This window comes from Vipera berus (genome assembly GCF_964194415.1).
Source record: "Vipera berus genome assembly, chromosome: 3".
Classification (NCBI taxonomy): Eukaryota; Metazoa; Chordata; class Lepidosauria; order Squamata; family Viperidae; genus Vipera; species Vipera berus.
In genome coordinates, this window is record NC_138204.1 from 31,968,408 (window position 1) to 32,106,971 (window position 138,564).

A 138,564-nucleotide genomic window follows, 5' to 3' on the forward strand; every position below is an offset into this window, starting at 1 on the left:
GAACTACATCAGCTCTCTTCCAGTCCTCTGGTAGTTCCCCAGTACTCCAGGATCTTTGAAAAATATAGTTCAGTGGTTCTGAGATCACATCTGCCAGTTCCTTGAGAACTTTGGGGTGTAATCCATCTGGTCCTGGTGATTTGAACTCATCTAGGCTGGACAGGTGCTCACTATCTTAACTTGCGTTTCTATTCTGTTTTTTATGGCACTGGTTTTGGTAGGTTGGACTGTTTTTTCCCTTTGTGTAAAGACATATGCAAAAAACTAGTTAAATAGTTCTGCTTTCTCCCTGTTACTTGTCACCTTCTTGCCATTTCCCCCCACTAATGGACCAATCATTTCCTTAACTTTTTCTTGTTTTTTATATGTTGAAAGCAGCTTTTTTGTTATTTTTTACTTTGGTCGCAAGCCTTAGTTCATTTTGAGCCTTAGCTTCCCTCACTTCATCTTTGCAGGCACGGGCTATTTGCTGATATTCTGCCTTAGTTATGTGCCCCTCTTTCCACTTCTTATACTTGTCTTTTTTATCTTCTACTGTACAATTTGTTTATAAGAAACTAAGCAGATTGACAAATTAGGAATCTACCAAATAAAAAGGAACATTCATGCTGAATTTCAGTTATCTATTTATTCTGGCAATTAGAAAGATGGAGAGGGGGCTGTATGATAAAAGTAATTGTAAGAGTATTAATAGTAGCAAAATCATGTGTAGCTCCAAAGTGGAAGAGCTCTGAAGTCTATAAATACTGGGCAAAGCGTACTAATGGATTAATATATTGATTGATTTAAAATGGGACTCTATATAATTTCAATGGGTGTGAAACTGTTTATACACACACACACACACACACACACACACACACACACATAATATAGTAGTTTAAAAAGATAAAATATTACATTCCTCATCTAGAATAAAACATAACATGCATTTAATAGGTAAATATACGCATGGCTAGTTCAGATCGTGGAAGAGAGGTCACATAGAAAAATCTGAATCCCTCCCATGTTTTTGAAGGAGAATATAGTTGTGAAAGAACAGTACTTTGTCTCTTTTCTACTGTTTTGGGAAGATCAGTGGGAGAGCTTCTAAAAGCAAGTTCTTTCCTCCTCCTTTCTCCTTCATTAAGCTATATGGCCTTCCTAGAACCTCCATTTCCATTTCTTTTCTCCATTTCCTAGCAGGACAGTTGGGAGTTAAAAGGAACTACAATAAAAGCAGAAAGGTGTAGAAAATATTACTAGTTCTGCTTTTTACAGTAGGTGCATATTTCAAGGCTGCAAACCTGGGTTTGGGAGGAAGAAAGTAAAGTGAAGAACAAGAAGCAACTGGCAAATTGGGGGGAACAAAGAGGAAGAAGAGGCAGCTATAGACAGTCTGGTTAAAGGAAAAGCAATGCATTGCAACAATAACAGAGAGAGTAGAAAAACAGCAGCACAACAGAACTGAAATTTGCCACTAGGCGAATCCTTTAGTGGCTAAGCCATAGCTACACATCTACTAGTATCTACACATCTGCAACGATCCAGGACACTGGCTGATAAAAAAAGGCTGTGTTGAAGAGTCCAAATGCTAACAGAGTAGGTGAAGTTGACTTCGCAACATATAAAGGGGTCAGTCACCAATTTTGCAGAGATTGTGCAACAGCTTGCTTTACTGTATAGTCAGCTTATGCTTCCAACCTGAAAGCTGGTAAAGGGGGGAACAGGTAAGAGATACAGTATATGAAGCTAAATAAAATGTACTTAAGTACCTAATATTTCCAGAATAATAGAAAAAGGCCTGAAGTGTAGAAAGCAAGAATAAGATAGGCACAAGAGTATGACAGACTTAATAAAGGCTTTATTTTTGTTGAGAACCAAATTTTACAGTAATTTTGTAACTGCTCATCAATAAAGTATCTTGTGTTAGTGAAATCCAATCCACCCCATTTATCAAACAAAAATGAGCCTGTGACACAGCCTTTACATTTGCTCAAACAACTTAGTTTTTGTAAATTTTCTAATTACTTTTCTAATTAAAAACAATCCAGCTGAATCTTTTATCAGAAGGAAAAACATGGTTGTGGAAAGAGCTGTAAAAGCTAGATCTATGTATCATTCTCTGGTTTATTCCATAGAAGCAAGACATATAACCAATTTTATCAATTAGAATTCTTATAGTTTTGGGGTTCATAAAAAATCTCATACAAGCTCTGTAGGACTTTTCATTCAGGATCGGCAATAAGGGGATAAATCTTAAACAACAAAGTGAATTACAGTAAATACATCAGAGAAAATGAACCAAAGAATCAGCTACTGAGAATGGGTAACTCGGCACTGTATTACAGCCACCCTCAAGGCCATTATGTCTCTATTGAAGACAACTATACAAAATTGCAGTTACTTTGAAACCCAAGAGTATTTTAGTAACTTTTATTTTGCTTTCACCAAGTATATGGAGGAAAGCAGTACATCAGTATAATAGTACATAATCTTCTTTCCTGAGAAAATGGGCTCACAATCCTGAGAAAAAGAACACTGAAGGATATTAAAAAATCATAGAGATGAATAGGAAGATCCATACTCCCAAACAATTGTGAGAAACATGGCATGCACATACATCCTTAGCAATACTAAGGATGAATGTGACCTGTTTTAAGGTTTTTAAAAATTGTATCCTGCTTCCAATAAAAACCAAGGAATGTTGTACTTCTGTTTCTACACATCAGAATATTATGTTCAATTATAACTTGGTAAAGTTTTCCAATTAAAGTTCTAGCATACTAAAGAACAAAAAAAACCTGGCATGATTAGCCAGCATTAGGATCAAGTGTGTTGCTTTGGGATTTGGTAGCACTTTGGTAAAGACTAAATGCATTTATGAAGTATACGTGAACACCCACTCAGTTTCATATAAAAATGACATAACTGTAAAATATATGCACATACAAACTGAAAAAAATATTTTTTTCATTAGTATTATTAGGAAGGAGTTGTTTTTTGATCTAGTGCCAAGTTTCTTTTAGACCTCGTTATGAAATCTCACATGGAAAATAAGTTAAAAACGTAGACACAGTAAACAATCCAAAGCAGATGAATTCAAAACTTTCCCAGAAATTCTGCTTAATGCTGAAATATATTCATTTCTAGGTCATTCTCTCTGAAGAATAAAAAACAAAGAAAAGAAAAGCTTGTGGAGAACTACTTGGAATATCTGTACCATATTTCTATCTCAAAGGTAGATTTTGAGAGAATGATGAGGGGAAAAACTGAGAAACTAGAAGAAAATCCAAAAAGTTTTTCAGTTTTGTAATATATACACAAATGAACACATCAGACAGTATGAAAATCAGTTTAATACAGTGCATTCATATTTAAAATAAATGTATGTTTGTTTCTGCATGGGCTATCGGTTGTCACAAATAGTAATCATCCAAGTGCTATCTAGAAAAACATACAGCTAGAACAGAAGTGTAAATTTAATTTATTTCCATAACAAAATAATTTATCATTCCAAATCCACTTCACCAATTAAAATGGGGAAAGTGACCAAGTTCAGTGTCATTATGAGAGGCATTTCAATGTTGCCAATATAAATACAGACTTTAAAGTACTAAAAGCCTAATGCATTTGTACATCTAAACACAGTAAACCGATAATGGCTTATGAGTTTTCATTTTGTAATGCTTTACACGAACTTCTAAAACTTTCATTCAACTTAAGTTACCACTTTCACATCCCAAGTCTCAACACAGTCATAATTCTGAAAGATGAGGATCCAGCAATGGCATTAGCTAAGTCCAGAAGCTGAATAATGGAGTTTTGCCAATAAGATTTATTATGTAAAGGAATTCATCATTCTATATTACAGGTGCCCTTCTTGGAAAGTTTTCTTTACTTTGTTCAAAACAAGCTCTGTAGAATGTAATTCCCAGTTTGGGGCTTAAAGAAATAAAAGACCTTGAGCTTTAATGAAGTTTCCCAAGTATATGTGCACCTTTAGCAACAGGTGACCAGTCCGAATTATTTATCCAGCTCAATGCTGGTGCAGTTACATGTTTTCAGCCCAGGCTTCAAGTTCTTTCATGTCATCATCATCCTCCTCTTCTTTTTTCTTAGCTAGAAGCAAGGCACAATAGTAAAGAATTAAGCATTTCACTTTCAATATTGACTGAATTACCACATAGTGTGCAAGATATAAAAACCCCTATAAGTCAGAAAAGATAGACTGCTATGCTGAATGAAATTAAAAATTTATGCAAAACCTATTGTTAAATTAAATCAAAATATAATAGGAAATTACACCAACCAAGAGAAAAAAACTGGCAAATGAAAATATAGTCTCACTACTTACACTATGAATAAATCTTTTATGAATGAGATATCATATCTAGATTTAAGGTTATCCTAGTTTAAATTTTATTCTTCCCCTCTCATAGTTCTATGTTAAAGTCTACTTGATACATCTTTAGATAAATCTCCTTCCACTCCCATTTTAAGAACAATAGCTTGGTACAAATGTTATGCACTCTATAATGAGTCTATTTTCCAAGAACCATTTAATGGCATATCAACTTTTTTGTCATGTACCAGTCACAATTTGTAATATTGTCCTAAACTCAAATTTCCAGTGTAGCTTACAATATTAACGTGTACTTTTATAGTGCTATAAAATTGTGATTGGAAAAGAGATCAGATATTCCTATAAAATAAACAAATTTTAGATGTAGGTATGGCAAGATTTTTTTAAAAAAATAAATTATGCAAATAGTGTACATATGAATAGATTTGTGCAGCATCTACATTTGTCATAGGACATCACTTTCCAACATTTACCAGGCTTTGAAGGTATAGCTATAGAGGGCACATTGGGTAGTGGAACAGTCTCTGGCCCACTGATTTCCAACAGGTTTTTATCCAGTTCTTCCTGCTCTAGCTCCTCTAATTCAGCCATAAGTTCATCCTGTAATGGAACAAGTGAGAAAAATTTTCATTGCTTATATTAGTATCTGTAATCACATTTATTAATATTGTATTATGAGAATAATAGTTTTAATTTTTATGACCCACTGGGTGCAACTGGATTTTCTCAGAGTCTCACTATTTGATTGATGGATGGATTGATGAATTTGAGCATTTATATATATAAGTGCTTACCATATTCTAAAAACATAACTTGATACAAGCCAAACACTACAGTCCAATTAAAGATGAGGAGAGAAGGAGCAGAATGGGGGAGGAGGTGAGATCTGTTGTTAATCTTTCAGCCACCTCCACTGTGATGCTCCCGCATTGGAGCCCCAAGATAACTGACAAAGCCAGGCCTTTAGGCTCTTACAGAAGGTCAGGAGGGTTGGAGCCAATCTTACTCCAGGGAGCAAGATGTTCTAGAGCACAGGCATAATGGCAGAGAATGGCCCTCTCATGGACTCTGCTGGCCAGAATATTTGGGCTGACAGGGTCCACAGCATGCCTTCTCTGCCAGCATGGGTGAGGCGGGCCGATCCCAGTGGGACCCATCCCATGAAGGGCTTTAAAGATGATTACCACCACCTTGAATTGCACCCAGAGGCCGACTGGCAGCCAGTGCAGCTTCTGGAGCATTGTTACATGGGTTATTCTTTGGGCCCCAAGAATTATTTGTGCTACTGCACTCTGAACCAGCTATAGCTTCCAGATGCTCTTCCAGAGTAGTCCCATGTTCAGCGCATTACAATAGTCCAATTGTGAGATGATTAGGGCCTGAATGATTGAGTGTAGGGGCTCCTGATCCAGGAAACAATGCAACTGTGCACAGCCCGAAGTTGTGCAAAGGCTCTCCTAGCCGCAACTGCCACCAGCTCTTTGAGGAGTTGCAAGTCCAGGGCAACCCTCAAATTGCAGACCAGATCCACCTAAGGCAGTGCCACCTCATCCAGAGGTAAAACTGACAAAGTACCGGATCTCGGGGCCCCATGCACCCAAAGCCGTTCGGTCTTTCCAGGGTTCAGTCAGTCTCTCATCCCCCATCCAGGCCCTCACAGCCTCCAGGCACCACAAGAGGGCAGCAACAGCATCACTTGCGTCACCAAGCGTGGAAATATAAATTTGGGTATTGTCAGTCTACTACCAATATCTCAACCCATGGTGATAGATGATCTCACCCAGCAGCTTCATGAAGATGTCAAAACGGAGTGGAGAAAGTACCGAATCCTGTGACATACAACTGTCAAGGGCTGGACCTCTCACTCCCTATTAACCTCAACTGGGAACAGCTGTGGAGAAAGGAGCCGAACCAGGACGAGACTGTGCTGCCCAGCCCCAGGCCCTGTAGGATACCGTGATTGATGGTATTGAAGGTTGCCAAGAGGTTAGGGAGAGTGAGGATGTTTTAACAACTGTGGTTCTTAATAGGTGATCACATCATGTCCAATGTTCTCTAAACCATCATAATGCATTAGTTGTGGGTAATTAGCACTCTATCAAAGTATTTTAAATCACTGAGCTTCCTAACCACTGTATGCTGACACAGAATGTAATTATTTTTAGTTATTTATTCTTACGTCATCAAATTCTTCACCAATTCCTACAGGCTTGGAGATAGCGGTTGAAATTTCATCAGCTAACTCTTGCTGTTCTGCAATATCTTGCATGAGTTCATCTACTTTGTCAATATCCCTGTAAGAGACCAATTTGGTAAGTTTCATCCATTCAGGGAATATCTTGGAGAGCAATTAAAATTACCAGGCATTTCTGGAAACCTATATTGAAATCATGTCAACCCTGATTTAAATTAAATTTCTTTTAATATTAGACTTAACAGTTTATGAAGATGAGTTACTATAATTATCTGCAACACAATAAGGATTTATTCCAGTTAAAATCCAAATTGAGATCATAGAATGAAATGCCTTTTATGCTACATGAAAAATGATTTCAGGTATACAATGTAGAATGCATTTATGAATAAATAATCACAGAAATGAGCTATAAGTGTTCAATTTTTTACAAAACAAAGGGATTGTTAATTAAGCAAAATTAGTATTTCTTTGCTTTATTCAATAATGCTGCATGTTAATAATTTCCCAATTCTTTATAGTACTCAGACGCTGGGGGGGGGAGCAATCTGAATTCTAAGACTAGTGATTTGTTTTCCCTGGATCAATTATGAAATTTTTAAAAAGCTGGGGTTTTTTAGATAATGATCAAAAATCCTAATCCTTGCTTTGTACTTATCCCTCCAGAAAACCAATGAGAAGGATATCTTACATGTTATCATGAGCAGCTTTCATTGCTTTTGCAGCAAAGCCCATATTCTTGAGCACTTCGGTATTTGTGTTAGCATTCTCCAAGGCTTCCCTCTGGAATTCAATTGTGGAGAGTGTGCCATCTATTTGAGCAAGTTGCTTTTCATATCTCTTCTTTCGTTTTAGAGCTTGGAGTGCAGCTGGATAAAAACAACACAAAGCATGATTGATATATAATGTGCCTCTACAACTATCTTTGCTAGAATGCTTCCCAGAATATAAAACCACTTCAAATGTGTGCTCAAAATTATTCTTCTTTATTTTGTTCCAAAATTAACATTATTATTACCAACAGATACTCTTTCCTAGGCAAATAAATTTTACTTATTATCTCTAAATCTCTAAATCTCACGCCATATCAGATTCATAGCATTGACAGACTGATATCCTATTGAACTCAAATAGGCATGCTGAACAGCTTTCAGTCCATTTTTCTCCAAACCAGGAATTGAAAAAGAAGAAAACTAAAAATCAAACAATATATAATATTGTTTTACATATATAGTTTTATATAAAAAACAATATATTCAAGGAGCGAAGTGGAGTATCTTTTTAAATTGAAATAGAAAAGATTTATTGGAGCTACTGGTGTTTATGGAAAGTACAAATGGACTTGGATAAAGATGAAAAGAACTTCCAGAGAAAACACAATGAAACTAGAAGAAAACATGGATTAGAATTCTATCTATGGGACTTAAGGATGGTTGGGAGGAGGCTGTGCAGACTGCTTCAGGGAAGGAAAATGGGACAGTTGCTCCTTGGCCTACATGGCAGCCTCCTGGGAATGGCCATCATTTAAGTGGACTTTTAAGGAATTGTATGTGTGCTGAAAGGATGACTTCTAGGAGGCAGCCAGCAATAAAGTGGCCTGCCCTCCTTCCCCAACATGAGATTTCTGAATCAAAAGATAAGCATGCACTGGGTGGCACGAGGGTGAGGAGTAGCCCAAGGCCTACGGGGACTTGGCAGGATGGGATGGGAGTAAGAGAGGCCAGAGAAAGGCCTACGGGCGAATGACCACGGGGGCATTGTAGCTGCCATAACTTCAAAACAAAGTTGTAAGTAGCTTTTGGGGATCTGTCATAACTTCAAACAGCTACTAAGTGAATAGTCATTAACTGAGGACTACCTGGGTGTATATTTATTTTAGATTTCTTTGTTAGTTTTACCTGTTTAATATAATTCTTAATAAAATTATTGGAAAAAAGAAGGAAAACCTACTCCCCATATATAAAAATATTAAGGATAATAACTCTTTTCTAATGCACAACTTTTGCATGATTTAGTTTCTTTTCCCCTTTTTCTATGGAGTTAAAAAAAAGATAAATGATATGTCAATCAAATGAAAACATGGAGAGCCACGGAAGAGGAGACTCAGGTCAACAAAAATACTTTTGGATGACCAGGCTGTAAGGTAGTCTGTTTCCGGGGGAAATCACAAAGAAAAAGCAAGGCAATAAAGTTTTCTCACTGCTTAAAAAGGAGCCAGAATATGCGAGGGAAGGAAGGAAGAAATTTGTAGAAAGGTGTTTTATTACTATACATTTTTAAGAGACTATGAAAGAAGAACAATGCCATTACCCAGTCAGGAAACCATCACCGTGCATAACCTATAAGCCTAATGAGTTAAGAAGTAGTTATATGAATAGCCTATATGCCTTCTATGAAGCTGTTTAATTTTGAGGGTTGAATTTGCTGTACCAGAAAAAAACTGTTTGATCAATTGCCATGACAAATACAATATGAACTGGTATCTCAATTGTCAATAGCTATACGAACAGGACAAAGAACTTATTTTGCCCATTAAATTACCAGCAGCTTTTATCTTATCAGCAATTTATTACATACCTATTGCATTTTAGGTGCCATTGAGTCATTTTCGACTCCTAGCAACCACATAAATTTTCTCCATTTTTCTCTCTATTCAGAAGTATGTATTACGCAGTCCTTTCCAATGTCTCAATTCTTGAGAAATCTCACCTACAGAAATCATGATAAAATTCACCTTTAATTTTATGATATGCAAATCATAATGAGACTTATCCTTTTGCCTCATCAAATCTACAAAAAATATACACCTTTGTGTTACTTTCACCACCTGAGGTTTAAGGAGTACTTTCAAAACAAGAAACAAGACATAGAATTACAACCATCATGAACCTAATACATCCTGGAACAACACATAAGTACAGATCACATCAAATCCCAAACACATTTTAAATATACTGCATGGATGTAACACTACAATGGATTTCTACATGAAATGTTTATCACAAATTGAAGTCACACTCATCAGTAAAATAAAACCTCTCATTCTGTAACAATCTTAGTAAGGCAGAACTAGGTGCTCCGAGGTCTCCAGAACTATTTAGTATCAAGTAAATTAACAGAAGTTATAAAAAGAGGCCCAGGAAAAGCAAATAACACCATATTCTACTAATGTCTGTCCTCAGATCCCACAACAACATACCAGAAAGAACTATGTAATCTGATGAAAGAATTTTCTAAGGACATATAGAACTATATAGAAATAACTCAGATGCCCCAGTTGCGTATTTTTACCTAATCCTCAAATTACATAAACTAAGAAATTTTGATCATCCCATTGTCTCAAGCACTAGAACCACCACAGCATACTACAAAATCAGATTCTACAGACTGTGTTCTGATCTTAACCAACCAACAGTCCGGCTATGTAAGAACCATCATAGACTTACTAAAACACGGCTTTTCAACCGGTGGTACGGGTACCACTGGTGGTACGCGAGCACCGGGCTGGTGGTATGCAGCGTTGCCTTCCTCCCCCCCGCCTGCGTCACGCCATGCACTAGCCTTGTTGCGTCGACCCGCTGGGAGCTCTCTGTGGACTGGAGCCTTTCGGTGGAAGTCGGGGCCGGCCGTATGCACCAATCAGCTGGCAACTCCATACGGCCAGCCCCAACCTCTGCTGATGGGCTCCAGTCCACAGAGAGCTCCCGGCGGGTTGATGGCTTCCCAGCGGCAGCCCCGGCCAGTGAGGAGGCTGGGAGGGAGGTGGTGGCACGGCGCTGGGACTGCCAGGGCTCAAGCACTAGGATCAGCGCCACTTTGCAGCTTTTTTGGGGCTGCCAGGGTTCAGCAAGGATCAGCGCCGCTTTGCAGCTGATTGGCGCTTTTTCGGGCCTACCAGGGCTCCGCAAGGATCAGCGCCACTTTGCAGCTGATTGGCACTTTTCTGGGGCTGCCAGGGCTCCGCAAGGATCAGTGCTGCTTTCCAGCTGATCAGCACTTCTTAGGGGCTGTCAGGGCTCAGTGGAAGCATCAGGATCAGCGCCAGGCTCCAGCTGGAGCTGCTGAGCCCCGAATAAGCACCAATCCCCTGGAAAGCAGCACTGATCCCTCCTCTCACACACACACACACACAAACATGTGCGAGCAGTTACAGCTGAAGGCGTTTCAGCCTTCAACTATGGCTCCCAGTCCTTCTCCATTTGCAGAGAGACAGAGAGGCACTTGCACTTCCCTTCTTTCTCTCTCTTTATGCAGCATTGCCCCCTAGCAGGGCTCCTGATTGGCCCTGTGCCTGCTCCTCTCCCATCGTCCTTTGCAGGCCTGCCGTAGAGCTAGATGTGAAGCGCTCGGGGAAGAAGCTGCGGAGGCGGGCGGGCGGGTAGCGAGTTCCCTCCAAAGAGTTCCCTCCAGGCTCTGCCCCCACCCGACGCCGCCGTCTGAGGATGGATTTCTGGCCTCCCTCTGCGTGTCTCCGATAAGGAGCAAGGCCCCTCGCGCCTTCTGAGGCAGCCAAAGCCCGTGTGGGAAAGAACGATCTTTATGGAAGCAAAATAAGCCCAATTTCAGGACTTTAAGGGCAACTGCAATGGAAGCGTGACTGTGTCTGATATCTCCCTATCTTGGACTTCAGAAAGCAGTTTTCCTAAACCGAGATTGCCTGGTAGCAAAAGGAAATAATGGGGAAAGGAGACGAGGTGGGGTGGGGTGGGGGAGTTGAAAGCACAATTGCTTGGAGAATGGAGAAGAAAAGAAGAGAAGAAGCGACCCAAAAATCTTAGGGAAGAACTGGAAAAACAAAAAGGTGACAAAAGAAGAAGCCCAGAATTGTGAACTGCTGAGAATGAACCAAGGTTGGTGGAGGAATAAATAGAACTTCTTCAAATACGATCAAGTTAAAAGAAAAAGAAAAAAAACAAGGAAGGAAGGAAAGAAGAAAGATAGGGAAAGTGGGAGAGAGGGAGAGAAGGAAGGAAGGGACAAAGGGAGGGAAGGAAGAAAGGAAGGAAAGAAGAAAGGTAGAGATATTTACCCTTCAGAGTATAAACAGTAACATGCCTATTGGAAAGTTTGGTTTCCCTCCTGCCCACTCACAATAGTAACCCATGGATCCCCCCACACACACAGGCACCCTGCAACCTGAGGGAGGGAGGGAGGGACAATGGTAGGGAGGGAGGGAAGGAGGAAGGGACAAAGAAGGAGGAAAGGAAGAAAAGGACAATGGGAGAGAGGGAGGAAGAAGGGCACCCACCCCAGTCCCACCCCCTCCACCAGAGACCCATGGATTCCCCACACACAGGCACCCTGCAACCTGAGTGATCAGCTGCCCCCCCCCCCGGCCATTGACTTCGCTTGTCAAAAAGTTGCAAAAGGTGATCACATGACCCTGGGACACTATGACCGTCATAAGCATGAATCAATTGCCAAGCATCCAAATGTAAATCACATGACCCTGGAGATGCTGCAACAGTCCTAAGTGTGAAAAATGGTCATGTCACTTTTTCAGTGCCATCGTAACTTCGAACAGTCACTAAGCAAATTGTTGTAAGTCAAGGACTACCTGTACTTTATCATTTTTTTTCCTTTTTGGGGGAGGGGGGTCAAGTTTTTGACACCTTGCTGGGCGACTGGTGCTACTCGGACATTGCCTTATCCTTAAAGTGGTACAATGGGTGAAAAGGTTGAAAAGCCCTGTACTAAAACACCTAAAATCCATTGACAACCTTCCCATACCATTTTAACTATCCTGGATATTGAGGTATTGTATACAACATCCATTAATTATAGACTTTAATGTCAGGAATATCATAAGTGAGGTCAATAAAGCCTATCTTGCCATTAGGCTGCATGACTTCGTATTCACCCTCCTTTGGCAATAACATATCTGCAAATCAATGGCACTCATGGCTCAAAAATGTGTCTACATTTTCACAGCTGACCTAGGACATGCTTTCTCAAATTTTACATCCTAAAGCCCCTAATCTACTTGAATCCCTCATTAAATTCCATCAAAATCTTAATTTACACTGCATCACCAACCTTAGTTTTGACCTATTTATACAAAAGTTCACTTTCTTGACATCACACAAAATTACACAATAGACAACAAACACCATGTTGTACAGGAAACCTACAGTCATAATGCACAGCCACGTGCGTCCAGCTTCCATTGAGAAAACAAACAAGTATTTACTATTAGAAACTATGCATTTGCTCTGAGATGCTCAACTGATGAAATTAAGCCAGGCTTTGGGGGGACTGAATTACCCAATCAAATCAGTAAGCAATTGATAAAGTCACATCAATTCTCAGGAAAGACATATCAAAAGAGAACAAAAAAACTAGAATAGATCATTAGTTGTCATATCTCACAGTTAAAGCCATTCAAACACATTATTAATATACAACCCATTCTGCAATCCAAATGATACTACTCTTTCTCAGGCATTGAGTGTCAGCCTATACTTACATATAAGCAATCCCTAAACTGAAGTAGACTCTCAGAAAAACAATAAAATAATTATGTTAAACATGGGAACCAGAAACAGCAAGACATTCAGATATCTAATTTGTTCCCTAGATGTGTACTTTCATAGAATCATAGAGTGAAAGGGACATTATCATTATCATATCCATCATATCTACACTGCAAGATGCACTATATCATCCCTTGTAAATAACTAACCAACCTCTATTTGAAAATCTCCAGTGAAAGGAAAGAAGTCCATGTAGTAACTTATTCTACTGATTAGAGTTCTTACCATCAACATGTTCTTCCTAATGTCCACATCCTTGAGGTTTCATGCTATTCTAGTCTTACCTTGTGGAGCTTGTGAGAATAACTCTGAACCCTCTACAACACGATTGCCCTTCCCGGGTTCGAGACCCAAGCGCCACATGTTGGGGTGAATTCCCATTACTTACCCTAGCTCCTGCCAAACTAGCAGTTTGAAAGCATGCAAATGCGAATAGATTACCTTTGGTGGGAAGGTAACAGCACCTCAGCATACAGTCATGCTGGCCCCATGACCAAGTGTCTTGGACAATGCTGGCTCCCTCAGCTAAGAAACAGATGAGCACTGCCCCTACAGTCGGACATGACTGGATTAGGGAAAACCTTTATCTTTACCTATGGCTGGATTCAACGTAAGCGTATCAATGTGAAATTGATACTAATGCCTCCTTAAGTAACACCAGCTGCCTGTAATTAGTGCAGGTTCGAGTCCCACCAGGCTCAAGGTTGACTCAGCCTTCCATCCTTCCGAGGTAGGTAAAATGAGGACCCAGATTGTTGGGGGCAATAAGCTGACTTTGTAATAATGCCGCTTGGGGGGGGGCGAAAGCCCTAATAAGCAGGCATATAATGAAGGCTATTGCTAAGCACATTGAGTCATACACAATATTGTGTAATTTTGCATGAATCCAAAGTATTCCTTTAGTACAGGGGTCCCTAAACTCTGGGCTGCGCAAGCCTGCTGCTTGCACAAAGGGAGCTGCACACACAAGCACGCTCACCTGCTGCTCATGTGGAGCCATCTCCTCTCTTCTCCCCCCCTCACCGCTGCCACTGCCAGTCTGCAAAGCCAGAAAGGTTGGGGACCACTGCCTTAGTATCCCACTCAGGCTATTTCAATATCTGATCTCCATATCATAACAGAATTTAATTTGGGAGGAAGAGTTGGGAGAGATATATTATTGGAAAGAATTGGAACAGACAAATTAGTAACTTCAATTTACATGTGCACCTATTCTTTATTATCATGCCTTTGTTATTTTTTTATAAATAACTCAAAGTGATGAGCATACTTAATACTCCTTCCTCCTCCTATTTCCCCACAGCAACAACCTTGTGAGGTGGGTTGGGCTGAGAGAGAGTGACTTACCCAAAGTCACCCATCCGGCTTTCATGCCTAAGGCAGAACTACAACTCAGTCTTCCAGGTTCTAGCCTGATGCCCAAACCACTAGACCAAACTGGCTTAGTACTTAGGAATTCATATGGTCGAAATGATATACCACCAATGTTAATATAAAAGACAAATCAACTAAAAGCATTATAAAATGGTTGATTACATACTATACTGTACATCTAAAAGATTCTTAAAAATCCAAAGTGCCTTTTTACATGTATTACAACTCCACACAATATTCCCCAGATACCTGTTGTGCCCTGGATGCTATTGGAGTTGTGGGGAGGTTCCCTTCAAAATTATTTGAACATCCAACACGCACGATAATATTGAGATGTGAATAAAGGAACCATTCCAAGGAGGGTGCTTTTCACCAAGAGACCTACACCTTACAATCAAAGGTTGTTTCCTCAATGGGATTTCAGAAACAGTAGAAACCTCTCTCAAAAATTTTGCTCTTAATGTGCTGTTGGTGCGTTTTGCTTCTGCAAGCATTCACGATCCCACCCATTCCATCACATAACTCTGAGGCCAAAGAGGCAGCTGAAGAAAGTGCACAACGTCCACAATTCTGAACCTACATACATACATACACACACATATATATATACATACACACACACACACACACACATATATATATATATATATATATACACATATATATATATACATATATATACATATACATATATATATATATACATATATATATATACATATATATACATATGCATAATACATATACATATATATATATATATATATATAAAAAGGGACGCGGTGGCTCAGTAGGTTAGGACGCTGAGCTTGTCGATCAGAAGGTCGGCAGTTTGACGGGTCGAATCCTGAGTGCCGCGTAGCAGAGTGAGCGCCTGTTACTCGTCCCAGCTTCTGCCAACCTAGCAGTTCGAAAGCACGTAAAAATGCAAGTAGAAAAATAGGGACCACTCCGGTGGGAAGGTAACAGCGTTCCGTGCGCCTTTGGCGTCTAGTCATGCCGGCCACATGACCACGGAGACGTCCTCGGACAAGCGCTGACAAGATCCACTTTTACTACCCTACCCGCTCTCCCTTGAGCATCCAAAGAGGACGTTCAAATTCACCTCCTCCGAGTCCACCCACAAACGTTAGGTGGGATTTCCTCCATCGCTCCGATCAGCCGGACTCACCGCGCTTATTCTTGGTGCCGTGTTTGCGGGCCGCCAACAGCTCCTGCTCGATCTTCTCTTCCAGGAACTCCTGTTTTTTGCTCAACATGTCTTCGGTCTCTTTAAGCCTCTGGATGGCCTCCTGGGGAGAAGGCCCCTTCCCGCCGCCTTTCTCGCCCGGGCCGATCCCGAACAACTTCCCCAGCAGCCCGGACATGGCTGGACCTCGCGCGAGGAGAGCGAACGACCGAGAACCCCAGCCCGGAGGAAGTAAGGAAAACGGGGAGGAGAAGGAGGGTCTCTAGTCTAGAAGATGCGGTGGTTGCTCCCGTGGTGCTGAGGTGGACGTGGCGGCGAAAGGTGATCCCTGCGGTCCCCTCCCGCCCTCGAACCGTCAAGCGGGTTAGTTGGCCGCCCAGGCCAAAGGCCCGACGCTGACCGCTCTCTTAGACCAGCCCTCGGCAGCGCATCAGCCCCAAGCGCCCCCCGACTGACTCACGGCCCGTCTTAGAACTGCCCCCGATCCTATACGTCACTCATACAGCTATGGCAACAGCGGTAACCCCGCCCACCTCCGTCTTCCCCCCCCCCCCTCTCAGCTCAGTGGGTGTAAATAACCAGCAAAGTCTGCCGGGAGTTGTAGTGTTGCTTGCGAAGGGACGCTGTTGCGTAAACGTGCTTCAGACACACAATATTATTCTTGTTTCGTCAGTTCCTGAGTCGTCGTAATAGTGTCATCCATAAAAATCAGTGATTAGTTGCCTCGTTTTATGTATAAATTTCGAAACTCCCAACTCATGCAGCATTCAGATATCACAACATAAATAACGTGCTTCAAAGAGATTTTTTTAAAAGGGGTTTGTTTAAAAGACTTTTGTCGTTTTTTCTGAGACTTGAATGCTATATTAAAAAGAAAGAAAAGAAAACTGATGCTCCTGATGCTTGTGTTTTAGTGGCCTTGCTTGCTGTGCATCTTTTCTACACTATTTCACTGGTTTTAATGCAAGGGTTTCCGAACATGCCGTCTTGAACATTCCATTTGACTATCACATGACTTATGAGAATATGGAATCTTTTAAATCTTTTAGGCTTGAATCAACAAAGGGCCGTTTCGTTGGTATGCTCTAATGTTCTGCCATCAACTCTGCTTCAGACTTAAGAGATCCAGATTATCTGCATTGAATTTATATTACTGATCAGTTGAAATGAAAAATAATAATCCACTGACTAGTGTGTACACACTTTATCCATTGATATCTATTCTGTGTAAATCTATCAGGAAGATCTGATGAATATTATGTATATTTTTTAGGTATGTATGTTTTTTGTCCTGTCAAACCATATGATGGGAAAGTTAGCTAGGTTTTCAACTATTCCTTCTACCACTCATCAGGTAATTAAACAATCAAATTGCTAGTTACTTTGTGTGCTGTATTTATTGATGTTTGCAAAATAGCTTGCTGATTTTAAGTTATTTTTCCTATGGTCTCTATATCTGTTTTTGTGCTGACTTTAGGCCATGAGAAGGTGAAAGTCAAATCAAATAATGAGAAATTCATCATTACCCACCCTTATTACCAGACAGATGCTGCTGATTTATCCTTTGTCCTATTTCAAATGCTTTCCATTTGGTTTCTCTCTGTGTGTGTATGCTTTGGGGAAAGAAGAGGATATTTAGAAGAAATTCTTGCAGTTAATAAGAGATTAGCTAGAAACAGGATATCTGAAGTCTTGAATCTGAAGACCATCCTTCTTCAGCCTGGTGCCCCCAATAACTCATCGCTCCTCCCAGAATTTCCAGTCAAATGACTAGAAATGTTAAGAGAGGCAGTCCCAACACAAGTAGAGGGCATCAGGTAAGAGAAATCTGTGGTAGACAACCTTTCAGGTTAGTTCCCAGTCCTAATCCAAGCACCATCTCGAGGTAGAATAATGTGTTAGTTCACATTAATAGCATACATACAGATGAAAATTCCACCAATCACAGCATTTTATTTCCCATATCTGGCACTGTCAAATACATTACTTCAATTCCTGCCTGAGCAGGGGGTTGGACTAGATGACCTCCAAGGTCCCTTCCAACTTATTATTATTATTAATTACAATAGTTCATAAGCAAATCATAGAGATAATTCCTCCCTTTCCGAGGTACCAGAACAATTCATATTCAGTGACATGTAGCTCTGATTCACACACTGAACTAAGCTTTAATTTAACAACGGTTTATTAATAACATACAAAGCCATAAACCTTGACTTACAACAGGCCATGGGCATAGACTTTTAAAAAAACAATTCATTAACTATGAAATACAAATGTTTAACCTGAAACATACTGTAAATGGGACAACTCCTACGCAAAAAAAAGTATTCCACTGTCTAAAAAACACAATTAGTTTTTCATATGACACTAAGTGAAAAACAAAATTTGAACATTCAATTGTCTGTAAGTTTGAATTTGGTATCAAAACTATCATTGAAAAATAGTTATTGTAACATTACTCATTCCCAATAGCTGCAAGACTTGCAGACAGAAGTAGCTGAGAAAGAAAACAATGACCCTAAATGCTCACTTCCTAGTGTTCAGCTGACAGTGCTGCTTCCCTACAAATCCAATAGGCAGACGTGCCTTGTCCATAGACTAAGATGGCAAAATATAACCCACTATTTTCCAGATGCTTTACTCAAGTGTCACAATCACTTGTAACTAGTATGCTGGTTAGTATTAAAGTTTAAAATACATAGAAAACACCAGCCTAAATTGTTTCCACAAGGCTGAGGCCTGCCTGCCACAAGGCCAAACAACAGATTCACCTTCCTCATAGCAAGCTTGGCTCACAAGCCTGTTCTTTTCAGTGTGAGGAAAAGGAAAAACTTAATGCAAGTGGGATTGGTTCGTCTCTTCTCAAATTGATTAATGGGAATGATATAAAGGATCAAGTACTGAAATACACATTGTATTAAAATATTATGGAACAGTATATAATTGTATTTTAAAATGTTTTAAACTATAATGTAATACATTTTAAAAACTGATTTTATAGAAGATTGAATTTTTTTCAATTTAGAATAGAGCTGGAAGGGACTTTAGAGGTCTTCTAGTCCAGCGCCCTTATCAAGCAGGAGACGGGATATCATTTCAGATGAGTGGCTGTCCAGTCTCTTCTTAAAAACCTCGTTATGAAGCACCCACAGCTTCTGAAGGCAAGCTGTTCCGCTGCTTAATTACTTACTGTTATGTAGTAAATTTTCCTTAATTCCAGGTTACTTCTCCCCTTGGATTAGTTTCTATCATTTCTTGTCCTGCCCTCTGATGCTTTCAAAAATAAGTTGACCCCCTTCTCTGTGCAGCCCCTCAAATACTAGATTACTGCTATCATGTCACCCCTACTCCTTTTTTTTTGTGGATTACCCATACCCAAATCCTGCAACCATTCTTCGTATGTTTTTGTCTCCAGGCCTTTAATCATCTTAGTTGCTCTTTTCTGCACTTTTTCCAAAGTCTCACCATATTTTTTGTAATGCGGTGACCAAAACCTGATGCAGTATTGTGGTCTTACTAAAGTTTTATAAATGGTCCTAATACTTCATGTGATTTCGATTCTATGCCTCTTTACAAAATTAAGGGTTGCATTAGCTTTTTTGGCTGCTTTTGCACACTGCCAGCTGATATTTCAGGGATCGCCCACTAGGATGCCAAGGTCCCTCTCACAGTAACTCTTCTTGAGCCAGGTTTTGCCTAATATGTACTTGTACCTTTGGTTTTTCCTGCCTAACTGTCAAACCAATAATAATTTAGGCTGAATGTGTTTGGTCTTTAACCTCCATCTTGGGGCTGACTTTGACCTGTAGGTCTTGTGCTCATGGTTTAAATGTTTCATTTGATTTTGATCTCTTGTTCCTCCCAATCTCATTTTTATAATACTGCAACTGGAGAGTTCAAAAGGATGCATACTCTTTTGGATCATTTTGGTCAGTCCTAATAACACTATTGCCAACTATGGATATTAAAACAGTGAGGATTGGAGCATCTTTCCAATAACAAGAGGTAGCTGAGACTTGGGGGCGGGGTATTAATACAGCACATGATGGAAGGCAATTGTCTACAATATGGAGGAAACCGAGAAAAATATTTTAATATCTCTTTCAAAGGACACGAAGACTTAAGGAATGGATTTGTAATCAATTTCAGAGAAACAGATGTAATGCTTCTGCCAAAACAAAATTGCCTCAGGACATACCAGTCATTACTAGTTTACATGGTTTTAATTCCAAGAGATTGTATCTCTGTACATTTTTTGGGCCAGATGTTGGACGCACCAATAACGGGAGATTTGCTCTTTAATATTTTCCTTAGGGTGATGAATGGCTATCCTACCGTGACAAAGGACTGAAAATACCACTTCAAAAAGACCTAATGTTAAAATGAAACAGTCCGTACCTGGGCAGACTAGCCTTGCTTTCTACACAGCACTTCATCAAAAGGCAACTACAGACAACAAACAGGATGTGGTAACAACAAAATTAGTGTTACTTTTAGTAACAAGGTTATTGAGAAAAAATACATTTAGTAATCCTCTCTCCCCCCCCCCCACACCCAGCAAATGTCACTCAAACTTGGGGAGGGCGGAACCTTAGAAAAAAAATTCCTTAAAGAAATCCCCCAAGGAACTGTACAACTGACAAGAATTATACAATTTCTGAAAATCTGTAATATTGGAATAGAGATAATGTAGTGTATTTCTGGTTTTATTCTGTGACATAATGAATTTTGTTGAGAAAGATGTTGACACTGGCTTATCACCTATGCTGGGAGTACAACCTTGGTTTTAGGAGAGGCAATCCGAGGCAAATTATTGCAGCTAAAACTTTGAAACCATATATATCACTTCTCTGTATTATCTTCACAGTCAATGTGCAAGCAGCAATAGGCACAGGAAAACCAGATCAATGGAGATGCCCAATGAAGATGCCAGCCCCTTATCTTGGTATTCTAATGGGCAATGATAATTGAAAATAAGGATTCACTTTCAACAGACTTGGTATGGTACACTCTTGAAAGGATTGAGTCTGCATGTGCATGAAACTCAGAGGCTGCAATTCTGTATATCTTTAAATAGAACTACAAAATCTAGCAAACTTAGAGGGGCTTACATCAGAGTATATAGATGTAAGCTGGACCCCCACATCACATTGTGTACCGTATCATAGACTGTTTTGTTTTGTCTTAGTGTGTTGTATAACCTAGCTAGTTGGGACCCCCAATTTGGTCATTAAGTAATCACTAAGTGAAAAATCATGTGACTGCAATTGTACTTACTATTTTACAAAGGACAATGAAAACCGATTATAATGGCAAATATATGATTGAGAGAGAGACTGCAGATTGTAAATAGGGGCAATGGTCCCAAAGTTACCTTTTCAGTAGCATTGTAACTGCAGTCATTGACTATGGCAGTCACTAAGCAAGGACTACTTACAGTTTGGCACATTACTTAGACAAACCAGTTTAGTACTTTAGTTAAAAGCTGTGCAAAACTGTGTTCCAGAAGGCTCCCAAGTATGCATGAAGCACCTAGTTTTGAATAAAATGTGTGTTTTACGCACATTTTGAAACTGCTCCCAACTGTCACCACACATGTGGAATATATGTACACATACAAACAGCTAGGAGCCACACTAATACCATTATGCAAATTGAAAAAGCTGCAGCTGCTTAAATAAGTGATCCTTCATACATGCCCATGGTTTTGAGTTACCTCTTGAAGTCAAATCAAGTTCTCTCATTTCCTGTGGATATAACAGCAACTTTAGAATTTCAGATAAAAAGTACACAAAAGGCCAAAAATTCTAACTCAAAGATTTAACAATCTGTAGTGTCACAGAATGCATGTTTTCCAGAAGCTTATGGACAGCATACACTCAAGAACAATTGGATTTGGATAGCATGACTGCAGGACACCTTGGGAAAAAATAACATAAAATGTAACATCAGCAGTACAAGTAATCCATTGGTACTAATATAATTGTCTCATTGATTAAATTAGAATCATCCATATCTCTTTATTATCTCAATCTGGTCTTTAATAAATCTGAAGCAACTACTTGCTCGTGTCCAAGAAGATGGTCCCCATTCTAGGCGGCTATTCTTCACTAGCAATTGTTTCCCACTATCAAATAAGTGATTGCGAGGCACAAGATCAAGCTACATTGGCTCCACAAGTGCACAGTCACTGAGACTTCTGGTGAAATACCTTAGAACTCTGTTTCTCAACCTCAGCAATTGTTAAGATGTGTGGACTTCAACTCCCAGAATTCCCCAGCCAGCATGAGTTTGAGAAACATTGCCTTAAAAAGCTCCCTTCTTAAATGTAATGAATAAACAAACAATTATAGATGGAAACTGGTATGAACACTATTACAGTCCATGCTGGTCTTTTCCTAGTTCTTTCTTAGCAGGTGCATATTTAGCAACCCTCAATTCTTGAAAGATCCACATTTTTCTTTGAAATCCAGATGCCTGAGATATTCCCATTTCAAAATTATATATTCAGATGTTATTTCTTTCTAAAGCTGCTGCTCAGTATTGGCAAATCTGGCAAAGTTGGGGGGGTGCTCCAACTTTAACTTGTCTACTGTGTTTGTATACAATTTCCCCATTTCAATATACCCTGAGAAAGGGAAATGGTAAAAATACTTTTATGAATAAGTGTGAAGTTTTCAAAGGATCATGTTATGAATACTTTCATCTTGAAAGTGCAATGTAGATTTTAGGACAGAAACATAAATGGGGTCCTAGGAGTGCATAGGGGAACAAGTAACCAACGGGTGATGGCATCATCATGGAAATTTCACAACTTGCATATTTGTGTCAGAGGTCAGGATGCAAGTACATAATATTTGCACATTAACATTTTCTTGCACGTTTTGTCATTTTGGTGTCACCATTTCCTTTAAGTGCTCCATAATGAAACAATAAAAGTAAATCAAGAAATGTGAAAAATATTGCGGTTATTTAGATTTGGAGTTCAAGAACCTGAATGAATATTTAAGCACTGAGTATCTTTAAATGAAAAGAATGTAACTATCCCCATCTGTTTTTAACAGCTTCTTCCAATTAATTCATCCAGATAAGGAGAGGAATGATTTCACTTTGTAACACGTTTCTTTAAAAGAATGCTGTCGTCTGCATCAGTGAAGCCAAGCATTTGTACACATACACCACCATTCATTTCTCACTCTCTGCAGCAGTTCTTTTGTATCAGTAAACACAGGAACTTTCCCTACTAAAGCATAGCATTCATCAGTTTAGTCAGTAGTGTGGATGTAAACAGGGACTGCCAGCATAGCACATGGACTCTCAGAGCCAGGTTGCAATTCTGTCAGAGAAAAGTTGGGTGAGATGCCAGAATGCTGGCCAGAGTTGTCAGTGTCTGAGTTTGCTGCTGATCTGCCAACCACAATGGATAGAACAGTGTCAGGTTCAGAAAATTGTTCTTTATTAGGACCACTTTTTTGAAGGCTCTCTCCACCTGTAGTGTCTTTGAGTTCTGTGAAAGCCAACTGAGCTGAAAGAGGAAGTCCCACTTTCCGCCCACGTGCCCCCCACTTCTTCTGGGATTTTCTGACTGGCAATTCTTTATCCTTTGATGAGTTCAGCCTACATTTGTGGTCCTTCATGTACTTTTGGCGAGTAAAACCTTTGCTACATGTAGGGCAACGGTACTTATAGTTGCCAGTGTGAGAACGCTGATGTTCCATCATATGAGCTCGTCGGCTGAAGGCTTTGTTACAGTACTGGCACTTGTGGATCTTCATACCTAAAAACGAAAGAATGCAACAAACAGCTTTGATATAAAAAGTTTCTGTAGGCCTCATCTAAACTTAATTAATAATTTTGTGGGTGAAGCCAGATTTGAACCTAAAGTTTATGGCACCTAGTTTCTTAGTGACTCTGCATCAATTCTATATACAATTCTATATAATTACATTGGTGATATAAACCATATTTTATATAGGAAGCTATGCAAACTCAGGTACTTTGAATAGATATGATTTATTGAGAGTTTTGCTATCTTTGGTTTTTGTGAATAAATTCCAGCATAACAATTCAATATGAAATGGTTAATTCAGTCCCAATGATAACTAGAATTGGATTTATTTGATTAAAAGCTCAAAAAGGGAAAACATAAAATTGTTAGGACTGAATTGCACTGCTTCTAATCTTCACCAAAGTTGAGAAACAAAATACAAATGCTTTATTAATATTCAATATATTAATTATAATTATTTTCAGTTCTGATCCAAATCAAAGCAATAATTCTACATACCTGAATGGGACAAAATATGAGCTTTCAGTTTGTCTGGTCTATTGAACTCTTTACTGCAGCCTGTATGATTTCTGAATAACAAAATAAAAATAAACTATGCAGAGAGGAACTTCTAACATTATTCATTTATTAAAATATCTGTACAATCATCCTTCTTTGAACAGATAATTCTTTTTCTCTAAAACAATGATAGTCATCTTAGCAGAAGGAAGTTTAAATTATCAAACCTTTTGCTATAGCAAGAAGTGTTGAGTTCTTGGTGCTTTCTGAGCTTGGTTATTTCCTTGCACACATTTTATTTTCATACTATGTAACATCATCAGTACAAAAGACAATGAGATTTGCTGGCTGTTTTATACATATGGATAGTCCTTGTTTAGCAACCACAATTCGGACTGGCAACTCAGTCATTAAGTGAAGTGATTGCTAAGTGAAATCATGACTCTGCTTATGATCTTACTTCAGCTTTACTTTGCTTTACAGACCTCCAAAGATTGTAAATGTGAGGATTGGTTGTAAAGTTATTTTTTCATCGCTGTCATAACTGCAAATGGTTGTTGAACAAGGACACTTCATGTAGTAACTTGCTATTTTCCCTCAAAATGATAATGTTACCTAGTCTGCACAGAAAGAGCACAAAAAACCCTACAGTTCTACCCTGAGTTACTTATATTCTCTTCTGCAAGAATGAAGACCCTACGCAGTGATGGAAAGAATTTTGTTCCACTTCTCTTTCACAATATTTTTGAAAATTTACCCTATGAAAAAACAACAAAAATAGCTGCATACTGGTCCTTAATTAAAGAGGTAGAAAGAATAAAAGACTATCAAAGTGAACAATCTACTTCCAAGCAAGGTTGCTACTTTATTGCACAATTTAAGAAAGTCAAAGTCACCCAATAAAGCCAGGAATGGGAAGAGGTAGAGAAGTCAGACAAAGCAGAATTTAACAGAAACAATATTTTCAATATAATGAGAGCTTTGGGATGGTAGGTATACAGACAAACCACAGATCTATGGTTAAGTGTGAAATGATGGGCCATCTGGGAGCACCTTACAATAGCATAGACCACCCGCATAAACCACAGTTTTTTTTCAACTTAGTCTTCCTTTAATTTCAAAACTGGTTTTCAGTTTTGTTTTAAAAAAGTAACCTTGGTACAAAACACTTAACCTTGCTTTACCCAAACTACGCACGGATATTTACGGGATACTATTTAATAAATGGAGCTGTTAGTGAGAATGTCACAACCCACAAGCTGGGAACCACTGGGAGTGCTATGGACTGAGAAAGTTTGGGAACTTCTGATTTAGCCAACCTCAATCAATAAAAATAAGGCAATTCCATCTCCTTTATATGCATTTGTTCGAAAAGCTGCTAATTATTTGCGTCATTTTATTTTCCAAAACCTAAGCTATCCAATATGAAGCTAGTGTTGCTGTGGGCCCTCTGATACTTACGAGAATGGACATTTATATTTCTTGAAAGGCTCATGGATCAGCATATGCCGTTTGAGTTTATCTTTCCTGTTGAAGGCTGAGTCACACACTGAACACTTAAAAGGCTTTTCACCTGCACAGGAAAGAGGTATGAATTCAGCAATAAAGACATACATGGGTTTGGTTAAAAAGCATTCTAATAAGTCATTTTCTATTCCTGGGTAACAGAAACATGATTAAATAGAATTGGGATTAGTTCCCCAAGACCTTTCCTGTCTCTGATGTATTGTATTGTTTCTAATAGATGCTTGTATGCTTAACATATATTCAAATGGTTCCAATCAAAGTAGTGATCCATCAGACTGAAATTAAGAATATTGTTAAGAGAACACAATTTTTCAAATAGGGAGGCAAAACTCAACAAACGTAAGGTATATCAATGACCACTGAAGATGATGACAGGAGAACCTTAAAACATGAATAGGTTCTACAGATTGGAAACCGATTTCTGCCATTTCTTACCTGAATGAATGTGTGCGTGTAATTTGAGGTAGTGTTCTCGGCGGAAGAATTTTTTGCAGATCTGGCACTTAAATTTACCTCCTCCTCCGTGTGTAGGGAGATGCCTTCGCAAGTACCTCTCACAGGGAAACACCTATTTTAAAAAGGCAATGTCATTAAAACACTGCTTAAGGTCATTTAGAAGGGTAGTAATACCAGTCAGACCAGGAGGGGGCACTATTTTGTGGCTACAGTTTACTCTTAATATTTTTTTGAGAAACTGACAGTAAAAACTGAATGGGGAGGTCCCCTCTCAAATAAGGGCAAGGCTGAAAATTTCAGCATTATCTTCACTTTTCAACATGGAAAGCTTTATTTTAGGGGCTTTGTCGTGGTTCCGATTAATGAGACAGTTCAAACAACATTCAGGCATTGTTTTATCTAAAACGTCTATAATAATGAAACGAAGCATCGGCACTCATGGATGGATGCCAGAATCTGAATTCTCCTCCCCTTGACACACCACCTCATACAGAATTTCCCTCCCTTATTTACACGCCATGAGTCACATTTACCAATTAATTTAACATATGAAGTTTCACTTCCCTTCTGAAGCAGCTATCCCTTATCTTGTCAAAACATCCGGCTGCATTTCACCCGGGCTTTTGTGATTCAAAACCCAACAGTTAAAGCAAAAGGCTGCCTCTTATACTGTCAGTGCAAAAACATGTCAATGTTTGCAGCATTGACAGGCTTATTTTACAGTTTTCATCTATTTCTCGGTTCAAGAAATAGACACTAATTGATAGCAGGGTACCTTCATTGCTTTTCATCAGTAATGGTTAGACGGATGCTCTGAGGGCCTCAAGGGCTCTTTTTGGTCCAGGGTCTAGATTAGCTACTCTTTCCCTAAGGAAATGGGTGTGTATAACAAATCTACACAGTAAAAGTCAAAAGTAGATGAAGCAAAGACTTTACTAACCTAAATCAAGTGAACTTTAAAAAAAACAACAACCCTTGCCTCAGGGAATGAGTCACAGGACAGTATGTAGTGCAAAGGAGAAGATAATTTTGACAACTCAGCTGCTGGCACTCCAGTAGCATCCTCTGCAGTACAGATGGTACAACTCAATGGGATGTGTGTATCCACTATACAAAAGTGTGACAACATCAAGCAATCTTGGGCAAGACTGCCTTTTCTCATTCTAAAGCCTGAGAAACAAACTATGAAAGAAACATGAAAGAATAAAGGGACAAAATTTTGCTATTCTAGATGCTTAAATCATAGAATTACTTATTTCTCCAGAAAATCAATTTACGTGTCTACCTTCTGACAATGAGGACAGGGGAAGTTGTGTGTTGCTGTCTGTAAGTGATGCTCCAGGGCTTCTGGTGTGGAATATTTATTTACACATTTGACACACCTGAAGAAAGAAAGAAAGAAGGAAAGAAAGTTAGTATGGCTGAAGTCTGCAGGCTAGCTATAGATTCCTTACCCATATGCATTTGCAAAAAACATTGTCAAAGAGGAAAACACTTAAGAGATCCTTGAAGGAAATAAAGGCTTAAAAATAAATAACTAAATAATTGCCTGAAGTCTGAGTTCAAAATTGTAAGATTTACCTGCAAAAGAGTGAAAGCTTATGGAATGGATTCTGAGGAGGAACTTATTTTTCTTATACCTCTGGTATGCCATAAATAGAAAAAATAATTTCTACATAAATATCAATGAATTATATTTTCTTAACTCTAGCAAGTTATACTCTCACAGTGGGGTTTGATTTTGTTCCTTTTTTAAAGAAAGGAAAGTACCAAATCATTCAACAGCAAATTCACAACACTGACTGCTCTCCCAACTGCAGTTTAAATGATTGCATAATATTAATATCAAGTTTGAATTACATCATTTTTCATTCTTTTCATTCATTTTTTCTCCCAAACAGATTAAAAATATTACTATTTGCAGTGCTACCGTACTTGTAAACTGCCATGTCCTTCTTGGGGCTGTGTTGAGGGAGCAAACTGTGGGAATATTGATGGACACCCAATTCATACAGAGAAGGATAGTCCTTGCTGCAGAGGTGGCAACGATAGCTCAGCTCTTCCTGGTGGTTCTTGATATGCTCTAAGAAAGAGTCCAGCTTTTGAAATGTCTGGGCACAACTTTTCACCATGCATTTGTACACCTGCACATTAATGGTAAGAAAAGAGAATTTAAATCGGCATTATCCTGTGCCACCAAAAGCAAACAAGCTGTACTGTACTCTTAGCATTCAATGTATAAATGTGAATGAACCTTTATTGTCAAAGTACAACCATGTATACATTGAGATTGGCTGAGCCAATGTAATTAAAGGTTCCTGTGAGATTGATGTACCCACTCACAGTGAAATCTATGTACTATGTCTCTAGACAGCCTCTCCCAGAAGTTAGCAGTGAACCATTCAATTCTTCCTTATGGAGAAAAATACAAAGCTATTTCCCTGCGGAGGTTACACATTATGTCACTGCATGAGATTTGCCTCCAGATTTGCCTCTAGATCAGACACGTCAAACTCATGACGTCGCGTGACGTCGCACAACGTATCGGGACAGTTTTGCCATTGCCAGCAATGGGGTGAGCACGGCTTCCAGATGACACGTCCGGCTCATGGGCCGGCAGTTTCACACCCCTGCTCTAGATTGCCTCCTTCCAATAAGGAACCAAGGAAGGTCCCTGATATGGGCTGATATCGTCTAGCTTAGAATAGTTTCTACACAAGCAATGGCTCTCTTGAATTTTGAGCAGAATTTTTGTTCTCTATCTCCTTAGAAATTCCAAGAATGAAAACTAGAATGTCCTGCAAGCAAAACAGATCCTGAGCAATGACTTACTGAATATACTCAGAATAATAATTCATGCACACAAAAATGGAATTGTATGATTCTTACACGGTAGAAAAATATGAAGGTAGTATAACTTAAAAATGTATTTCAACTATCAGAGATCTGCGAATTACGTTCCGTGGAATTTTTTTTTTTAATCCCATTTATATCCCGCCCTTCTCCGAAGACTCAGGGCGGCTTACAATCTAAAGCACAAATCAATGTGCTTAGCAATTCCTTGTGTTTATATCTAGAATATATTGTGTTATCTATTCAACACATATTTCTAACGCTAAGTTAAAATATACATAGGAGGAAAGTCCTATGCTGGATCAATGTGTCACGAATACAGTTTGCATATATATAAATCACAATTTCCATACCTAGCACCAAAGAGCCTTTGTCAATCAGTGAGTAGCCAGTTAAATTAAATGGAACATTACCTTCTCATAGAGCATTTTAAATTTTAAACTGTATAGGCGAAAGAAAAAATAGCTGGCAAAATAGCCAACATTCTGCATGTGAGTTTTGTAACCTATACAGACGGTGCAAATTTGGAAGTATGCATGCATTGGTTTGCAGCCCATGGAAAAGTGATAAAAAGCTATGTATGACAGAATGAAGCTATCTCAGGATAAACTATCTACCTGTTCATGTTTATGCTGAGTCATGTGTGACTTCAGCTGGAAATATGTATTAAATTTGTTGGGACAGAACTGGCACTGATAAGAACTGTCTATCAAGACCACTTGCTTGGCTTCCAACTTTGCAGCGTCATGTTCTTCCCCAGGAGGCAGGGCTTGAGGCTGTGGAGGACTGCTTCTTGGAGCCTGGTTTAAGCCTGAAGGAAAAGATACAGAACACAGAAATACTAGTCTCAGTGTCAAGCATTTTAAGAGAAATAAGCATTTCAAAAAGATTACAAGCAAGATCAGCAAAACAGAATTGACATAAATCATTTTTCCAAGGTGAAAAACTGTGGAAATTAGATTTCCGCCTTTGTGTGTCTTTGTATTTCATTCTTTATTATAACTGAGGATAAAACCTATGCTCAATTTCACTTTACAGTGAGAAGAACTCCTGTCACCAGTGTTACATATTACCTCCAGCATTGGAGGAATATGCTTGACAATGCCAGCTGCTAAAGAACACTAGATAAGGACTTTACTGTACTTGTGAACTCTTTTCAGCTGCCCCACTGATATCTGTTTCATCGCTGTGGGAATAAATTGTGGACCAGATGATATGTTTTTAAAGTACTCCTCTCATATTCTCAAGCAATGAACAACTTAGCCCTTGGCAAAGTAGTACACTTGTTATGTGGGCACAGGAGATTAAAGTAGAACAAATATTCTCTACCACATACGTTCATTTGGCACTGTCAGGCTTGTTCTGTCACGTAAGTTCCAGCTTTTGCCTTGGTGAGCCCAATTATAACTTAAAACATTTTGGCCCTTACCAATCTCAATCAGAACAGAGCTGGAAGAGACCTTGGAGGTCTTCTAGTCCAGCCCCCTGCTCAAGCAGGAGTTCCTGTATCATTTCAGACAAGTGGCTGTCCAGTCTCTTCTTAAAAACCTTGAGTGATGAAGCACCCACAACATCTGAAGGCAAGCTGTTCCACTGGTTAATTGTCCTCACCGTTAGGAAGTTTCTCCTTAATTCCAGGTTGCTTTTTTCCTTGATTAGTTTCCATCCATTGTTTCTTGTCTTGCCTTCTGGTGCTTTGGAAAATAAATGGATCCCCTCTACCTTGTGGCAGCCTCTCAGGTACTGGAATACTGCTATCATCTCACCTCTAGTCCTCCTTTTCTCTAGACTGGCCATTCCCAAATCCTACAACTGTTCTTCATATGTTTTAGTCTCCAGGCCTTTAATCATCTTAGTTGCTCCTCTTTGCAGTTTTTTCCCCCAAAGTCTCAACATCTTTTTTGTAATGTGGTGACCAAAACTGGATGCAGTATTCCAGATGTGGGCTTACTAAGGCTTTATAAAGTGGTAGTAATACTTCACGTGATTTTGATTCTATGCCTCTGTATATACAACCAAGGATTGTATTAGCTTTTTTGGCTGCTGCCACACACTGCTGGCTCACGTTTAAGTTATCGTCCACTAGGACTCCAAGGTCCCTCTAACAGTTACTGTTTATGAGCCAGGTTTTGCCTAATCTGTACTTGTACCTTTGGTTTTTCCTGGCCAGGTATAAAACCTTGCTTTTTTCCACATTAAATATCATTTTGTTGGATAGGGCCCACTGTTCAAGTCTGTCAAGACCTTTTTGGATTCTGAGCCTGTCTTCTGGGGTGTTGGCTATTCTTCTTCTTGTTGCCTATCAACCAGTTGGTATGTACAACTCAGGAAACAATCTTAACCCAAGCAGTTACATTTACATAATATGCAAAAGGACTGATGTGCATAGATCATTGTAATTTCTTATGATCATCCAGAGTCAGTAACATAGATGTTTAGGAAGTTAGTGATACCACATCCAAGCACTACATCAGGGGTGACAAACTGCCGGCCCATGGGCCGAACACGTCACCAGGAAACTGCGCCCACCCCATTGCCGGCAAAGAGAAAAAAGCTCCAATATGTCACGCGACGTCACGAGTTTGACATGTCTGCACTAGATGCACAGCTTCTATTTCAGGAATATATCTAATGTGGGCTTTCCAATTTGTTGCTCTCCAGATTCCAATTCTCATAATTACTAACCAACATCATCTTCAGTTGGAGAAGGCCTGTCTAATGCAAAGCAATTATATCCAAAGGGTCATTCGGATATTCTCTTCTTGAGGATAGATGACAGATTTTTAATATACATCTAATTTTAAGTTTATACTATAAAAGGGAAAAATCAGTATTACAGGTTCCAGAAGTGAAGAAACTTTGCAAAAGGATTAAGAATCACAAGAGTATGAAACAATATTAAATGAAGGGCTATGACTGAGCAAGATCATCAACTGTATATCTGATTTATAGATTCACATGCTAGTACATACTTAAACCACCAGTACACCAGTTATTTTTCTAACCCTAAATCTATAAAACAGAATAATAGAATAATAGAAGCACTATTATTTGTTTGGTGAAGCAGGTCCATATGATTGGCCATTCAAGCAGTTAATAATGCACCTGCATTTTCCTCATCCTCCTGCTGGTTGGGGTTGAGTTGCATGACTTGCACAGTGACAGAGCTCCGAGAGATGGTACACCCAATTCCTGGTGGCCACACCTTATGTGTCTGCATGTGCTTCTTCACATTGGATTTTTGCGCAAAAGCTCGACCACACACAATGCACTGGAATGGCTTCTCCCCGGTATGACTGAAGGAAAAATAGACACTACATCAGAGAACAGGAATCACAACATCTCAACAGAGGAAAAAACATATTACTAGTGCACTCGACTACAATCTTCACTGTTGTAGCTTCGGTCTGTTTTAGGACGTTTTCTCTCTCAGCATTCAGGGAGGAGACACAATCTTCTAAGTGAGCAAGTTAATCCATAATTTATGTATTTCATTTACTTTAACTCCCTCTATCCTTTAATACTGAACTTTTAATAACGAACAATTTTCCAGCTGGCTTATAACTACTATTAAGTTGCATTCCAAACTGCACATAGATAGGAATCTGCATGATTGGAAAGCTCCTTCACAAGCAACTTTTCTTACACATAAGAACCCTACCCCTTCAGGGAGGATAGATAAAAGACGTCATTTTGAGATGTATTTTTCCATGTGACAAGAATCTGCCTGGGGAAACATGAACTCATACTAACTCTCATCTGCAGCCTAAAATGGTACAACTCTGTCTCTCTCCTATTATAGTTCAGAGTTATGGGTCAAGCAGGCCATAATGGTTTATCCAATAATAATAAAACAAATCCTGCCTTAATAATGTGCAAAATTTTGTTATCCCTTGAGCCTCCGGAAGACCTGGTGATTCAGCAATCAGGACCAAGATTAAGTTTCACACATACACCATACAGAGACCAGTGTTCAACATTTGGGGGATCACACTGACCAAGCAGAGAGATGGCTTTATTTTCCATAGCTCTTGCCAGCAAGTAAGAATGGCTCCAATTGTTGCTCAGAATATCCAATCAAGTCCTTGGCCTGTCCAAATAGACACTGCTTCTGTCCGATTTTGGAAGCTCAACACTACCTCCTGATATGTTGCTGCAGATCAAAATTCTTGGTGAAGGCTTTATCACAGTATGTACATTTCAGTTTTGGTGACTTGGGCTTTCCTGAAATGCAAACAGCAAAAAACAAGCATGAATTTATATCAAAAAGACCATCCTGTTATGGATTCTTGCTTGTCCATTCTACCCATCAAACTAAAATTAAGTTTGAGGAAGGGAAGTGCAGCAGGGATTTTGAGTACATTGCCTTATAGGAAGAATAGAATTATATTATTATTATTATTATTATTATTATTATTATTATTATTATTATTATTATTATTATTATTATTATTTAAACTTATATACCGCCCTTCTCCCGTAGGACCCAGGGCGGTTCACAAGGCGATTAAAACAATATAACAATACAAAAGTTAATAACAAATTAAAATAAATTAAATTATCCTTAATTAAAATCTAAAACCCTTAACTCTTATTAAAAACCCAATTGCAATAGGTTAAAAATGAAAAGTTCTCAGTCCTGGCCGGAAAGCTCAAAGAGCCAGGTCTTCAGGTCCCGGCGGAACGAACGAAAATCTGGGGCAGTCCTGAGCTCTACGGGTAACTGGTTCCAAAGGGCAGGCGCACCCACAGAGAAGGCCCTCCCGCTGGGTGTCGCCCTCCAGCAATCCTTTGCCGGCGGCACCCTGAGAAGGCCCTCCCTGTGGGAGCGCACAGGACGAAGGGAACTTGATGCCGGCAGCAGGTGTTCCCTCAGATATCCTGGACCCAAGCCATTTAGGGCTTTATAGGTCATCACCAGCACCTTGAATCTCACCCGGAGGGCAACCGGAAGCCAATGCAGCTCGCGGAGCAGAGGTGTTACATGGGAGTATCGGGGAGCCCCCATCACAACTCGCGCGGCCGCATTCTGCACCAGTTGAAGCCTCCGAGTGGTCCTCAAGGGCAGCCCCATGTAGAGAGCGTTACAGTAGTCTAACCGGGAGGTCACGAGCGCATGAGTGACTGTGCGTAAGGCATCCCGGTCCAGATAGGGCTGCAACTGGCGCACCAGGCGAACCTGGGCAAAAGCCCCCCTGGTCACGGCTCCTATATGATCTTCAAAACTGAGCCGCGAATCCAGGAGGACACCCAAGTTGCGAGCCCTATCGACAGGGGGTAACACCTCACCCCCCATCATTAAAGGTGGAATAGGATGATTCACTCGAGATGCCTGTACGCACAGCCACTCAGTTTTGGCAGGATTGAGTCGGAGCCTGTTTCTCCCCATCCAAACCCGAACCGCCTCCAGGCAACGGGACATCACGTCGAGGACATCACTGAGCTGGTTTGGGGTGGAAAGAAAAAGTTGGGTATCATCGGCGTACTGATGATACCCCACCCCAAAACCACGAATGATCTCACCCAGCAGCTTCATATAGATATTGAACAGGAGGGGAGAGAGGACCGACCCCTGAGGAACTCCACAAACGAGAGACCTCGGGGCGGACCTCTGCCCTCCCGTCAACACCGACTGCGAACGGCCCAAGAGGTAGGAGGAGAACCACCGTAGAACAGTGCCCCCCACTCCCAACCCCTTGAGACGTCGCAGTAGGATACCATGGTCGATGAATGAAAATAGTGGAAAAATTGAACAAAATAACCTTACGTGGGAGGAATGTAAAACTATTCTTTGCATTTTCTGTTATCATGGGACTTCCTGTTTTACATCTTGTATTTATACCACATGAATTCAGATCGCATTCATCTTGGCAAGGAAAAGAGCTGCAGCATTGGTTTCTCCTACCTATACTGTTGTTTTTTTCATATTTTCTGATGTCATGGGAAGGAATGGCACTGCAGCATTTTCTACAACATCAGAACAATAGCTTGGCTTTCATGGGTTACAATGTTGTAGTCATCCATATTAGTGGATTACAATGAATGCACGGAAAAGGTTAATACTGAACCAATATTCCAATAATGTGCAGTACAAAATGACATTGAAAAACATAAATTTCATGAGGCTTAAATGTGATTTCCTAGGTACAGGAACACAGATTTCTATTTTATAAATTTATAGCGACCTCTATTCAACTTGATTTGTTAATTTGTTAATCAAAAACAAAAACAAAAACCCTGTCCTAAAAATAACCTGAATAACAAAATGAGTCCATTCAAGCATATTAGTTAGTTCCTTCTTTATAATGAGAACACAATAGCTACATAATGTTTGTGAACTTTATGAAATATGAAATGAACCAAAGTTTCAGATTCCTATACCATCCAAAATATTTTACAAATTTTATTACATCTTCCAAATAAAGACAATTTGTACATCAATTAGACGCTAATGGTGTGAATCTTTTATTTCACATGTTTCAGCATTGAATAGGAAATAATACATTAACAATTTTGTATGATAAAATAATGAGTTCTCAGGATTCTAATAACCAGTGTTTGGGTTATATGCCCTTCCAGACGTTTATGGATTAAATGTTTATCATCCTCAATTATTAGTTGCCATGTTAGCTTTGGGGTTCGAGAATCACAGTCCAGGACTATATAGAGGATCATAGATTTCCCTTTACAATATGTCACCCAAGTCTTCCTGTGTCATGGACACATTCTGTCTTACTTAAATGTAATTAAGACTACAGCAAGAATGAGTACCAAGACTTACCTTCAAGCAAGTTATTGTCTGGTTTGGAACGACGGTTCTTGGAAGCAGAATCAAAATTGGTCAGATTTCCTCCGCATGTATTATTCAAGGAAGCACCAGCATTAGCACTTTTAGACTTAAAGCTTTGTTTGCTTGGATTATACACTGGAGGGGAAGGATACACTGGGTTTTCCACACATTGGCTGGGCACCTGAAACAGAAATCAATGATAACATATCTGACAGAAAAATATGAATACAGGTAGTCCTCAACTTACAACAGTTCATTTAAACAGACCATTCAAAGTTACAACGGCACTGGAAAAAGTGACTTATGACCATTTTTCACACTTAAAACCTTTCTAGCATCTCCATGATCATGTGATCAAAATTCAGATGCTTGGCAACTGTTTCATACTTATCACTGTTGCTGTGTCCCATGGTCATGTGATCACCTTTTGCGACCTTCTGACAAAGCACAATCAATGGGGAAGCCAGATTCACTTAACAACTGTGTGACTAACTTAACAACTGAAGTGATTCACTTAACAACTGTGACAAGAAAGGTCATACAATGGGCCAAAACTCACTTAACAAGTGTCTCACTTAACAACAGAAATTTGGGGCTCAATTGTGGTTGTAGGTCAAGGACTGCCTGTAATTCAAAGCTCCATCATTTCTGACTCAGTATTCTGACAACCATGTCTTTCCAACCATCACACAGAAGAGACATAGGCTATCTTGACTTCCATTGTCAGCTCAAAGTTTGGAAGTAGGAAGCTCCTGACCTTTGCTCTTTCCGCCGTGATCTGAAAACTTACCTATTTGAACAAGCCGGCCTGGTCTAATGGATTTGGGGTATTTTAATTTGTAATTTGTAATTATTTATTGTAATAATAATAATAATAATAATAATTTTATTTGTATACCGCCCTTCTCCCAAAGGACTCAGGGCGGTGAACAGGGCAAACATATAAAAGTACAAGAATACAAACATTAAAAAAGAATTAAACAAGATGCCCAAGTTACAACAGTAGATTAAAATACATTTAAAACGACAATAAAACCCAAACCCATCCCCCATCAGGCCAGGCCGGCTTGTTCGAACAAACAAGTCTTCAGATCGCGTCGGAAGGAGCGAAGGTCGGGCGCCATCCGGAGCTCAACCAGCAAACGATTCCAAAAATCCGGGGCACCCACAGAGAAGGACCTCCCCCTGGGGGCCACCAGACGACATTCTCTGACCGGTGGCACCCTGAGGAGGCCCTCTCTGTGGGAGCACACAGGGCAGAGGCAAGTTGACGCCGGCAGCAGGTGATCCCTAAGGTACTCTGGACCGATGCCATGTAGGGCTTTGAAAACCATTACCAGAACCTTGAATCTCACCCGGAAGACAACTGGGAGCCAATGCAGCTCATGGAGCAGAGGTGTAACATGGGAGTATCGGGAGACTCCCAACACAACTCTCGCGGCTGCATTCTGTACCAATTGGAGCCTCCGAGTGGTCCTCAAGGGCAGCCCCATGTAGAGAGCATTGCAGTAGTCTAAACGAGAGGTCACGAGCGCATGAGTGACCGTACGCAGGGCATCCTGGTCTAGATAGGGCCGCAACTGGCGCACCAGGCGAACCTGGGCGAAGGCCCCCCTAGTCAGAGTTATTATGTGGTCTTCCAAAGAAAGCTGTGAATCTAGGACAGGGGTCGGCAACCTAAAAAAGGAAAAGAGCCACCGGGAACCGGTTCCATCACAAATTAAAAAAACTGGGAGCCGCGTGCGTGTGTCCATGCATGCGCATGCGCAAAAAAATGTTTTGCGCATGCGCAAAACGGTTTTTTGCGCATGCGCGGACGCACGCGGTTGCCAATTTTTTTAAAAGTGAGATGGAACCGGTTCCCGGTTGCCCGACGGCGACGGCCCGTCTGCAAAGCTGCCGCTTTCGGCAGCTTTGCAGACGGGCCGCGGCAGCGTCCTCAAAGAGCGACGCCGCGGCCCGTTCGCGCGGAGGTACGCGCGCACCTCTCCAAAGGTTTGGGGAGGTGCGTGCGCAGCTCCGCCCATTCGGGGAGGTGTGCGCGCACCTCTTGGAACGGGTCGCGGCGTCGCTCTTTCAGGAAGCTGCCGTGGCCCATCTGCAAAGCTGCCGCTTTCGGCAGCTTTGCAGACGGGCCGCGGCAGCGTCCTCAAAGAACGACGCCGCGGCCCGTTCGCGCGGAGGTACGCGCGCACCTCTCCAAAGGTTTGGGGAGGTGCGCGCGCAGCTCCGCCCATTCGGGGAGGTGCGCGCGCACCTCTCGGAACGGGCCGCGGTGTCCCTCTTTCAGGAAGCTGCCGTGGCCCATCAGCAAAGCTGCCGCTTTCGGCAGCTTTGCAGACGGGCCGCGGCAGCGTCCTCAAAGGACGCCGCGGCCCGTTCGCGCGGAGGTACGCGCGCACCTCTCCAAATGTTTGGGGAGGTGCGCGCGCAGCTCCGCCCATTCGGGGAGGTGTGCGCGCACCTCTCGGAACGGGCCGTGGCGTCGCTCTTTCAGGAAGCTGCCATGGCCCATCTGCAAAGCTGCCGCTTTCGGCAGCTTTGCAGACGGGCCGCGGCAGCTTCCTCAAAGAATGACGCCGCGGCCCGTTCGCGCGGAGGTACGCGCGCACCTCTCCAAAGGTTTGGGGAGGTGCGCGCGCACCTCCGCCCATTCGGGGAGGTGCGCGCGCACCTCTCCAAACGGGCGGTGCCACTCTCCATTTGGAGAGGTGCGCACGCACCACTGCCCGTTCGAAGAGGTGCGCGCGCACCGGGCGGCTGGGAGCCGCAGGAGACGGGTTGCCGACCCGTGATCTAGGAGGACTCCCAAGTTGCGATCCCTATCTACGGGGGGTAATAACTCACCCCCCATAGAAAGAGATGGAATGTTCTATTTAATCTTATTTTTAACTTTTGTATATTGTATTTTTATTGCCCTGTACACCGCCCTGAGTCCTTCGGGAGAAGGGCGGTATAGAAAATAAATAAATAAATAAATAAATAAATAAATAAATAAATAAATAATAAAGCAAACTTCTGTTGCTTACAGGTGAAAACAACAAACTCCTGCACTGCTTATACATTTGCATCGTCTTTTAGTATGGCCATGTGGAGAAACTGGTGCTAATCCTGTTTTTAACTAACTATAATTTGCTGTTTTGGATAAACATTGACAAACCTTAAATATAGTTAGCCTGAAATATAGTTACAGTAGTTAACATAAGTCAGTACCAGTTGCTTATTAAATTTAACTGCAGTTTCAGATAACCTAAACCAATCTTGCCAAATGTGGAGAGCTTTCTCTGTGGTTAAAACATCACTTTCATTTCTTCTATATTATTTTTTTCTAATTATGCACAATCCAGATTTTTTAATCTATAATCTAATTGTAATCTATAATCTAATAGTTATGACCATTTAAATACAATTTCTGAATAAGAGCCTTCTGAAATTTCTTATTCAGTCTCAATGGTGAGTCTGTACAGTAAATCTGTAAGCTCTGTCTTGAAAGTCAGATTCTTTAATACCTGACTTAGCTTTGGCATTTCAGTACACATTTGTGTTAAGTATTATCTTACTTTTGTATTCAACAATCATTCAAACGTCCATGAACAAATTTCTATGACACCTGTAGGTAAATATATGATATTCCTCCTTCTGGTCATGTGTGGCCCAGCAGACTATATTTAAGTAATACTTCTATCTCAGTTTAGACAAACTGTATAGAACATAAATAAATTTCCTTCTTTCGGAGACTGGGAACTATTTCACAACCATTTTCCTTAGGAACAAAATCATCATCTATTATAATATAACCTTGTGCATTTAGCTATGCCACTTTCTGAAAACCAACAAAACTGGTATTTTGAGGCTGAGTAAAATCAGAGTCGGTGTCATTTTACCAAGGCCCATGAGACCATGTAACTGTCTCAAGGGAGAATATAATCACTAAGAGAGGCAGCCATTTTTACCTCCAAAGGTGGATACGGCTGCATCCCCAGATTCTGTATTTCTACCGTCCCATTCCCAGACATGGAGGTAGATGTATTGTAGACTTCTGCCACTCCACTGCTACCTGCATTGGCTGGGCCTGGCACTCCAAGGGTTCGAGGTTGTGGAGGGGGTGGCTGAGGGGGTGGAGGGGGAGGGGGAGGCTGAGAGAGGTATCCTGCTCCAGGATGCATATTCAAGCTGCTCTAAAAACAAAAATCAGAAATTAGTTTTCCTTCCTTCCTCTCTTTGGTCCATGAATATGAACAATATTTTCAAGAAGATTTTAAGCTTCCTTCTATAAGCAATATCAATACCCATGTATTTCTGCATAGTTCATGTATATGCAAAACATAGTTTACATTTATTTAATAATGTAGGGATCTCTTCCAAGGAACAGCTGTATCTGTTTACATTTTCAACATAACAATATTATTACATGAAAGAAACTGAACCACAAAGATAAAAAATGCCTCAAGTCAAGGTCAACCCCTGCTCTCTCAATAGATATAGATGAGAGAGAGAGAGAGGGGGGGGGGGGAGAGAGAGAGAGAGACTGTATAGATATAGATTTCTTAGCAACATTAACACAATCCTATGAATGAATGAATGGTGAATGGATGGATGGTTTAAAATATGTCCAATTTATTTTATGTGTGTGCCTGCCCTGTGCTTCTAATTATATTTTGCCCTTCAGATTGCTGTCCAGTCCTACTACACAATATTACGCATATGGTATGTTGTCATCAGACATCAAATATTCATTTCCAATATACTTATTAATTTTTGTTTTTATAGCATATTCCATTTGTCAGAGCTTGTGTATGCCTTAAATGGCACAGAAAAAAAATTACCTGCACAGTGGGTTGCACTGTGGACATTGGCTGGTCCAGGGTTGTGAAAGCAGACATGGCTGACATCAAAACCTCATCGCTCACTAACATATTCCCTTGGACTAGTGTTTGGATCAAAGGAGAGGGTGGAACAGTAATATATGTAGAGATCTGTTGAGCAAAATGGATAAAATAAAATCTTACATTGGATATTAGGCAAGAAATGTTTCCGAAAATTCTTGGGGATGACATAAAAACAAAGTAAAACAACTTATTCATTGTAACTACTCCCTGTAAGAAATTATGTAGTAAAAGTCAAAATTCTGTGAATCAACCTCTTCAGAATTAATTATGTAGCATGGCAAAAAGGGTAAAACATTGTTCAGCTAGCAATTAAGTCATTAAACAGGATAAAATCTGGTTTTTATTTCAGATATGCTATCGCAGCCTTCCCAAACTTAAAACTCTAAGCCCACCCATTGTAGATGTTACACCAGCTTGAACTTGGCTATCTCCACTGCCAATCCCCATACTGAGTCCACTGCCTCTATTTTACATCACTACAGTCCCAACTCCTGGGCTGTGGCCCACTACCAGGACACAGCCTGTTCGGAACAGGGCTGCACAAGCAGTGGGCAAGCATGCATGTACATGCATGCCTGCCACTCACACAGAACCATCCCCTCTTCTCCCCCCCACCCCACCCCGCCAGTCTGCCAAGCCAGAAAGGTTGCTCTTAAGGTAATCGATGACAACCAATAACAGGTTTTACACATGCTGAGATTGACTTTGGAATATAAGAGGAAACACTTGCATATTTAGTACACAGGTATGCTTAGGTATAACTGGTGACCCAGCCACAAAAAGCTCCAGCATTCAACATCTCTACCTGACGATTGGTGGTCTGAGCCTGCTGCACTGAGGTAATGGACGGAGTATACACACTGTTAGTAGCTAGGGAGACTGTAGCCAGTGAGGGGGCATGGCCTTGACACTGTTCCCGCTTATGAGTCATGAATGCTGGCAATGAGTTGAATTGCTTCTTACATTTCCCACAGAGAAATACATCTTCGTCATCTGAAATCAGTGAAAGAAAAAGATATTTAACCTCAAAGACTTCCTCCCAAGAAGATACCAAGTTTCAGCAGAACAAAGTGATAAGAAATTATTAACTAAAAATTGTCCCGCTGGAGTTAGGAGAATGCTTAGCTTTCTCACAGCACATCCCATCTGATGTCCCCAATGTGTGACTATTCATTTAGCAACTATTTAAAGTTATGACGGTGCTGGAAAAAGTGGCTTACAACCCATTCCTTGCACTTACAACCGCTGCAGTGTCCCCACAGTCTCATGGTTGCAATTTGGACGCTTGACAACAAACATGTCTTAGTGACATTGCAGCATCTGGGGAAGTCAGCAGGGAAAGTTGGCAATCATGTGCTGTCTCACTTAAGTATCATAGCATGAAAAGGCTGTTTCAGAAAAGACTTCAACTCCCCAAAATGGTCAAATTTGCAGACTGGACATGCTTTTAGATTCATCTCTATCACTACAGGCTCAGGAACACATAATGCCTTTCATTGACCAAATACAGCCTCATACCAATAAACCATGCTTGGTTAATCTCTCATCTAGATTGCCATAATCCATTATATATTGGACTGTCTCTGAAAACCATCCAGAAACTTCACTTATCATCAAATTTGGCAGTAAGAGTACTGAATGAAATTGGATGTTATAACCATATTAAGCCAGTTTTATGCCATCTTTACTTGGTCTCATTTTTTTTCTGATTGCAGTTGAACGAGATAAATATTAACCTCTAAGGTCCTGTATGGTATATGAACAGAACTCCAACTGGTAAGATTTAAGCCATACAGGGTGCCTGAGTGTGGCAGGTAATTTCTCAGATGTGGGCCTTCTCAATGATTATCCTCCAACTCTGAAATGCTCTAGAGCAGGGGTATCAAACTGCCAGCCTACGGACCGGGCATGTGACCCGGAAGCCACACCCACCCCATTGCCGGCAATGGCAAAACGGTCCCGATACGTTGCGCGACATCACGTGATGTCACAAGTTTGACATGTCTGCTCTAGAGCCTATTTTATTGTCAACACTGTGCAATAACCTTTTTAATTGTCACAGGTCTTCATGATAGCATATTATAATACTATGAACTACTCAGAGCCTTTCTGGAATTAAGTAGCATATAAATTGCAGAAATAAATTTGAATTGGATGTGCTACACAGATGTTATTTAATAGTGTATTTTTAAATTATGTTTTTATATAATGTCTTTGTTTGTTTTTAAAATATCAACTCAATTACTAACTGTCCTGGGAAAACACTATCCTGAATCAGCAAGCATATGTGTCTGTTTAAAAAATAAAGGTATAGCGAGAACAAAACCAAATAATATCTTATGCTAAATGAATTTATGTTAATGGCAGCAAGGTGATAATACATAGCAAATTAACTTTCCTACTACAATTTTTTGCACAGCTAGTGAACATAAAATAATTTCATTAATATTGTTTCAGGATCATGTAACTCTTTGAATACTTGGGATAAAGAAGAAAGTAGTAATGCATGCATACACTCACAGACACACTGGAACCAATTACTGTGTTACTGCACATCACAAGGAGAAGCAACAAAGAAGTCCCAATGCAAGACTCACCCATGGACTGGATGGATGAAGATGTGTTGACTGTCTGTGATGATGGATCTGTAACACCTCCTTGGCCATCTAACAAGGACTGAACAGCTAGCACTGTCTGATTATCCATTCCTGGAAGGAATAGAAATGGCAATCAGAAGATCTGTATTCCTTCCAGGGACAAAAATATGAAAAATTGACTGTGATGGCACGTTAACTTCCATGTTATTTCCAGTTTTCTTACAATGTAGGGATCTTTATTAACTCAAGTACTGTACTTAATCAAATCAGATCACAAACATATTTGTTATGTTTACAATTGCCTGGTCACATAAACACACACATTCCATTACTTGACAAAATTGCCACCTCTTTACATTTGGTTAGGAAGGCTCTTCTTTTTCTTCCTGGTTCCAAGGCTTTCAGGAACCTGGCCTTACAACTCAGTTCTCTTTTCTTTTACCTTTGTGAAAGTTTGATGGCTTTTAAAGGGTTGCCACTGTGACATAGTTTGAAACTGCAAATTAGCCAATATCTTAATAAGATCACGCTTCAAGATAATATAGGAGACTGTAGTAATAATCCCAAATTCCACTCCTTCCCTCCTCCTCCATCCATAATCTGTAGTAATTATCTATACACAAAGCAAAATAAAGTATCTCTCTTGACATGTAAGCTCTTTCTCATCACCTCCAATAAAAGTATGTTGATTATGTTGGTATAAATATTATGTATGTATTTTAAATACACTAAATGCTTTTCCAGAATGAAACTGTATTTGGGTTAACTATATTTGGAAAGGAGCTGTAAACTCATACATAAGTTATATGTGATGTATGTGCAAGTGTAACAAAATTTGTCATAATACTTTACAAATCACTTGAAGTACATGTGATTTAATAACTTTTCCTAAATCCTCCTAAACAAAAGGTGAAGACTCCAGAAAAAAGGATCCTTAGTTACTTTCTATTCTACCAGATAGATTTGGCAAACATCATACATATGTGCGATATCTTAGTGCCAAGTAGAAAAGTTCTGTCATTTTTCTACCAACTGACCGTCAATTTGATCAAAAGGAAATTACCATTGATTTTTAAAAGATGGTAGAAGCTGCTAGCTCAAAGAACAAAATAAACTCATAGGGAGAAAATCAAAATGAGCCCTTGTATCCTGAGAATTAGACAGAAAAACTGTCTCAAAAACGTCTGTTTTAAAAAAAGATAATTTTAAGAACATCATAAGATAGATTTTGAAATAGCTTGAGGGTAACTTGTGTCCAATATTATTACTAGCTATGCTAAGGCTCAAAGATGCACTTAGTAAAGAGACAAGATTTCCAATAAAGTAAAGCAGCATTTTCAGTTCTTAAATTGTCAATGTTGAGGTAACATGTGCTTTTTCAAGCTGAGACAGGCCTCATATCAAACTGTTCCAAAACAAGAATGTTTTGCACAGATCTAATTGTTTTTTGGATAGTAATTTATTCTTTGGTATTAATTTAATCAATGGTTTGTGTCAGATTTCACTATACTGAACATGGAACCACCAACTTTCAACCTAAAAGTGACAAGGAGTTTTTATAGACCAGAGTATGGGATCTAGTAATTGTTTCTTTTTAAACAGTACTGAAAGGATATTCATTTTAGCACACTTTTCTGAAAGACTTGTGATATGACAGCCCACTAAAACTGTTTCACTGCTGTAATATCACATGCCACATCAGCTACAAAAACAAATGCCAATGGTTGAATTTACTTGTCAGACTAGGCTAAATATTTATCTGGCTTATGTTTTAATGGCCTGGGCAATAGGGCCTAGTAAATAAACAATAATTAAAAGAAATTACTGTTCAACACAACATACAAAGCCTTGGGTTTCTTCCAAACATGATACAATTGCTGTTTTAGAGCACTTTCAGAAGACATAATAAATTTCATAAATTATGCTGATCTGTAGCACAAACCTCAGTGGCTGCATTCACACAATAATGGAAACAGAACCTAAACTAGCCATGTTAATCGGTCCTGAGATGTGTAAATCATGAAACAACCAATAGATGTTCTTTTAAATTATATAACATTGTGAAAAAGGATCCAGTTGGCCAAAATAGACAGGGAGCTAGCTGCATTAAACAGATTGCTGATCAGGGATTCTTCTTAAACGTTGTTTTTAAAGAAGCATACCGTATCTTTAAGCTTGATACAGTTAGGGGGAGGGAATGTAATTTGCAAGCAGGAAACATTTTCAATTTTGAACTGCCACTGCAGGTATTAACTGCATTTGCATTTGTAAAAAATAGCCTTAGCGGCAGCGGTTTTCACAAATGTACGTGCCCAGACTTTAATGGCACACCAACAACTACGATGCAATTCTTCCAGGGAACGGTGGCGATGTTATACAAGCTGCATTATTCAAGAATCTAGCAAAGGCACCTTTAGAGGTAAAAGGGACTCTTACAGAGAGGAAATTAAAGCAACAAATGCCCTTTGAGGGGAACTTGCAAAAGGGGAGGTAGCAATGACAGAGCCACCGTCCCTTCTTCCTTTGGGAACAATTTCCAGGAAGACCCGAGCCGCCTGCTTGCTTTCCGTCCCTTGCCAGGATTTGGCTCCTCCGGGATTTATCAGGCGAAACAAACCCGCGCACGCAGATCGCCGGACTGTGCGGTTATTCTCCAAGACCAAGACAGACACTGAACAGTGGCTGTTCCAGGAACCCTCCCTCAGCGCCAGAGATGGCTTAGGGCGGCACCGCCGCCTTCTCAGCCCCCGTCCCATCACAACGGCGGGAGGGAGGCGCCCAGCGTGGAATAGCCGCGCTTTTTTTTTTTAAATGGACTTTCCCCGACGCGAGGCCTCAACCCGCCCGGCTCCCCGAGATATACCTTCCAGCGCCTCGAATATCGCCTGCGCCATCTTGAAGCTGAGGCAGCCACAACAGAACAACCTAAACGGGCATTATGGGAAGACGAGGGAGGGTCGTTCCTCCGCTAGGGGGAGCGCGAGGCAACGAGGTGGGGAGGGGAGGCTGGCTCAGGGAATAGCCTTGCTGTGGGGGAAGCCGATGCCTAGCTGGGAAGGGGCGGAGCCTCCTGGCCGTACTGTTGGCAAGAGGGGTTGCTGCTGCGGTGTCCCAAGCTGAGTCGGCTTGTTCAGGGAGGGGTGGAACTGAAATTATATTTTAATTTATATAGAAGAAATATCAGAGTTTCTTCAGGAACCCGTGAGATTTGCCAAGAGCAAAAAAGAGAACAAAGGAAAAACTGCATTTTGAAAGCTGAGCTTAGAGACAATCTTGTTCTTTGTCCGGGTTGGCTAGAGGAAAAGTTGCGTTTGAATAGGATTTCCCAAGGCTGGACCATCTGTCCAAATTTTGAGGACTTCCATGCCTCTTCATCCATTCCTCCTTTTTGCATCATTTTGCGTGATTCATACATTTGGAGAACCTGAAAGTTTCTGATGTTTTGTACTTTTTTTACCTTTACCTTCTATATTAGTCCTAGTAAAGGTATTATTCAACGGTGGATTTGGATGTGCATTCAGTAGGACCTATGTGCAGCCTAAAGGTTATTGCAGAAGAACATAATATTGGGTGTTTATGTATTTTATTTAATGTTCAGACTCAGCCACCAAAGGCAGGTGTTGCCGCTTTCTGCCAGACATTTAGCCACAACCAAAACTCGCTTTCATTATGGGAGTAATTTTCAGATGTTCCAGATGTTCCCAAAATTTCAGATATGCTTACCACACCTAAATGATGCTCACCGGCCTAGCTTTCAGCCATGGAGTTCATGATATTTCAAAACCACTGTAAGACAATATTTATGTTCCACTTGCCTCAACAATAGCATCTGTGGGAAGGGAGCCAGCCCTGAAAAGAAATCCAACTGTTAAGGAGCAATGGGGAAACTTATATTTGTGAATAACACTGATGAGAATCAGAAAGCAGTTTAAATTCCTCCCAGAAAATGGTAATACACCTTATTGAAGCAAAGACTACATTTTGACATTGCAGTTGGCATGACTTACTAATAACACATTGACCCAGCAGGAACTATTAAATGTTTTTGTGATCTATCAGAAGAGAGGAGAGGACAACACAACGATGCCTCTTGACTTAAATCCCTAAAGTAATTCAGCCTTATGATCAAGAGATCCTAGGAAATTCAGTAAATCAGTGTAGGGTCTGCGTTTTTGTCCAATATGTACTCCATTTTTCCCTCCAGCCTTTCTCTATAATGCCTTTTGACTAATCATGCTAAAAAACCTTTTCATCAGATTGATTAATTTATCAACTAATGGAGGTTAATCCACTGGGGGTCACTCCTAACTTGGCAAGAATTTAAGGGCTCACTCTATCCTCTGTCAAAACACATTTTGCTTGGAAATCTTTCTCAAGCCAACATCAAAGGATTCCACTTGTTCACCACAAATACCTGATTGGCAGGAAAAGCAGTTTAACTCGTATCCTATTTTCATATAAACTACCTGTTTACTAATTAACACCATTTAAAGGGTGAAAATAAAACATACTCATAAATTAAAAACCAGGAAATAAAGTAAATTATAAAGCAAAGAGAGGAATGTGTGTTGCTTTTCATTCATGTTATCTCTAGTAAAATATTTTTAAGCTTTTTAAAACAAAACTGTTACAAATAAAAAGATGAAAACATTAAAAAGGAAGTATCCGGAATTACCTAAACCACTGGTTAATTTCATGGAGAAAAAATCAGTCTGGTAGCATCATTTCCAACAAACGTTTTTTATTAAAAGTCATAACACACTTCCATATAGTTTTCTGTATTGTTGCAATTTGGTCCGGCTCTTAAACGACTGATTTCACGCCTTCTTTTAAAGATGCAGGCATAGAAAGAAGCCGTTTCCGCTTGAATAGCCGGGAAAGGAAAAGTTATAATTATAGGGCGGTACATTTTGCTTTCTCTATAACTTAAGACTTCAATCTCTCGAGCTTATAAAACTAGGGCGGAACCAAAGTTCGGGGGTTGGTTTTGCGCTTGGACATTATTTCCTGAAGCTCTGCTTCTATGCCTTTTGTATTTCAGTCGTTTTCCCAGACTGACTGGCTGCTAGATCGCAAGTGTCAAGTCTTAGGCAATGGGTGATCGGACGATTCTCAAGACTTTGCTCTATACCGTCAATTCTCTCTTGCAGCAGCGGAGATATCAGACCACGCTGGCGGTGCTCAAGGGCTTCCGGAACGGAGCAGTGTAAGTTTAAGCTGGGAGCCCCGCTTTTTCCGCATTCCTGTTCGGAAATTATAGCCGAAGGGTCCTCTTGGCGTCACGGACGAGCGTGAGAGGAAGCAGATTTGTACTTGACCCCTCTCGGCTGAGCTGTCTCCAACTCTGTTTTCTGTCTTGGGGCGGAAGGCTTCTTTACAGTTCCCGCTTTGAGGGATGCTGCAATAGATTTCCTCATAGTGTCTGCTTGGTGAAAAAATAAAGCAACTGGACCCTTTTTACCGATATGTTTTCTTTATAGGTGTTAAGTGACGTTTTGTGTGGGCAACTATAAGTTTTTAGTCTAATGGCGGGTTCTCCCAATCTTCTGTAAATAAGGTTTCAAAGTATAGAGATAAGCTAAATTGAATGACCAATCAGATTGTCAACCCGGGGTAATTTAAATTGCTTAAAGTGGCCCTGGCTATTTTAGATCTCAGTACATTTGCTTCTTATGCTTTATCGACATTTCATTTCGGTCGTCTTCAAGGAAGTATTACTGACAAAGTGATAATATGTCTGCTATTAGATTGAGTTTTCATTTCTTTTTAGAGGACAGTATTGGTTCAGTATATACTATATTATACTAAAACGTTGTAGAACCAAATATAAGTGCACAGAACAACAGTGAGCTTAGCTGATGCCTTCTAAGGTCTAAGGTACACCTGGATTTCATTTTTAATCATTCAGACTTAATGCTGATAAATCCTTTTTTGTTTTCTCCTTGTATAGATGTCTCCAAACTCCATTCGTTCAAATATCATTCTAATAAAGCAATTGTTATTCAGTCTATACATTTAGTAGTTACCTATCTCAGCTCCTGTAACACTGTGCAAGATATTTTAAAATTATCTCTGGTGTTAAGAGTAAAGTTTCTTTTCTAGTGGGTGGAACTTTGAAACGATCTCTGTGGTTCTCTTATGAACAAGATTATCTTCCTGTTCTTGGCTGTTTTTATATTTTCAAAGCATTAGATATTATTTCCCCAGTGATAATAATGAATAGTCAAAGAAGGGAAAAGTGAGGAAGAGGTTTCAGAACACCAAGAATATTGCTTTAGTGATAACACTAAATCTGAGTATTCAGATTTATATACATGTTAGGCAAACATATACTTTAAATAACAATAAATATTTTATTGTTATGTATATGTAGGGGTGTGGGTCTATACATATGTTGTATATAGTATGTTTTAGGTGTGTGTCATGTATATGTTTCACTTTGAGAGAGGGCAACTAAATTTCATAAATTTCAGTAAAAAAATGACAGTAAAGATTATCTTATCTTATACATGGCAAGGGAGTTGTGAAAGATACTGATTTATTATCCAAGACCTGTATCCCCATATTACATAAAGCAATAATTGGATTTAAACACATATTAAACCTCCTTTTGCTTACAATTTTATGCATTTTCTGTATTTTTGGCAGTTATGGAGCCAAAGTCCGTGCCCCTCATGCTTTGGTAATGACATTTCTCTTCAAAAGTGGAAGGTACATTTCTCAAGAGCATCTGTCACATACAGAATAAAGCCATAGACGTTGAAGTTATTTGTGTGCATGCTGTTTAAATTACAGGTAGTCCTTCACTTACGTCCATTAGTTTAGTGACATTACTGGAAATAGTGACTTACAACTGGTACTCACTCTTATAACCATCACAGCCACTTACAACCAGCCTCACACTCCCATGATCAAAATTTGGGTGCTTGGCAACTGACATGTATTTATGATTGTTGCAGTGTCCCGGGGTTATCATTTGCAGTCTTCATTTGCTGAAGCCGGCTTCCAACAAGCAAAGTCAATGGGGGAAGTGGCTTCACTTAACAACCGTATGAGTCACTTAACAAGTGGAGTGGTTTGCTTAACAATGGTGGCAAAAAAGGTCATAAAACTGGGCATGACTCAAGAAGCACCCTGTTTAGCAATGGGAATTCTGATCTCAATTGTGACTATAAGTCAAGAGCTACCTGTAGTTTTTCAGAACACATTGTGTTTTCTTCTCTGCATTCTTACTATTTCTGTTTAGATGTTTTTCAATGAATTAAATATATTAGGACAGGAAAAAAAGCGATTGTCTTGTATTAGATTAATAATACTCTTTGTACTTTTACTTAAATAAGACTATTAGTAATATATTTAATATATTAAAAAGAAATTTATTTTAATTGGGGTTTTTAATAGTACAGGGTTGGTTTAATCTTTTTTAAATTGGTTTTAACTTTTGTATGGTTGATTTTTAACTCCCTGTAAACCGCCCTGAGTCCTCAGGGAAAGGGCGGTATATAAATGCAATAAAATAAAATAAATAAATAAATAAATATTGTTATGTGGATATTTGTCCATAGAAACAATATTTTCTAGGAAATCAAGGTGGGTTTATGATGGCAATCTAATAGAACAATTTTGCATATATCATGTTTCCCCAAATGTAAGACTGGGTCTTGTATTAATTTTTGCTTCAAAAGATGCATTAAGGCTTATTTTCCACTTAGGGCTTATATTCGGGGAAATACAGTACTAAATGCATCTGTATGGCTGATGATCTTAACTGGGAGTTATTTTGGGGGTGGGGCTAATATTACCAGCATCCTGAAAAATCATGCTAGGGCTTATTTTCCAGTTGGGTCTTATTTTGGGGGAAACACGGTATATTCACAAGCAAGTTTCATTATGTCCAATGCAGTTTATGCTGCTATCCCTTAATGTAGAAGTAACATTGCAATCTTATCCATTGTTAATATGACTCTGTAGTTGAAGACTCATTAATTTATAGAAGTTCTCCTGAATAAATGTAATAGAATTGAGCTAGTAGATATCAGTAGAATTTCCTTCTATGAATTTTTTAATAATTTTAACAATCTTACAGTCATGTCAGATTTAACTTCACTGCCACTCTTTGCATGTTAATTCAGTGTTAATTCCACACAAACTGTTTTTAAAAGTGCCACAAACTATAAAAAATTGACTACATCTCTACATTGACTAGAAAACACATTGATGCTCTTTTTATTAGAAACAGATTCACTTATGTGGCTTTAGTTTTCTAATATTTTCTGAAAGTGAAATGAAGATCATTGTTACTTTTTAATGTACATCAGCAGCAATGAGCAATAGATATTATAGCTGATTTATAATATTTTAATGGAAATAACATTATGTGTAATAATTGTTCGTTGTTTCTTCCCTTCAGCTTAAAGGAAAAATTGAAAGCAATTATTCAAGCTACCTATTTTCATTCCAGAAACCTGGCCTATTTTGTATTCACTTATAAGGGTTTAATGGCCATGCAGTCACAAATGCAAGGAACGAAGGTTCCTTTTCAGTCTTTCCTCGCAGCCTTCATTGGGGGCTGGTTAGTGTTTGGGGAAAATAATAATATTAACAGCCAGGTAAGCAACTGTGTTGTTTTGTGTTACATTTATGGTTCTGTTGATCCAATGAATGAAAGGGAAATTAGGGAATTTTAGTAAATTGTTCCATCGCATTCTTCCATTATTATTTTCTACCCGCAAATGGGGTAGTGAAATTATCTGAATACAATTCTTCTGCATTTTTCTTTCACCATAGCAAATTATAAGAAAGGGATTAGTAATCATAATTTGTTAAGTTTGTATGCTGCCCAATTCTCAATTACTCTGGATGGATCACAATAATCACATTACAAGAACATTAATAAAAGATAGAAGGCAGCAAGTAGAAAGAAGTGAGGGATCTCATTTCCCTGTGCCAAAAGCTTGGGTGAAGAGCCAAGGCTCCACAGCTCATATAAACAATAATAGACTGGGGTCCCTTTGGGTCTTGGGGACAACCTTATTCCAGACGCCAGGCCCTGCTATAAAGAATATCTGCTATCTATTTGCTAACCACACAATGAAGAATTTAACAAAAGGAAGTACTGTTATTTAAATGGTAAACCCATTTAGATAAGCATGTTTCTTCTAGGAAAACCTTTTATTTGGTAAGTTACAATCACTTCACAGTGATAGATAATTGTAGCAGAAGAATGTCTATCTGTGTTGATTCTTCACACTAAAATTTTTTTAAAACTCCAGGTATAATTTAGATGCTTTTTAGGAAATGTATTTTTCATATAAATGCATTTCTTTTGAAACCAGTATTCATGCAACTGGGAAAGGATTGATTTACAGCTGATTTTTCTAACATTAGATTTAGGAATAGATGTAAATTGCTGGGCCTTATTAAAATTCAAGCAGTCTGGTTAAAATTAGAGACTGATTTTGATATGAAAGAATTTGATGATCTCCTAAATTGAAAGTTGTTTAAGTAATCTGATTTTCTTGTTGGACTAATTACCTAATTTTAATTCAGGTTTTTTTTCTGAACAGATAAATATGTATCTATTATCTCGAATCCTGTTTGGCTTGTCTCGATTGGCAGTAGAGAAAGGTTATATCCCCCAGCCCAAACAAGATCCCTTCCCACTTTTTGCTGCTCTGGTTTGGGGGATTGTTCTTTGGCTCTTTGAGTATCACCGGCACACTCTACAACCATCACTGCAATCATCCATGACCTACCTATATGATGACAGTAATGTTTGGCATGATATTTCTGACTTCCTTATATATAATAAAAGATCTACTACCAAATAATTGTGACAAGTCTTTGGATAATAACGCATACCAGTGGCAATTAAAAAGATGTATACTGAACATTTATTTATACTAACATTGGATATGACTGTCTATTTGAAGTCTGTCCACGTTTGGTATAGATTGCTGATTTCTGCTGATTAGAGTTTGAAACAGCATTTTACAAGCAAAATATTTTATTCCTTTTTTCTTCAAGATACCCAGTTTTCCCTTCTATGCTATCAGCTGAGGAAAATATCTCTTCATTGTTTTAAAATCAAGAAATATGAATTAAATGTTAAAGTTGAAGGATCAGATGATATGAGTAACTTTCTTGCAACTAGATACACATCATCTACAATATCTTCAGCAACAAAAGAACTAATTTTCTGCATAATGGATATATTTGATATTGATCTTTGTCTGTAGTTATGGTACATGGTAGTGTTATTGCTTCTGTTTTGTTTATCCATGCCTCTTTTCTAGATTATAAGAGCAGATAACATATCAAACAAATTTTAAAGATGCTTTCTAATATGGACTTTAAATTTCAGTTGCATAAATATGACACAAAAATGGATTTGCTTAAGTGCACCATCTTACAAAATGCTTAAGATTTAGTAACATTAACAAATAAGAGGAAAATGAGGTCTTATTTCTTCAGTTTCTAAAACAAAACAAGTATGGTGAACATAGGAAGGGTGTCAAATAAGTTATTCTTGTGAAATACTGTGTTATGATGTGTGTAGGGGGCAAGACTGAAAACTAAAAAACTTTTCCTTGATTGAAGCTCTTTTTGATGCAGTCATGCATAGCTAGAACTATTGTTGCAGTTGACAAACTTTGATCATACAGTCAACAGGTAGAATTTTGTTTAACAATCCACCCAAAGTGCCAAATGGAGCATTAGATTTTATCTCATTGTTTTATTAATGAATGCAGATAACTGTATTGAGTCGTATTTATTTATTTATTATTGAACAAATTTATATAGTCACCTGACTTGCACATAGTGACTCTAGGCATTTTATAACTTTAAAAATCCACATTTTTTTAAAAAAAACCACCCTAGTGCATCAACAACAGAATCAGACAAACCATTTGACTGGTGGTCCCCAAGCCTGCTGACAAAACCATGACTTCCAGGACCTTGTAGAAAAGCAACAGGGTAGAGGCCAATCTTATCTCTGGAGGATGTTCCAAATATTTATAGCCCAATCATGTGAACTGACTAAAGCTAGTCTTCCTTGATCTTTTCCAGTCTTGTACACATACACAGAAAGCAATGTGGATATTTTATTTTAAAAGAACAAAAAATGAGACTTAAAGATGAAATAGAAGATCTTGCAAAATTCATTTGTATAGCAAGCATAGATCTCCAAAATGTTAATTTATTTTCATAATTTCATCTCTGTATCATGAATATTACACTCAGTGACTCCATGCACTGCACACGTGCACACAACACACACACACACACACACACACACACACACTACTGCTACTAAAAAGCTAGGTTTATGAATTAAAATGTCTGACTGCTATCGCAATCTCATTTTAGAGTAATCATTTTCAATACAATGACGGTAGTGAAGAATCTGTTTTTAAACCCAATTAAACAAATTGAAGCAGCTTTTTTTAAACTGAAGAAAACAAATGTACTTTTTTATGTGCTGGAATATTATTTGAAACAGGATGCTTAATAGGACCCTGGTTAAAAAAAAACAAAATAAGACTGATTGTAAGGCATTAAAATTATTGGTTATGCTATTGCCTGAGTTTTGATATATTGTTGAAAACTTGCTCATGGTAATACACTCTCTCTCTCTCTCTCACACACACACACAAACATATTGTAGCCAAGGAAGTTTTGTATTTAATTTATAGGACTATAATATTGCTGTGGCTTATTAATTCGTTTATCACATTTTATTTTGCTTGTTTGATATATTTGTTACCTTGCACCATTAAATGTCTGTTCTCATCAAATACCGGTAATCTGTGGAAATTTATTGCCTTCTTTCTGAATTCCTCCCATACAAATGTTTGAAAGCCACCATACCAAAATCACTATCACATCATGTTTTATGTTCAAAGGAATAAATACCAATCTGCTTCAGAGTATTATTGATATTTCAGGCAATATCTGCCCTAAGCTTTTATTGGTTCTCTTCTCATATTGCTTTCATGCAATGACACCTTCTGCTGCCTTCTCTCTAAACAGTGGAGAGTATTTCTTCTAAAAGTTGAAGGATCAGCATATTTTAACTAGTACTTCAAACAGATTTTAGATTTGTCTGCATTTCTTTTGGGCTGCATCATCAAATAGTAATATTGAGCTTTCTTTTTTTTAAGCATATTGTTTAAGACCCTGTCTGAACTGACAAAACACAGGACTGTAAAGCAAATCATATGTGATCACTCCACTACTGTTCCTATAGCTTACAGATGAGGTCGAATCCCTTCTGCCACTAATGTGACTGAACAATGCTGGTGTGTGCTAGGGAAGTGAACTAGAAGTAATGGGTCGGTCCAAAGACTCTTGGATACATAAGTTCCATTCCTCACTCTTTCAAATTGTATTGTTTAGCAAGCTAAGCATTCTGTTTGGTTTTCATGCTAATAAGAAAGAAACACAAAAAGAATAAGGCGACCGACCGTTTGAAAATCCAGCTCCCAGGCAGCCTGTCCCATCAAAATTAACCAAGTACCAACTATCTTGGCCCTGAAGTTCAAAACAGATGCATATCTGAATTGTGTTAAAAGCAGCTCAGCAGAGGTTTTACAATGAGAACGTTTTAACAGGAGATCTTGATTCTTGATCTGAGAAAATATTCATCCTTACTTAATATGCCCTTAATAGGCCAGAAAAATGTTTCCCTAAAATAATAAAATATAAAAAGTATCAATGCTATATTGATAATATATAAATTGAATACATTCTTTATATTATATAAACTGAATGAAAAAGATCTAGAAATGCTGTAGAAAAAAATGCTTTTAAAAAAATTAAGAAAATGAGGAAGATTGGAATAAGTCATTATCCTAATTTTAATAGGAAAGTTCAATGCCCAACATAATTCAAAGGTAGTCCACAATAAGGCTTTCTCTTATCCATGTTTACACTTAATTATTTATAAAAACAACATAAGTTCCCTAACATGTTTGTGGATCTTAATTGATATTGTAGGTGCAGAACTAATGGAACAAATCATTTAATGTATAAGTACTGTTTTGTTAATAATAGATCTTTCCTGTGGATGTCATGAATGTTACTCCTTATAGATTTTTTTAACCCTTCATATTGGCAACAGCAAATGGCCACTTTATGTGCATTCCTGAATTTAAAGCCATGTTGGAAAATATTCATGTCTTTTTAATGATAATAGATTTTTGCCCCATTCACTGGAAATGTCTCTTCTATTTTTTGTTCCCTGGTTTCATACGGGTAGGCTATCATGTACAAAGTTATTTTAAAAATGTAATTTCCAATATATATGCTTTTTTTGGCTGTTGTAACCTAATCATATTTTTGTATCTTAGAAACATTAAATAGCTATACAGTACGGGTAGTCAACTTACGACCACAACTGAGCATAGAAGTTATGTTGTTAAGTGAGTTTTTCCCCACTTTACAACTTTTCTTGCCATATTTGTTAAGTGAACCACTGCAGTTGCTAAATTAGTAACATAGTTGTTAAGTAAATCTGGTTTCCCCATTGATTTTGCTTGTCAGAAGATTGCAAAAGGTGATCACATGAGCATGGGACATTGCAATCATCATACTTCACAGAACAGATTATGTTTTTGTGTGTAGGTTATCTAGGGTGTTACCTATTCTCTTCTTCTCTTGCAATAAAACAAGACTGATGACATTCGTGCAGCAAGTACATTTTAAAAAATCTTGGCTGTAAAAAGATACTGCTTTATTGAAATGTATATTTAAAACAACATTTTATATTATAGTCCTACATCAAGCTGTGTAAAATCTGGTTTGTTTGATTTTGGTTTAGTGCAGGGGTGTCAAACTGCTGGCCTGTGGGCCAGACATGTCATCTGGAAGCCACACCCACCCCATTGCCGGCAATGGCAAAACCGTCCCGATTTGTTGCACGATGTCACATGACATCGCAAGTTTGACATGTCTGGTTTAGTGCAATGTGTCAACATGGCCACTGTGGTTTATAAACATGGTGTATGGTCTAATGCTTGGCAACTTTAAGATGTGTAGATTTCAAATTATAGCTGGCTTAGGAATTCTGGGAGTTGAAGTCCCCATACAAAGACTCCTTGACTTAAGACCATAATTGGGAAGAGAATTTCTATTATTAAGCATGTTGATTGTAAGCCACCTAGAGCTGCCTCTAGGCAAGATGGGCAACATAGAAGTTTAATAAATCAATCAATAAGCAAGCAAGGAAGCTGATAAATAGTGATACCCAATTTTATAACCTTTTTTGCCAGTGAATCCTTGCAGTTGTTAAGTGAATCACATTGTTGACTTTGTCAGAAGCCAATTGGGAAGGTCACAAATGGTGATTATTGGACCCCAAGACAATGCAACTGTTATAAATATATGCCAGTTGCCAAGTGCTTGAATTTTGATCATGTGACTGTGGGGATGCTACAATGGTTATAAGTGTGAGGACTGATCATGTCACTTCTTTCAATGTTGCTGTAACTTCAAATGCTTGCTGATTGAATTATTGTAAGTCAAGGACTACTTATATCTTAAAGTTGCCAAGATTAAGAAATACTGATCTAATGCAATATGTAAACCAGCTAGTGACTTGGTCAGTTTACCTAAGAAGAAAGACTTAATGTAACTTTAACCAATGTAATAGAACAATAAGTTAAACAGGTACCTTTGTTTGATATCAGAGTGGCGTGTATTAATTATAAATTATTTGCTTTAAGTTCTTTTCTGTGAAATTCATGTTTATTTTTTTTATATTTTAACTGTCCTTTTATAGCAGGGCTCTTCAAACTTGGCTCTTTTATGATTTGTGGACTTCAACTCCCAGTATGTCTGGCTGAGGAATTCTGGGAGTTGAAGTCCACAAGTAATAAAAGGACCAACTTTGAAGACCCCTGTTTTATAGGATGAATAGCCTGCAGTTTTCAGATTAACGTAAGAAACTTGAAAACAATAATTCTGTCCCACATTAAATATAGGAGTTTGCAAATGTGGAAAACTAAAAAAAGTTGAGCAAAAAAGGATATTTCAAAAGATTGGATTCATTTTTTAAAATGAAGTTTTTTGGGTGGCATATAAAAATTCCACGGTACCTAAAACTTTAAAACACACTTGAACAAGATACTTATTGTGTAATTTTATAATGTGAATATCAGTTATAATTTAACATCTGCTGCCATCATTAAAATGATATAAAGAGCAGTTGAATGTCCACATTAGAAGCAGCTGTCCTGCCTACAAGTATGCTTGCAATACAACCACACACACTAACTGTATTATCTACCTCTATTCAACTGAATCTGTCAATTATATTTGCTTTAATGTATAATTTTGTACACTTTATCTCCTATCACAATAACATAACATCTAGAATGAAAATATGAGATATAAAAATACAAAGAAAACATGGTAATTACCTAAAGGCAGTCTTAGTCCTGTCACAATTAGTGCACAAAGACTTGTTTTGAAGCTCCCACCTCCCTCAGTTGTGGTAGGGACCTTGACATTCATTCCCTAAAGTAATGCAGGGGGGGCGAACGAGATAATTTTGTCAGAAAAGATGCTCCTGTAATTACACAGGAATTGACTGTGTTTTCCGAATAGTTTTCAAACGCAGCTGTAAGTACAGAGTATTGTAGTCATTTAGTTTAGAGATGCAAGGGCATGGACAATTGTTCCGTGTGCCTGCCATTCTGAAATGTTCCTAAATAGATATGCCAGTCCAAGCTGGGTAAAACCCTCATCCATGCCCTCAGAATCCAAAAAGTGGAGATCTGCCCTTCATAGCTATTGAAGCTTCCAGGTGTATCCTGATAATAAGGCAAATAGTCTATAGAAGCTGCCAAACCACTAACTCACCCCTTTATCTGGATCAGCTTGTGTCTCTGTTGCAGTTCTCTAATGATAGCCACACAGCCACCTCCATTGCTTCCAAGTATAGCAACACTGGAGTCTCACTTTCAACAGCCATTCTTCATTTGCTGTCTTTATCACTCGCTGGCTCCTTGCCATTTCCATTTGTTGCGAGGCCAGCTTTTCCAATTATGATGTTCTTTTCTGCCTTCTCAGTCTCAGTCCTGCTTTTTCATTAAGCTTTCCAATACTCCTGGATTGATCTTTCTATGCACTTTACTCTCCCCCACGTTATTAAATATTTTCCTTTCTAATCTACCTAACCCTTTCTTATTCCAAAGAAAATCCTCAAAGCCCCTTACCCTCATTGTAATGGCACATTCCTTAGTTGCCATCTTAAAAAAATCAAAGAATTGCATTAAACTAATTTTTAATCACATACACGTTCCTAACAGGAGGGAAAAGATAAATCATATGAAATAATAGCTTATATTATAGCACAAAAGAAGACAATTACAAATTGCAGTATAAGCACAAAGGCAATGCAAATATCTTATTGTTCACTATTCTTCAGCTATGTTGTCTTCAGATAAGCCCTTTAAAGGCTTTATGAATAAAACTATTTTTAAAAATTTAAATCTTGCAAATTTTTAAGGAAAATCATGAATGCCTCCTCTCTCATGTTTCAACACTATGTAGAAAATGTGAAGAAAAATATGGACCATATACTTTACATAATACAGCTGTGTGGAGTACATGCATTGATCTCTACAGAATTTCTTAAAACGTAGAAGCCAAATTGAGTAATTACACAAGAGTTGTCTGAAACATGTTTCTTGTATTGTTTGTTCATTTGAGAAAGATATTCTGTGGTGGTACCAATGTGAATAATTACATGTGTCTATTTAAAATAATTCCTCTGACTTGGCAAGAAATATTTTGTTGTTCATGTGAAAGAAAAGGGGTAATTTGTGTGATACTAAGTACAACAGCTACCACAAGAAAACTTAACAACAGTTCTGCCACTGCTTGCTTAAGACTAACTCCCCAAGGCTATTTGACAATTAAAGTTGCTCTCCTTTATAAAATACTCTTGTATTATGCACATAACGTACACATTCTTTTTGTATTATTTAAATATACAAAGCTTCAAAATAAAGATTACTTAATTAAAATTCTGTACATCTGAGATGAAAGGCATTGACTCTTGTTTTAGTTATTTCAAGAGCAATGAATTGACAAAGAGCTTGGGGAAAAACAGGATTGAGGAACTACAATAAATGAAAAACAACTTCAGCCTTTTAAATTGTTGCTTTTGGCCCTGTGTTATCGAAGTCATTTTATTACTTTATTAATATGTTGTTTGTGGATTCTAAATCTCGCTTGTGTATGCAATCTACTCCACAATCATAAAATTCTTAGTTTTCTATAAATGAAGGAAACTCAAATAATGATTTCAAAACACAGACCAGTCTTCTCTATATTATGATGCAGAATCCAATAAAACACAAAGCATAACAACTAATGCCAATTTTTAAATGCATTCCATCTATACAATTAGGTCAAATTTTGAATGGGAGAGTGAATGTGATGTAAAAATAAGTTTCAATATCTATATTACACTACTACATAGCAAAAATTGGCCATCTAATACAGTAACATAAGATGGTGAACAAACATAGAGGTTATTAAGGAAGGAAAGGAAAGAAATTGGATTGTGTACCGTCAAACAAAAAAGAAGTATAAGTAAAATTTTCCATTCAACTGCTTAGAAGAGCATAAAATAGATTGGAAGTTGATACACTTCTATGTCCTGCAATAATTTCCATCCCATACACTAATTATAAATATTATGGGATTGACAGCTAGTCTTGATAATCACGAAACTACATATTCTCCCTCCTGCCATTTTCCTTTTACAGATTTCTGGAAAGTGATATACAATTGCAAGAAAAAGTATGTGAACCCTTTGGGATTACGTGGAGTTTTGCATGAATTGGCCATAAAATGCACTCTAAACGTCATGTAAGTCACAACAATAGAAAAACACAGTCTGCTTAAAATAATACTACACAAACATTAGCTGTTGTCATGTTTTAATTGAACATAAGATGGAAACATTCGCAGTGCAGGGTGCAAAAAGTATGTGAACCTTTGGACTTAATAACTGGTTGACCCTCCTTTGGCAGCAATAACCTCAACCAAACGTCTCCTGTAGTTGCAGATCAGACCTGCACAACGATCTGGAGTAATTTTGGACCACTCCTCTGCACAAAACTGTTTCAGTGTAGCAATATTCTTGGGATGTCTGGTGTGAATCGCTCTCTTAAGGTCATGCCACAGCATTTCAATCGGGTTGAGGTCAGGACTCTGACTGGGCCACTCCAGAAGGCGTATTCTGTTCTGTTGAAGCCGTTGTTTTGTTGGATTACTTGTATGCTTTGGGTCATTGTCCTGTTGCATCACCCATCCTCTGCGGAGCTTCAGTTGGCAGACAGATGGTCATATGTTTTCCTGCAAAATGTCCTGATAAACTCTGGAATTCATTTTCCCATCAATGACAACAATCCGTCCAGGCCCTGAGGCAGCAAAGCAGCCCCAAACCATGATGCTCCCTCCGCCATGTTTTACAGTGGGGATGAGGTTTTGATGTTGGTGTGCTGTGCCTTTTTTTCTCCACACATAGTGTTGTGTGTTTTTCCCAAACAACTCAATTTTGGTTTCATCTCTCCACAGTATATTTTGCCAGTAGTGCTGTGGAACATCCAGATGCTCTTTTGCAAACTTCAAACGTGCTGCAATATTTTTTTTGGACAGCAATAGCTTCCTCTGTGGTGTCCTCCCATGTACTCCATTCTTGTTTAATGTTTTCCTTATTGTAGATGTGTCAACAAAAATGTTAGCATGTGCCAGAGATTTCTGTAGGTGTTTAGCTGACCCTCTAGGATTCTTCTTTACCTCATTAAGCATTATGCGCTGTGCTCTTGCAGTCATTTTTACAGGACGACCACGCCTAGGGAGAGTAGCAACAGTGCTAAACTTTCTCCATGTGTAGACAGTCTGTCTTACCGTGGACACGTGAACATCAAGGCTTTTGGAGATACTTTTGTAACCCTTTCCAGCTTCATGCAAGTCAACAATTCTTGTGTTTTGGAATTGCAATTCCAAAACACGCAATAGAAAACATAAATGTTGGCTTCAAACATGATGTGACTACGTATAAGGAGATTTTAAGCTTGGAAAGAAATGTCTGGTGTTTGAAGCCGTACAACCTCTTGCGAGATGAGAAGATTGCTCAAACTTGGTTTCAATATACTCAGTTACGGGCCAGGTGGAAAGAAGATCAGAAAATTGGTTTTGCAATGACTGATGAAAATTTGATAAAGCAAATTAGAAATCAGGGTCCAGCACATATTAAACGGATATATCTTGCATTGATAGAAATTGACTCAGAAACAGAACTTGTTAAAGATTGTATGATAAAATGGGCCCAGAATATTCAAGAAGTTATTACAATGGACACGTGGGAAAAGATCTGGGTGAGGAACGTAAAATTCACACAAGCCCAAAACCTAAGAGAGAACTTTTATAAAATGTTTTATAGATGGCATTTAGATCCTAAAAAGCTTGCAAGTATGTATCCGAACTATCAGCCAAAATGTTGGAGGTGTGGTGGCGAAGATGCAACATATTTTCATATATGGTGGACCTGCAAAAAGGTTAAGGCTTTTTGGATAAAAATTTGGTGGAATATGCAGAAGATCTTCAAGCAAAGGATAAAGTTTTGTCCGCAATTGTTTTTGTTGGGCATAATTACAGATGCTACTGTTGTGGACATTAAGTTGATGTTGAATTTAATTACAGCAGCAAGACTCTTAGTAGGTCAATATTGGAAGAAGGAGGAACTGCCGACTATAGAAGAATGGACTTTAAAGGTTTCTGACCTGGCGGAAATGGCAAAGATCTCAGCTTACTTGAAAGATCATTCGCAAGAACGTTATATTATGGAGTGGAAAAAATGGATTGATTATATCCAGAACAAATATGGGACTAAAAAATTTCATTTAGCATTTGAATAAGTTTTCTTTTCTTTTTTCTTTTCTTTTTTTTATATATATGTAATATTAATATTGCTTGTAGTTATTTTATATGAGCTAGAGGGCGATAGAATTATTAGTTTATTGTTGTTAGTATGTGGATGTTTATGATTGTTCTTTGTTTTTATACCTTGTACTTAGCTCTGGGAAGTCGGGGGGGGAGGGGGGAATGGGGGGGAGGGACAGGGAGGGTTAGGTAGGGGTGGGGGGAGGGGGGGATTGTTAAAGATAAAATGTACTGTAAAACTTTTCAATTAAAAAAAAAACAATTCTTGATCGTAGGTTTTCTGAGAGCTCTTTTCTGCGAGGCATGGTTCACATCAGACAGTGCTTCTTGAGACCAGTAAACCCAAAACAGGTGTGTGTTTTTAAAGGGCAGGACAGCTGTCAGCAACACATCCAATATCATCACACTGATTGGAGTCAAGGTTGGCTCACTCCTGGCTCCAATTAGCTCTTGGAGAAGTCATTAGGCTAGGTGTTCACATACTTTTTCCACCCTGCACTGTGAATGTTAACATGTTATGTTCAATTAAAACATGACAACAGCTAATGTTTGTGTAGTATTATTTTAAGCAGACTGTGTTTTTCTATTGTGACTTACATGACGTTTAGAGCGCATTTTATGGCCAATTCATGCAAAACTCCACGTAATCCCAAAGGGTTCACATACTTTTTCTTGCAACTGTATTCATTGGAAGAACACTCTATACCTTTCTTTTGATTCAATATCATTTATGAAGCTTTGGAATGACTTAGTGGAATTTAAAAGAGTCTGTTATGCTTTGGACGAATGTTTCCAAGACTTCCAAGTACAGCTCTGGGTTATCTTTTACCATCACCTTTGAATCTGGCAGAATGATGCTGAAGAAAAGATTCAACCCCTGCCATCCTGGAGGGAATAGCACTGGCCTCGTCTGCTTATTCTGGACATAGTTAAGCAGACTCATTAACCCTGAATAAATGTACACTGTGAATTTGTAATTAAAACTTTTTAATTCCACTTGGTGTTTCTGAGCAACTTGCTAATGGGGGCTCCCTTCCTCCCCCCCACAAAAAAATGACATCTTTTGTGACAGTAGGAGGAACAGCTGGTGCAGCAGCTGTGGCTAAAAACTGCATAATAAGAGACTTGCATAGATGGGGAAAGGAAGAACTATCACAAAACTCTGCTGTAATTTCTCACAGATGGGAAGGAAAAAAAACCTCAAGGTATAGACTGCATCCATCTGGTCAAACTGTGCTTCATTTTGCAAAACTGTACCAGCAATGGTTAGCCTCCGAGACAGCATTTGTATACATTGCCGATGTGACTGTCTGCTAAAATGAAACTGAATGCTGATCTCCAAACATCCTTTGCTATAAACATAAAACCAGCCAAGCTTTATTCTTATTTAGACAAAGAATTCAGTAATTACATGATCTCTTGGTCCAGAATTATGAAGACTCTAACCTTTTAAAATGTAACTAGTATGAAGGCAACTGCCTCCGAATAGCATGATTTTTATTGAACTATATTTTGTGTGTGAATGGTTTAATCAAGGTGGGGGAGGAGACAGTATTTTGTACTCCATTGTCTGTCTGTCTGTCTGTCTGTCTGTCTGTCTGTCTGTCTGTCTGTCTATCTATCTATCTATCTATCTATCTATCTAATTTCTGTATTGCCCATTTCATCTCTGTGACACTGGGCGGTTTACAAATAAAACCATACAATCATAAAAAAAGTTAGAGTCAAAAGACAGAGTCAAAAAACCAAGTTAAAGCAGAATTAAAACAAAATTACACAGTGAAAAGGTTTAAAAAGACAAAGGGAGGCTATGGTATCATGCTATAAGGATGCAGGTCAGCATGAAGAAAGCCATTTATTTATTTATTTTGGTGCCTTAAAATCAGCCTTGACTCCTGATGACTGCCTGGACAAGTCCTTGCAGTTTTCCTGATAAAATTTTGGAAGTGGTTTGCCAGTGCCTGCTTCCTAGAGTTAAGACAGAATGACTATACAAGATTATCCAGCTGGCTTCATGCCTAAAGTGGGACTAGAACAACTCAGGCTTATGGTTTCTGATCTGATGCTTTAACCAATATGACAACCAAATTAGCTCTCATATTAAAGGGAAAATGGGTGATTGGAAAAAAGTAAATGCTGAAATAGTAATTAAATCTCTCAATATGAAAACTGAGAGCAGGTTTCATGCTACACTGAACCTAATGTGACCTTCATATCTGCACTGTAGTCTTTCCTATCTCAACCATGACTCTATGCAACATTACAAACCAGAGAGGGAATAATTTATAGTGAGCTCTTTCTTCCAACTACTTGAAGTGAATCTAGAGCAGACATGTCAAACACAAGGCCCGGGGGCCGGATTCGGCCCGCGAAGTGGTTTCATGTGGCCCGCGAAGCCATCCTGGAAACAGTGAGGGAACGGCCCCCACTGCCTTGGCCCTGGCCCAGAGACCCTCCTTCTGCCAGAGACCCTCAGATCTGTCCCACTCCTGCCCAGGCCCCCATAGGCACCCTTGATGTGAACGATGTAGAGCTGCCCACACCCACCCAGTAGGCCATACGCACTCTAGCCACACCCACCCAGGAGGCCACGCCCACCCTGGCCATACCCACCCGGCCCCCCGAGGGCAACCGCAATGCTGATGTGGCCCTCAATGAAATTGAGTTTGACACCCCTGATCTAGAGATTCAAGATGTGAACCACTCTGTTTGTAGTTGTCCCTACTGTTCCCATCGTTATGTTTACCACCCACATATTATACAGAGCTGAAATGGGAACACAAATATTGAGGGGGAGGCTCAACTATTTCCCATTCTAACCATGGTAGCTCTTCCCTACATTGGAGTATTAAAAAGGTAAAGGTTCCCCCGCACATGCGTGCTAGTCGTTTCCAACTCTAGGGGCCGGTGCTCATCTCTGTTTCAAAGCCGAAGAGCCAGCGCTTGTCCGAGGACGTCTCCGTGGTCATGTGGTCGGCATGACTAGACGCCAAAGGCGCACGGAATGCTGTTACCTTCCCACCATATTGGTCCCTATTTTTCTACTTGCATTTTTAGGTGCTTTAGAACTTTTAGGTTGGCAGAAGCTGGGACGAGTAACAGGCGCTCACTCTGCTACGCGGCACTCGGGATTCGACCCGCCAAACTGCCGATCTTCTGATCGACAAGCTCAGCGTCCTAACCCATTGAGCCACCGCATCCCTACATTGGAGTATTACATACTTTTAAAAAAGAAAATAAATAAAGTTTGAAAGCTATCACAAAGATACTCAGATACCATCCAACACTGAAGCTGAGCAGTAATGATGGGTGGCTACAGCTTGTTGGGTTATCTGGTAAAGCATATATAGGCAAGTATCTTTCCTATGTTCAACTAACTATTGTACATCATTTGCTAAAGAGGATATTGTTTACTCATAAACAATAAGAGTCCTCATATAGCGTAGCTATCCAATTTTTATAGACACCAGGGAATTGTCCCAAAGTCACTCATCTTTTAGAAAGATTTGCCAACAAAGACAGAGGAAAGACCTAGAAATACCACTATTTCTACTTACGTTTTCTTTTAAAACCAGCCCTTTTATTCAGTGATGAGAAGGCAAGAACTACAATAAACTGAAGGCTGAAGGGCATGAAACATTTGTCATAAAATAGTAAGCAAACTGTAATTACGGGTTCCTTTCCTGGGGCTAGAGAGAGAAAGAGTTAAATTACATTTATTTTGACAAATTATATTCTGCCTTTTTTAAAGTAACAATTAAAAACCTTACAAAACAGTTAGAGTCATTCTTAAACCAAATCAAAAAGAAAAGTCTTGGCTGAAGAGTAGTTTTTCAGGATCATTTTGGGTGGAGGGTTGGAGCAACTTCAAAGAGAAATTTCAGTTTGGGAGCAACACTGGAGAAGACTTGCCTTGTATGCAACAAAAGGCCCCAGACAGTGAAATCATCATGAAAACGGTGTTGCCTGCTGACCTTAATAACCAGATAGATATTTCTGATAGTAAAACTTTTTATTTTTGTTTTTATGCCTTTTAGTCAGTTTTGATTCTTGGCAACTGCTTGGACAATTCCATGCAGTTTCCTTGGCAAGATTTTGGAATTGGTTGGTTCCTAGAACTGAAATGCCTGCTTCCTAAGATTGAAGTGACAGTGATTGTTTCAAGATTTGCCAACTGCCTTTGTGCTTAAGGTGGGACTACAACTCATGGTCTCCCAGTTTCTAACCTGGTGCCCTAAACATTACTCCAAACTGGCTTTCCTGAGAGTAAAGCTATCCCTTAAATAAATGTGGGCTAAGCCTTTTAGGGCATTAACAGTTTTAATTGGCACCTAACTCTGGAATACCACCAACTAACTGAAAGTAACCCAGTTGTCTTAATGTAGGACTAGAATTTAGATCTCAACCCCCAAACCAAAGTATCTCTCTTAATATTATTGCAAGGATCATTGTTATCCTTCCACTACTTGATTACAACATTTTAAAGCCTATTTATTCCAGAACAAAAGGCAATTTAACAAGTTATTTATTATTTGCCATACTTTTATAATAGTTGTTCAACTGGTTTGAAAATACTCATCATACTCTTGCTTGAGCCTCTTTCTATAACAAAGGGTCTTGAACACTTAGGGTAGCTGTGGAAAACTGTTTGGTATCCAAGGAATGAATTTGCCTAAGGTTATGAGTTTGGGTCAAAGGACCTGCATGGGATAATGATACAAAATGACCAGGACCATGTCAATTTAAAAGGAGAACTGAGATCTTGTATATTTCCTGGATTTTTGAAGGGAGTTTGAGATATATATTTTTATTTTAAACTATAATTAACATTATTTTATGGCTTGTATATTTGTTTCTTTCCCCAAAAGAGTGGGAAATATTGTCACAAATTTTCAGCAGTAGTGATGAGAGGAGGCTCTAAGGAAAAAGGAGAAATAGGCTTAGGCTGTTCAGTTGCCCTGTTCTCAGAAACTGACAGAAATCATTTTGCAAGGATTGTCCACCAATATCTGAGTCCTTACAGCTTAAGCTTAGTTCATCTTATTCTCTGCTAACTTATCTTTTTCAGTTGCCTTTCAAACATCAACATCTTCTCTACTGACTTTGAAAACAAATTTTAGCTTCATTATTAGTGCTTGTAGTTAGCACTTTAGTTCAGAGCTCCCCAACTTTTCCTGGTTGGCGGCCCAGAGGGACAGGGAGGAGCAGGGAAATGTGTGTGCGTGCACCCCCACGCATGCATGCACAAATGGGTGCATGCACGATGGGGAGCACTAGCACCCGCACACGTGCAAGCAGGCTGCTAGCACCCTTGCGGCAGGGCTAGCACGAGTGGGGGGGGGCTGCGCACACACGTGCGTACACTCACCAGCCATTCCTGGGGCCTGGTAGCCAATAGGCCACGGCCCGGTACCAGGCCGTGGCCCATAGGTTGGAGACCCCTGCTCTAATTCATCTGATATTTATTTTTCTTATAGTCCAAGATCCTTACAACATTTTTTCCAGCAACAGAATTCAAAAGCATCAATGTTTTTCATTCAGAATTTCTAATGATCTGTTTTTCACAGTCATATGTTACAGCTGGGAAAATTATAGCCTTCACAAATGGAAGTGTAATGTTTCTGTATCTTAATATTTTATTTATATTTATCATTATCTTTCTTCCAATTCACATCCCTGTGAATTTTTGAACCAAAGAAGATAAAAATTTGTAACTACTTCAAATTCTTCTCTACCTATTTGCATTACATGGTCTGTTTATTTTTTAACAATGAACAGCAGACCACCTTTTGCCTTATTCAATTTATATCTTGAGGAGATTCCTTGTCTTCCTTGCTTTCATCAGCATATCTAGGGTCAGTGACAATTCTCCCTGTAATTTTAATTCCAATTTCTGTTCTAATCCACCATTTCTTTTGCTATAATCCAGACATAAATTAAATAAGTAAGGTGAAAGTATCCAATCTTGGCATATTCCTTTCCCAATAGTTCATCTTTTAGCTTCTTGCTTTTTTATCATCAAAGAAATAGGCAGATGAGATGGTTTTATATACCCATATCTTTGAAGGCCACCCACAATTTCTAGATAATGATGAGTGTTAAGAGATCAAGTCCAACCCCCACAAGATTTGCTTCCCATCACCAATTGCATGATGATTCCATGAGGTCATCAATCCTACCCAGATGCACATGGACTTCAACTTCCATAACTCCTGGCTAGTGCTGTCAAGCTGGTGACATCTGAGAGCCAGTTTGGTCTAGTGGTTAAGGTGCCAAGCTACAAAGCAGGAGATTGTGAGTTCTAGTTGGGCCTTAAGCATGAAAGCTGGGTATATAACTTTGGTCTCTCTCTCTCTCTCTCTCTCTCAGCCCGACCTACCTCACAGGCTTGTTGTTAATGAAAAAATGGGAAGAGGAGAAAGAAATACTATGTATGATTGCCACCTTGAGCTATATAAATTAACGAATTAATTAATTTGCAATGTAATAAACCTGAACGTCTGAAATATTCACTTGTATTTCTCTTTCCCTTTACTGGTGTCTCCCCATTGTTTTCCTTACTGACCTCTTAGAATTAGGTGTGAGAGGACAAAAACCCGTTCCTTTTTATTTTAAAAAACCTCAGTATAATTAATAAAGTAAAAATAGACATCTTTTTGAACTTCCAAATTCAGTTAGTGTGTAGTTTTTTCTCCATATACTGTTGAAATCTGTGTTGCAAAATCTTCAGCATTATTTCACCTGCCTGTGAGATAAGGATAATTATTTGATAGCCTGAGCATTCTTCAGCATTACCTTTTTTGGTACTGAAATCTGTAAATTGAGGATTATCGGACTCTTGGCCACTCCTTTGCTTGTTATACCAGCAAACATCATCATTCATGCATCATCCCTTTCCACCTCCTTTCTCCAGTAGATCTTTGCTTGTTTTATCTTTTATTCTGCCTGTGTTTCCTTGGTTTCTTCAATTTTCTTAAATTAAGCTCTTAACTATTCAGTTCGATTCCACTGATTATTCAAACATTTCTCTTGTCTCCTTTTGCTTTTCTCTGGAATTCAGCAAGTAATTGGACAATGTTTTTTGGTTTTCCTTGCCTTTTGTTTTCTGCCTTTCTTCAGCTATTTTGAATGCATCAGGAGGCAGACATTTTCCCTGTTTACTTTTTTGCATTTTGGAATATTTTTGTTGGCTTCATCTTTGAAGGCATAACAAATTTCAATATAGGGTACCTCAAGCACTCTAACCAAAGCTGAATTATTAAATCTGTTCTTCAACTTCACTATATAATTGCATGGAATACTGTTGAGGCATAACTTGTAGGTCTGATTTTGCTTGCATTAGTTTGTGATTTTGAAAGAAAGGTTCATGAGCTAAGCCAGGGGTGTCAAACTTAATTTCATTGAGGGCCGCATTAGCACTGCGGTTGCCCTCAGGGGGGCGGGTGGGCGTGGCTTGGGTGGGCGTGGCCTACTGGGTGGGCGTGGCTAGAGTGCGTATGGCCTACTGGGTGGGCGTGGCCAGCTCTGCATGGTTCGCATCAAGGGTGCCTGTGGGGGCCTGGGCAGGAGTGGGACAGATCTGAGGGTCTCTGGCAGAAGGAGGGTCTCTGGGCCAGGGCCAAGGCAGTGGGGGCCGTTCCCTCACTGTTTCCAGGATGGCTTCGCGGGCCGCATGAAACCACTTCGCGGGCTGGATCTGGCCCCCGGGCCTTGTGTTTGACATGTCTGAGCTAAGCCATAGCCAGCCCCAGGTTTTCATTGCTGAACGAACAGAACTTCTTCATCTTTCTTTGCAAAATATATTGTCTATTTAATATTGATGTTATTTATGCCATGATGTCCTTTTATTGAGGCTTCTTTTAGATTACAGAGAGCAAGAGACATATTCAGGGCATATTCTGAATAGGAAATATATTACCCATTAAAGGGCTATATGGTTTTAAAGCTGTCAGTGTTTCTTTCATTGAGTCTATTTCCTGGTTTGTTTTATATGCTGAAGCAGATAGTTTACCAGGTCTAAGCTGCAAGATGCTAGGCAATTACAAGATACTAACAAAAAGTGTGAGTTTTCTGTATCTCTTAGTTGCCTTCCAGTACTAATCTGGATTTTTACATCCCCAGCTCTAGTTTGAACAAACGAGTGCTCTTCAGTTCTGAATTAGAATATAACATAATTTTTAATTCATTTTTATTTTTATCTATAGCAGAAAATGACAAGTTCTAAATTGACTTTTTTGGATAGAATATCAATACAGGTTTAGACTTTCATTTTTTATGACACACATGGAGTTTTACAAGTAAACCAGAAATACTAGTTCGTTAAATCTAATCAGAGTAAAACCTGTTTATGTTGCTTTTAAAGCTGTCAGTTCAGCTATTAGACTTTTTCAAACAACAGAACCCCGCCATATTATATTGTCAGAGAATATTTATAAAATTGAACCATAGGAAACTTTTTAAAATAAGTTTCAGTTTGATTTGCAAGTTTACCAGCAGCACACTAACCCCACCGCAATATTAAAACATGATTAAAAATAATTTTATGGACAAATATCTACATTTCAAGTATGAACATAAAACAAATACTTACAAATACTTTTGAAGTTGATGGACAACAATTAAAAGTATTATTATATAATGTGATTTGTATTCTGAAGACTAAAGTCTTAGAAAAATGATTCTTTTCAGTAATACTAATAAAGGAAACTGTAAGTAGTTACTTGAATTCTAATTTTTCAGTAGGTTGTTTGTATCTGAAACAAATAAGAAATCCAACAGATAAAGCATTATCATTTGGTCTGAATTTATTACACGGAAAGTTGACATTTCAGTCCATCACCCAGTTATTAAATACACAATTATCTCAGTTCATACATCTTTTTCTCTCATTCACTACCAAAATACACAGCATTTTAGGCATGGTTTATAGTGGCAAGATTGTATTTCATTCAGTTTCTTGAAAGCATCTCATACAGCAATAAATACAAGTGAACCACACAAATTCCCTTTAGCAAAGCAAGATGTTAACCCTGATATACTTACATCTTATGAATCAAATTAATGTACTACTAGAAGAAAAAAATGTGGAACAAAATGTAGTACAGTGCAGGTGCAATAATCTTATTTTCTTCTTCAGAGGCATTAGCCAATGTAACCTGGAGGAACTGTTTCCCAAATTCAGATATGCTTTTTGAATAAAAGTAAAATATATCTACCGGTACTAAACTATCTCAACAGAAAATTGCTTTAGGGCACTGTCAGAATGCCATTTCACCATTTAGAATCTTGGATTTTTTAAAATTTGTTTTGTAATATAGGTTATCTACCTAACACACATTAGATGATACATAAAGCAACTTCATAATCTTGACCATATTTTCTGGGTGTATTTTTGAAGCCAAATGTTTATTTCCAGATAGGAATATGCTGTTATCATTTCTTTTTCTGTCTGAAATTTTAGCTTAAGAAATTTGAGATGAAATTCCACTGGATACAGTGTTAGTAAAAACTAAGTTCTCAATGCACAAAACAAAAAAGCTAAAGTTTAAAAGACAGAAAAAGTAACAACATACTCCTATCAGGAAATAAACATTTCGCTTAAAAGATCTTCAAAAACAATAAGAAACAGACAATGTGTAAATTCCAACATGTGTCATATGTGTCTGAATTTGAGAGAAGATATTTCTCTGACAGAGTATATATTTGATTAATAAGAGTCCAAAGGTCCTCAATCTGGCCTCTCAATATAAGATTAGTGAGTGTCTGAATCCTGTTACTTAAATGGTCTGGCCAGTAACAGACTGCTGCCTATATACAGTACTACTCATATACATTACTTGGTATTTACACACACTATAGTTTGCAATAATCTCTTGAGTGTGTAAATTAAATCTATTGAAAAATATTGCATTCAAACTTACTATGGAAAAATGGATCTGCAATGGACAACCTGTATTTTTTATACTGTACAAGGCATATTTCAATGAAGTAGCAACAGACTTAGCTTTAACAGGAAATAAAAAACCCCTTCCAAAAAGAGGCTCAATCGAACTAATCACAAACTTAACTGACCCTAGCAATAAGCATGTTTGTAGGTAAAAGACACTTTTATGCACGCTCACATTTAGCATGCTGATGAAAGTTCATTTTGAGTTGATTTCAGGATGTTTATACGGTTTTCCTAATAACAATAAAGAATAGATTCGTTTTTATGATTTATCTCCCAGTCTAGTTATAGGAATAGTCTTTGGGTACATTAACTTGGTCCGACCTTCAGACGTTGTGGGTACTCCACCATTGGAGGCTTTTTAAAAAAGGAGACTGGGCAGCCACTTGTCTGGAATGGTATAGGATCTCCTGCTCGAGGAAAGGATTGGACACTAGAAGGTGTCCAAGATTCCTTCCAACTCTGTTATTCCTTAGTGTTTTTAGCTTCCACTGCTGGCGAGGTGCTGCCACCTACCTGGGCTACACAAAGTGAACGGGAGAGGGGAAACAGAACTGAGGTGAGTGGAACAAGAATGCAGAAATATTTTAAGCCCAAATGCACCTATTCACGATCTTGCCTTAAAAAAGCCAAAAGGGATGCAACGCTTTCAAGTTCACACGGCACGGCAAAGGTTTAATGTTTTGCGTCTCTGCTTAACAGTAAATCTTACTATTACTTACTAAATCCGGATGAGAGGATTAATTTTGTTTAAACGCACCCTAGGTTTGAGCTACTCTGCAGGCGGTAAAACGATCAAGTAGTAATAAGTAACCCACCACTTTCACAGGGCAAGACATACAACAACGCGCCCTTCCGAGATCTCTCTCTCTCTCTCTTTCACTCCACAAATAACGCCTCCTTTCTCACATGCTCTCCGCATCTTTCCTCCGATTGGTCAGCCTCCTTCCTCTCTTCCGCAACCCGGGCCGCTGTCATTGGAAGGCTGTCAGAACGTTTGAGCCGTCACCGCTGCGCTTCGGCGGCTGCCCGATCGTAACCAACGAAAGGGCGGCGTAAGGTATCAATCTTGGAGCGCCGACCAATAAAGGGGCGACTCTCCCCTAAAGCGGAATGTTGATGTGGCTGACTCAGCCAATGGGAGCGACGATACCCTGCTCGTGCTGCTTTCGCGGCAAAAAGGATTTGGCGCGCAAACGTGTGCGAGGCCGGGACCAGCTGGGAACAATAACAGTGTCTGAGTTGAGAGCGAGCGGATCTGAGGGGGTCGGCTGAACTCGCTGGTGGAAAGACGCGCGGGAAACAAAAGCTTCAGTTGGATTTTGGCTGGGGCAGGGAGAATCTCGGAGAGAGCCAAGCGGAATAAGGCTGGGCAGCTGGGAAGTCGGCACCGGCACGGAGAGCGCGGGTGGAAGAGTGCCCTGCGATGTGCTGCTGACTGTAACCCCCACCTTTCCCTTCCCTTCCCTTGTCTTCCTTTCCTCCCCGTTCCCCTTCCCTCCCGAGCGGCGCCCAGAGAGGACTCGCCGATGTCCTGCACAACCGCCCTGGTGCTCTCCCTCCTCGCTCTTGCCTTTCAACTTACGGCCTTGGCTGGATGCGATTCCTCTAGACACCATTTCCCGGGCCTCTGCTCTTAAAGAAGATGGGGCGTGTTCCATCCTACGAGCCTCTGCCATCCGGTGTCTCCCTCCACCGCAGCGGCCGGGACGATGGCATGAGTCCGCCGATGCGACTTTGATTCCGGGGTGGGGGGGCTCAAGACGGGGGGACAGTTTTGATTTCCTGCGGTGCGTGGAGGGGGCCCAACCCAGGCTCCCCCCCCATCCCCACCCTGCCTTCCTCCAAGTTCTCGGGCATGTGAGTCCCAGCGCTTTGTGCCATGTCTCTGGAGGGGCTGGAAGTAACTCAGAATGTGGCAGACCTGGAAGCCTTGCTGAGGGGAGCAGAGGCCATCCATGTGATGGAACAGCAGATCGTGATCATTTCCACTCCAGACCAGCTCCCCGTGTCCGAAGGAGAGAACGACACCGAGCTGCTGCTCTTTGCCACCCCACAGCCCGCCAGATTGGAGACCGTAACGCAGAGGCCTGCTCTGGAACGGCCACCGGTAATGCCACCGCTTTTTCCTGTAGCTGCCTTCCAGGAAACCAGGCGTTTTGCCAGCGGGCGAAACGTGCTGCTAAATGTGCAAAGTGTGCCACGCGTGTAGCATTAATATATTAGGGTGTTTATGAATGTGTGTTCTGGTGGTATAGAGGGGGGTTTCTTTTCATGCTAGCCAAATAATGTGTAGGCCATTTATTTAGCGGTGGGTGGGATCTGATTCTGGAACATTTCTTCAGCAAGCTGCAGGAGGGCCGTGGTGCTGGGTGCAGAAATATATAAATTATTCTATCAGGGCAATAAAACTGTGTTGGACTAGAGATAAAGGACATTCAATCGTAAATAAAATGAGGATTATGATTATTTTAAAATCCTATGTTGAGAATCCAGTGGTCGTAAGCCCTCTTGTCTCTTGCCATGTATAAGATTGTTCTGTGTGAATCTGAGCAATGAGGGAAGAAAGGCCATTATATTAGGCAGACCTCTCTGAATTTCAAAGTTAGAGAATAGCAGGATATGCTAGCAGTTGTATCTGTGAGCTGATATAATTGTTTTTAAAATACATATGCCTTTGTCAAGATTTTCTGGATGACTATAATTATAGGAGAGTTTTCAAATGTGTGACTGAAATAGTGCTCCTTAAACGTGGCATATGTAGCAAACTTGCAGGAAGGGCAGAGTGTTCATGAAAACATGCAAAGAAATGATTAACTAAAAGGCCTAGGCCTCAAAATGTGAAATTGTAGAACTTAATCCTGCAAATTGTTCTTCTCTAACCTACATATTTAATATGTTTTTAGTCTGATAGTTATAATTTCTTATTTATAATTGTTTGCAAGTTAACTGAATTATAGTTGGCCTTTCTTTACAGAGCAATAGCCTGCAAATTTTGTTAATGAGGCAGCTTCACTTCCTGTTACAGGATGTTAAGGGCTGAATTCTGTGCAATTTGTTCTTGCAGTAACAAAAGCAAATGTTTGGCTTTGGTTGTGCTATATATTGCATACTGCTTGATGTTATACAAAAGAGAAGGGAATTCCAAAAGCAGTAAGTTTGCCATGGGATGCAGAGGAAATAAGTGGCTTCAGCAATGCAACTCTCATTATTCTGTCCCAGAATTACAAGTGTTTAAGCTGGAAAAAAGTCTAAGGATGTTCCAGTGTTATTCACATACAAAGCTATATATTTATACACATCTTTATACAAACATATATGTATAGAAATGTCAACATTAACTTTTGTCTAGTACCTTTATCAGTGGCTAATGGTGCTGTAGATTTTTTTCTTTAAAACACTTTGGAAGAAAAAAAAACAAATGTGAAAAACATAAGATTTAAAAACATTTGTGCATACTATTGTGCCCATAATGTATATACAAAGAAATAACCAGGTCTTTCAAGGGTGCTGGAGGGAGAAGGGTTTTATAATACTAAACATAACATGGGAGTAAGTGCCATCTGGATTTTAGATTTCTGTACCACAGACTGTCTAAATTTAAATGTGTGGATCCTTAGGGTACAACTTCTGAGAAGTTAGACTAAACATTTCTGTTTTACTGGACCAGTACTTGCTCTATTTAAAGCTAAGCACACTCTTCATGTCTGCAACATGTTTCGGCAGTGGCCCAATGGTAGAGTGTCTTGTTTGTGTGCAGAAGAGGTCAAAGTTTAGGAAAGGAAGGGGAAAAAGCCTACTGCTTGGAATCTTGCTGAAATAGACAGTACTTTGACTTGATATAAGGGAACTTCTTTGTTCCTTCCTGCTATTAACCACCTATGCTATTGGTGGTGTATCTGTGACCCCTTTGTTGAAATGATGAGAACTATATTGTAAGCCTCATCAAAAATGCTGGTGAGGAGTTAGAGCTCTTGTTTGCAATTGAAATGAAAAAATGATATGGAAAAAAAATCTGCTTGGCCCTGAAGTTGCCTTGTTTTAAAATTGTTATTGGGCAAACTAGCTCATTTCAGTCATATTCTTCCACATATTATGGTGATGGAGAAAGGGACTGTGTGCACTAATTCTGTCTTTAGCGCCCACGTGTTTATTATGTTTGTAATGGAGTCAGCTATATGCATGTGCAAACATGGCATTAAATATGTAATGTAAGGTATGAGATTAGGGCTTCTGATAACATACTGTAGCAGAGTGATATATGTGTACATATGTATGCATCTTTCACAGATACGATTGTATTCTGAATATGGATGCAAACCCTTCAGAATTATGTTTAACCCCTACTGTCCCTGTCTGTACATTTTAATTTTATTTATAGGACTGGTTCTAGACATACTCTTTGTTTTATTTTATTATCTGCTTTGAGCTTCTGTTGATGAGAACTATGAGCTATACCTTGAATTTATAAATGTGTGCAGGGTAAAACTGGCACAATGCTATCTCTCATTCTTCCATGGATTGGTAGACAAATGGAGAATGACAGAAAAGATTTCAAATGAATTTTCTTAAGTTATTTTATACAAAACAAAATCATTTCAGCAGATCAGTTTGCTTCCTGCAAAATGTACAATCTAATTTTCCTCTATTAATTATGTAAATGTCATCTTTCTGCCTTCCATAAAAGAATGTCACAGCTTCCAAATGATACATTGTAGACATTTAAGTAATATTGCTTCTGTTTCCATGTCTCTGTATTAAGAAATACCGCTCCTGTTGAACTTTGGCTCATTGTATAGATGGTAAAATGACATCTTTTCCAAGAAGAAAATGGAAGCTCTCCTGTAGCTCCTTTCCTCGCTTTCTCAGTCAAGCTATTTAGCATTGTGCAAACTTGCATTTGTTATTCTGTTAGAACTACAATTTGTTGTATTGCTTAGGATTCTCTTCCTAATGGTCCACTGCTGGAGAACTCAAGCTCTTGGAGTTTCCTTGTGCAAGAATTTGATGGACCAGTGTAGCAAACATTGTTGCTCTTTCTCAGCAGGCAGAACAAGGGAAGTGATGTTCCCAATATTTTTTTTACTAGCTTGACATCCTCCTCCCACAGGGGCCCTTTCTGTCAAGGAACTTACAGTAGATGGAAGCTTTACAGTTGGTTCTTTGTTTTAACTGTGGGGTCTGCTGTTTGGGTCAAGAATCTATAATGAACTTTCACTCTGTTGTCTCATGGGATGCCTGTTATTCAGAGAAGGATTGAAAATATCTGATTTACCCATCATGTAAGCCATTGAGTAGTGGGCTTGAGGGCTTGACCTATAAGGAATAGAGGATGCCGGTGTCTAGAAAATTATTTACTTGACTCTATGGCTGACAAGAAGTCATGTGGAGGAAGGAAGTTCTCTTAAAAAAAGTATTTCTGGATTAAATATGGAAAAATGTTTCTTATTCTAAAGTATTCACTTTAAAGTTTTGGCATCTTAATATTGGCTTTTTAAATAAAGAATGTTCCTTTTCTTAAATGTTTTCTTTACATTAATAGATATATGTAAAATCTCACCAATGTTTCTCCTTTAAAATGGATCTGAAGTAGAGTTTAGCATGGCTTTACTGATTGTTTGACATAGTTTTCTGCTACCTTGAGCTCAGCATGGCTCAAAAACTGGAGATGCCAGGTTATGTAACAGCAGAGCCAAATGTACACTGAACCCTCTCAAATCCAGATTCTGAATCTTTATTATTCAGTTTACCCTTGATATTTCAACAGTTTAGTAATGTGTAATCACTCATTCAAGTAATTTTGGGGGATTCGGACACTGATTTTTATGTACAAAAATAGTCCTAGTCATTGTCGTCATAGTAATAAAGTATGATATAATAATAATAATGATGATAAAGTTGGAAGGGATCTTGGAGGTCATCTAGTCCAACCCCCTGATCAGGCAGGAAACCCTATACCATTTCAGACAAATGGCTGTCCAGTCTCTTCTTAAAAAATTCCAATGTTGGAGCATTCACAGCTTCTGGAGGCAGGTTGTTCCACTGATTAATTGTTCTAACTGTCAGGAAATTTCTCCTTAGTTCTAGGTTGCTTCTCTCTTTGATTAGTTTCCATCCGTTGCTTCTTGTCTTGCCTTCAGGTGCTTTGGAGAATAGCTTGACTCTCTCTTCCTTGTGGCAACCCCTGAGATATTGGAACACTGCTATCATGTCACCCCTCATCCTTCTCTTCATTAGACTAGACATTCCCAATTCCAGCAGCCGTTCCTTATATGCTTTAGCCTCCAGTCCCTTAATCATCTTTGTTGCTCTTCTGTGTACTCTTTCTAGAGCAGGGGTGTCAAACTGCTGGCCCGTGGGCCGATTTCATCATACTGAAGCTGTGCCCACCCCATTGCCGGCAATGCAAAAAGAGTCACGATACGTCGCAACACGTCACATGACGTGGCGAGTTTGACACCCATGTTCTAGAGTCTCAACATCTTTTTTACATCTTGGTGACCAAAACTGAATGCAGTATTCCAAGTGTGGCCTTACCAAGGCATTGTAAAGTGGTAATTTACACTTTTGTACATCTTTTGATAGAACAAGGGGATATTCTACTGGAAGCATTCAATGAACACCACTCAACAACTCTTTCCTTATGGCGGGATAAATAGAGCCATAGTTCTACATTCAAGGCTTACCTGGGATTAAGGATACATGTCTCCTGATTTGTTGAATGGATGTTCATTGGGTGAAAAATATCCTCTTTAGCAAGACTGGCCACAGGGCCTGAGGTTATTCTCGTAACCAGTGCATTTTTGGCCATTGTAATTCCTTTAAAATGAAAATATTTATGCCTTTTTCTATATTTCTCATTTCTTTGCAATGATGATGCCGTGCTTGTATTTTTTACACAGATCTGCTACTGTTTTGTGCTGGTAGAAATGCCATGCCTCCTGTAGGCTAGGAAGAGAGAAGCTGGATGCAACATTTTATGACATAAATGTGACAAGAAAAGACAAGCTCGTAGACAGATTGTTCATATTAAACAGTAATACTTCTCGTGATTAAATTAAAAATTATTGTCTTATTCGTTATATAGTTCATTAACCATATTCGCTAGTTTTAAGCCTCACCCCCTTTCAAAAAACATTCTTGGCATTAGTTTTCCAGTATCCGTATCTATTCTGCAGATCCAAACTGGTTTAATTACTGCAGCTTTTCACCCAGGGCCTCTAGAAATTCTGGTTTTATGATGATGTGAAGTGTTTTTAATTTATGCTGGGTTCATGATTCCTTTTATTGTGGGAACTGCCTGTTTTCTAAGGTTTCATTCAGACATATGTATAATTACTCCCTGAAGTATTTTTGTCATGCTTTGAGAGCCTTTGAAATAATTCTAATATATTGTAAAAAAAATCTACCAGTCAGCTGTATAAGAATACATTTTATTAATTAATTTTAAATCAAACCAATTTGCCCAGTTTATCAATTGTTGTCTCTTATTTTAGCTGCCTGACTTGCTAGGATTTCAGGTGTGTTACACACAAAGCAAGTAGATATAGATATCCAAAGGGCTGAAGCCTGTCCTCACAGCTGGGATGGGTGACACTTAGTTTCACTACTTACCTTTTTCATTAAGATACTTCTATAATACTCTATATTGTAAAATGAAGCCAATTTTGCAATCTAAAAGAAGCTGGGTTCAATCCCAGCAATACCAATTAGAATTTCAATGCCAATTCAGGGAAACAATTTTCATCTTTCTCTCTTACCAATTCTTTTAAGAATAGTTAGCATTAACCATTCAGTTGTGTCTGACTCTTTGTGACTTTGTAGGGAATAGCTCTCCATGCTACCTGCCAAGCACAGCTTCTTTCAGTTGTGACGTTCATCTTTATACCAGCTTTGATGTTATCAAGTTCTTTGCTTGCCCATTCTACTTGCTCCACTAACCCTTCCTAGTATTATTGAGTTCTGCAATGAGGTTGCATGCATGACATGGCCAAGGTAAATCAGACATAGTCTTGTGATTTTGGCTTCTAGTGAGATGCCTAGTTCTATGTGATTTAGCACCTCTCGGTTGGTAGTTCTGGTTTTAAACACAATAATTTACGTCAGCATCACAATTCAGAGGCATCAATTCTTCTATCAGCCATTCTTGGTGTCTAACTCTCACACCCATACATCATAATAGGAAAGACTATTGCTTTAACTAGCCTTCTTTTTGTATTTACTGTATATCACTGTCTCTGCTTTTCCAGATCTGTGTTTTATGTTAACCATTGCCATGTGGCCTAAGGTTATCCTGCATTTGATTTCAGGTGTAGGACTGTCATACTGAACAATTTTTGATCCAAGGAAGATAAATTCTCAAACTACTTCAATTTCCAACTTGTTGATTTTAAACATCTCATGTCTATCTTTTTTAATAGTATCTTTAAAAATAGAAAAAAATGATGGTTGGGATGTGAGGACAGGGCAAAAGACAAAGACACTATTTTAAAATTCTGAAATTAGGAGTAGACACCTTATCATCATCATCTTACTTCATTTTGATATAAGCTTTAAATACATCTCGTGTGCCCAGATAATGTCTTTAAGACAGTAGGACAATGCAAACAAAAGAGAAGAAAGTATAGAAACGATAGCAGTGTTCCTAGATTGAACATTTTGATTGGTGCCGTTGGTCAGGAGACTAAGTCAGCAGTAAAAAATAATGTATATTCCCAGTGCTTACTCACTGTTAAGTTCATAGACACTTAGCAAGCTTTGAGAACTGTGAATAGGAAGAAATTCAAACAATGAGGCCAATCTTAGCTGAGCTCCATCTGAGAGACCTGATCTCTTCAGTGTGTCTTAAATGGCAAGGAATGATCCAATGAAATTGAGGAGGTAGAGAGGGAAATTCAAGGGCAAAAGAACAAAAAGGAAGAAAATAAGAAATTAGGTTATTCTTTTCATGGGTGGCCACGAGTAAAGCAAGGGAAAAATGAAAAGAGAAGTTTCTTCTTAAAGTTACAGAAGCAAGACTAACACACAGTATAACAAAATGTAAGAGGAATAGAAATAGAAAATTTCCATAACACACGCTGTCTGTACTATACAGTACTTTGATGATCAGGCTATATTTTAAAAATCTTATTATCTGGCAGGGCTTGTAAAGTATACCTACCTCTTCTACACAGTGGGTATGTGTGAAAGAGATTTGCTTTTCTATAGAAGCAAAGATGTCTTTAGAGAACAGTATCTCCAGCTGGTGATTGCTCTGTTGGCCATGTGTTGTGGTTATTGCAGATACTGGCTTATAATGTACTTACCTAGTTGAATGATTCAGAAGAAAGCCTATTTCAAGAGACCTTTGTGGGAAACTCTATAAGCAAAATAGGACTTTGGAAGTCTAGACAGATAATTTGTGTCTAAAGGCATCAAACTCCATTTAATTTCAATATACCAGTTTATCAACAATTTGCTACTTTCCTGAATTGTCCTAGCCTTGAGTCCGTCTTCTCCTTTCCTCTATTACCTGGATCAAGGATTTCCCTTCCCCCCCCCATCTTGGTAAAGTGAAAGGTAAAGATTCCCCCGCACATGCGTGCTAGTCGTTTCCGACTCTAGGGGCCGGTGCTCATCTCAGTTTCAAAGCCAAAGAGCCAGCGCTTGTCCGAGGACGTCTCCGTGGTCATGTGGTTGGCATGACTAGATGCCAAAGGCGCACGGAACGCTGTTACCTTCCCACCGTAGTGGTCCCTATTTTTCTACTTGCATTTTTACGTGCTTTCAAACTGCTAGGTCGGCAGAAGCTGGGACGAGTACCTATTAAAGTTTATCCATTTCTAATTATGTTAGCTACCGTAGTAATTTCTTGTAATTGTCATAGGAAAACATAAAAAGTATCTTGCAACAATATTGTAATTATGGAAACTAAATGCCTGAAAAGTTAATAGGAAAGAATAAGGTGATTATATCCTAAGCTATTATTTTCATTGAGCAAACATCCATTAATTGATGTGTAATGCATTAAAGCACGCCAGGATCTGTGTTTTACAAAGCATCTGCAACTCTTGCTGTATTTCCCCAGAAAGAGCAGGAGCCTCCTGGAATCCTGGCTCTTGCTCCAGGAACAGGAGCAGGGGGAGCCCTTTGTCCAGCTGGTGTGCTAATTGCAGCCTTAGCTTCAGTAGTAATCACCACTGAAGTTTAAAAGTACTGGTAAATACATAAGAAACTAATACAAACAAATAAGAAAAATACAGGGGGAAAAAGTGCAGAGAGGAAAAAAGGGGGAAGGAAGAAAAATATATAAAAACATATAAAGAAAAGATTTTCCCCTCTTCAATGTAAGTACAAACAATTTCAGTAACCTATCACATTCTTCTCATTTCAACCTGGAATTTCTTCATCCCATATCTTACCCTTAACTCTTAGCAAATTTATATTTTTAAATCTGTATATAATGTACGGTATATATTAGCAAATTTAATATATATAACCTTAAACAAATAAATTTTCATATTCCTTCCATTTACTTTACACAATAACTTACTCTTTTTTCTAGAAATACAAATATCTTCTCCCCATGTCTTCTAGCTATAAAATCTTTAAAGCTTTGTCGTTCAAAATTAATCAGAAAAGATTTCATTAAAGAAACACCAACATACTGAAATGTAATCCTATCAAATATTGTCCCACTAATACATTTCTTATCTTCATCTCATTTTAGAAACTGCTTCGCAAGTTTAACATTTTCCTTCAATTTTAATACCATAGCTGATAACTTTCTCTAACAATACAAGAAAAAATATTTTCCCATATCTTCATCTTTTATCACATCTTTAAAGCTTCATCATTCAGTCTTGTTCAAATACCTGCTAAAAGCTGCTAGAAAAAAAATCATATACATTTTAATCTTAGCTGATGAGCCAATTTTTAAATCTTGTTATTTTAAAAAATCTTGATGTTTATTCCTTTTAAATAGTGTCCCAGAAATTGGTTTCCTTTTATTCTCTCTTTTATCTTTTCTCAGGAACTCTTTCATAGGTATAACACATCTCTTTTGTAAGTTCAAAATAAAAGTGTCCAAATCACTCTTCTGAATTGAAATCCACACATCGAAGTCACTCTTCTGATTTATTATTTATGTGTACCTTTATTTATGTGTACCTTTAGCTACTAAAATATAACCACTTTCATTTTTAATCCTTTATATAACATTCTTGTCAATGTCATTCTTGTATCCTGTCAATTTTAAATCCATATCCAAAGCAGCCTTATTCTGAGTTGTTTCTTTTTTTTGTCTCCTCTTTTGAACCCATTTTTAATAAAAATGGACAATCTTAAAAGAAAGTTGTACATTGTTGCAAAATATCCTTGAATTCTTCCAGAGTTAAAGTACTTTTCTCCATTCTATATTAGTGGGTCTCTTCGCTTGGACTGACTATTCTAAGGACAGCGATGCCTATATCATTTACCAATTAGATTTAAGCTACAATTAATTAAATCTACATAGGGATGCATTTTAAGACCATCTAAAAACTTCAGTTGTCCCAGCATGCAATAGCCCGCTTGCTTCCTGTCAAGTCACGTTCCTTCAACACTCATTGCCAGTCTGTTTTCAAGTAAAATTCAAAATATTAATTGCTGCCTTTAAAGCAGCAGTTCCCAGCCTTTCCAGCTCTGCAGGCCAGGGGGGCTGGGAGCAGTGACAACATAGGGTGGGGAGAGGAGATGGTTCTGCACAAGCAGTATGCATGTGTGCAAATGTACAAAGCTCTATCTGTGCAAATGAAGCTTTGTGCATGAACATGCATGCCCAGTGCTTGCGCAAATGGGGTTTTGCCTGCCGCTTGTGTAGTCCAGCTCCAAGCAGACTGCGGCCCCGGGGTTGGGGACCCCTGCTTTAAAGCACAAATGTCTTCCATCCTGCTTATCTAAGACATTGCCTTTCCTCTATGAATTCTGTTTATCTGACCTGCATGGCTAGGGATTGTCTACCATGTATATTCCCCAACTAGAATGTGCTATGGGAGGTGGTTTGATGATGGATGTTCTTGGTGGCAGCTTGCTTCCTATGGAACATCCTTTTCCTTAAGAAGAGAATGATCCTGGGGCATAGTAAAGTGAGATAGGGGTCTGCCCCAGATGCTAAGAGGGGATGCTAAGAGAGAAGATTATCCAGAAGGTCAGCAGCTGGTGTAGAGTTGGTGTTGTGATTCAGGGTCAGCCTGTGGGTTCGGCAGTTGGGTCGGACTCAGAGGAGGAGGAGGAGGGGGGTGTTGAAGAGCTTGATGAGAGCCCCCAGCCAGGCCCCTCTCATCTGGTCACGACGCAGACCCAGCTGTGTGAGCCTGACAGCGTGGATGAAGATGACCCACAGCTGGCCCTGTTCAAGGACGCCCGACGCAGGAGGCAGTCAATCAGGAGTAAACAGAGGAAGGCAATGGGGCTCCTCGGAAGGAGGCAGAGAGAAGCTATGCCCTGAACTGTATTTAAGGGGGAATGCGTGGGAGGGCTGGTTTGCTGAAGGCAACCGCTTGAATAGTTCCTGTTTCATAGCTCCTGTTTCATGGTTGGTGTCTGTTTTATGTTAATAAATTTGGCAGGCTTTATTCCAGCCTCTTGCCGTTTGTAAAGGGGTTGTCCCTGCCTTTTCTGCAGGGCCGGTAGCAGGCTGGTACAGAACAGTTGGTCACTGCTGCCATTGTGCTGGTCAGCTGTTTGGCAGTCAGTGATGTGGCAGCAATGACAGAGGTAGAATCAGTAGCAATTCCAGAAAGTCAAGGTAATATTTGATGAGTGGAAATAGTTGCTCTGGGTGTCAAATCTGCTAGATACACCCCTAGAATGGCCCCCATTCTCTTGGCCTCGTAGAGGCTATTAAAGTGACTGGATAATATCAGTTAAACTTCAAAGGCAATCTTTATGATAGTTATCTAAATTTATACTCCAACCACCAATGCAAAAAAGAAGAGATTCTGGTCAGAGTTTTATCATCAAGTTCAATCTGAAACTGATAGAACAGCAAGCAAGATGATCAGCTCGTAGCTGGAGACTGGAAAACCAAGGTTGCTGCTAATTTTTGCCGTTAATGTATTTTAAAATTGAGGAAATGAACATACTTTAAATACATTTGTCAAAAATGTAACAGTTAATTCAAATGTAATAATTATTTTCCTCAAACCCATTTTTAAATATTTTATCTAATCCCATATTTTTGCAGTGTGGTGCTCATCTATCTATCTATCTGTCTATCTATCTATCATATTAATTTTATTTATCAAATTTATTTGCCACCATCTCACAGTTCAGGCAACTCTGAATGGCTTACATTTAAAGGCAGTCCTTGCTCAATAAAAGTAAGATTTGTACATATGCTTCTAGTTTTACATGATTGCTTCTTGTTTCATTAGAGTTTAAATGGTGCAGTTATTTACAAATCTCTCTTATTTTTCAGGTAAAACGGAAACTGAATTTGGAGACTGACCATCAGTACATTGCAGAGAACGTTCAGGTCGCTCGAGGAAAAGCAAAAAATCCTATAAAAGGTACCGGTATATAGATGGGGTCTCTGGTGCTTTAATTTCTGCAGCTACTTCAAGAATCCTTGTCCTAGTGCAGGGGTAGGCAACCTCGGCTCTTTTATGACTCATGGACTTCAACTCCCAGAATTCCTGAGTCAGCTATGCTGACTCAGGAATTCTGGGAGTTGAAGTCCATGAGTCATAAAAGAGCCGAGGTTGCCTACCCCTGTCCTAGTGGCTAAATAATGACAGATTCTCAATACAATTATTGAGATACACTGAAATTGAACCAGTAAAATCTCAGAAATGACGACTACTACTGGGACATGGAGTATTGATGCTTCTTCGGGCTCTCTATCCTTTTGAATTCATGAGGGAAACGGCTTTTATTTATGAAATGACATATATTGTGCAAAGTTGTTCTTTTAGGTTTCAAAATTTAGCACCCTAAAAATCTGAGCTTTCATTTTTTACAAAAAGGTTAATTTCCTTGAAACACAGGCATTTGTTTAATTCATGGCTGTGGTGAAAGTCTCATCTCAGTTCACAGTTGAGTTTGGCAGATGATATATCTTACTCCACAATTGCCATTTATTTATTTGTTTGTTTATATGCTGCCTATCTCACACTTCAAGGAAACTGAACGGTTTACAATGTTCAACCATCCAAAACATCTAACCAGATTCAATTCCTTTGGTAGTATAATCCATTTTTCATATCCCCACAATGTATCTTTGAAACATACTTGGTCAGTGTGGGAAAGGTGTTTCTTCCTCTCTTTCTATTTCTAAGGTAGTTACCCCAGCTGTCAGGCTAGATGAGACAGAGAGAATGATAGAAACTCTTAAATTCTGAGCCAGAAGATGCCTATCTCCAACAACATTGCTTGCTTTCTTGTCCAATAAATATGCAAGCTGAGCAAACTGATGGTTTAAGTTTGGAATTTATTTAGGAATTGTAGCTGCTTTGCTAGTTGTAATTAAGCCCTGATTCATCCCCAGGTTTAAAGTCTCCTGGTGAGAAATCCCGCTATGAAACTTCTCTCAACTTGACCACCAAGCGCTTCTTAGAACTATTGAGTCAATCTCCTGATGGTGTTGTGGATCTCAACTGGGCTGCTGAAGTACTAAAGGTGCAGAAGAGGCGTATCTATGACATAACCAATGTCCTGGAGGGCATCCAGCTCATCACCAAGAAATCCAAGAACCATATCCAATGGCTGTAAGTAGAATGTCACCTGTCTATCTCCAAGCTTTTACTTCTGAAGATGTTCTAATTAGTTCTGATAAATGTTTGTTTGGCTCTATTATATTGTAAACCATTCATAGGTAGAGCACTGTTTATAGTTGCATATTAAGTTGTTACAGTTTCCATTTATGTTATTGGGATATGTGATTCTAATAAATAGAATCTTAAATAGATTCTTTGTATGTCGGTGCCTATATCTGTTTTCAATCAAGAGAACTAGAACATGATGATCTGAATTATCCTAAATCAAAATTACATAGTATTGTACAATTGCAAGAAAAAGTATGTGAACCCTTTGGGATTACGTGGAGTTTTGCATGAATTGGCCATAAAATGTGCTCTAAACGTCATGTAAGTCACAACAATAGAAAAACACAGTCTGCTTAAAATAATACTACACAAACATTAGCTGTTGTCATGTTTTAATTGAACATAACATGTAAACATTCACAGTGCAGGGTGGAAAAAGTATGTGAACCCCTAGCCTAATGACTTCTCCAAGAGCTAATGGAGCCAGGAGTGAGCCAACCTTGACTCCAATCAGTGTGATGATATTGGATGTGTTGCTGACAGCTGTCCTGCCCTTTAAAAACACACCTGTTTTGGGTTTACTGGTCTCAAGAAGCACTGTCTGATGTGAACCATGCCTCGCAGAAAAGAGCTCTCAGAAGACCTACGATCTAGAATTGTTGACTTGCATGAAGCTGGAAAGGGTTACAAAAGTATCTCCAAAAGCCTTGATGTTCACGTGTCCATGGTAAGACAGACTGTCTACAAATGGAGAAAGTTTAGCACTGTTGCTACTCTCCCTAGGCGTGGTCGTCCTGTAAAAATGACTGCAAGAGCACAGCACATAATGCTTAATGAGGTAAAGAAGAATCCTAGAGGGTCAGCTAAAGACCTACAGAAATCTCTGGCACATGCTAACATTTTTGTTGACACATCTACAATAAGGAAAACATTAAACAAGAATGGAGTACATGGGAGGACACCACGGAGGAAGCCATTGCTGTCCAAAAAAAATATTGCAGCACGTTTGAAGTTTGCAAAAGAGCATCTGGATGTTCCACAGCACTACTGGCAAAATATACTGTGGAGAGATGAAACCAAAATTGAGTTGTTTGGGAAAAACACACAACACTATGTGTGGAGAAAAAATGGCACAGCACACCAACATCAAAACCTCATCCCCACTGTAAAACATGGCGGAGGGAGCATCATGGTTTGGGGCTGCTTTGCTGCCTCAGGGCCTGGACAGATTGTTGTCATTGATGGGAAAATGAATTCCAGAGTTTATCAGGACATTTTGCAGGAAAACGTACGACCATCTGTCCGCCAACTGAAGCTCCGCAGAGGATGGGTGATGCAACAGGACAATGACCCAAAGCATACAAGTAATTCAACAAAACAATGGCTTCAACAGAACAGAATACGCCTTCTGGAGTGGCCCAGTCAGAGTCCTCACCTCAACCCGATTGAAATGCTGTGGCATGACCTTAAGAAAGCGATTCACACCAGACATCCCAAGAATATTGCTATACTGAAACAGTTTTGTGAAGAGGAGTGGTCTAAAATTACTCCAGATCGTTGTGCAGGTCTGATCTGCAACTACAGGAAACTTTTGGTTGAGGTTATTGCTGCCAAAGGAGGGTCAACCAGTTATTAAGTCCAAAGGTCCACATACTTTTTCCACCCTGCACATGTTCAATTAAAACATGACAACAGCTAATGTTTGTGTAGCATTATTTTAAGCAGACTGTGTTTTTCTATTGTTGTGACTTACATGACGTTTAGAGCGCATTTTATGGCCAATTCATGCAAAACTCCACGTAATCCCAAAGGGTTCACATACTTTTTCTTGCAACTGTATATGTTATAAACTTAGATACTTCTGTGCATTTGTGCATTTTCTGGAAGTATACTCAAAAAAACATCATTTGTCTTTTAATTTACTTTAAAGCAATACCACAGGAAACAAATTTACTGCAAGGAAAAAAAAATCACATTAATAACATTAGACCAGTGAGAATATCATAAGTAAAAGTTCATTAATCCATGCTCAATTTAGTTAAAAGTGAGATAATAATCGTATATGAAAATTTGATCAGTTGTGTAATCAATATGAAAACTGAAGCTTTATGGGTTGGTGGACTACTCTGGTAATGGCAGTAATCCATTCTTGAAAATGACAACATTGGTACCCTGGCTTATAGATGAGAGAGGTGCTGACAGACTTAGGGAACTTTTAAGTTTGCATATGCACAAGAAAACTGGTCACTGACCATATAATGTAATGGTTAAAATATTGGACTACAACTAAAGAGTACTCTTATAAGCTGTGGAAGCTCACTGAATTACTTTGGTCAGACATTATCTCTTACCCCAGCTTTGTTGTTATGAAGAAAAGTTGGTGGAAGGAATGGAATACTATAATGATATCCTGAAAAAAGACAGAATATAATTCTAATAAATAAATGAGAAGTGAGCATGTTTGGTGACCACCAAATGTGGATGAGAAGAGAATGGAATAATTAAGATGGGAAAGGAATGACTTCAGGCAAATTCCTGAAACTTCCTAGTGATATTATACACTACCAGTTCCAGAATAATTTAAAGACAGGAAATAAGCATATAAAAGCCAGGGCTCAAATACTATAAAAACTCTCAAGATTCACTGGGCATGGTCAATGGGAAGAAGATTCTTGCTTGGTTCACTAATTTCCAGGCATTTTTCACAGGAAGGTCCCTAAGCAGGTCCACTACAAAGATCAATCTGGTGTATTTGAGGAACTGAATTACATTAATTCAAACATGAGATTACTAAAACAAGGATCATTTTATCCAGAAAAAATTAAAGACTTTTAGTTACTGTGACACTTGGGTCTTCAGTTACAAAATGCATTGCTTGGAGTTACCGTATATACTTGAGTATAAGCCGAATTTTTCAGCCCACTTTTTGGTCTCCGTTCCTCCTGCCGACGTTTGGAGAGGTTTGGGCGCCTCCCCAAACGGCAGGTCTGCGCGGAGGAACGGAGACCTGCCGACGTTTGGGGAGGTTTGGGGAGGCGCCCAAACCTCCCCAAACGTCGGCAGGAGGAACGGAGACCTGCCGACGTTTGGGGAGGTTTGGGGAGGCGCCCAAACCTCCCCAAACGTCGGCAGGTCTCCGTTCCTCCGCACCCTGCCTGCCTGCTTCTTTCCGCTGCGGAAAGAAGCAGGCAGGCAGGGCGCGGAGGTCCGGAGACCTGCCGACGTTTGGGGAGGTTTGGGGAGGTGCGCGCGCACCTCCCCAAACCTCCCCAGGTCTCCGGACGGCGGCGGCTTGGGAGAGGTGCGCGCAATCCTGGAAGCACCAAAGCCTCGGCCGCGCGCAAGTCCTCGGTAAGCTCCGGGCGGTCACTTGCTTCGCGTCTCCTGAGGGAAGGGGGGGCGACTGGAGCGGGCGTGTTTCCTCGCCTGCTGGGCGCCACGATTTGCCCGGGGAACGCGTGGGCCCCGAATGGCAGCGTGGAGCGAGGAAGCGGACAGCCAGGGCTTCCCCGAGAGCCGCGGCCACACAGGGTATTCCTGTGTATTCAGGCTTGCAAAATGGCAGATCGAGCCTCTGCTGGCGGCAGAGGCTTGCAGAATGGCGGATCGGCTTATACTCGAGTCAATAACTTTTTTCAGTTTTGGGGGGTGAAATTGGGGGTCTCGGCTTATACTCGAGTCGGCTTATACTCAAGTATATACGGTATTCCTTAATCCATTTGCTGCTTTGAAGGAACTCAGAATTATCCAGAACTACCTATCTTCCTAATTCATAGGCTCGAACTCCCTCTCAACAACATTTCAGTCTTTTTAGGATTCAGTTACAATTTTTTGGGTTTCCATCCTGCCACTACTCTCCTAGAACATCTCCTGCATAACTTCATATGCCTATTGATGATAAATAAATGATAAATCTAGAATTATTTATCCCAATGGCTTTATATAGATATTAAAGATTATTGGAGACAACGTGGAATCCTATAGCAGGCATAGGATTAGAATACTGTGGGGCAAGCATATTTTCCCCATGTAATTTGTTGAACTTTCCATTTAAAAAAATAACTAATTTACTTACCGTATATACTTGAGTATAAGCCGACTCGAATATAAGCCGAGACCCCTAATTTTACCCCCAAAAATTGGAAAAAGTTGGTGACTCGAGTATAAGCCGAGGCTGGGAAATGCAGCAGCTCACGGTAAATTTCAAAAATAAAAATACAGGTAGATAACAATAAAATTGCTTTAATTGAGGCATGTGGAAAAGAGGGTCAACAAAAACAATATATTATCAGTATATTCAACAAAAACAATATATTATCAGTATATTCAACAAAAACAATATATTATCAGTATATTCAACAAAAACAATATATTATCAGTATATTCAACAAAAACAATATATAACATTAAAGTATTAACAATAACTTTAAATGTACAAAAACCTTAACTCAATAAGCAACCAAGCTAAAACACAAGCATCAAAATCCTTCAAAACTGGATTCCTCCTCCTCATCTGTATCTGCAAACAGAGCTTCAGCTGTAGCTGGTGTGAGGTTATCATCATATACATTGTCACAGAGTTCGCTGTCATCACTATCACAGTTGTTGTCCTCATACAAAGCAGTGTCTTCACTGCCATCCATAGCATTACTTATGCCACATTTCCTGAAGGCGTGCTTCACCATGTCCTCTGGAATCTCTTCCCATGCATCACGAACCCACTTTGCTATCAGTTCTATGTCAGGCTTCATCATATTTCCACCTTTTGTTAGTCGGGCTTGACCAGATGACATCCATTCGCACCACATCTTTCGCACACGGTCTTTGAAAGGTTTATTTAAACACACATCTAAGGGCTGTAATACAGATGTAAGCCCACCTGGAATAACGGCTAAAGTAACTTGAGAAGACTTTGCCAATGTTTTTATGTCATCAGATGTGTGGGCTCTGAACATATCCCAAACTAGCAATGATGGTTTTTTCTTTAAGGCTGCTCCTGGTCGTCCATTCCAAACTTCTTCCAGCCACTTTTTTGTTCCATCTTCATCCATCCAGCCTTTAACATGTGGGTGCACTGTAATTCGTGGTGGGAATTTGACCTTTTTAGGCAAGGTCTTTCTTTTAAAAATAATAGGCCGCAGCTTAGTTCCATTAGCCAAACATGACAGAACAACTGTAAAATGGTTTTTCTCATTACCTGTGGTTCTGAGTAAAACAGTTTTGTCTCCCAAACTTGCCACGGTTCTGTTGCTTGGAAGATCAAAGGTCATAGGTGTTTCATCCATATTCCCAATATCTCCCAGGTCATAGTTATGGATCTTTCTTTGTTTTATGATGAATGAATGGAATGACATCACTTTTTCATCAAGGTCTTTTGGCAACTTCTGTGAAATCTTTGTTCTTTGCCGCAAACATAGGCCATACCTATTCATGAAGCCAGTACACCATCCTGCTGACGCAACAAAATTTTCAATGCCTGGTACTTTTAATTTGTCATCTTTAGCCATTTGAAGGGCACGTAAGCGAATTCCCATGCGTGTTACGCAGTAACCATTTTGACGACACTCCATAACCCATTTATGCAATTCAGTCTCTAGAGCCACATATGGAGTTGTTAAACCACGTTGAGCTTTTTTTGCCTTTGGAATCTTTTCCAACTCAGCTTTCATTTTCCGCCACTCCCTCACTTGTTTTTCATCAACACCAAATTCCCTACTTGCAATACTGTTATTGCTTTTTTCTGCTCTTGACACAACCTTTAGTTTGAAAGCAGCTTCGTATGACCTGCGTCTTTGTTTTGGTGCAGGATTAGAAGTACTGGGTTCCATTTCTAACAGGAATGGGGAGGTCTGCTAGGGAGGCGGCAGTCAAGCGTTGTTTCCCTCCTCGTGGGTGTGTGTGTGGGGGGGGGCAGTCAAGCCTTGTTTCCCTCCTCAGTCAAGCTTGTTTCCCTCCTCGTGTGTGTGTGTGTGGGGGGGGGAGGGGCTTGTTTCCCTCCTCAGTCAAGCTTGTTTACCTCCTCGTCCGTGTGTGTGTGTGTGTGTGTGTGTGGCAGTCAAGCGTTGTTTCCCTCCTCAGTCAAGCTTGTTTCCCTCCTCTTGTGTGTGTGTGTGTGTGTGTGTGTGTGTGGCAGTCAAGCGTTGTTTCCACGTGGGCCCCGGGCTGCATCCCGGCGACTCCGTTCCCTCCCCTCACCTCCGGGCCGGGCTTCTCTCCGCCCGTCCGCCCGCCGGCGGGCTGGCTGGCTGGCGCTGGGCCCCGGGCGAGGCAGCGAGTGAGCGGGCGAGCGGCGGCTGGCTGAGTTCGGGGCGGCACGGGCGAGCGAGCGAGCGGGCGAGCGGCGGCTGGCTGAGTTCGGGGCGGCACGGGCGAGCGAGCGGGCGGGGGGGAGCGGCGGCTGGCTGAGTTCGGGGCGGCACGGGCGAGTGAGCGAGCGAGCGGGCGGGGGGGAGCGGCGGCTGGCTGAGTTCGGGGCGGCACGGGTGAGCGAGCGGGCGGGGGGGAGCGGCGGCTGGCTGAGTTCGGGGCGGCACGGGCGAGCGAGCGAGCGGGCGGGGGGGAGCGGCGGCTGGCTGAGTTTGGGGCGGCACGAGCGAGCGAGCGAGCGGGTGGGGGTGGAGCGGCGGCTGGCTGAGTTCGGGGCGGCACGAGCGAGCGAGCGGGCGGGGGGGAGCGGCGGCTGGCTGAGTTCGGGGGACAGCGGGCGAGCGATGGGGGGAAAGCGGCGGCTGGCTGAGTTCGGGGGGCAGCGGGCGAGCGATGGGGGGGGAAAGCGGCGGCTGGCTGAGTTCGGGGGGCAGCGGGCGAGCGATGGGGGGGAAAGCGGCGGCTGGCTGAGTTCGGGGGGCAGCGGGCGAGCGATGGGGGGGAAAGCGGCGGCTGGCTGAGTTCGGGGGGCAGCGGGCGAGCGATGGGGGGAAAGCGGCGGCTGGCTGAGTTCGGGGGGCAGCGGGCGAGCGATGGGGGGGAAAGCGGCGGCTGGCTGAGTTCGGGGGCAGCGGGCGAGCGATGGGGGGGGAAAGCGGCGGCTGACTGAGTTCGGGGGGCAGCGGGCGAGCGATGGGGGGGGAAGCGGCGGCTGGCTGAGTTCGGGGGGCAGCGGGCGAGCGATGGGGGGGAAAGCGGCGGCTGGCTGAGTTCGGGGGCAGCGGGCGAGCGATGGGGGGGAAAGCGGCGGCTGGCTGAGTTCGGGGGGCAGCGGGCGAGCGATGGGGGGGAAAGCGGCGGCGGCGGTGAGTTCGGGGGGCAGCGGGCGAGCGATGGGGGGGAAAGCGGCGGCGGCGGTGTGTTCGGGGCGCAGCGGGTGAGGCAGCGGGCGAGCGATGGGGGGGAAAGCGGCGGCGGCGGTATGTTCGGGGGGCAGCGGGCGAGCGATGGGGGGAAAGCGGCGTCGGCGGTGTGTTCGGGGGCAGCGGGCGAGCGATGGGGTGGGAAAGCGGCGGCGGCAGTGTGTTCGGGGCGCAGCGGGCGAGGCAGCGGGCGAGCGAGCGGGGGGGAGCGGCGGCTGGCTGTGGCTTCGGGGCGGTGCTGAGCTGCGCGGCCGCCCTGCCTGCCCCCTGGCCGGTGCCTTCGCCCCGCAAGCCCCCCCGACTTGCCCGGAGGAAGCGGCGGCGGCGCGGCGCTGCGGGCCGGGAGGGGAGGGGGGCGCGGCGGGGGCTGCCCCTCCTGCCGAGGAGCCGAGCCCGGCAGCGTGTGTGTGTGTGTGTGTGTGTGTGTCAGACCCGCAGGAATGGCTAGTTGCGTTTCTCTGTGTGTCAAGCCCCGTGGGCTCGACACACAGGAAGGGGGGGAATGCCGGAATGCCGCTTCCCTACCAGCCATTCCCGTGGGTCTGACACACACACGCACGCACGAGGGGGAGAAACAACGCTGGACTGCCGCCAGCTCTGCAAGGCTCTGCCGCTCCCTTCTCTCAGCAGCCTGTTCCGAACGAAGGGACAGTTCTTTTTTTTTGTTGACTGGAGTATAAGCCGAAGTGGAGTTTTTCAGCCCGAAAAGTGGGCTGAAAAATTCGGCTTATACTCAAGTATATACGGTAATTGAGCATTCATCTGTCCTCTGTTGCGCTATTCTGACGATGTGAAAGCACACACAATGCAGTTTACTTCTCATCTGCCTTAATGCTAAGACTTGCCAAGTTATTAGTTACAAGGTATTTCATCTTGCCTTATTCTGTTTTCTAGGGGGAACCGGTCCACTGTGGGGGGCACCAATAAGAATCAAGCATTAATGAAGGAACTCCAGGATCTTCAAGCAGCAGAACAGCATCTGGACAGCCTCATCCAGATGTGCACTACTCAATTCAAGATACTTACTGAGGAACCTGAAAACAAGGCATATCCTTCTCTTCAAGATAAATGGGAATTAGATGACTTTATCCAATCATAGAGCACAAAACAGGTTCATAGCAGCAAATCTTCTGCAGTAACCAGTAGCAGTAAAGTACCATATCCCAAAGAGGCAGCTGCACTACTGACATTCCTGAATAGGGTGTTGGTACTTTAATTTGTACATCCACACCCTGTGAGTTAATGGAAAATCCCTACCTGGCTGTTGACTAAGGCTCTGAATTGTCAGTGAGGTGGAGGTGTATATGTGTGTATATATCTGAGAAAGAAAGGAAAAGAAGGGTGGTGGTGCATCTGTCAGATGTTTCTTGTTGATTTTTGCCTGGCAGCTCTGTAGCTGAACCTGTTCCTGATAAAGAAAACTGCAATCCACCCTTTCTGGTAAATGAACAGTCTTACATATATGTATATGAGAGAAAACTTCAGCTATCTTTCAATACCCCCCCCAATTTTTTTCTTTGCAATAATGTTCCAATAAATAGGTTTGCATGTTGCATATAACAGGTAAGATGTATGTAATAAGGCCTTAAGTGTACTGAATGAAATTGGTTAATCTCTTCAACATTCAATTCCACAGGGTTAAACTAATGACTGTGCTCATAATTTTAATAAATTGAAATCAGTTTTTAGACACTCTACAAATTTGTGGAGAATTCCACAGATCTCAGAACTGCAAGCCAGAAGACTGAGAGTAACAATTAACAAGGAACTTTTTTCCAACAAAAAGTGTGGATCCTGAACAGATTATTTATTACATAGAAATTGTAGAAGGAAATAATTAAATTTGAAGTAGACTGGCATCAAAATATTAAAAGCAAAGAAATAGAAACAGGCATACAGACGTGGTTATTTTGAATGAGATTAAATCTTCATGCCAAATTAATTGCATCCTGAAATACTGAAGGAAGTAGCTACTCTAAAGCTGTTGTAACCCCAAATGGTTGTTAAATGACTGATCATAAGTCAAGGACTTCTTATATATGTCTTTCCCAATAAGTAGTGATTTGGGCCTGACAGTCCTTCGGGAGAAGGGCGGTATAAAAATTTAATTAAATAAATAAATAAATAAATATTGCTATTCTGTATCTTGACATACATCTTGTGATATTTCTGACAAAACTTGACTGACCATACTTCAGCTTATGTGACTTGCCAAGATCTACGCAACATTGCAGACCCCTCAGAGCAGCTGGTGATGGTGATTAAAGCCCCCCCTGAGACACAGATGCAAGTCTCTGATCCTGCAGAGGTAACCTTCCTGTTTCCAAGAATTACAGAGGCCATTTGGGGCCACTCATGGAATACTTATACACTTAATTTTCAGAATCTAATCCTCTTTACTATGTTTATCCTTTCCATTCCTCATTGGGTAGGAAAGATTTATGCAAGTCCACTCAAGTATAGTATATCTTGAAACAGTATTGCGACTGAGAAATCTAGCCACCAGTATGATAGATTCAGGGAGGCTTGGTTTTTAAATGCAAGATTCTTTATATGTGATTGCTGATCTATTCATCCACCTATCCATCCAATTTTTATAGCTGCCCAGCTCAACCAAATGACTCTTTGAAATATTGATCTTGGCCTCCTTGAATAGTTTCGCTGTATGTCGTTGGGCTACATACACTGTGGAACATTTTACAATAATCAACTGCCACAAAGTTTTATATCCTAGATTAATTAAATGGTGGCTAAGAATGAAATCCTATCCTCTTACTGTGCTGCCCTGTCAGAAAATGTCCTTTTGTAGGATAAGTCACCTGAGGCAATGTTTTGTGCCTAATCTACCAAACAGAACTGGTGAGCTAAGGGGAGAGATTTGTTGACATAGTGAGGTGAGTTTAGGGCATGTGAAATAGAGGCTGTACATCTTGGGTTAGTCTAATAGAATAAGTTAGTATCTATTTGGAGCCAGGAATGATGCACAGAATAAAGGTTTTTGCAGCCCTTTGTTACCCAAGTGGTTAACTTCTAGGTAGATGCAGTGCCTTGTTAACTTATGTTAAACCCAGATATAACAAAATAAAATGCTTCAAGTGGAACTTTTTCTTTCTCATTTTACTATTTTTGATTTTATACATTTCCACCCCCCCCCCAAAGTGTTAAAACTATGAGCGGAGATCATTACAAAATAGAATTTTTTTCGCTCAGATACCGAGATGTACTGGGCTTCTCAAAAATTTCCTTGTAGAATGTAGGAGCTCTTTATTATTGTGAACAATAGTTGCCCCGGGCAGTGAAACAAGTTAAACGAGGCAGATGTTTCAATTTTTTGTCATCTAGTCGTGAAGAGATAAAATTCTGAAGATTTTATAAAACTGATGTTCCCAAAATATTTTCCTAGAAAAGACCTACAGAGGCTTACCACTACTACTCTCACAACAAAAGCTGATGCAGTTTTCTATTATATGTCTCCTCAAATGTTCTTTTCTCCATCTCTGTTAGGCTTTTCAGATTGCTGTGAAAAGTACTCAGGACCCTGTTGATGTGTTCCTGTGCCCAGAAGAGAGCTCTGGTGTCTGTAGTCCCACCAAGAGTCCATTGAAAGTGGCTACTAAGGAACCTTCTTCAGAATCTTCACAAACAACAGCCTCTGTGCTTCTACACCCTTCTCAGGATACAAATTTGCCATTGCTGAGTGGAGACCAAGGTATGTGAATTGTTGCCTTAAGAATTGGCATCCAAGAGTAACTTTGGCTAGCAAGCCTTTTCAGTCAAGATAATTCTGTGCCAAGCTTGTGTTTTGACTGTTATAGCCACGCATTTCCTAAAGTGTGGCCTTTCAGTGGAGAAATATATATATAACCAGGAAGAACACAAAAGCATACTCATAATTGTTTTATCTACAGTATTTTGATTTTGTAGATATAACGCATCATGACATCTGAATATTTTTTTCTGAAGCCTTCATTGCCACCCTATAAAAGAAAAAAAATATTACTACTGGAGCTTCCAGATCATCTGCATTTTAACTATAAGAGTAGCAGAGTGTAGGTGATTAATGTTTCTTCCTCCGATTTTAAAACCGTGCTCACCTTTTTTCCAATCCAGCTTCTTTCAGTATATATTCAGAATGTGGGTTGAATAAATAAGAAGATAATAAGTTTGTTTCACTATATTCCATCCAGGCTGTGGCTTTCTGTCCTGACTATAGATTTCTTAAAGGATACTGAGATGTCCTGGGGTTTCCATTTTTCTGAAGATATTCCGCAGGTTGGCTTGGCTGACAGAATCAAAGGCTTTTCTATAATCGGTGAAGCACATATTGACTTTTTCTTGGTGCTCTTTTGCTCTCAGTTATCCAGCATGCATCCAAAATAATATCTTTTGTTCTCTATTTTTTCCTAAAACCAGCTTAAATGGCTGATGTCTCCCTTTTCATGTCTGGTTCTAATATGCATTGGATGATCTTCAGCGTTATTTGCTAGGATATGAAATTAAGGATATTGTCCAGTAATTTGTGAACTCTGCTAAGTTTCATTTTGTTGTTGGTATTTAGACTGATCCCTTTCAAACTGTTGTTACTCTCTCATTCTTCAAATCTGGTGGCATAGTTTCATTCAGGCTGAGATTATACTGCCAAAATTGAGCTGGAAATGACTGTGCTAAGCCTCTGTTAGGCAAAACAAATTCAGCCTTCAGATCTGTCTAACTTACAGAAAAAATAATTTTGCACGGTAGCAGTTGTAAATGTAATTTATGGCCCCAGTTTGAAGAATGATGCCTGTTTTTATCTTAAGAGAAAGGAATTCCGGTATCAAAATGCCATAAGGGAGGATATTCTATTCTGTGTTTTTATTTCATAGCATTTGCAATATACAAAATATACTATATACAGAAAGGCTTCCACATCTGATCTTAAAATTATGAGCAAGAACAAGCTAGATTTTCAAATGCCCTGGTTCTAAAGCAAATGCATCCTTTTGCAATATGTATGTAAGTAGTTGTTGGTCTTGCATTATTGGTTCTGCACTTCTGTGGAGATGATTATTTTGAATCTTTTTGACAAAAGATATGGAATAAAGAGAGGAGGCATAGAAACAGATGGCATTAGGAGAGATGATATACGAGAGACCAGATAGGAAACAATAAGAGAGGAAATTTAAATGTTTTAAGTATTATTCAGGCTCACATTCTGGTTTTTACCGTATTTTCCGGCGTATAAGACGACTGGGCGTATAAGACGACCCCCTACTTTTCCTGTTAAATTGTAGGGTTTGGGCTATACTCGCCGTATAAGACTACCCCACTGCATACAAAGTCTGCTTGGTTTGGGTGGGTCAGCTCTCTCTCCCTCCCTGCCTGCCCAGCCCTCCCTGTCTCCAAGACGCAATTTTTTTTAAAAAAAATCCCATTTATATCCCGCCCTTCTCCGAAGACTCAGGGCAGCTTACAATCTAAAGCACAAATCAATGTGCTTAGCAATGTACAAAGTACACTTCCGGCATCCAGAGCCTGCCTGCGTTTCTTTAACCTCCACATGCTTCCGACTCTCGACAACTTCAACATTGTAAACCTTGCTGCTGTTAGTATCCTGGGTGACTCTTCTCCAAACCCCCTCTACCCCAACCCGGGTGAAAACGCTAACATTCTCCCAGTGTGTGCCTATCCCTCTCCAACCAACTGCTCCCCCATCCGTATCTGGCTCCAGCGGGCTCGTCCACACGTCCCAGGGCCGCCCTCCAGCAGTCCCCGGTTCCGGTCCATCTGACACCGACGGAAAACAGCCGGCCCTTGCCTCCAGCGCGCAGGCTATAGCATGCAGTCCCGGCACAGGTCCGTCGGCAGGCAAGGGAACAGCTAGCATGTTTTGTAGTGCCCAGGCTCCCTGTACGGCAAGGCAGACTGGGCTGTCCTCCTGAGTGCCTGTGGGGTCCTCAGCAAAGCCCTGCGATGCAGGCACGTGCAAACGCTGTGAAGCAGCTGGTCGTTGGGTTTGCAGAGCCAGGAACCGGCGATCAGCTGATAGTCGGCCTTGCTGATTACGGGCAACCTCCTCCCTTGTTTGTCGGAGCGCTGGGTCATGGAGCGAGCCGTGTGCAGTGGGGGGGTGAGTAGGTGAAGCAGGGCTTGTTTTTGGAATGAGACCCCCTGTGTAGTGTCGGGCCCGCAGGGCTCGACAACAGACAGCAATTTTGTGATTCTCTCCCCCTTCCTCCTCCCATCAATGAGCTGCCGAGGTTGCCTGCATGTGTGTATGTGTGGAGGGGTGTTGCCTCTGGTTTTTCCTGTAACATCGGACAATAAAACCGCCCCTAACCCTAACACCCGGCGTATAAGACGACCCCTGACTTTTGAGAAGGTTTTTTTGGGTTAAAAAGTCGTCTTATACGCCGGAAAATACGGTAATTCATAGGATGTACTGTTAGTTCTACTTCAACCAAAAAAACCTGTAATACCAATCTACTAGTGGGACAGAGAAGTAGTGGGAAAGGTGGCATACCACTTCACAGTGCTTTACAGCCCTCTCTAAGCAGTTTACGGAGTTAGCATAATGACCCCAACAATCTGGGTCTTCATCTCAGAAGGATGGAAGGCTGACTTGAGCCAGTCAGAATCAGAGGGAAGGACAAAAAACAATGGATGGAATCTAATCAAGGAGAGAAGCAACCTGGAATTAAGGAGAAATTTCCCAACAGTTAGGACAATGAACCAGTGGAACAGTTTGCTGTCAGACGTTGTGGGTACTTCATCACTGAAGGCTTTTAAGAAGAAACTGGTCAGTCACTTGTCTGAAATGGTATAGGCCTCCTGCTTGAGCAGAGGGTTGGACTAGAAGATCTCCAAGGTCCCTTCCAACTCTATTCTGATTGAGTGATAGAATCGACCTCCTGGAGTGAGCAGTGAGTTAACCCTGCAGCACTGCATTCTAACCACTGTGCCATCACAGCTCTACTTAGAAAGGCTTGATGGGGGAAAAGCTACAAACAAGAAAGGCAATGCATTTCTCGATACATTTCTGTACCAAGTGAATCTTTCTCTTAAGAGTTTTTCTAAGAAAAAGTTTTTACATTTTGCTTCAAATTATATGTAATTTATTCCTAATTTGTGATAGAGACCAATTCAGATATTTTTGTAGGCGCAGCTGAGCCATGAAAATTGTTTATACTTTCCTAATGGAAAAAAAATATTGTATATTATATATAATTGGAAGATTAAGCAGGCATATGTCAACAAAGCAATTTTGCTTTTGTGTATAGAGAAGGCTTTCTTTGGGATATTCACTTGGGATGAGAGGCACGGGTATATCTATTATGATGGTTACTAAGTCTCTCCTTTATCTCTTGGCAGAACCTTTGTTATCTGGAGAGACTACGCTGCCTCTGAAGTGTCCCGGGGATGATGTAAACCTCTCACCACTGGCTTCCGTGGATGCTTTGCTTCTGCAGGGCAAGGATGACCTCTCAAGTTTTCTGCCCTCTGAATTCATTGCACTTTCACCACCCCAGACTCAGGACTATCACTTTGGGCTTGAGGAGGGTGAAGGCATCAGTGAGCTCTTTGACTGTGACTTTGGAGATTTCACCTCCTTGGATTTTTGAATATCCTCTGATTGGGGAAAGGGGAGCACCACACGGTCAACTCTATCCCCATCCTAGGGGATCTTTTTGCAGCTGACATCTGAACATAATTCCAGGGCTAGTTGTTGTCTTCAGAGCCAGCGTGCTGTAAATCAGATGCCAGGGAAGGAAAATGGCAGCTGTGGTCGGGCATCAGTGACAATGAGAGCACTCAGCTCCTGGAAGGGCTGCCTTTTGCTGGCCATCTCCCTGTAATTGAGGGAGATAGCTGTGAAGCTAATTGCTGCTGTGAATGTTGCAAGCTTGTTTTTGTGACCTGATTGAGAGTCAGCAGGCATCCCCTCAAGCCTGCTGTGCCCAGGCCCAGAGTAGTAATAATACTTAGGAATGGGTGAGTAGTGTCACCTTGATTCTCTGGTGCCATGTTTGGAATCTATAGGGATAGCTGTAGAGATGCTGTTGCAGCAGTCTAGTTATTCTTGTTGAACCACTCCTTTCCCTGAACTTCTCGTTAGACAATACTTGGCTGTGGGCAGGCCCCTTTTTTATCAGGTGCTTAATTTTCTATGTATTGAGCAATTTATCAATCTTGGCTTAGGAAAATACGATGGTCAGAAGCTACCCTTAGAAGAGGGGCCTTTCCATTCCTTTCTCAGCAAACTGGGATGTGTGGCAGAAGCACTGAGCACATTATTGTGAGGGACACCTTTCTGCCAGGCAGCGGTGGGAGAAGGTGACCGGAATGGTACTTCTCAGAACAGTCGTTGATCTGTCCTCTTACAATCCATCTCTACCTGGTTGGATGGCATTTTTACCTTTTACCTTTGCTGGCAATGATAAACCAGAGATTTGCAACTCAGTAGTCAAAGAATGGCCAAGTAGAAGAAAAAGACAACCAACTGGATGGATAGGATGGATGATACAATGGGAGCCTTTTGTTAAACAAGCTGCTCAAACTAGTGAAAGATAATGGGTAACTGGATGTGTTAGAAAAGTGGGTGGGCTTTTTTTGCTCTTTTTTTTTAAAAAAAATATTCTGGTTGAAAAGGAGAAACTGGCTTACAAATATGAGGCACCAAGAATGGTGGGGTGAAGTGTTTCTGGATGCTGATGCAAGCATACTTTTTCTTTTTCCTTGTGAGCCTCACCATAAAGCTTTAAGGAGGGTCCTGTACAGATTATTTATTTATTTTGGGTGTTCCTCACCTCCCACTATGGATATTATTTTGTGGAAAGCCAATTCCCTGGTAGAATATATCTTTATCTATCTGGGGATGGGATGGGTTTTTATTATGGTGATTTTCTTTAATAGTGAGGTGCTCAGTCTGCTCAGCTGTCTTTAGTTTTAGAGCAGACAGCCAACAAGGCAGAGGGGACACTGCTTGTCGTAGGAAATGAAGTTACTGGAACATTTTTGCTTCAGCAGGAGGAAGAGAGGGTTGCTGGCCATTCTCCATGATAGTAAGGGAGGTTAACCCTACACAGTATTGTGAGACAACAAGCAACCAATGCCTTTGTTTGCCCCTTTCCTGTAAAGTGAAGGGGAAAACACTGGCTCTTTTTCCTTATTATCCTAAACTCCATGCTAAGCATAAGGTGTGTCCAGAAATCATGGATTCATATTATTTATTTATTATTTATGTGCCTCCATCCAGTATTCCTGGAAGATAAAGGATAGTGTCAGAGGATTATGGGTGCATGAAGTAGAACTCAACATGTCCAGGTATGTGGAAAGAAACCCTTTAGGTATCTTTTTAGAATTGCTGACCTAGCAAGTGGCAGCAGAGAACCTGGGAAGAAGTAGGTTGTACTTGGAGAGCCTTGAATAGCAAAGAGCTTCAGTGTCTCATCAATATGTTGAGAGAGTATGACTGGTCAAGACAAGTGAACTGAAATGCTATTTATTCATAGAAGATGGACAGCAGGTTCATCTTTTAGAGCAGTATTTCTCACAGTAATTTTAAGATGTGCGGACTTCAGCTCCCAGAGTTCCTCAATCTGAGAACTGAAGTCCATGCATCTTAAAGTTGCTGAGGTTGAGAAACACTGCTGTAGAGAAATATTTTGGTATGTTGAAAGGGAGGGTGGGGAGGGAAACACACATTGTGCTAGGATAAGAGTTTGTGGAAGGAATAGTTTTATTCCAGGTTTATCCATTTTGAGAAGTAGCTTTAGTTGAAGGAATGGGGCTTTCGCAGCAGGTATGGATGCCATCAGGTTGATTAGGAGTACTTCCTAGTGCAGGGGTAGGCAACCTTGGCTCTTTTATGACTCGTGGACTTCAACTCCCAGAATTCCTGAGCCATCCGGCTTAGGAATTCTGGGAGTTGAAGTCCACGAGTCAAAAGAGCCAAGGTTGCCTACCCCGGTCCTAGTGCATCACAAAGCAGTAATTGGTGCTGTCCCTCAGGTGCCTTCTTAGTCCTTTAAGTATTATTTCAGTTCCTGAAACTCACCAAAGTGTGCTCCTACATATTAGGAGGGTATTTTGCTTTATGGAAAAGTAACGATGACTCGGTGTGTGGCTTTGGGTGGGGGTTGTGTATTAGTGTTCTTAATAGATGAGAGAACTACTAATGTAAAGCATTGTGACACCTAGTCCCAAATAATTTAGATTTCACTGGAGCTTTTTTTTTGGACAAGACTAAACAAAAGCATCTCTTAAGTGGGTCTTCTTCAGGCAACACATATAAATATGCTTTCTGAAATAAAAATTAATCAGGCAGCAGATGGTTGTATAAACATATAGGTACACAACATGATTCCTGTCCTCTCTCCTCACTTTTCATCTCTTTCTCAGGTTGCCAGATCCTAAAGCTGAATCAAGTTAAAAATTATCCCTGTGTTGCTAGAATCTGCATAAGGAGAAATGGCTAACTCTCTCCAGACATTGCATTTTCCAAGTTGGACATTTGCAATTAGACTGTCTTCAAGAAACTTCATGCTGTGTTCTCTTAGACTGTACTACTTCAGAATAATAGCTGGCAAAATATGTTCTCTGTAACCAAGGTACAACCTATTTGTTTCAGATACAAACAGGAGAGCAATTTGATCATACGTTAATTACTGATCTCTTAAATGAGCCTTAATCTGGATGCCTTGTGGATTTCCTATAATCTTAAATGTTAGCCAAGGTGGCTGGAGCTGACGGCAGTTTTAACTCAGTTCATCTACAGAGTACCAGAGTTACAAATCTGGATTGCATTTCTGTACATGTTCCCATTCTGACAGGTTTATCTTTTTGAATTGTGGATATCTCTCTCAGTGACTGCAGCAAACAGAGTGACAATCTGTTCCAAAGGACTAGATTTATATCTAGATTTATATCTTTTGATATATCCATTCTGAGCACATCTTGCTTTTTCCAAAGGAGAGACGTGCTGCTTTGGCCAACCTCTTTCTGATGCAGCTCATAAAAAAATCACTGTAATGTACCAGATATTTTTTCTCTTTAACTTATCTAGTGCCGGCTACTAGCTCCCACCCCCCCTTTAGAAAAAAAAGTCTGGTTGCTAGAAAAATAAGGGAACAGATTCCATAAAAGATTGTGTTGATATTTGCCTACTGGAGTACTTTCCTGAACTGATGTTCCATTCTTACTGGTTGGGAACAAAAATAATAATGCTATGATGCCAGGGCCCATTTTCTGGATATATCAAAGCAATAAACCTTGCTGTATTCTTTACATTTTAGATAATTCTTGAATGTATTTCCTTCTTGATAGTGACCTAGAATGTAAGGAGTAGAACATAGTTATCTGTGATAGAATGACAAGCACCCCATAATTGTTACTAAAATTTTATCTTGTAAAAGTCCACGAAGTGGCTTCAGCAAAATGCAGTACACTTTATGGTTCAATAAGCTGAACAGCATTTTCATAATAGCAAATCAGGATTTGAACCCTGTTCTGCTGCCTGCTTGGGATTGGGGGGGAAATTATGCATGATTGAGAGGTCTTCCTATAGACCTCTCAAGTTTCCCCCAGTTCAACAAATAAGATGGCTGCTATCTTCCCTCATAATCTCAATTTTCACTTCTACATTAAAATGCTTCTTAATGTTTTCATCCTTGAACTTCAGCATCACCTGCAACGGAAAGTTATTCTATCATTTTTCAAGTCATGACCTTCATGTGGGGTAAAGGTCATGAGGCCTTCTTACCCTACCTCAGTATGGGTAACCCTCCTGGCTGAGATATCTGGATGTTGTTTGAAAGAAGGAAGACCTTCACGCTATTTGAGGAACTCCAGCCCCTCTATTTAAAGCCCTCCAGACAGCAGTGGATTGGAAGATCTTAGATAAACTGATGAGCACCATTGATAGCGGAGAAAATGGCTAATGGTTAAAGCTTTAGTCTGAGAAAAGCAATCTAGATTTTTTTTTAAAAAAAGACACAACTTGAGTTAAGGATGGAATGGAGAGGTATGTTACAGACAACCTATGAGAAGAGCATGCTTGATGCAAGTTGGCCTTGCACAGCAGAACTGAACATTCTATAACCAGATTGGAATGGAGACCTCCACATGTTTAGCAAGAATTTCCAAGCACTTGAGAATAAAGATCTGAGATCACTTGCTGCTGTTGTGATTAAAATGATTTTTGGAGAATCAGGTACATGTATGAACAAGAATGCCTCTTGCACCAGAAGCCTATTATAAGAAAACCCATCCACCCAACCCCTTCCCTTCTAACCAGGTATCTTGATTCTGAACATGGTGACCATATGCACCGCAAAAGATGTTGCTGCTATCAACCTAAGAACCAGGAAGGATTGGAGCCAGACAGTTCTGGTACCATAATCCAAATGGGAAGCACTTAGTATAGCTCATAATGCAAATAGTTCTACGAAGCCTTAAAATCTATTGGATCAAAGAAATAAGCCTAGAGTGCACACGATTCTCCTTTCAGCAGGCTTCTTCTAGTGAGGAACATGAGAAGTCCAGTTGGGCAAGTTCTTTATTAAAACTGACAGCAGAGGAGAAGGTGCTGTATCTATACCCCAACAAGAGAATTAAGAGTGCCCTTGTGTAAGTTATGCAGAATCAAAGATTATCTGGAAAAGTTGTGGGATCTTGTTGAAGTGGTTAAAGGTTGCTAAGATATTGTTATAGTTCTTAAGGATCGCAACTTTTTTTGGTAAGTTTCCAGTGTATCCAAGATCCTTTGGCAACTGAGCAACCAAAAACTTGCAGCATTTTCCAGGTGCCTGAACATTGAGGGAAGTGCACGTTTTTGTCTGTGCCTATTTTTAATAACAAGCCTTGTTCATGATTTGTGCCTTTAGTTTTAATAAACATTTCTAATAATTTCCTCTTGATTTACTGTCTTTTGATTATTTAAATATTGCTTATTTAAATAGTGGTAAGCGCTTTGGACTGGTGCTTAATAAGCATGTCCTGAGATAAAGTTTCTGCATTCACTTTTATGCAGGTAACTATTTGACTGTTGGTTGCCTAGTAGTTGGGGAATTTGCACATCAAATTAATAATAACAGCATCAGTTACCTAAGGCAGACCAAGGGTACAGCAAGTGGTGTGTTACAAGATACCAAAACTACATTATCCATCAGTGTTTCTCAGAGTGGCTTGTACAAAGCCCACATTCAGTGTAGTTCTGTAGAATCTGGTGTAGGGTGAAATTACAGGATCTATTTATTGAATTTATTCACCAAGTCATATAATTGTCTTTTCAAAACAAGGATATTCATATGATGTGGAGCCAAAACCAATAAAACCTGATTGGGCATTCCAGAGGTTATATATAAAACTTCCAAAGTGCTCAAGATCATGTTGACAAAAATTAGTGATTTGGGGGCAGTGCAATTTTTTGTCAGGAAAATAAGCAAATTAAGGATTTACTATCATAGCCTCTGCACCAAGTCTTCAAAATCCTGCTAATTTCAACATTAAACCCTCCAGAATAGGAAAGCCTGGTTCAACTAATGTCGATCTTGCTCTTGTCACCAGAATGATTTATACAATCCATTAGTTTGCCTAGTTTTGCATTATAGGAAAGCAGATGGGTTCAGTAATTTGCACAACAGTTTTATTCTGGTGAGAGTGATGGAGCTGAAGTTATTTAATACCATATTATGGCTTTCACATACAGTATTATCTAGAGCAGAGGTGGGGAATAATGGACCCTTTATGACTTGTGGACTCAGGAATTCTGGGAGTTGAAGTTCACAAGTCATAAAAGGACCATTGCTCCCCACCCCTGTTCTAGAGGGATTGTTTGAGGAAAAATGCAACAAGCTATTCATTTGTCATGGAACTAAAGGTTAAAGCTTATGTTCTCTTTATGTTTGAACATTATAATGCATGTATCAGAAAAAGAGAAGGAGGAAAACACAAATCAATAGTCATAATGTTGACTAAGTGTTTCTATTTTTTTCTTTTTCTCAGAAAGATCAAAACAGATTTTTTTTTCTGCTTAGTAAAGTACAGGAGTTATTCACAGAAAAGAAATTCAGGATAGGTGAAATTCCAGCAGGTGGCAGAAGAAGGAAGCAAGAAAAAATTTCTAAAGAAAGCGAACAATGTGTTCCTTAACCCTAGACCCAATATTTGCAAGGTGGATTCAAAGCTTAGTCTAGTTTAATGTTTTGGTGCTTTTAACTTGATCCCCTAATGCATGTTTCCTATGTTAATCTTGAAACGTAAGTCAGTTTACAGTTTCATTGTTTTACTGTAGCAGTGGCTGTCCAGGCATCTGATTGAGAAATCTTTCCTCTCTCCAGTCAGCTGATTCTTTGATCTACGCACATAAAAGCAGTATAAACTAGTGAGTTGTTTTTCAAACTAGGCAGCTTTAACTTTATACTGGCTAGGGAATTCTGGGAGTAGAAGCTCACACATTTTAAAGTTGCCAAATTTGAAAAATAGTGATCTAATCAGAATACAGTTGCAAGAAAAAGTATGTGAGCCCTTTGGGATTACGTGGAGTTTTGCATGAATTGGCCTTAAATTGCACTGTAAACGTCATGTAAATCACAATAGAAAAACACAGTCTGCTTAAAATAATACTACACAAACATTAGCTGTTGTCATGTTTTAATTGAACATAAGATGGAAACATTCACAGTGCAGGGTGGAAAAAGTATGTGAACCTTTAGACTTAATAACTGGTTGACCCTCCTTTGGCAGCAATAACCTCAACCAAACGTTTCCTGTAGTTGCAGATCAGACCTGCACAACGATCTGGAGTAATTTTGGACCACTCCTCTTCACAAAACTGTTTCAGTATAGCAATATTCTTGGGATGTCTGGTGTGAATCACTCTCTTAAGGTCATGCCACAGCATTTCAATCGGGTTGAGGTCAGGACTCTGACTGGGCCACTCCAGAAGGCATATTCTGTTCTGTTGAAGCCTTTGTTTTGTTGAATTACTTGTATGCTTTGGGTCATTGTCCTGTAGCATCATCCATCCTCTGCAGAGCTTCAGTTGGCCGACAGATGGTCATACATTTTCCTGCAAAATGTCCTGATAAACTCTGGAATTCATTTTCCCATCAATGACAACAATCCGTCCAGGCCCTGAGGCAGCAAGCAGCCCCAAACAATGATGCTCCCTCCGCCATCTTTTACAGTGGGGATAAGGTTTTGATGTTGGTGTGCTGTGCCTTTTTTTCTCCACACATAGTGTTGTGTGTTTTTCCCAAACAACTCAATTTTGGTTTCATCTGTCCACAGTATATTTTGCCAGTAGTGCTGTGGAACATCCAGGTGCTCTTTTGCAAACTTCAAACGTGCTGCAATATTTTTTTTGGACAGCAATGGCTTCCTCCGTGGTGTCCTCCCATGTACTCCATTCTTGTTTAATGTTTTCCTTATTGTAGATGTGTCAACAAAAATGTTAGCATGTGCCAGAGATTTCTGTAGGTCTTTAGCTGACCCTCTAGGATTCTTCTTTACCTCATTAAGCATTATGCGCTGTGCTCTTGCAGTCATTTTTACAGGACGACCACGCCTAGGGAGAGTAGCAACAGTGCTAAACTTTCTCCATTTGTAGACAGTCTGTCTTACCGTGGACACGTGAACATCAAGGCTTTTGGAGATACTTTTGTAACCCTTTCCAGCTTCATGCAAGTCAACAATTCTTGATCGTAGGTCTACTGAGAGCTCTTTTCTGTGAGGCATGGTTCACATCAGACAGTGCTTCTTGAGACCAGTAAACCCAAAACAGGTGTGTGTTTTTAAAGGGCAGGACAGCTGTCAGCAACACATCCAAAATCATCACACTGATTGGAGTCAAGGTTGGCTCACTCCTGGCTCCAATTAGCTCTTGGAGAAGTCATTAGGCTAGGGGTTCACATACTTTTTCCACCCTGCACTGTGAATGTTTCCATCTTATGTTCAATTAAAACATGACAACAGCTAATGTTTGTGTAGTATTATTTTAAGCAGACTGTGTTTTTCTATTGTTGTGACTTACATGACGTTTAGAGCGCATTTTATGGCCAATTCATGCAAAACTCCACGTAATCCCAAAGGGTTCACATACTTTTTCTTGCAACTGTAGAGCTTGGAGGGCTCTATTGAATTTCTGCAGGAAATGAACCTGCCTATCACTAAAGGTAAAGTAAAGTGGGCAGTGCTGATCCGTTTCTTAGCCAAGGGATCCAGTGTTGTCCAAAGACATTTCCATGATCATGTGGCCAACAGGACTATACACTGAGCATGAAATGCTGTTACCTTCCCATTTAAATGGTACCTATTTACTTGCATTTACATGCTTTTGAACTGCTACTGTAGGTGGGGTAGGAGCTGGGGCAAGTGATGGGAGCTTACCCCATCACAAAATGCTCCAGTCTTGAACCTGGGCTGTCAGCTTTCCAGCTGACAAGCTCAGCTGAGCCATCGTGCCCCTGCTTATCATTAGCAAGTAACAAATAATATAAATAAATAAGCCTTCAATTTTTATATCAAATGCCATTTTAAAAAGGACAGGTTGTCTAGAATAGAATAGGTTTAACTACTGAAATGATGATTTATTACAAATATTTTAATAATAATAATATAATGTTGGAAGGTACCTTGGAGGTCATCTAGTCCAACCCCCTGCTCAGGCAGGAAACCCTATACCATTTCAGACAAATGGCTATCCAGTCTCTTTTTAAAAACTTCCAGTGTTGGAGCATTCACCACTTCTGGAGGCAGGTTGTTCCACTGGTTAATTGTTCTAACTGTCAGGAGGTTTCTCCTTAGTTCTAGGTTGCTTCTCTCCTTGACTAGTTTCCATCCGTTGCTTCTTGTCCTGCCTTTGGGTGCTTTGGAGAATAGCTTGAGTCCCTCCTCTTTGTGGCAGCCCCTGAGATATTGGAACACTGCTATCATGTCCCCCCTCATCCTTCTCTTCATTAAACTAGACATACCCAATTCCAGCAGTTGTTCCTTATATGTTTTAGTCTCCAGTCCCCTAATCATCTTTGTTGCTCTTCTCTGTACTCTTTCTAGAGACTCAACATCTTTTTTACATCGTGGTGACAAAAACTGGATGCAGTATTCCAAGTGTGGCCTTACCAAGGCATTGTAAAGTAGTATTAATACTTCACGTGATCTAGATTCTATCCCTCTGTTAATGAAGCCTAGCACTGTGTTGGCATTTTTGGCAGCTGCAGCACACTGCCAGCACATATTTAAGTGATTGTCCACTAGGACTCCGAGATCCCTCTCATAGTTACTACTATTGAGCAAGGTACCCCCTATACTATACCTGTACATTTGGTTTTTCTTGCCTAAAAGTAGAACCGTACTTTTTTCACCATTGAATTTCATTTTGTTGGATAGTGCCCAGTGTTCAAGTCTGTCCAGATCCTCCTGTATCTTAAGCCTGTCTTCTGGAGTGTTGGCTATTCCTGCCAGCTTGGTGTCTGCAAATTTGATGAGTTCCCCATTTATCCCTACTGTTCTGTACCAGCCTGCTACCGGCCCTGCAGAAAAGGCAGGGACAACCCCTTTACAAATGGCAAGAGGCTGGAATTAAGCCTGCCAAATTTATTAACATAAAACAGAGCAAAACAAGACACCAACCATGAAACAGGAACTATGAAACAGGAACTATTCAAGCGGTTGCCTTCAGCAAACGAGCCCTCCCACGCATTCCCCTTTTATACAGTTCAGGGCGTGGCTTCTCTCTGCCTCCTTCCGAGGTGCCCCATTGCCTTCCTCTGTTTACTCCTGATTGACTGCCTCCTGCGTCGGGCGTCCTTGAACAGGGCCAGCTGTGGGTCATCTTCATCCACGCTGTCAGGCTCACACAGCTGGGTCTCCGTAGTGACCAGGTGGGAGGGGCCTGGCTGAGGGCTCTCATCAGCAAGCTCTTCAACACCCCCCTCTTCCTCTGAGTCGTCCGACCCAACTGCCGAACCCACAGGCTGACCCTGAATCACAACACCTTCGCCCAATTCGTTGACGAAGATGTTGAAGAGCACTGGGCCCAGAACAGAGCCCTGGGACACCCCACTACATATTTCCCTCTATGTAGATGCGGTTCCATTGAGGACCACACGCTGAGTGCGGCCGGTCAGCCAGCTACAAATCCATCTGGTGGTGATGCTGTCTAACCCACATTTTTCTATCTTATCAAGTAGTAGGTTGTGATCTACTTTATCAAATGCTTTACTGAAGTCCAAGTAAATTATATCTACAGCATTCCTCTGGTCCACTAATTTTGTCACTTGGTCAAAGAATGCAATAAGATTTGTCCAGCATGATCTGTTTTTGACAAACCCATGTTGGCTTTTAGTGATGACTGTTTGCATCAAGGTGTTCGCTGATTTGTTGTTTGATTATCTTTTCCAGAATCTTTCCAGGTATTGAGGTCAGGCTGATAGGTCTGAGGTTTCCTGGATCTATTTTTTTTCCATCTTTTTTGAAGATGGAAACTACATCAGCTCTCTTCCAGTCCCTTCCAGTCTTCTGGTCTTCTGTTTTTTATGGCACTGGTTTTGGTAGGTTGGACTGTTTTTTTCCCTTTGTGTAAAGACAGATGCAAAAAACGAGTTAAATAGTTCTGCTTTCTCCCTGTTGCTTGTCACCTTCTTGCCACTTTCCCCCACTAATGGACCAATCATTTCCTTAACTTTTTTCTTGTTTTTTACAGGTTGAAATAAGCTTTTTTTTGTTATTTTTTACTTTGGTCGCAAGCCATAGTTCATTTTGAGCCTTAGTTTCCCTCACTTCATCTTTGCAGGCACGGGCTATTTGCTGATATTCTGCCTTAGTTATGTGCCCCTCTTTCCACTTGTTATACTTGTCCTTTTTATCTTTCAATTTATCAGAGAGTTCTTTATGCAGCCATGCTGGTTTCTTTTGAGAGCTGTTATTTTTCTTCTTTGTTGGTATTGTGCTAGACTGGGCCTTTATTATCTCATTTTTCAAAATTTCCCAAGCTTCTTGAGTTGTTTTCCCCTTTAGGATTCTCATCCATGGAATTCTTCCCAAGGTCTCTCTAAGTTTATTGAAATTAGCTCTTTTAAAGTCCAAGACTCTAGTTTGACTGTGTTCTATTGCTTGTGCTTCCAGAATGTTGAATTCCAATATTGCATGATCACTTCCCCACAAGGTTCCTGTGGCTTCGACATTTTCTATCATTTCATCTCTGTTAGTGAGAATTAAATCCAATATGGCTAATCCCCTAGTTCCCTTCTCTACTTTTTGGGAGAGAAAGTTGTCTGCTAGGTTTGTCAGGAATCTGTTTGATCTTCCACTTGGTGCAGAGTTTGTCTCCCAGTTGATATCAGGGTAATTAAAGTCCCCCATTACTATTGTGATGTGCTTCCTACATACCTTAGTTAGCTGACTAGCAAAAAGTTCATCTATTTCCTCTGTTTGGTTGGGCGGCCTATAGTATACACCTATGGCAATGTCATTTTTCCCCCTTTTATATTGACCCAAATGCATTCAATTTTACAGTTTTCATCATTGTTGTGCTCTATTTCTTTAGAGATAAAGTTATTTCTTATATAGAGAGCAACTCCACCTCCTCTTTTGTTTCGTCTGTTTCTTTTAAATAATTTAAATCCCTCTAGCTGTGTGTTCCATTTGTGGGTTTCGTCCCACCATGTTTCTGTAATGGCAACAATATCATATCCGCCCTCATTTACCTGAATTTCTAGTTCACCCTGCTTACTGTTCATACTCTGTGCATTGGTATATTTCTACTGATGTATTTCTACTGTGCATTTCTACTGTTTTCTTTTTGTTGGTTTTATAGCTTTTTGATATTGCCAGAAAAGTAATTAATAAAGTTTCTTGTTGTTAAATCTCTGCCAAGAGAGGAGCCTGCATACCAGAATTATTCGTTAGTACTGTGACTGTAAGACTTTAACATTTCCTTCTTTCTGCCTCTGGCAAGTTAAAAGCTGGTGAGCTTAGCTACTGGTAAGAAATATTGGAGGCTGCTAGGTTTTATGTCTTCACACCTAGGAGGATCATCATTTGATTGGTCCTGAAGTAAGTGAAACCTGGCAACAGTTGCATCTAATGACAACAAATCCATTCAGTTTGTGAACACCTTTAGAATAAATCTAAATTAGAGAGCAGGTAGCTACAACATCAAATTCATTTTTGTATCATTTTCTTTCCTGCTGTTTGGAAAATCTTACTTGATGATGATGTGCTCTAGAGCAGGGCTCTTCAAACTTGGCCCTTTTATGACTTGTGGACTTCAACTCCCAGAATTCTTCATCCAGGCTGAGGAATTCTGGGAGTTGAAGTCCACAAGTCATAAAAAGGCCAAGTTTGAAGAGCCCTGCTCTAGAGAACTTAAAAGTTTCACAAGATCTATCTTCTGGCCTACAGTCATGGAGCATAAATTCATCGGCTGTTTACTAAAGATGTCAGAAGGAATGGAGAAATTTTAAGATATGCAAATGCTGGTATAAAGGTAGAAAGTAGGACATGATATGTTTTGAGGAAAAGTGGTTTTGAAAGAAGCAAAAATAACTACATACTTCTGTCCACATTGTTTTATGGAAAGAGAGTTGGGTAGGTCAGACGAAACGTCAAAGAAAGTTGAATAGAGTAAGATTGGATATTTAGAAATATATGTGGTAAAACAAAAAGAGATAAATTTAAGAATGAATAGATGCTGAATGGATGTGGACTGAATACAAAAATGGGCAATCAAAGTGAGCAATCAGTATGAAAGAAGAGTTTGTGATAGTTTGGTTATGTAGAGAGATTGAATAACAAATTGTGAAACAAATATATAAATGAAGTGTGGGTCAAGAGAAAAAAAAGTCAAGGAACTTGTCCTTGGGTAGTGATGATGGGATCCTCAAAGAAAAAGGTGAGAAATAATATGGATATATTAGATGGTTTGCAACGATAGGAAAGCATAGAAAGGCATAGTGAATAATACTAGTGTAAAGAAACCGGCTGTATTTCCTTTTTTTAACTCATATCTTTAGTTTCTTTGGGTTATTTTTGTTACTGCATAACAGCGATGTTCATCCTATAAAGCTACTTATGCCCAAAGAGAACAGCAATATGTAGAGAACCTGTCAAATTTTAAACTGGTTGATTAAATTTGGGGTAGGGGGAGAAAACCCTCATCTTGCTAAACTATCAAATCTGTGCTGCAAAAATCCACCGTATCCCTCTTGTATCTCTGCCATCTAATGGTTTTCTACTTTTTTGCAACCTAGATGTGGTAGCTTTACGTGGCAGTTCTTACAGCTTTTGGAACTAACACATCTTACTTTGGAGTACATAATTTTTTGGAGCTAAAAGCCACATTAGTCTTTGATTGGCGAGTACAAATAACAGAATATGGCCAGAACAATGAAATACATTTTGCCATTCATTCATTCAAATTACCTAAACACAGTTCGGTACTTCCCATGTACTTCTCAAGACTGTTTTCCTTCTCTCGTATTAAAATTGTTTAACATAATTTTGTAATTATTATTTTATGATACTTAGAGCTATAAATTACTAAGATGGAGTTGAATTGATGGAATGCCATATTTATATTCTGGTTTATTGAAATTAACCGTTCCATGAAATATTGGACCAAGACACACCTTTTGTCACATAATTAGAAGGAAAACAGTTGTTTACCTTTTTTGCCTGCGTCAATTAATTCTTAAAGTGGTAATATCCTCTAAGGTTAACTCAAATTTTACATTTCCCTTCCTCTTCCTCAGCAGGAAGGCCTGTGGGGAAGTAGTTTGCTATGTTTTGTGCAATGATTTTTAGAGAAATATCCTGTGGTAAGTTCAAAAGATGCACTATGAAATGCAACCATAAATAATGAATACTAAGAGACAGATGAGATGATGAATAAACCACGAGTACTTTGTGATGTACATTCTTTGCTTCACTGCTCTGTCTGATATGCAGAATTGGGAGAGAGGGGGAAAGAGTTCTCTATTGTAAGCATGTAGATAGTTCCAAAGGTTCTGGAAATATTTAACTTTGCATAGGAATCGGCTCATTTTACTAGATGCATAATTTAGAATGAAAGACATTTATGATTTCTCCTGGCACACTTGCAAAGTGGTTGGGTTCATACACTGCACTACATAATTCTAGATCATAAACCTGAGGTTACAAACCTTGAATATATTGTTTTATATATATATATCAATATGGTACTATAATGTTACATACCATTATGTTATATATACCAATATACTTTATAGCTTAACATGATCTACTAATTCATACTGCACATGAACAGTTAAAAATCAAGAATTTCCACTTGATAAAGTAACCCATATTCTTCCTTTTCTGGTGTATGCTTAGTGATGGAAATTACAGTCCCTGAGAAATATCTGTAACTAGCTCAACCTATTTGGGAGTCAAGCTATTCTCCAAAGCACCTGAGGGTAGGACAAGAAGCAATGGATAGAAACTAATCAAGGAGAGAAGCAACCTAGGACTAAGAAGAAATGTCCTGGCAATTAGAACAATCAATCCATGGAACAACCTGCCTCCAGAAGTTAATCCATGGAACAACCTGCCTCCAACACTGGAAGTTTTTAAGAAGAGATTGGACAACCATTTATCTGAAATGGTATGGGGTTTCTTGCCTGAGCAGGGGATTGGACTAGAAAACCTCCAAGGTCCCTTCCAACTCTGTTTATTCTATTCCGTTCTGTTCTGTTCTGTTCTATCCTCTTCCCAGGTTACAAAGCCCTGTCATTTCCATAGGATTCGCTCAGTCAGGTCCATCTCTGAGTAAAATAAGGTGTTTCTATTTCACTGATGTCAACAATATTCCTCACAGTGGTCCAAGAAAGATCCTTCAAACTCTCCAGACCCCTCATCTGGTTGGGTCTGGGAGAGAAGCCCTAAAGACTACCAAAGACTGATAAAATCCAAATGAACTAATTTTGGAAAGGGGAAAACCTGCCCAACATATCCAACTTGGTTTATGGCCCATTCATCCACAATCATCATAGATGAAGTGCTCTTTACTGTTGTTGTCGCTGCTGCTGCTGCTGTTTGCCTAGTGAACTGATTGTCAAATCAAATCACAATTATATTCCAAAAGACTCACAGAAGTTTCCAGATGTCATTGAAAATCTTTATTCAAGTAAGTAGGCTTGGGTTCAGTCAATGCCCAGGTGAGAATTCCAAAATAGAAGAAAGACAAAATATCTATTATTTGATAAGTATATGAACGTATATTTGTTACAATATATGACTCTAATTGGTTTTATAGGTGGTAAACATTATTTCTGAATAAGGCTATCAGAAAAAGGCTATAAATATCTGGACAACCACTAGATGACAACAAAGAGCTGTTATTTGTTTGTTTGTTTATTTGCTTCCATCCAGTGATCATCTGGATGTCTTGCAGGCTCTATCTGGCACCTCTCTTCCAGTATAGCTATCATGTGAAAATGACCTGCTATTAGGAACATACGGCAAGGCATATGTTCCGCCAGTGACTAATTTATCACAGGTACTAGCTTTCATACAATGGGACATTGCATCCTTATATGCATGCTGTACTTTTACAAAAGGATAATTCAGACAGAAGGTGCTTTATTTCAGTTCCAAATGTATTGTGTATTTTTTGGACAGTCTGTTCTACCAAGGTATAAAGCACACTTGATTCAACAAGCTATTTCAGCCACCTATGCCTTAATATTATATAAAAAACTACTAAAGATAGTAGAGAACATTGATCAACCCTTGTTAATTACCACTCATTTAGTGTTCTTAAGACTACACTTAAGGAATTCACCATGGCTGGAAGAGAAGCCTTCAAATTATTCATGAAAGAATAGATTATCCTGCCCTGAAAAAAAGGTGTAAGACTCCTTTTTTTCCAGGACAGGATAATTCATTCTTTCATATATGATTTGGGGCTTCCCTTCAAACCTTCATGAGAGAATTAACCAAAATTTATTTTAGACCAGAGTTTAATGCAAAGGTAAAACATTCAATGAAATGTGAATACAATTAATTCTTCAAATTCCCCAGCAAATATGCATAAACACAGGAATGCCAGCTGAGAAAGAAAGTAGCTCCCATTCTAATATTCAAGGCTTATTCCTGACTAAACGCAAACAAGATATTGACCTTCTACGAGGTATTTGGAGGCCATCAAGTCTAACCTATGTGCAATACTGAGCTAGTTCATCTCCCACAGGTATGGTCCAACCTCTGCTTTGAAGATCTCTAGCAAGAGAGAATATGCCTCTTCTTTTGGCTATATAGTTTAATAATGAAGTTCCTCAGATTCATCTGTTGTACAACATATGGCACTGCACCAGCCTCAGAACAGACATGAGTCAAACAACGGAGAGTTTGCTAAAATTAACTAGGTGTACAGAAGCTGAAGTCCATTATCAGCCATGGAAATAATTGATCTTCCTTTCTAGCCATATCTGCCCAACAGGTTTGTTGTAAGGTCAGTACATTGTCCTAATGTACTTGAAGAACAGTCAAAAGCTGAAGGCAGTGCCATGCTGCACAATCTTTTAATTCCTGTAAACTGGGCTACATTTGATACATTAAGCCTGAAACATTCTCATACTTGATCCCCATGGATCAAGGAAATAAGGCCAACTCAGAACAGAGGAAAAGCAATAAGAATAGTTAAGGTCCAGACTTAACATCAAAATTAGTACTGACTGTCCTGTACAGTCAAAGGAGCAGACACACAGCATCAAAGGACAATCTGAGGTCCAGGGGACCAAGATAGATCAGAGTCTGAGTGCCAAGTGGTCAGAGATTCCCAAGTTCTTTGAAACGTTCATGCCTCTCCATCCAATATCTGTTTAACAGAGTTGGAAGGGACATTGGAAGTCTTCTAGTCCAGCCCCTTGCTCACGCAGAAGACCCTATACTTATTGTACATCCCTATAGCAGATAATTGGCTGTTCAATATCTTCTTTAAAACCTCCAGTGATGAAGCACAGCTTCTGGAGACAAGCAATTCCACTGGTTAATTGTTCTCATTGTCAGAATATTTCTTCTTATAGATTGGTTCTCTCCTTGATAAGTTTCCATTCATTGCTACTTGTCCTGCCTTCTGGTGCTTTGGAGAATAGGTTTAAACTGCCATTTGTCCTAAGGGGCTACCATGAAGAGTGGGTGGGGGGAGGTCAACCTATTCTCCAAAGCATTTGGATGCAGAACAAGAAGCAATGGATAGAAACTAATCTAGGAGCAAAACCAACCTAAAACTAAGGAGGAATTTCCTGACAGAACAATTAATCAGTGGAACAACTTGCCTCCAGAAGTTGTGGGTGTTCCAACACTGGAGATTTTTAAGAAGAGATTGGAAAAGCATTTGTTTGAAATGATACAGCATTTCTGGACTAGAAGACCTTCAAGGCCCCTTCCAGCTCTGTTATTCTGTTATAATAAAAGACCTGTCTCTTTTTAATGCGAGTCACCCTGTAACACCTTTGCCCTTGAACAACCCACTGGTGGTATTTGCTTGCTTCCCTTCATTAACCCATCCATCACATATCCATCTTCTCAGTCCGAAAGATCTGCATTTGAAAATTACTAAATTTTTAATGCTATGAATTTTCCACAAAATGTACATCCTAGTGTCTCCTTGGAATTTCAGATCAGAACAAATTTCATTACAGTCAGTCTTCTGGGCAAACGAAAGAGAGAGAGAGAGAGAGAAATGCAGCAAAACAACTATATATACCCTTAAGTGAAAAGTAGATAAATTTAAAACAGCATAAAAATTATAGTCATAAAACCTGTAAATCTGTTGAGTTGATATAGTTAAATAAGCCTATAAAATTATCTTCAAAAATTATTTTATTTGATACTTTATGATCCTTAATAGGGTGCACATAACAAGAAGTTAAAGTGCAGGAAGTAAATAATTTTAGGGCATGCAATGTTAAGGGGAACTAAACATAGAAAGCCCCTTCATGGATTACTGCCTTGTTGTGGCGAAGGGGCTTGCGTAATTCAATGAAGCTATGAGCTATGCCGTGCAGGGCCACCCAAGACGGACAGGTCATAGCCGAGAGTTCTGACAAAACGTGATCCACTGGAGAAGGAAATGGCAACCCACTCCAGTATCTTTGCCATGAAAACCCTATGGACAGTACCAAAAGGCAAAATGATATGACGCTGGAAGATGAGCCCCTCAGGTCGGAAGGCGTCCAATATGCTACTGGGGAAGAGCAGAGGGCTAGTACTAGTAGCGCCAGAAAGAATGAAGCGACTGGGCCAAAGCCGAAAGGACGCTCAGCTGTGGATGTGTCTGGTGGTGAAAGGAAAGTCCGATGCTGTAAAGATTTTTTCTCCATAGGAACCTGGAATGTAAGATCCATGAATCAAGGCAAGCTGGACGTGGTCAAACAAGAGATGACAAGACTGAACATCGACATCTTAGGTATCAGCCAACTAAAATGGACAGGAATGGGTGAATTTAATTCAGATGACCATCAGGTATACTACTGCGGGCAAGAATCCCTCAAAAGAAATGGAGTAGCCTTCATAGTCAATAAAAGAGTAGGAAAAGCAATACTGGGATACAATCCTCAAAATGACAGAATGATCTCAGTTCGAATCCAAGGCAAACCATTCAATATCACAGTAGTCCAAGTCTATGCCCCAACCACCAGTGCTGAAGAGGATGAAATTGACCGGTTCTATGAAGCCCTACAGCACCTTATAGAACTAACACCAAAAAATGATGTCCTTATCATCATGGGGGATTGGAATGCTAAAGTAGGAAGCCAAAAGATAACTGGAATAACAGGCAAGTTTGGCCTTGGAGTACAAAATGAAGCAGGGCACAGGCTGATAGAATTTTGTCAAGAGAATACGATGGTCATAGCAAACACTCTTTTCCAACAACCCAAGAGACGGCTCTACACATGGACATCACCAGACGGTCAACACAGAAATCAGATTGACTATATGCTCTGCAGCCAAAGATGGAGAAGCTCTATACAGTCAGTAAAAACAAGACCAGGAGCTGACTGTGGCTCAGACCATGAGCTTCTCCTTGCAAAGTTTAAGCTTAAACTGAAGAAAGTAGGGAAAAGCACTAGGCCACTCAGGTATGAATTAAATCATATCCCTGTTGAATATACAGTAGAGGTGACAAATAGATTTAAGGAATTAGATCTGATAGACAGAGTGCCTGAAGAACTATGGACAGAGGTTCGTGACATTGTACAACAGGTAGCAACCAAAACCATCCCAAAGAAAAAGAAATGCAAGAAAGCAAAATGGCTGTCTGAGGAAGCTTTGCAAATAGCTAAGGAAAGGAGGGAAGCGAAAGGCAAGGGAGAAAAAGAAAGATACGCCCAATTGAATGCAGAATTCCAGAGAATAGCTAGAAGAGATAAGAATGCCTTCTTAAATGAACAGTGCAAAGAAATAGAAGAAAACAATAGAATAGGGAGGACCAGAGATCTTTTCAAGAAAATTGGACAGATGAAGGGAACGTTTAATGCAAAAATGGGCATGATAAAGGACCAAAATGGCAGGGACCTAACAGAGGCAGAAGAGATTAAGAAGAGGTGGCAAAATTACACAGAAGAACTATACAAGAATGAGCTTAATGTCCCTGATAATCACAATGAGGTGGTCACTGACCTCGAGCCAGACATCCTAGAATGTGAAGTGAAGTGGGCCTTAGAAAAGCTGAGCAACAACAAAGCTAGTGGAGGTGACAGTATTCCAGCTGAGCTATTCAAAATCTTAAAAGACAGTGCAGTAAAAGTGCTACACTCAATTTGCCAGCAAATTTGGAAAACTCAACAGTGGCCACAGGATTGGAAAAGATCAGTTTACATTCCAATTCCAAAGAAAGGCAGTGCCAAAGAATGTTCAAACTATCGCACCATTGCACTCATTTCTCATGCTAGTAAAGTCATGCTTAAAATCCTACAAGCTAGACTTCAGCAGTATGTGGATCGAGAACTACCAGAAGTACAGGCAGGATTTCGAAGAGGCAGAGGAACTAGAGATCAAATTGCCAACATACGCTGGATCATGGAGAAAGCTAGGGAGTTCCAGAAAAACATCTACTTCTGCTTCATTGACTATGCTAAAGCCTTTGATTGTGTGGATCATAACAAACTGTGGCAAGTTCTTAAAGAGATGGGAGTACCAGACCATCTTATTTGTCTCTTGAGAAACCTATATGCGGGTCAAGAAGCAACAGTGAGAACTGGACATGGAACCACTGATTGGTTCAAAATTGGGAAAGGAGTCCGGCAAGGCTGTATACTGTCGCCCTGCCTATTTAACTTATATGCAGAGCACATCATAAGAAAGGCAGGGCTAGATGAATCAAAAGTTGGAATTAAGATTGCCGGAAGAAATATCAACAACCTAAGATACGCAGATGATACCACTCTAATGGCAGAAAGTGAAGAAGAACTAAAGAGCCTCTTGTTGCGGGTGAAGAAGGAGAGTGCAAAAGTTGGGTTGAAACTTAACATTAAGAAAACCAAGATCATGGCATCTGGCCCTCTCAATTCCTGGCAAATAGATGGGGAAGAAATGGAGGTAGTGACAGATTTTATTTTCCTGGGCTCCAAGATCACTGCAGATGGGGACTGTAGCCAAGAAATTAAAAGACGCTTGCTCCTGGGGAGGAAAGCCATGGCAAATCTAGACAGCACACTAAAAAGCAGAGACATCACCCTGTCAACAAAAGTGCGTATAGTCAAGGCTATGGTCTTCCCAGTTGCAATGTATGGCAGTGAAAGTTGGACCATAAGAAAGGCTGAGCGCCAAAGAATTGAGGCCTTTGAACTGTGGTGCTGGAGAAGACTCCTGCGAGTCCCTTGGACTGCAAGGCGATCAAACCGGTCAGTCCTAGAGGAGATCAACCCTGACTGCTCTTTAGAAGGCCAGATCCTGAAGCTAAAACTCAAATACTTTGGCCACCTAATGAGAAGGAAGGACTCACTGGAGAAGAGCCTAATGCTGGGAAAGATCGAGGGCAATAGAAGAAGGGGACGACAGAGAATGAGGTGGCTGGATGGAGTCACTGAAGCAGTAGGCGTGAGCTTAAATGGACTCCAGAAGATGGTAGAGGACAGGAAGGCCTGGAGGAATGTTGTCCATAGGGTCGCGATGGGTCGGACACGACTTCGCAGCTAACAACAACAACAACAACAACAACAACAACAACAAACATAGAAAGACTTGGTGAGCCTGATTATTTTTTCTCATCCATTAAAGCTGTATGCTTTTATATGGCTTCAGAGGAAAATCTCTCAACTTGTGCTGAAATAATTGGGCATGTATCCTTCAGCAATAGATGAAAGTCAAATTCTGTGGACCAATCTTTAAATCTTTTAATAAGGGGAGTTCCTCTTTGTGTCTGGCTTGCTCATAGAAAAGCAGCTTAGAGGAATATGAGCCTTGGAATTTCTTCATTCTCTCTTCCTCCAAGTTGTGTATTCCTGAACTAGCTGTGTTATTTCTACTATTTGACATCCTTCTGTCCCGAGTTTTTGTAAAAAAAAAAAAAAGCTGCTGCTGATTCTACCTAAGCTTCCTCTATATTTTTCAACTTTTCAGGAAGGTCTGCTTAGAATAAAATCCATCTCAAATACTTCTTCTCCCAAGGAACCCAGCCAAGGTCTTGCATTTCAGCGCTGTTCCGGCAACGCTGTTCTCATGGGCTGGGGGTTGGTGGAATATTTTTAGAAGGGGTGGGAGAGAAGGGGAGTGCAAGTGCCCAAAAGGTGGAAGGATGTGGTTCTGTCTCTAAATGCCCAGGTGGTTCTGAGACCTCAGGTCCCTGAGTCACTGAAAAGGTCAGGGCAGGAAAAGTGTACTTTTAACTTCTAGAGACTTTCCTGCTAGGGATGCTTTTAGAATGTAAATCAGCCATCTGGAACAGCAAACCAAAGTGATTTTCACTCTCCAGATTCTGTGCCTTTTTATGATTTTTGCAACGTAGCGCTCAGTATCACAGTATGCATAAAATTATCCATTTTGGGCAGCTAAAATGTGATTTTAAAATAATTTGATATTTGGGCTTTTTCTTAAAGCTCTCAGATAGTTGAAAAATGTGATCAAACGAACTAATGAATGGACCCAGTATTGTCAGAGACTAAGAAAAAGATTGAAATCTGCTTACTTCCATTCCCGGCTGATATTTTCAAAACAACCAAGGAAATTTAAATTGATGCAATGGCATTCATCTCACTCTCTTTGGAGGAGAAATTATTTTTCATGAACTGTGCAGAAATGCCTGAATGGAAATTACAGATAGCAGCAGTTCCATTGCCTAATCACCACTTGATGCTCAGCATTTAAATAGGTTTCATCCTGTCCTATCAATCTGTTGACTTCATCTTGGATACAATTAGGCACTGCAACAATATAAAATATTTTTTTTGTACTTTTATTTTATTTATTAGACTTTAAACCTCCCTTTATTACTTTATAGGTAACTCAAGGCAGTGAAAACACTTAACGCTCCCTCCTACTCCTGTTTTCCCCACAACAACTAGACAGGTTAGGCTGAGAGAGAGTGATTGGTCCAAAGTCACCCAACCATCTTACATGCCTGAAGTGGGACTACGGTAGAACTTACAGTCTCTTGGTTTCTAGGCCAACACCTTAACACTACACCAAACTGATTGTCATATCCTGTTACAACCTGCTTTTCTTTTGGAAACTCAAGATGGAACACTTGGAGTAGATCCTTATTTTATCCTCGGGCTAAAGAAGTTTGGAGAAATGGGGGTCAATGTTTCAAAAAATCATTTGGCACAAAGGGGCAACATCAGGAAATCTTTCAGATTCCATCCAGAAATTTAACAACTACGTTACACTGGCTTGTTATGATAACAAACAAAAAGAAGCATCTCTTGCACCTTCTATCTCATTGATGTGCTTTGCAGTTTAGCAAATTAGGCAAAACCAACCAGCAAATTCTGCTTTAAGCAAACCATGGTTTAGAAAGATACGTAAACCACCCATTCTTTCTTTGGATACTTCCACATAGGCATCAGTCTCACCTTTCTTATCTTTGCAGCAGCTTCACAGTGTTGGAACCAACAGCCTTCACTGAGGAGTCTCCTCTCCCCCCCCCCGCCAAACCTATCTTGCCAGGAATTGTTTCTCCAGCTGCCTAATGGAAGCTTGCAAACCTGGCAACCAGTGTAATTTTTTTTCCAAATCATTGTTTCCTTCTGTGGCAAGAAAAAAAAAGTAAAATCTGCCCAGCCTTTGTCTAAGGGGAGTGCAAAGCTACCCTTTGGTGTGATGTGGCAAATGAAGGCAAGTCATGATGGCATTGTGTCTCTTGGAGGGCTGGGGTGGGGGAAGAAAGACAGGGATTTTCACCCATGGGAAATGTAATGTATTGGGTTTGCTTGTTAACACCACGTGGTAACGGCTAGTAGGTTGCTAGAGCAGGGAGCTAGCTAACGGCTCCCAGCATCTCAGGCAACCCATCTCCAGCGTTACTATTGGTTGCCCCTAGGGGGCAATAGGTTGCTTCAAACCTATTGGCCGCCACCTAGGGGCCAAGGTATAAATTGCTGCAGCTGCAACCCTGTTCTCTAGTTCAGATCCTGCAAGAAATAAACCATGTTCTTTGCTGAACTCACTCGCCTCATCTTCATTCCTGCGCAACAAACCCAGTACACAACAGGAAAATCTTTTCCCTGTGGCTGCAGCTCCTCAAGAAATGCTGTAAAACTGTTAATCAGCTCTGCTTTCTAAGCCCCTCAGAAGCCTTACAATATCTGGACATAAGAGTGAAACTCCATGGACACAGCTCCTGAATCTTCAAAGTTAGGCATCGATTGGGGTTGAGGTGTTTCACTGCTTTTTTCTGCATTAACTTTCTAAGAAAAAATATCTCATTTAAGGGGGACATGAATATAAAAATTCTCCCCTTCCTTTCTTAAAAGGTAAAAGGTAAAGGTTCCCCCGCACATGCGTGCTAGTCGTTTCCGACTCTAGGGGCCGGTGCTCATCTCCGTTTCAAAGCCGAAGAGCCAGCGCTTGTCCGAGGACGTCTCCGTGGTCATGTGGCCGGCATGACTAGACGCCAAAGGCGCACGGAACGCTGTTACCTTCCCACCGTAGTGGTCCCTATTTTTCTACTTGCATTTTTACGTGCTTTCGAACTGCTAGGTTGGCAGAAGCTGGGACGAGTAACAGGCGCTCACTCTGTTATGCGGCACTCGGGATTCGACCCGCCAAACTGCCGACCTTCTGATCGACAAGCTCAGCGTCCTAACCCACTGAGCCACCGCTTTCTTATACCAGTTTAAAACTTTATGAGATGCCACTCAAATATTTCTTCTCACTGAAATGTCTACATTTCACAGTTTTGTTTATATCTGATACTAGCTCTTAGCCACCCAGGCTCATGAATTTGAGTTGTTGGCATATAAATTGGAACAATCAATCAATCAATCGGATATACTTAGTCAAGTGGAAGAAGCTGAATGGAAGCAAAATTAGCTTACAATTCTTCTGTAGACATGTCTCTTTAGGAGTACTATTTCACACATGCAATTCCTCATTTCCCTATACTAGGAAATCCCAGCAGATATGCTACAAATACTTGTTTTCATTAGAAGAGAGAATTGAAAATGTCTAGCATTTTTATTACTTATTTTGTATAATATGTTTTATATGCAACACTTAGAACCATGTTTGTAAGACAAACCACATTCTGTACAGTGTACAAAGATATTTAAAGTCTGCACACCCATGGTGGATAAGAGCAAAAGAAAATTTGTCCATATGTTTTTGTCTCATAAAACCATCGTTCAGTTAGGCTTTCTCCGTTGCTTCTATTTGTTTCTCCTTCTATCTTTAATCTCTTTCATTCTTTCTTTTCTCTGAATACTTTCCCATGTCAAATAAACCCTCCCCCACCACACAATAATAAAAGTTGTTAAAAAGCTTTTATTGACCTGATGGAAGCTTTTTATAAAGATCTTATCCCACAAATATGATTGGGTGGGTGGTTGTGAGTTTGCAAGGACAGTCACAGCATGTGAACTGGGGAGGATGAATCCCCAGTTTCTCTCCCAGCTTCTGAAAAATTATATTCTGAGAATTTCTCTTTTAATTCTCCTTCTATTTTTGTGATCTTTCTCTTCTCCAAATCCACCACTCAGTTCTATGGTTAGAAATGGATTTTATTGTCCACTCATGTCTTTACAAAGACAATAAACATGCCAGGCTGATTATACCTGAAATGTGAAACAAATCTAAGATAATGTCCTTTTTCTTGACAAGAAGCATTTTTTATTTTTTTATTTCAGGATCCATTCTTGGAAATTTTTCCAGGAAAATTAGAATTTATGCAGTTTCAGAACGTGCAGCCCTAATACCCCTTGCAAATAAGTTTGCACGGCCAATGTATCAGATCTGAAAGGCCCGAGATACATTCCATTGAGATATGCTTTGCCTAATGCCACAGCAAATGCTGTTACTCATAGCAATCAAAGTGGTGATTGGATTTCACTGCATAATAGAGCAATGTCACACAGCACAATACTCTATGACGGGTTAAAGTACATACACCACCTTCCTTAAAATAGCGTTTCTATTCTCTTGTTCTTTCATCACTTGTTTTTTATTCTGCCACTTTTAGCTGCCATTTCGCTTTACCTTCTGTTCGCATAAAATCTTAAGAATGCAAAGTTCTTGTCCTTAGAACTTGGCTGTCAGAACAACAAAACTGCAACACTTCAGTACAAATGTGAGCAAGGGTCCAACAGGCCTTCTTGCTGTGCCCTTCAAAACTATGCAACTTGTCATCACCCAAAGGGAATATAGAAGTTGGGTGGAGGTAACTGAAGAAAATTAGTAAATAAGAGGATGAATCCTCTTTCTCCAACCTTGTGGTCCTTTTCAATACCTCCCTGTGTCACAGCTATTTTTCAGCAGCAGGAGATCTTAATCCCTTAAGAGATAGAAGGGGCAAAACGCAATGAAGCATTTTTCCTCTTCTCTGCTTATTGGATCTTCCTCGCAGATTCTTCTACATCACAAATCAAATATATTAACACTTTTTGTAACTGCAAAATTGTGCTGCAGTAAAAAAAACCTGGCATCTATGGTCAATGACATTATTTTTTGAGATTTTGAACAGATATTTAAGTGAAAGGGTTTCATTTATATACCATCAACTACCTCCACAAAATCTCATTTATATAATATGTTTCCCTTATTGACTTATACAGGCTGCAGCAATTGAAGAAATGGGATGACTGGAACTATTTCCTTGTAACTTCAATATGATCCTAACCTCTTTGGGATGACACTTTTAAAAATTACCTTGCAAAGTACTATTTATACTGATAGATATTATCAGGATGGTTATGAATATTAACCAGGAGCCATTTATTTATACATTTTCTCACTCTGGCTTGTGCATGTAACAGCTCCTACATTTTTTTCATTTGCATGAAGCAAGTTTTTAACCGTGGGGGATGATTGTTTTATATTATCACATTTTATTATTGTTTGGTACACAGACCCATTGAATATTACAATTCGTGGGCAATATGTACTTTATGAAAATAAAGCATGCAGTATGCGTGTATTTGAGCTAATATAGTCTTCACCGAAAATCTTTTACATTCCCAGGTTGTTACTCTACATTCCTACATCAGTAAAGAACTTAGGTGGGTAGAGGCTTGCAGAAAGTGATAAGAACCTGGTACATACTGGAAATATTGTACACAGTACATATTTCTATTATTAGACCCTTCTTAGGATAAAATTAAGATGGGTTAATTAAAAATAGCTAAGTGCACAGCATCTGTTTCCCCCAGTTATCTGAGTAGATAGCATTTAGCTGGGTGGAAATAGGTACTAACATGATCTGGAAGACTGTTTTCTGTGTGTGCAATTCCCAAAAGGGACAGTGAAGGTGAGTCAAAAGGTGCAACTTCTCTTGCTATTACACTGTTTGCATGATGGGCTGCTGTATCTCTAAGAATTATACAAAGAGAACCAACCAAAGAAGTTTCTAGTAATTCAAAGATATCTTTCTGAAAAGTTGTGCCAAGATAATGCACTGCAGCAAAATGGAAAGTCAATTAGATATTCTCAGCGAGCATTGGGCAATCTGCTTCTGAAGTTGCCCAGCAGACTTCACTTAAATAAACTGGATGTGGTGGACTCTGATTGCTCACCCAGAGAGAGTTCTTGTCAGCAATACGCTTTGATTCTTCTGGAAGTAATCATTAATGGTTGCCAGTTGGTGTTTTATTAAAAAGTTATGGCAGTCGGCACAGCTCCTCAGGGCCAGTTGTTTTCCTGGATAAGTGACTCTGGGAAAAATGGGTCAGCTCAGCTCTCCTGGCAAGACTGCAACTGATGAAGAGGATGCTGTCATTTCTTGTGCTCCAAATATTTTTAGCACTGTTTTACATAAGGAAGCACGGCTTTGCTAGTGAATTGTTTACAGAACATTTGGAGTAAATCAGAGGAGTTGGGTAGATATTGGTCAGTAGCCACTCACATATCACTTAAGGTAAAGCCAAGGGGTGTCTGCAAGAGGTCAAAACCCTCAAGGTGACAGCCACAATTGCACAAAGCCCTTTCCCCTTTTTGTGCAGTTAAGAAAATGAGGATGTTGTTGTGTAGTGGGTTCTTTGGCGTAGGAATGAAGACAAGGCAAGTGAGTTCAGGAAAGCTCATGGTTTATTGCTTGCAAGATCTGAACTGAGAATTGGGCTGTAACTAGCTGCAATATATAGTCTAGCCCCTAGGCGGCAGCAAATAGGTTTGAAGCAACCATTGCCGCCTAGGGACAGCCAATAGCAGCACTGGAGACTTGTAGTCTGGGTTGCTGGAGAGCCGTTAGCTGCTCCAGCAACCCACGTGGTATTACCATTGAGCCCAATATATAACAGATGTGTTTTGCACATCCAAGTTTTATAATGAACATAAGTCTGCTATTAAAGATGGTGAAGCACCATAGTAACTGCTTTGTCCCAAATTTCATTCCTAACAGCCAGTTTTTTAAATCATCTGCAATACATAATCTGTTCCTTATTGTTAAAGAAACACTAGAAAATACATTGCTGTCCTAAAATAAGCTGCCACCTGGTCAAAATCTATGTCAGCAGCTCCCAGGGGCTCTGTAGCAACTTACCACATAATGTCTACTTAGGTGCCAGAGTTTTTCTTTACTGTTGATCCTTAGCAGAACTTGCTCTTTCTTTTGCAACAGCAGCTGCCAGGATAATGATGAATTATCCTGACTTTCTTCACCCTCTTTTGAGTTTTGCAATGCAGAAAAGAGCAAGATCACTCTGTTTCAATTATGGCCTAGAGATGAGATAAGGCAAATATCATGGAGAGCATTTAGGCTGCCAAATTGCTTTGGTGTCCTATGAAACCCTGGTGAAAAAAATAATTACTTAGGTTTATTCTGCCTTCCTTCTAGGAATTGTAGCAGCATTCTTAGTATTCCTTCCACCATTTTTCCCCACACAAGAAACCTTTGTTTCTTGTACATTGGACTGAAAGTGACAGACCCAAGGTCACCTAGAGAGCTTCTGTGACTGAGGATGGACTTGAATCTGAGTATCCCTACATATAATGGCCCTCCTCTGCTAGCACACCACACATAAAGTAGAAGACAATTAACAAAGAGATTTTGGAGAGATAATTCATTCCTGAATAGTAAAACTTTACTACAGCCTTCCCTAGCACATGATTAATTCCAAGGACACACAGCTAGAGGGATTTAAACTGTTTAAAAAAACAGACTAAACAAAAGAGGAGGTGGAGTTGCTCTCTATATAAGAAATAACTTTATCTCTACAGAAATAGAGCACAAAAATGATGAAAACTGTAAACTTGAATGCATTTGGATCAATATAAAAGGGGGGAAAATGACATTGCCATAGGTATATACTATAGGCCGCCCAACCAAGCAGAGGAAATAGATGAACTTTTTGCTAGTCAGCTAACTAAGGTATGTAGGAAGCACATCACAATAGTAATGGGGGACTTTAATTACCCTGATATCAACTGGGAGACAAACTCTGCACCAAGTGGAAGATCAAACAGATTCCTGACAAACCTAGCAGACAACTTTCTCTCCCAAAAAGTAGAGAAGGGAACTAGGGGATTAGCCATATTGGATTTAATTCTCACAAACAGAGATGAAATGATAGAAAATGTCGAAGCCACAGGAACCTTGGGGGGAAGTGATCATGCAGTATTGGAATTCAACATTCTGGAAGCACAAGCAATAGAACACAGCCAAACTAGGGTCTTGGACTTTAAAAGAGCTAATTTCAATAAACTTAGAGAGACCTTGGGAAGAATTCCATGGATGAGAATCCTAAAGGGGAAAACAACTCAAGAAGCTTGGGAAATTTTGAAAAGTGAGATAATAAAGGCCCAGTCTAGCACAATACCAACAAAGAAGAAAAATAACAGCTCTCAAAAGAAACCAGCATGGCTGCATAAAGAACTCTCTGATAAATTGAAAGATAAAAAGGACAAGTATAAGAATTGGAAAGAGGGGCAGAATATCAGCAAATAGCTCATGCCTGCAAAGATGAAGTGAGGAAAGTTAACGTTCAAAATGAACTAAGGCTTGTGACCAAAGTCAAAAATAACAAAAAAAGCTTCTTTCAACATATAAAAAACAAGAAAAAAGTTAAGGAAATGATTGGTCCATTAGTGGGGGAAAGTGGCAAGAAGGTGACAAGCAACAGGGAGAAAGCAGAACTATTTAACTTGTTTTTTGCATCTGTCTTTACACAAGGGGAAAAAACAGTCCAACCTTCCAAAACCAGTGCCATAAAAAACAATAGAAACACAAGTTAAGATAGGCAAGAAAATAGTAAGTGAGCACCTGTCCAGCCTAGACAAGTTAAAATCACCAGGACCAGATGGATTACACCCCAAAGTTTAAGGAACTGGCAGATGTGATCTCAGAACCGCTGAACTATATTTTTCAAAGATCCTGGAGCACTGGGGAACTACCAGAGGACTGGAAGAGAGCTGATGTAGTTCCCATCTTCAAAAAAGGGGGGAAAAAAGATCCAGGAAACTACAGACCTATCAGCCTGACCTCAATACCTGGGAAGATTCTGGAAAAGATAATCAAACAACAAATCAGCGAACACCTTGATGCAAACAAAGTCATCACTAAAAGTCAACATGGGTTTGTCAAAAACAGATCATGCCAGACAAATCTTATTGCATTCTTTGACCAAGTGACAAAATTAGTGGACCAGAGGAATGCTGTAGATATAATTTACTTGGACTTCAGTAAGGCATTTGATAAAGTAGATCACAACCTACTACTTGATAAGATAGAAAAATGTGGGTTAGATAGCATCACCACCAGATGGATTCATAGCTGGCTGACAGGCCGTACTCAGCGTGTGGTCCTCAATGGAACTGCATCTACATGGAAGGAAGTGTGTAGTGGGGTGCCCCAGGGCTCTGTTCTGGGCCCAATGCTCTTCAATATCTTCATTAACGATTTGGATGAGGGGATAGATGGGGAACACATCAGATTTGCAGATGACACCAAGCTGGCAGGAATAGCCAATACTCCAGAAGACAGGCTTAAAATACAGGAGGATCTGGACAGATTCGAACACTGGGCACTATCTAACAAAATGAAATTCAATGGTGAAAAAAGTAAGGTTCTTCATTTAGGCAGGAAAAATCAAATGCACAGGTATAGTATAGGTGGTACCTTGCTCAATAGTAGTAACTGTGAGAGGGATCTCGGAGTCCTAGTAGACAATCACTTCAATATGAGCCAGCAGTGTGCTGCAGCTGCCAAAAAAGCCAACACAGTGCTAGGCTGCATTAACAGAGGGATAGAATCAAGATCAAGTGAACTACTAATACCACTTTACAATGCTTTGGTAAGGCCACACCTGGAATACTGCATCCAGGTTTGGTCACCACGATGTAAAAAAGATGTTGAGACTCTAGAAAGAGTACAGAGAAGAGCAACAAAGATGATTGGGGGACTGGAGGCTACAATATATAGGGAACAGTTGCTGGAAATCGGTATGTGTAGTTTAACAAAGAGAAGGGTGAGGGGTGACATGATAGCAGTGTTCCAATATCTCAGGGGCTGCCACAAAGAAGAGGGAGTCAAGCTATTCTCCAAAGCACCTGAAAGCAGGACAAGAAGCAATGGATGGAAACTAGTCAAGGAGAGAAGCAACCTAGAACTAAGGAGAAACTTCCTGACAGTTAGAATAATTAACCAGTGGAACAACCTGCCTCCAGAAGTAGTGAATGCTCCAACACTGGAAGTTTTTAAGAAGAGACTGGACAGCCATTTGCCTGAAATGGTATAGGGTTTCCTGCCTGAGCAGGGGGTTGGACTAGATGACCTCCAAGGTACCTTCCAACTTCTTCTTCTTCTTCTTCTTCTTCTTCTTCTTCTTCTTCTTCTTCTTCTTCTTCTTCTTCTTCTTCTTCTTCTTCTTCTTCTTCTTCTTCTTCTTCTTCTTCTTCTTCTTCTTCTTCTTCTTCTTCTTATTATTATTATTATTATTATTATTATTATTATTATTAAGATAGTTGAAACTTTAAACATCTGGAGGTGTGATTGTATGATGGAAAGACCTTGGGAGACTGGCACCAGAGACAATGGCAATAGAATTGTCAGATATGAGGCAGCATGGCCTACAACTGGATAGTGGACATGGTAAGAAGCTCAGAAGGGACCCTCCCTAATTTCTCAGCCTGTCAAGTCCATGGAGGGGGTGGACAGGAAAAATTGCTCTTTCAAACTTGCAAGATAATTATATTGACAGTGGTCAATATAGTTTTATACTGACAGTGACCTAACTCCCAGTGATAGTTAAATTATTTATATAACGTAGGTGAATTCAAAGCCACTGTCCTGGAGCACTTCACTAAGATGGCACCCAAAGATGAGTGCTGAGAGGATGCTTGAGACAGCAGCACATATGAGAGGAAGTTCAAGCAGAGGAAGTGTTATGGCAAGACAAGACCTTGCATAGCATGTACCATCAACAGATAGCTAAGGCGGCAGACATTGAGAAATCCTACCAGTGACTTGAAAGGGCTGGACTAGAAGACAGCACCGAGGCACTGATCATAGCATCACAAGAACAGGCCCATGGAAGTATCAGATCCATGGAAGCAGGGATCTACCATACTAGACAGGACCCAAGGTGCAGACTGTGTAGTAAGGCTTCAGAAATAGCCCAACCTATAGTAACATGTAGTAAGATGCAGGCAGGAACAGCATATACTGAACATCACTATCAAGTACGGTAGTTGGCATTGTGTGTAAGAACTTCTGCAAGACTCTTCCAAGTCCAGATGGAAGTTTCCAGAGAAGATTGTAGAGAATAAGAGGGCTGAGATCCTGGGACTTCCAGATCCAGATGGACAGGCAGGTACTGGGCAATCAACTAGATATCGTGGAAGTAGACAAGGACTAGAAAACAGCAGGGATGGTAGATGTAGAAGTGCCAAGGGACAGCAATATCGGGAAGAAGTATGAGAAGCTGGAGAAATACCAGGGGCTGAAGGAGGGACCAGACAGGATGTGGAAAGTAAAGGCCATGTAGTCTCAGGAGTGGTGCACTTAAGGCTGTGACTCCTAAACAGGGAGAGTGGCTCCAATACATCCCAGAAACAACACCAGAATTCTCTTTCCAGAAAGATGCATTTTTAAAATGTGTGAGTATCAAAGCATATACAGAGAAATTAGGTAGTACTGTAGAGACCTAACTTAAATCTGGTTACATGCTTCCAGGAATACAAAATATTGAATATTCCAGTATTATTGGAACTTGAAAGTAACACTAAGCCCCCCCCCCCGTGGTGAAAGATTTTTGTTTTTGTTTTGTTTTGTCTACAGTACTGATGAAATAAATAACCACACTCTCTAAGGTCAGTGCATTAGGTGTTCAGTCAGAAATGTATTTAAGGTTGTTTAAATCACCTCCATTACTTTGATTTACATCATAAGGAACCTGCTGGAATTTGACTAATTGATGCATTGTAAAAAGAACGCGGTGGCTCAGTGGGTTAGGACGCTGAGCTTGTCGATCAGAAGGTCGGCAGTTTGGCGGGTCGAATCCCGAGTGACGCGTAACAGAGTGAGCGCCTGTTACTTGTCCCAGCTTCTGCCAACCTAGCAGTTTGAAAGCACATAAAAATGCAAGTAGAAAAATAGGGACCACTACGGTGGGAAGGTAATAGTGTTCCGTGCGCCTTTGGCGTCTAGTCATGCCGGCCACATGACCATGGAGACATCCTCGGACAAGCGCTGGCTCTTCAGCTTTGAAACGGAGATGAGCACCAGCCCCTAGAGTTGGAAACAACTAGCACGCATGTGCGGGGGAACCTTTACCTTTACTTTTTTAAAAAGAAAAGGGTGGGAGAGAAATGAATGTAATTTAAGTCCAAGTTTGTTGTAGTGGTTAAGGTGCTAGCCCAGAACCAGGTGACTGTGAGTTCCAGTCATACCTTAGGCATGAAAGCTGGCTGGGTGACTTTGGGCCAGTCTCTCTCTCTCACTCACTCCAAGCCACCTCACAGGGTGATTGTGGGGGGAAAAAGAGGAGGAGAAAGGAGTATTATGTAAGTTTACCACCTTGAGTTAAGAGAGGAATTTCTTAAAAGTAACTGTAGCACCATAGAGTCATGGAGTTGAAAAAAGTCATATAACTAAGTCCAACCCATGTTTCCATAAAAGAATCAAAATAAAATAGTCCTTATGCATGGTTATTAAGCCTTCACTTTTCAGAGAACAGCATGCCATCTCACTAGGAACTTGGTTCAACTATGGAATTGCATTTACAGTTCACTGGAATTAAATCTGCATTCTTGGTCACTAGTGATTGCTATCCCATTTTTATGTAATAAAATATTTATTCTCAGCTATGAATCTAGAGGAAGAACAAAACTTTCTCACTATGTTAGTTTTGTATATTATCGGTAGTCTCGGTAATGAAGAAAAGTAAAAGCAACACAATTATCTCACAACTCTTAAATAACCAAAAGAACTTGGACTGTATTTCAGAAGGAATTGTCTCCAAGAATGAACTTCAAAGCTCACCCAAAAGCAAATGTTTGCTTATAAGGGCAGCTTCTTGGCAAACACAGAGGCTCATAGTCCCTAAGGTTTTTGCATCTTCACAGGCTATAATTTTTTAGGCTGTTTTCCTTCTGGCATTATTGATTAAATAATCTTATCTCTGCAACAGAAAGTGAATTTTCTCAAATTCTGTGTTAAGTGATATTCACTAATCCTTCAAAGATTGATAGGACTGAGTAAATGACTGGTTACAGTTGGGACTATTGTCATAATAAAAACAAGGGCTTTATTCTGGGTGTGAGATAAAGCAGGAAAGACATTAGGGAAACCATCCCTCTGAATGTCTGAACCCAGTCCATAGACTTGCTGTGGTGACAAAATGTACTGGAAAAACTGAAAAAAAAAGTGAAGTGTTTGTGCAGATTCTCTGCCATACAGTAAAAAAAAAAAGAAGTCCACCTAGTAAAGCATTTTGTCTTCCTTTCTTTCCACATTAGATACAGTTATCCCAGAAGGGCTATATTGTATAGTATAATGCAAAATAAAAGGATTTCATATTTCTAAGAAGAACTGTTTTTATTTTACATATAGCACTAATCTTGGGAATGTTCCAAGATAGTTTTGACCACTTGTGGTTTATCCCTGAGTAGGAAATCCCTTTCTTATTATTTTTTGTGATTAAAATAGGATGTGTGTGCATGTGTGTATGTATATACATAACTATTGAAAACACTGTTCTTTTTATTCAGGGTAAAAAGCAACAACATGAAACAGTAAAAAACGTATAAAATTAAAATAAATCATCAAAATTTAACACATGGCACAGGAGAAAAGAAAAAAGAAAACATCACCAGAGGGATGTCAATACTGAACACATGCACACTCCGTTGCTCTTCATGGGTTTGGTCAGTCAAAGAGTTCACATAATGCTTTGTAAGGTAGAAAAGACATAGGTTACTTGCATTAGTCCTACATATACCCCATGTGGCATTCCCTGTCTCAGGGTTGGCACATTTTGACCAATAGGACACATTATCCAGCTGTTTAAGTTGATCTTAACACAAATAGCCTTGTCAGACATATAAGGAAGTATCTGTTCAGGACATAGTAATTAGTGTCATCAACACAAGTTGGTTGCACATCTGTTATTTTTTTCCTTCCCACTTCTTGCTTTTGTTATCCTTTTGTACCTATGAATCTCTTGGTGCAGCACCCTTAATTTTCTTTCATGCTCAGATTATTCGGTCTTTCATCTTTCATCTGGTGTATTTATATCTGCTGTCTAGATTGTTCTCCTCCTAATCTTTTCTTCTGCAATACTTTTCCAGCTGAGTTGTGTAAATAGGCATAGGCTTATTGCAGCAAACAGAAGCTCGGCCTTTAAATCCTTACAGTAAATCCTGCTCTCTCCAAGGAGGAAATCTCTTGCTGAGTCTGCTGCTCCAGAGTGATGATGAGATTCTAAGAGGATATTTGCCCATCAGAAATCCTGACCAAT

The 138,564-nt window shown here is 40.0% G+C and overlaps 4 protein-coding genes and 1 long non-coding RNA gene across 6 annotated transcripts; 3 read left to right on the top strand and 2 right to left on the bottom strand.

Moving 5' to 3' along the window:
* Nucleotides 1–1,826: 1,826 nt before the first annotated feature.
* Nucleotides 1,827–16,148, bottom strand: CHMP4B (charged multivesicular body protein 4B). Its single transcript, XM_081323145.1, has 5 exons — nt 15,618–16,148; nt 7,231–7,408; nt 6,525–6,639; nt 4,819–4,945; nt 1,827–4,101 (listed from the first exon to the last, which is right to left on the bottom strand). Exons 1-5 carry the CDS (start codon nt 15,811–15,813, stop codon nt 4,034–4,036), a joined length of 684 nt encoding a protein of 227 aa, XP_081179271.1. The 5' UTR covers nt 15,814–16,148; the 3' UTR covers nt 1,827–4,033.
* Nucleotides 16,149–19,706: 3,558 nt separating this feature from the next.
* On the bottom strand, nt 19,707–45,931 carry ZNF341 (zinc finger protein 341; the record flags this gene model as incomplete). 2 transcript variants are annotated; one of them, XM_081325046.1, is made up of 15 exons in its annotated part: nt 19,707–23,415; nt 23,926–23,996; nt 25,387–25,498; nt 25,888–26,020; nt 27,194–27,290; nt 27,844–28,052; nt 29,379–29,572; nt 31,867–32,057; nt 32,901–32,985; nt 35,543–35,732; nt 39,505–39,729; nt 40,378–40,527; nt 41,246–41,433; nt 43,038–43,148; nt 45,901–45,931. In XM_081325046.1, 15 exons carry the CDS (start codon nt 45,929–45,931, stop codon nt 22,904–22,906), a joined length of 2,499 nt encoding a protein of 832 aa, XP_081181172.1. In that variant the 3' UTR covers nt 19,707–22,903. The 2 variants fall into 2 exon arrangements, with proteins under 2 accessions (XP_081181172.1, XP_081181173.1); XM_081325047.1 differs by lacking the exon at nt 45,901–45,931 and adding an exon at nt 45,655–45,664.
* Nucleotides 27,925–30,247, top strand: LOC308666321. Its single transcript, XR_014026093.1, has 3 exons — nt 27,925–28,065; nt 28,679–28,816; nt 29,800–30,247. It is a non-coding gene; the product is annotated as an uncharacterized lncRNA (long non-coding RNA).
* A 1,888-nt stretch (nt 45,932–47,819) lies between the features above and the next one.
* PXMP4 (peroxisomal membrane protein 4) lies at nt 47,820–54,825 on the top strand. Its single transcript, XM_081326052.1, has 4 exons — nt 47,820–48,243; nt 49,686–49,748; nt 51,448–51,646; nt 52,604–54,825. Exons 1-4 carry the CDS (start codon nt 48,131–48,133, stop codon nt 52,865–52,867), a joined length of 639 nt encoding a protein of 212 aa, XP_081182178.1. The 5' UTR covers nt 47,820–48,130; the 3' UTR covers nt 52,868–54,825.
* Nucleotides 54,826–74,178: 19,353 nt separating this feature from the next.
* Nucleotides 74,179–104,474, top strand: E2F1 (E2F transcription factor 1). Its single transcript, XM_081323354.1, has 7 exons — nt 74,179–75,055; nt 86,384–86,474; nt 87,452–87,671; nt 95,912–96,063; nt 97,210–97,325; nt 98,522–98,726; nt 102,368–104,474. Exons 1-7 carry the CDS (start codon nt 74,828–74,830, stop codon nt 102,616–102,618), a joined length of 1,263 nt encoding a protein of 420 aa, XP_081179480.1. The 5' UTR covers nt 74,179–74,827; the 3' UTR covers nt 102,619–104,474.
* Nucleotides 104,475–138,564: the final 34,090 nt, after the last annotated feature.

Bases quoted from the DNA above. Each gene is read 5' to 3' on its own strand.
- PXMP4 (XM_081326052.1), top strand. From the start codon at position 48,131: ATGGGTGATCGGACGATTCTCAAGACTTTGCTCTATACCGTCAATTCT. The intron at 48,244-49,685 runs GTAAGTTTAAGC...TATTTTTGGCAG, and splicing joins GGCTTCCGGAACGGAGCAGT to TTATGGAGCCAAAGTCCGTG. The intron at 51,647-52,603 runs GTAAGCAACTGT...TTTTCTGAACAG, and splicing joins ATAATAATATTAACAGCCAG to ATAAATATGTATCTATTATC.
- CHMP4B (XM_081323145.1), bottom strand. From the start codon at position 15,813: ATGTCCGGGCTGCTGGGGAAGTTGTTCGGGATCGGCCCGGGCGAGAAA. The intron at 7,409-15,617 runs GTGAGTCCGGCT...GTTTTTATCCAG, and splicing joins CGGCACCAAGAATAAGCGCG to CTGCACTCCAAGCTCTAAAA. The intron at 4,946-6,524 runs GTAAGAATAAAT...GTTCCATTACAG, and splicing joins TTGGTGAAGAATTTGATGAC to GATGAACTTATGGCTGAATT.
- E2F1 (XM_081323354.1), top strand. From the start codon at position 74,828: ATGTCTCTGGAGGGGCTGGAAGTAACTCAGAATGTGGCAGACCTGGAA. The intron at 86,475-87,451 runs GTACCGGTATAT...ATTCATCCCCAG, and splicing joins AGCAAAAAATCCTATAAAAG to GTTTAAAGTCTCCTGGTGAG. The intron at 97,326-98,521 runs GTAACCTTCCTG...CATCTCTGTTAG, and splicing joins AAGTCTCTGATCCTGCAGAG to GCTTTTCAGATTGCTGTGAA.